A 124,795-nucleotide genomic window follows, 5' to 3' on the forward strand; every position below is an offset into this window, starting at 1 on the left:
AGGTTTCTTCCAATGTGGGATCTTTTATGTTTTTGAGATTAGTGGGACATGCAAAGGCTTTAGCTCAAAGATTACATTCATAGTTCTGTCCAATACCTGTTCTTTTATGTTTCGGAAAAAATCTTTATGGAAAGACTTTCACCACTATAAAGTCCTCACAAAAGGGAGGAACTCCCCCCACCCAAGCCTCAGGAATTCATGGTCAACCAATAACTCACAAGACACAGAAGTCGATGTAATCAGCAAGAGGTATAGTTTGACCAGCATGCTGAGGTCAAGACCCAGAACCCATGCAGGGTCTATGGGGATTGACCCTGAGCTTTGGAGGCACAGGGAATTTAAAGGCAAAACCACATGGAAAAAACCATAATGCAGGGGGAGTCAAGGGTGGTTATTGGAAAGTCCCAGCCCATTATTCAGTTTGTGACAGGGTCTAAGTAACAGTCAGGGAGAATATTCTGTATAGGCTATTCTCAACAGCCTATTCATACTCAACCATCTTGTGGTCAGCCAAATTTCTGAAACACAAAGTTCACGAATGAGCTGACCTATACTCTTGGTTCCTCTCAGCATGCTAGAAGTTTTTGAAAATTTTTAACACTTTCACCACAATGATTACATTCATAGGTTTCTTTCCAATATGGGTTGTTTTATGGTTTTGGAGACAAAAGTTTTCTGAAAAGGCTTTTACCATATTAATTACATTCACACAGTTTCTCTCCAGTATGTGAACATTTATGTCTTTGGAGAATTTTCAATTATAAATGATTTTTTCCACATTGATTACATATCTAAGAATTCTCTCTGGTATATGGGTTTTCTATTATATGGGAGATAACTGGAACTTGTAAAGGCTTTGCCACATTGAGAACATTCATAAGGTTTCTATCCAGTATGTGTTCTTTTATGTCTTTGGAGATGACTGTGATGTGAAAAGGCTTTACCACATTGATTGCATTCATAAGGTTTCTCTCCAGTATGTGTTCTTTTATGACTTTGGAGACTACTGTGATATGAAAAGGCTTTACCACATTGGTTACGTTCATAAGGTTTCTCTTCAGTATGACTTCTTTCATGCCTGCAACAGTAATGGGCACATGTGAAAGCTTTACCACATTTATTAGCCTGATCAATCATTTTATCATTATGAATCAATTTTACAGTTGGTCTCATAATAAAGAACACTCAGATCTTATGCTTTTATCACTTTGATGTTCACGGTTGTACTTGAAAATACCTGTGATGGTAAGAGTATTTGCTACATGGCTCACATTTATAACATCCTTTTTCAATATGAGATTTCTACATGATGCATTCACAGGTCAGAATAAAATGTAACAACTAAGAGCATTAAAACTCTGATTGCATTCTTAGTTTTCCCTGTAGTATGCATCACACCACAACAGCACTGTGAAACAGGATGAACAGAAGAACTGCAAACTTCTAGTACCCATAAAGATTTTCTGAAGTGTGAATTTGGGTAAAGTCAGAAAACCAATTAATTGTAAACACCTATCATATTCAGAAAGTCTACCAAAGGCAGAATACTACATATCTTCTCATTGTTGTGATATAGACAGAGGTTGGTTTTTTTAGTATCCCTATGCTCACATGGTTTCATCCATTCTGACAATTGATACCACCATTAAAAAAGCAGAACAAATTAAATGTTTCCACATTGAATTCACATGCATTGACTTTTTGTTCATTATAGACATGATTAATGTTTCTCCAAAACAACATTCTCAATTTTCATAAACTGACAAAACAATACAATTAAAAATCTCACTATAAGAATACGAGTGTCACCAACTTTATCATGGACTATTTGATTATTAGAAGGTTATGGATACATGTTTATCACTATTCAATGTGCAACATCTAAATATTATGAGACTATACAAATTGGTAGTTCCACAACATAGCTCTAATGGAGATACAAATCAATTAAAGGAATCTCTTAAGGCATTGTTTCCTTCTCTTCTTGCTTACAGAAATGCCTTGCAAACACCAATCAGATAACTGACATGAAGGTACATAGTTTTGGGAGAATATTATAATCATAGCTACAATAAAATGACTCATATTTTACACACTTGCTTTCCTTTAGAGCATCCAGATGATATTAAAATTTCCTCACAGGCATATTTGTATTCGATTAAACATTAAAATTAACTTTCATGGCTGGGCGGTGGTGGTACACACCTTTAATCCCAGCACTTGGGAGGCAGAGGCAGGCAGATTTCTGAGTTCGAGGCCAGCTGGTCTACAGAGTGAGTCCCAGGACAGCCAGGGCTACACAGAGAAACCCTGTCTTGAAACACCCTCCCCCCAAAAAAATACCTCTCATGATGTCTAGAAGTTTGATGATGTTCTTCAGTATGATGGACTTCCAAATTATAGCCTAAAACCAAGGTACAAGAAAATCAATGATATGGTATTGGAATTAGGCAAAATTCAAGTTACTCTGAATTTTCACAGCAATGAACCTGATTTATTCAACTCAATATTACTTGTTCTCCATTGAAATAAGAGATGATCATCAGTAACCCAGAAACATTTTTCCCTTATTTTGAGAAGCAAAAAAAAAAAAAAAAAAAAAAAAAATTCAGTCTTACCAATAGCAGTGAGGTTCCAGTAGGTCTCCAGCATCACATCTTTGTAGAGATTTTTCTGGGAAGGATTTAGCAAATTCCACTCTTCTGCAGTGAAGTTCACATGCACATCATCGAAACTCACTGCTTCCTAAAATATCACACACATGTATACAACACAAAGCCTGATACTGACATTAATACAAAGTAAGGTTATGCTTCCTAGACAATATAATTAAATAACTCAGGTGATTCCTCCACTTATTTTCTGACACACAAATCACATATAATCACTATGTCAGTTTAGAAGAAACTTGAAATATTGACACTTGAACCCTTGACACAGGGTTCACCTGTGTCACTCCTGAACCCTTAGAATAGGATATAGCCTTGCAACACAAATGACAATTGAGAACGATATGCAGAGGGAAACAGATCAACTGTACTTAGCACACATCTGAAAAGCTGGATGAAAAATTACTAACTACAAAAGTGATGGGCAAGCTGTGTGTATTTGCTCATGTCTTTAATTGCAGAGGTACAGGAAGGTGGATATCATTGAGCTGGATGCCAGCAGGGTCTATGCAATGAGTTTCAGGACAGCAAAAGTTACATGTTAAGAACCTCACTCTGCTACAAAAATAAAGCAGGAAACAAAAATGACAGAATGAACTCACAGTTCTTTAATAAAGTTACTGCAAAGAATTATGCATTCACTGCAGTACTGTATTCATCTTGAAAAACATGCAGTGAACCAGTTTAAACAGCAAAATTAATTATATTTTACTAGAAGGGAATGTATGTTTAAACAGTTAAAAATAGACAAGTGAAAATATTAGTAATGTATGTGTTGATCAGAAATAAAGAATGTAGTTCAGGAGATATAGCTCAGGAGTTGAAAGCTCTTGCTGGTCTTCCACATAATGGTGGTCAATTTCTGACGTACACATGTGGACCAACACCTGTCCATTTCTTCGTGATCATAAATTCTGAGGCCATCTTCTGACAACAGTAAAGAGGAGGCACACATTCATAGTCATGCATACACGCATAACACACATATTTATCCAAAATTTCAGAAGAAACACAAGAGTTAGGCAGAACAACATACACCTGCAATTCAATGACTCTGAAGAATCAGATAATATTAATGATGTGAGCTGAAGCCATCTGGAGAAATAGAATATAATCTATATATTTTGCTGAATTTCAAAATGAAAGATGTAGAATAAGAGCAGCACAAAATCATGTGCCTACTTAACAAAAATATGTCAGGTGGCTTATGTGGTTTCTATATCTACAATTAGAACAGGAAGTGCTTCACAGGGAAATTTGGTCTAGAAAAGCAAAAACAGAATGAATAAAGTTAAAATATAAAACCACCAGGTTTGCAAAATAGCATAGCATTGAACAGCAAATGTGTGCACAGTATCTTATGTGATTGAGGGACAGAGTCCAAATGGGGAATGTATGGGAGCATGAGAAAAAAGCTGAAGGATCAGATTCAACCACAACACTGGAGACAGAACAAAATTTGTCCTGGCTAAGAGAAATTCAGGGGTAAATCTGCAGCAGAGACTGAAGGAATGGCCAATGAAAACTCATTCAGTTGGAGACATACATGGACAATCTCCAATCCATGACATTATTAAGGATACTCTTTGATGCTCCCACACAGGAGCATTGCATAATTGTCTATTGAGAGGCTCCACCCAGCAGCTGACTGAAGCAGTAGTGGATCCACAGTCAAACATTGCATAGACCTTGGTAACTCTGATGGAAGGGTGGGGGAGAAGATTGAGGGCCCTGAAGAGGATAGGAACTCCACAGGAAAACCAGCAGACACAACTAACCTTGATCCTTGGGGACATTCAGAGACTGAGCCACAAACAATAACACACACAGGCTGGACAAAGGACCCTGGCCCTTAAGTAGCAGATTGCAGGTCAGTCTTCATGATGGTCCTACAACTACTGTAGCAGGAGTTGTCCCAAAGCTGCTGTCTATCATTGCAATTTGTTCCTTTAACTGGGCTGACACTTCTGGCCTCAGTAGTGAGGATGCACATAACCCAATACAGACTTGATACACCATCATGGGTACCCAGGGGCCCACATCCTCTCAAAGGACAAACAGAAGATAGAGAGTCTGTGAAGGCAGGTGACCTAGAGTAGGGACTCCACTAATTCAGAGCCATTTTATTTATAATAACTTGAAAGTGGAAATAATACAGATGATGCTCAACCAAAATATGAATATAGAAAATGTGGTTAATTTACAAAAGGAAAAACTATTTAGCTATTAAATACAATGACATCATGAATTTTGTAGGCAAATGGATACAGCTAAATACTATCATCTCTGTGAGGTAACCTAGATTTAAAAGCATGTGCATGTATGGACTCACAAGTGAATAATAATCATAAACTACAGGAAACCCACACTATACTCCATAGATACAAAGAAACTAAACAAGAAGGAAGGCCAAAATGAGAATGGTTGAATTATTCCCACTCAGAAGGGGGAATAAGCAATCGTAGGAGGCAGATGGAAGAGAGAGAACTGGATGGGAGAGCAGATAAGAAAGAGGAATTGGGTAGAAGCAGCAAAAGGTGTGGTGAGATACAAGAGAGGGCCAGAGGGGGAAAATGAATCAAAATCTGCAGCTGCCTGGGGAAGGGAGGAGGTACATTTAGGATGTGCCAGAGAGCATGAATTGGAGGGTGACAAGGAGTCTATGGGGTTGATCTTAGCAGAGTTGCATAGCAGTGAAATATGGATGCTGAAGAGGCCACATCTGCAGTCAGGCAGGACCCCCAGTGGAGAGTTAAAGTCACCAACCAATCCAAAAACCTTTATATCCAAAATTTGTTCTTATCCATAAGAATGCAATCTACAACATAGTTTCTGTCCAGCAGCAAAATAACCCTTTGATACCATGTTGTTGTTCTAACTTGCTTCTCTGCTGCTGTGATTGAATCCTCTGAGCAAAATCATCTCAGGTAATAAATGGTTGTTCTGCATGGTTCGGTCAGATCAGTCCATTATTTTGGGAGCTAGGTTAGAAACTGAAGGCAAAATGCATGGAAAAACAATGTCTCCTGGCTTGCTCTCTTGCTTGACCACTGTCTCATGCTTATCCTGCTCTCTTATCCAGCCCAGGACCACTTGCTTAGGGATATTGCCACCCTCAGTGGAAGAGCCTTCCTAATCAATCATCAACACTATCTCTCACAGACATAGCAACCAGCCAGTCTGATGAGGACACACCCTCGATTGAGGTTCCTTCAGATGACTGTAGCTCTGAAATGATGAGATTTTAAGAAAACTATGACACAGACACAATAATAAATAAGAAAGTTGTAACATCCCAAAACCAATGAGCTAACCATATCAATTACAGGAGCTCCTGCTACCCCATGAGGGAGTTGGAGTTGTGGCTGAGCAAGGACAAAATAGGGAGGGCACCTGGCTCAGAGCAGGGAAGGATACATTGGGATGAGGACCTCAGAGACTGTGCTGCTCTGGGGTGAGGTGTCTTTAACCCTGGGTTCCCAGGCCAGTGCTACCAAAGATGTGGCTAAAACAGCTGAAAGGTGGACAGAAAAGCAGATTGTCCCACACAACTCAAATGATCACCAACAAAAGACAGGATCTCTGGTCCAAGGAAGATATGCTAAATTTGTTAGAATTGATGAAGAATGACTTTCCATCTTATGACAGCTCCAAGTTCAAAACTACAGAGTCACATATGAACTGGGCAGAGGGTAGTTCATGAGGTGGGAAATGAGATCTTTCTCTTTCCACCCTATAAAACAAGGTAGGCAGAGCCTGACTTTGCCCAGGATGCTGTCTGGAAGAGCTCTCTGTCATGGACTAGTCAATGGGTCTAGGTCCTGTTGTTAAGAAGGATTTAACCCAAGGTGTGGGGCTAGTAACTAAATCGACTAGGGTGGAGTCTGTCTTATTTCATCAATGAGAGAATAACAAAGTGCCACACACAAAGTAAATAGCCACAAGGGGACAGTAAAGGCTACCCAGTAGATTCCACCACTTGGACAGTGGAGAAAATGAAGACAGGCAGGTAGCTGTGAGCACTGTAGCAGGGTTCCAAGTCTTCTCTACCCTTACCAGAAATTAAGACCAGAGAAACACTGTCCACTATACCAGGCTCTAAAACACCTTTGAAGCCCTTTGGGGCTGCGACTGTCCAGCATATCCAGTATAGCAGGGTTCCAGGTTCAATTTAGTCATCTCCCTCCACATATACTAAAGAAAAACCTGAAAATCAAGGCATATACAAAAATCTGGCAGAGAAGTCACTGTCACAGGCAGAATAATGGTTCACCTTAACAACCGGCCTCTCAATCCTTTAGTTGGGAGTCCTGAGGGTCTTGGGTCAATGCAATAAGATGTTATGTCCAAGCCACAGAGAGCACAATGACCAACAAGGAGCCTATTGCAATGCAAACACATGGAGGTCTTTATTATGAGCTCTGTAATAAGGATTTTCATCAGTCAGCCTCACGTGAGATCTAAACTGAGAGACCAAGTCTAGAAGTGCTGGGTATTTATAGTAGTTACAGTGAGATTGGGACATTAACACACAGGTCAGCAACTTAACATTTTAAAAACCACATGTCTGGCATAATCTGTAGGAACCAATCAAATGGGCAAAAAAATCATCTGACAACCATGATGGGTAGACTAACTTTTTCTCTGTAAGGTGTATTAGTTATCAATATGTAGCTTAACCCTGCAGTTGTACCTTGACTGGCTGTGGACAAGGTGGGCTTGTCATAGGATGTTTGCTCAAGTGGACATTGTGTACTCTCAGAAACACAATTAATTGGGATTTACAAACTCATCTTTGTGCCTGAGGCCCTTATTATTGAAAGATGCTCCTGTTCAACCACAAGCTATGCATTTCAGTAGAAAAGGTACTTTGTCCAAAGACCTACCTCACTATCTGTTACTGCAGATCCTAATATCAGTTGTACTTACTCTGAGACAGAATACAAGTGGAAGTTGCCTGTCTCCCTGTGCATCATCTTCTAGATAAGATAGACAATGCCCACCTGCCCTTCCTTTCCTGTCTCATCCCTGTGTCTCAGCCCCACTTGGGCAGACAGTCCCTATTCAACCACATACTTTACCTGCCAGGACACAGGTAAGCTTTCTATAGATCTATCACACTGTCTGTTATCCCAGATGCAATGATCACAGTTTCCCCTAGCACTGTACTAAACACCAGAGGCAGCTTTACCTCTGTCTTGAATCTATCTTTTTGTGGATTGCTAAGATCAGCTCTTCCTGTCCACTGCTTCTCCCTGCTCACAACATTAGCAAGCATTCCCTATTTAGGATACCCACTAAACATGTCAGTAAAAGAGGCTACATCAGGCAACTTTCTCTGTAAATCCAGACATCAAATAGCAACCCAGGAGCAAAACTCCCAACCAAGCAAGACAAATCCAGAAATCAGTACCGAGATAATAATCACTTCAATCCCAGAGGCCTAGACACCAGCATAGGAATATAATACATAACAGCCTGAAAAATAAGTCACCAAAAGCCCCAAGCTATCCTATCACAGCAGGTCCTGAGGAATTAAAACATGCAACATATATGGTGCAAAAGAGGTTGTTTGGGGGCAGGGAGATGAGTGAGAACCTGGGGAAGAGATAGAGGCACAGAAGAGGACCTGCAGACAGACAGACAAACAGGGAGAAGAGAGAGAGTGCTGAGAGTAAACAAAGAGAATAGAGAGAAGGCATGAACTGAGACAGGGAACAGAGACAGTTGTGTAGCTGGTGGTTCGTGTATATAAAGCACACCTGACAACAGCAGCAGGTGATGGAGGCAGGGAATGACTTAAGCAGTTGCTAAGTCCCTGAGAGCAGAGCATTGAAATTGCCTGTGCACTGACAACTACAGAGACAAGGTTCACTCAGGGAACAGGAAAGAAAGAGAGAGACTCAGACATTAAAGATGACTATGACAAAATGGATATATTATCAAAAAATGTGGATTCGAAAAGTTTTCTGGCCCTAAACAACCAGAAATTCTGAAACATATGAGAAGGGGAAACTACAGATGATTGGAATAGAGAAAGGTGATTATCAGCACAAAGGGCTTATAAAAAATATTTTCAACGAAATCATACAGGAAACTTTTCCTAAACCAAAGAAGATGACTGTTAATGTACAAGTAACATCCAAAACACTTAACATATTGGAGAAAAACAAAAGTCCCTTTACCACATAATAATCAAACACTAAACGTAAAAAATAAAACAACATAAAAAACTGTTCCAGAAAAAAATTAACAAAAACTAAACAAAACAAAAACAAGTAATGTATGAAATCAGATCTGTTAGATTTATTCCTGTCTTCTTAATGTATACTATAAAAGACAGTAGGGTTTGGACACATGTGCTGCAGAGTCAGAGAAACCACCCATGTTTCTACAAGAAAGCAACTGGTCCAAATGTCTTGGGCAGATTCAGAATCAGCCATGACAGTGAAGTTACTCAGAGGTCACCTCCTGACCTAACATGTGAGGAGCATCACCAGGGACCTCACAGGTGGTCTCATCTGGCGGATGCTTCCCATGCAGCCCCAGAGAGCACCCAGCACCCCAGGTCCCACTGCTCAGCTACCTGCTCCTACCCATTGTGGGCAGTGATCCTGTGCTCACCATGACTGGATTTCAGAGCTTCCCTGAGGTCTCCACACAGCACCCACAGCAGAGCTCCGAGCAGGACACAGATGACCATACAAGCCTGCACAGGCACAGCGAACTTGCAGATTGTCACCCGGAAGAACATGCCTCCTTGTCTGATTGGCAGGTCTGCCTGGAAGCCTTGATTGTCCAGTGAGTCTTACCACTCCTCAAGGTTAAAGTGAGCTTCCGGTCCAGGGTCAGACCTTTTCCAGATCTCAGGAGGGGTTTTCACCCCATTAGCATTTGTTTTTGTCTTCAAAGAGGAATCTCACCCCACCCAGCCCTGGGGGAGAACCCAGCATTCCAGCTCTGGCTGTTCAGCTGCCTGCTCCTCCCCTCTGAGAGCAATGATTCTGCAGTTACCAGGACCTGACTCCAGACTTTACCTGAGTTTACAATAGCTTGGAATTTTTTTGTTAAGCCTATTGTATGCTATGGTATTAACATTTATAAAATGTTAGAATGATCTAAAGATGTAAATGGTTTCAATAAAGAAAAAAAAGCATACAAAAGCCTTTGGAAAAGAAAGCATACAAAGCCTTTGGAAGTTCTGAAGAAATAAATGAGGTATTTAAGGCACTTAGATCATAAAAGTTTTGGGAAATACCTATGGGATTAAAGTATTTGTCTTCAGATCAACATTTATGACAAACTGTCTGTCATCTAAGATTAATCATATCCTGTATCCAGTCTACATTGAGGAGAGTCAAAACACAGGGATGATTCCCTCAGGGCTTCTATGGGAAGTCACACTCAGCCCAAGCAAGGATATGGAGTAATGTTCACTAAAAGAGAAATAGTACAAAGGAAAGCTTGAAGATACAGAGATTCTTCAGAAGATCAAGTGATAACCTAGACAAGAAATTTCAACAGACCTTAATAGAAGGTCAATAGAAGTTGATTTTGCTAAACATGTAATCTTAAGCAGGCATGTGTAAACTATGATCACTTTCAAACTGCAGTGTGTCTCTTTAGTAATTCAAGGGACAAAAGTCCTCAAAACTTGTTTGATCTTGTGAAATGTTATGTAGAAAATAAATTCTCACTCTTGATTCTCTTTGTCATATATAGACGTATCACAATATCCCACATGAAAGGAAAGCCCTTTGCTTACATCAGCATGCCAGTGTCTACATACAACTGAGGAAAACTGAACAACATTATTAAATACTGAGGCCAAATACAAATCAATGGTAATCAATAATCAACACCAATAAACAATCAATAATTGATGCCGATCAATAACCAATGCTAATCAATAACCAATAGCGATCAATAATCAACACCAATCAATAATCAATAATTGATGCTGATCAATAACCAATGCTAATCAATAATCGATAGTAATCAATAATCAACAGCAAACAATATTTATCAAATATAGAACACCATCTCTCTATCAAAGAGTACTTTTCACTAATAGACTGTGTCCTTCACTACACTAACCATGCATGATCGCTGATTTAAATGTGATGTAGGAGCAGCAGGTACCTGCTCTTCATGCAGGGTTCTGATGAAGCAAACCGCTGGCTCAAGTTATATCCTTTTGTGATGGGCTATGGAATATTGTCCAGCTCATAATAGATGCACATTTCACCTTATAAAACATAACCCATGTTAAAAATGATGCTAGGAGTATTTCCTCAAATTTTCATTCTTCATATATCACACAAGATTGTAATAGAAGAGAATCAGTGGTTGAATCTAAACTTATAAGAGGTTGTTCAAAATTCCTCAATTTTTTTCACCAAACTACTGGCCTTACAAAAATGTCAAAAATATCGGTCTTCTAACATCCAATACAAAGCATGACATTGGTTTTTAGGTGAGACCCTTGACTATTTTCTTTCTAACATAAGCATAATACTGCCCTAATTTGTGGGGCACTGAGCTATGAGAGACAGCTGGGTGCCTGGTTGAATAAGCTTTGAACCCCAGAGAACCCCCTGGGATGGAAGGCGGTCAGCTTTCTTTCTGTGCCCCTGGCTCTCTCAGCTTCAGCCCTTTACAGCCCCTCCCACAGAGAGAGGTTTATGGCCATTGGTCACATGGAAATAATGGCTCAGGTTCTCCCCACATGCAGATGAGGCATCCCCAAGCTCTCAGACCCAGCCAGTAGGGGTTACCTGCTGCAAAAAGCTTAACCCACCCCAAACTGTATATATTGAGCCTAATTCAGAAGTAAAGTGCATGAAAGAATGATCCCCTTGTCTGAGAGCTTCTGTCATGGATCCTCCCCTCTTTGCCAGCCAGCCTACTGCATCTCACGGGCACCTCACCGGCTCAGCGAGAGCTGTTAACAATGGGCTAGACATCCCTTCTCTTCCTCGCTATCTGGCTGGCACCTCCTGGCTTAGCAAAGAGCTGTGGCACTTCAGAAGATGCCAACTCTCCCAAAACGCCTTCAGGATTCTCCCCTCTCCATTGCAGAGACTTGGTGGGAGGCTGTGACAGAGGCAGCAGTGGACCTTCCCTGCTGGCACTCCACCCTGTACCCCCTGCAGGCAGAGGCAACTACAGAGACCTGTCCTCATCCAAGCTGGAGATTCGGGTGGAACCCATCCGGAGCCGCTCCCCACACTAATTATATTCTTAAGTCCTGAATAGAAATTATAATAGTCCTAACAGTCTGGCTTTTGTGTATTGTGGATGTTACCCAACTCACATAACAGAATCCTTCCTTGTGTGCTGCCTTCCATGACTGTCTTATTTGGAGAGTCCTTGTCATCTCTTTTGTTTTATTTTGTCCCCTTAGAAGGACTCTTCTCTGAGGCACCATAACTGCTGCTCTTTCTATATCACCCCTTTGGTCAGTTTAACAATGTAGAAGGATCCATTGTACAAACACCAAAAAGGACAGATATCCTCTCAAAGGTGACTGCAGTGCCAGCCCCCACATATTCATCTTGTCACAGCATCACCAGTGATAGTGAAGAGCCCCATACTCGGGAGACCCTTCCTCAAGCCTCCGGAATCGCGACCACCCAAAGATCACAAGAAACCATACCTGGATGCAATCAGCAGAGGTTTATTAGGGGAGGAGCCGGCGGTCAAAAACGACAAGCTCTTTAGCTCCAAGAGCAGGGTTTTTGGCCACGTGTGGTGGGTTAAAGGGTCTTTTATAGCATGGGGTGGGGGGAGGAAGGCATTTTCGCGCGCTTACACATGATTGGTTGTTTTGAACATAGCACTGGGAAGGCCAAGGGAGGGGTAACCAAGAACAGTGGAACATTTCAGAGAATCTAGCCCAAATGATCTAGAGTCATGTGAGATCACTCTGCACACTCATTCTTCTCAAAAATGTGGTTTTCACCATGCTATTGTGTCCTATTCTGCCATTTCCTCCGGCTATAGGGCTATGGCCCCACCTAGGTGATAGCATCTTTATCTGTAGTCAGGAATGCCTTCCTGCCTTGGGTGAGGCTTGGGGAATGTAATCCAGCAAGTGTCCTTCACCTGGAATGTGAAGGTCTGAAATCTTATTTTCAGTTCCGAGTTCTAAAACTCGGAAAAATCTACACATATTTCATAAAATGGCCTTTATAATTTTTCACTCTACATCCCCACTTCTTCCAATTTGGTTATGTTTTTAATCATAAAAACTCAATTATTAATAAGTCTATTCTCACCCCACTTCTTCCGATTAGGATCTTTAGAAAAGTTTAAACTCCAGTGTCATAATAATTACCATTTTCTTGACCCAAAGTCTTATATTGGTGGCACAACACAAAAAGCTGAACAGCATTTATCCTTTCTCTAACAAAAGTTATTAATCTATTTTAAATGTAGGGGCCTATGGTTAAGAGCAAAAGTAAAATCACAAGGGGTCCAGCAAGGGAGGATTGAACCAACTCTCGAATCAAAGTTGCTGTGCATCTCTATTTTGTCTCTGGTCTAACTTTTTTCTGAATTTACTCTCTGGTCACTCTTGAATGGTCTACATAATAGTAACATTTTTTCTTAGAGCAGCACACAGACTTTCTCCTTTAAGAAACAGCAAGTCTAGTAACAACTTAACTTTGTTACTGACTGTTCTAGGGCTCTCAAATCCACATCAGTGGCAGCTCTCAGCTGATGAAAGTAATGAGGTGTCTGTATCAATGTAGTTACACCTGTCTCTATACCTATGGCCACTCCTAGTCACAATGTAACAGCTAGAGTCAAGGAAAATAGGCTGTCTGCAGAATCATCTAGGGTGTATCTCAAACTCAGTTCAAGAGTACCTGCAGGATCTAGCTGGACAAGTACACAATAATCTTTGTTTTCATCAAAGATAGCAGTGGAAACACATGGTGTTAACCCGGAGCTGTAAGTCTACCATTTATCAATTTTAGGCACTAGGTATCTGTTAGCAGGGGTTCTTGGGCTCTATTCTATTGACTAGGGGTTTCAAAACATTTCCTTTTCTTTGTAGCACACTTTCAAAGTTGTCTTCTGACTTTTCCACATTTTGTGGCACATAGCTGTCTACATATACATAAAATCACATATATAATAAAGAGAAATTGCAAAAGGAACAAATCTATATAACTCTAGATTCACATTTCAACTTCAATCTTGTAATCACAAGCTGTCATTTAACCTTGGGTGTACACACACTAAGTCCCACCCTCCAAGGCAGCATTTTCCCTGTGCCTCTGGGGTGGTCTCAGGAGTCAAGGCCTGCTGCTTCTTTAGCCTTGTAGAATAGCAGAAGACCTGGAGCCAAAGAGTAGGGGGTTGTTCAGGCATCTGGATCTTCTCCAGTTGACATCAGTCACAGGTGGTGATGGTGAACTTCAAGGAGGTCGGATGGTCCACAGCACCAGGAACAGTCTTTTAGTAGCCTGAAAAATCATTTCTCACACAAAATGGGCATTCTGGGTATGGAGCAAGAACAAGGGACACTCTAGCCAGCGCCAGTTCCCAAGGGTAGTTTAATTTTAGGGTCCTGTATATTCTCTCTACCTGTCCTGAGCTTCGGAGACAATATAAACAGTGGATCTTCAATTCCTGACTTACCTTAAAACTGCTCTTTGATCTAATTACCTAGGACACTTGAAACCTCGGGAAGGTCCCTATTCTAGGCTGTTTTCTCCTAGGTATTTCTTATCTACTCTAAGTCTTATTATTTCTCTGGCTTAGAACCTAAGGTCCCTTATACGCTTTAAGTCTCTTGGCTACTTGGTTGTACTCATATCTTAAGAGTCCATCTGTGTATTTAGCCTGGTAAATCCTTTGCTTTCTGGGGAGTATAGTTCTCCCTTCTTGTGTGCGCCATTTTCTCTTTTTCTCTAGATAGTATCTGGCAGGATGGCTAGCAATCTGAGTTCTTTCTCTTAGTCTGTGCTTTAAGTGAGGCCATCTCTTAGGCCCACAACTGGAACAGGCTGCTGTATCAAGACACTTGATCTGTCCGGTTATTGCCTCAGGCCACTGAGTCTCCTCCCTTTTGGTGTCCTGGGCAACGAGTACTCACAGTTGCTGGCTTCATCAGGGTTTCCTCTCTTGGTATGTCGTTCTGCGGACATGGGCTGTGGCAAAAGCATACCTGTTGTCCATGCAGATGTTGGTCTTCTTGTCAGCCCCAAGTTCCAAGGTTGTTCTCTGCACCGATGATCTCAGGGGTAGGGAGTCAGTCCAGATGACATTTGTGTCCACCACAGTAGTGCTGGCTTGCCTCTGACCAGCATGGAGAAAACTGCTCCCGTCTGTACCTCGGCTCCCGGCTGGAGTCAGTAGGAGGAGCCTTTCCTCTACCTGTGAGTTCTTGTCAGTTAGTTGCAGCCTGTCTGGGCCCCAATCCTGGGGAGTAAGTCTCAACCCGACAGAGGGTAGGAACAGTCTAGGATGACCATAAATGAATGGGATACCCAGCCCATCTCTTAGTCCACCATTTTCGGGTAGTCCATGAATACCTTTTGACCCATTGGCCTGGAGGAAGCCCCTGTGTCTATCAAAAGTTGGGTGGCTCCAAGCTGCCCCGTCTATCTCAATAGCCGTCTTCACACAGAGCTATTATCTTCGCCACTTGGGGTGTTTTTCGAGGCCTGGGACTTTCTGGCCCTGGCTTCTATTTGTTAGGACCCTCTTGGACCCTGAAGCTGGCTCCTTTACTTGCAATGCACACACTGGTCTTTTTCAAAGAGTTTTATCTCTCTTTGATTGGAATCCCTTTTTTCTGCTTTCTGTAAATTCTTTCCTGTCACCTTTCTCTTTCTTCACCTCTCTCTAGTCTCCTCTATTCCTCTCTATTCCTGTGGACTCACAGCAACTTATCTCTATTCTTCTTCTCTACTCTTTTCTTCTAGACTTACACTAAACCTTCTCTATTCCTCTTCTCTATTCCTTTCTGTAAAATCTTCTCTCACTTGCTATTACCATCAATAATTTTAATATGTAGTATACTTCCTAAATCTTTCAATGACTTATCTTGTAGTCTCTGTAGCCTCTGGAGCCTTGTCTACACTGACAGAATGTCTCTATGAGCTAGTCTAGAAAGGCTGTGGGTAACTTATCTGATCTCTGCTTAACCTCATGTGTCCTGATCAAACTTAGTGGGGTCTCATATAACCCTCTCTCTCAAGACCTATCAGCGGAATCTGGCGTGGGCCTCTGGGTGTCCCTTACCTTCTGTCACATGGAGGTCTCAGTCAAATCTGCTCCAAATTGACCTGCTGCTGACCACGGCCTGATCAATTGACGGGGTCCCCAATCTGAAGACCAGAACCTGCAAAGGTCTTGTGAAAGCAAAGCTTTTACCTTATTTATTGCTTTGAACTCTGTGTAGACTGATGCATTTGTGAGGCTGCATGACTGCTGTTCACATCACACTAGAAACCACAACCTAATTCAGTCTGTAAACCTTGTCCACAGGTGTAATGTGAGCTCACCTCTGAAGCTCTAAGAAAGAAATCAAATCAGAACAAATAGCTTTATCTATAGCATTTCACAGTAAGGACTATTACGATGTTGAAGGTTCATACAGTTATTAACAATTTTTAAAAGGCAACTTGAGTTACATTTGACACTTATTTGAATTTAACTTTTAACAAAATAGAAACTTTGGTCATAGTTCTATAAAAACCTTTTAAAGAGTTATTTCTGATTATAACAAGAACAATAAAGTAAACATTTTTATGTCTAACGTAAGAGCACAAGTCTTCACCACTTCTTTAATTTTATCTTGTCAGAACTCTCATCTTTGAACCAAATCTTAATGAAAATCTCATATAAATAATGAAATTGTCTCAAACAGTAATGGCTAGAAAATTTATCAAAACTGAAGGATATATATATATATATATTTCTGACTCATATATATATATTTCTGACTCAGGGCAGCCTATAACTTTTAAGCTGTAATTTTAGAAAAAAGCACTCCTTTACGTATTAAACTGGAAAAATCATTATCAACTTCCTTATTACAGAAGCTAAAAAACTGCTGCCCCCCCCCCTTTTTTTTTTCTGCTTTATGCTGGTGCCTTTCTCCTAGCCACAGAGCAGGGCAAATTATCAGTTTTTCTTGTGTAAATCAAGACTGCCTCACAAGTAAGTTTTAAACTAAATTAAGTAACTCTCAGGTGAACAATCTTGCTGCGGCTGTTTTCTTTTTTATCACCTGGGTTCTCATCTATCTTCATAGGCGGCAGGTGGAAAACCGCCATTTGTTGCACTAGTGACCTCAAGGTACCCAGTACAGCCAGGAATACCAAACTAGGTAGCCGTTACACGCTGTTGCTGTGCGGGGTAACCACGAGTTGTCGCCCGCCAAGTGCGGGGCTGGGTGAGCGGGCTGGGTGAGGGCACCCTCCATGTGCTGTTACCTGAAGCATACCCTACATGAGGTAGGCGGGCTGTAGGAACAGGAACCGCGAGCACGAACCGAGGTAGCTGCCCCTTATTAAAGGACCTGCCCGCCTTTCTGCAGTTGTATTCTTGTACCGGCGGCTTCATTTCTCTCTCTGCCGGCAATCATGTTACCTATTTTTAACTCAAGATGTTTAAGACAGTAGATTAACAGCTAACACACAGATGATTTGCCAAGAAAAGACACACACATATAAAAAAAACAACACAAATAGCTCACCCCTCTCACGGGTGGTACATAAAACACAGATAGCTCACCCCTGCCACGGGTGGCACAAATAACACTTAACCACATTTGGTTACGACCCCAGGTGGAGAAGGATTCCGCGTCTTCTCCCCAAGTAGGAGCGCTCAGGCTCTTGAAACCTGACGGTCAGATTCCCTGACCCTCTGGAAGGCCTCTCGCCTTCCAAGTAAGACTCCAATAACCAGACAACGCGGTCAGTCTTCACAGATTCAGATTTAACAGATTCAGACAGCTTGGTCAGCCTATGCTGGACCAAGTCTACCAGATTTCTAACACGCCAGCAATGAACAAACCAAAAATAGACACACTGCCATGAGAGCATAACAACCATGGTGGCCATTTCTGACCATTTCTCTCTAGTTTCATTGTTAACACACAAAAAGACTAACAAAAAACCCGTCCCAATCGCCAGTGCCAGTCAAGAGGGATTCCACGTCCTCTCCGGCACCTAGATGCAAACCTGTGCCAGCCAAGAGGGATTCCACGTCCTCTCCGGCACCTAGATGAACCCCCAAACGTCTCTGGGGGTGCAGCAGCTAGTGACTCTCCAGCACGTCTGCTAATCACTCATTTGTCCCCTCTCGAAACGAATGGTTTACTGCCCCTCACGAGACAGAAACAGCTGCCAGTCCAAACCGAAGTGCACTTTTCAGAAACCAAATAATCCAGATAGACGGGCACAAACAACTTAGAAACCAAATAACTTAAACAAACCTAGACAAAACAGCACACGATTTAGGCAACCCTAGCACACGAGAAATCAGACGATTTAGGCAAACCCGCACATGAAAAACCAGAAATCAGTACATGAAAAACCAGGCAATTTATACAAAAGGTCACACAACAATCAGACAGAAAAACCGCGGTGTCCCTTTACCTCCCAGCGTGGTTCTTGGATTAAGGTGGTCGCATATCCAGGACGAGCCCCCAAATGAAGAGCCCCATACTCGGGAGACCCTTCCTCAAGCCTCCGGAATCGCGACCACCCAAAGATCACAAGAAACCATACCTGGATGCAATCAGCAGAGGTTTATTAGGGGAGGAGCCGGCGGTCAAAAACGACAAGCTCTTTAGCTCCAAGAGCAGGGTTTTTGGCCACGTGTGGTGGGTTAAAGGGTCTTTTATAGCATGGGGTGGGGGGAGGAAGGCATTTTCGCGCGCTTACACATGATTGGTTGTTTTGAACATAGCACTGGGAAGGCCAAGGGAGGGGTAACCAAGAACAGTGGAACATTTCAGAGAATCTAGCCCAAATGATCTAGAGTCATGTGAGATCACTCTGCACACTCATTCTTCTCAAAAATGTGGTTTTCACCATGCTATTGTGTCCTATTCTGCCATTTCCTCCGGCTATAGGGCTATGGCCCCACCTAGGTGATAGCATCTTTATCTGTAGTCAGGAATGCCTTCCTGCCTTGGGTGAGGCTTGGGGAATGTAATCCAGCAAGTGTCCTTCACCTGGAATGTGAAGGTCTGAAATCTTATTTTCAGTTCCGAGTTCTAAAACTCGGAAAAATCTACACATATTTCATAAAATGGCCTTTATAATTTTTCACTCTACAATAGATTCATGGAAAGACAGGAGAATTTGTGAGAAACCTGAAGAATGGGAAAGGCTAAACAAAGGAATGTAAAACACACTGACATTTTTCCTACTGGGCCACTAAGGGTGGCAGCTTTGGTGTGGGTCTTCTTTATTCTTGGGTGGTTGTTAGCCACCAACCAGTGAGGACAAAGGGAACAGCCATGGCAATCTGGCTTGAGATGGCTGTATAATAAAATTAACTCCGGAGACCAGCACAGTGAGTCAATTCTACTTTATTGTTCCAGAAATAAGGTATATGAGGGCCTTTATGGGTATAGGTGGAAAGGATTAATTGGTCATAATAGTATATCTAAGTATCATGTGGGCAGGCAAGCCAGAAAGGGATTTGTGTGCTGAGTTTAAGTAGCTCACACAGGGACAATCTTTTGATAAGTACATCCACCCATGTTCAGGGACAATTTCTTTATACATTGAGGCAGAGAAATGGAAGCCCTAAAAATTAAATAAATAAATAAATAAATAAATAAATAAAAGAAATGGAAACCCTAATAAAAATAAATACATAAATAAATAATAAAAGAAAGGAATGGAAGTCCTAAATAAAAAAATAATAAATAAATAATAAACAAAAGAAAGAAATTGAAGCCCTTCTGATAAAGGGAGTGCTCCATTTTGAGCTGAGTTTCACTCAGATTTGGGGGACTGTGACCTTCACACAGGTTTCCAACAGCCTTGATTCCTGAAACCATGGATCTTGGCTGTGAGAGGAACTGTACCAAATATTGGAAGCTGATTCAAAATACATACAGCCTAGGACCCTGCCCAGCTCTCCAGGTGGATGTCCCATAACCGGCTGTGTAAAAGTGTTTTCTATAGGTCATTCTATTTTACTATCAGTTCACCACCTTTATGGTAACAAGGACTATGGTATTAATATTAATTAATACCATTAGAATCCATGACAATTGGCCCACTGTCTCACTTCTCTGCTGTGAAATGAGTTCCTTGGTCAGAAGCAATACTGTGTGGAATGCCATTGTGGTGAATGAGGCACTCAGTGTTTCCGTGGATCATGGATTTGGCAGAAGCAATATGTGCAGAAAGTCAAAATCATAAGCAGAATATGTATCTATTTCAGGAAGTAGAAAGCTTTGTCCTTTGCCCAAGAGAAATGATCCGATGTAGTCAACCTGCCACCAAGTCACTGGCTGGTCAACCCAGGATATAGTTCCATATCTAGGGCTCAGTGTTGGTCTCTACTGCTGGTAGATCTGGAACTCACCAGCAGATGTGGCCATGTCAGGCTTGGTGAGAGGACGACGCTACTGTTGTATCCATGAATAAATCCCACTGCGTCCACCATGGCCACTATGTTCATGGTCCCATTGGAAAATGACAGATATAGCTGAGGACACAGCTGACTTCCCACAGAATAGATCACCCTAACTTCTTGGTTACTGAGTGTATACGAAGCTGAACTTACTTTTTGATCAGCATTTACATGGGACACTATCGATTACTGATTATCATGACTATTGATCACTTTTGGCTATTGACTACCATTGGTTATTGGCCATTGATTAGTATTAATTATTGATTAACATGATGATTAATAATTATTACATCACTGTCATTCACCTGCCTCTGCCTCCTGAATGCTGTGATTAAAAGTGCACGCCATCAGTTACTGATCATTACTGGTTATCAATTAGCATTATTAATTATGGATTACCATTTATTGATTATTGATCAGCATTGATTATTGATCGTTATTCCATCAACAACTTCCCCCTGCCTCTGCCTTCGTATTGATAATTATTGATTACTGTTTATTGATTATTGATTATAGATCAGCATTGATTATTGATCGTTATCCTATCACCGTCATCCCACTGCCTCTGCCTCCCAAGTACTGGGATTAAAGGCGTGTGCCACCACTGCCTGGCTTCTTTGACCATTGTGAGAGATCTATCCACATACTTCTTCCTATTATGTCTTTCTCAACAATATTCTAATTGTTCTCTTTCCAAGTCTCTGAGAGTTAAGCCATCCCACTGTTTATAGCTGATGATTCAGTGAATGATCACACATTTCCAAACAAATGCACGAGCATGACTACTGTATGAAGCTCTGAACTGTGGTGATTTCCCTTTACTGGTGTCTTTCAGGATTGTCCAAGAAACATGTTTTCATGCTGCAGTTGTTCACTTTTGGATGGGGCCTGCATAACAGGCAGAACCTTCAGTAAAGCAGGAACTAGTTATTTCTTCCTCAGTCATTTGATGATAGGACCTACACCAGAAAGGTCTAGGTGCATGTATAATACCAGGAGCATTGTACAGGAATAGAAACTATAGGCTTCTAGGCAACTCAGGTTCCTAGCATTAGTGTCCAAATTGCCCTCTCCCCAGCAAAACCCAAGCCTAGCTTCACTCTCTAGGCTAATCCCAAATAAAACTAGAGTTTTCAAGTTACACCCTAAGCAATACCAGGGTCTCCAGGTTATTCCCCCAACAAACCTGCACCTCAGGTTACAAGACCGTGCCTAACAACCACTAATACAGAGGGGAGGTGAACTTAAGTTTATGATGTGACTCCCAGCACCAGCCAATTATGTTAAAGACCACAGCAGCTTTCCAATTAGATGCTTACACACATCCTCCCAGTTGCAAGAGACATTTAAAATGGTGACATTCAATCAGGCTTTTCTTAATTCCCTGCCATGTTCTTGAATAGCCTAGGCCTGTGGCCAGAATTGGCTGTGGCTGTACCCTCCACTGCACAGCTCAAGCAGTCTGCTCAGGTGGTCAGAGACACCAGCCCTGCTACCCATGAGATGCCAGCATGGGAGATGGCTCTGCCAATGCTTAGGTTATCCAAAGGCTCTCTATGTTTGGTAATGCTCAATAACAAGATGCCTATACAATCAGAGATGTAACCCAATACCCAATCTAGATATACCAACTACCTTTGGCTGTTAGAGACACTCGTACTTCTGCTTCTATGTTCCCCACTCTCATGTCACCCTCCCCTAGCTCCTCCTCTTCCTCTCCTTACTCCTCCCACCTTAGCTACTCCTACAATTCCCCACTTGCTGCTTACAATAAATCCTTTCCACATAGACATATGGGGTTCCACCATCACCAAAAACAGTCTTGGCTGATGCTGGTGCATTGGGGATGGGGGCAAGCTAGGTCAAATAGAATAAAGACCCTCCTGTGATTTGCAGCAGATCGGCTCCTGTGTGTGTCTTTTTGGGGATCACTAACATTTCAGTGGCATGATGTTCAATTTCTACTAAGATGGAGTAGCAAGTGAAGATATTTTTTTCCCAAGGAAAAATAGTTGGATAGAGTTGATGGTAGAGCCTTGCTCCATTATTCAAAATCTATGATTCACAATAAACACCTGCCAAAGGCTCCAAACAACATTCCTATCTAACCATGAAACTGGTCGCACAGCCTGCACAGCAGCCTGGTCCTGTTACAGAGCCTTCTCCTGGTTTTGGCCCCCAACAGAAAGCTAGCAGCTTTCTGAGCTACTTGATACACTGTCTGGTGTAACACACACACAAGTGAGAAGTGTGCTGTCTCCAGAATCCTAATCAGCAGGTAGATGTTCTGCTTCTTTCTATGCAGTGGGATTGGCCAGGTGCACTGCCTTATCTTTCACCTTAGAATTATTATCTCTGAAAAACCTATGGCACTAGATTCCTCAGCATTTCACTAAATTAGAAGACTACTGCCTGGAAGTGGTGGCACACACCTTTAATCCCAGCACTTGGGAGGCAGAGGCAGGTAAATTTCTGAGTTTGAGCCAAGCCTGGTCTACAGAGTGAGTTCCAGAACAGCCAGGGCTACACAGAGAATCCCTGTCTCGAAAAACCAAAAAAGAAATAAAAAAGACTACTAAGTTTTGGTTGGATTTATTTTCTGTCCTCTGGCGCCGTTATGGGTTTGCAATTAGTATAATTTGGTTAACACCTCATGTGCCCTAGGTCAGTTCTATATAATGTGCACTTTAGAGCACTAATATCATATTTTATGGAAGACACAGATGATCAAGATTCTTTCTAACTAAGTTAATGACACAGAAAATGATGAAATACAGATTCAAATAGAAAACCCAAAAGCTAAAGTAAACTTTATTTTCCCCACACAGAGAGTTATTTTAATATATTATTATTGATTCTACTTGTTTTCCCAATGCTGTTATACACAGCATTGTATTAATATTGTATTCACATAGTAATGTGAAAATATTAATTAGAAAGGTATATGTACATATGAATGGATGCATATAACAAATTTTTCCATCTTCTTTGGATGAACATAGTTGAGGTGGAAGTGAGACTGGGTTTAATTTAGCTTAGGCTAGCCTCAAATTCATTACATAGCTAAGCTGCGTCTTGGCCTTATGATCATCAAGCCTTGTCTGTTAGGTTCTGAGAATTTAGGCAAGAGTACCCCAGGGAGCAGCCCCTTGAGTTTCAGCTTAAACATCTAATAATGGGTTACTGGAACAATCCCTTCCTTTTATCTTCTTTAAAGAAAAGGTGTCTGAAAGCACAGCATGACATTTTCCAGAAAGAACGAGAGCCAGGAGTACAGAGGATACTGTATCATCTCACTTTCCATTCCATTTCAATCACAGGACACAAACCATAATAACAGCCATTTTGTTGTGGTTAAATATTATTTGGGAGTTTCTTACCCCACTTATAGAGTTACCAAATAAAAGACACAAAAGACTTTGTATTTACCATAAGCAGTAAAGCAACAGAGCTGGGCAGATATCAACCCTCCATTCCTATTTTGTCTATTTCCCTGTTAATATCTGTGAGATATCATGGGCCATGTTCTCCCTAGGCTGCTCATACTCCCAGGCCAGACCTACTGGCCATGCACTCACACTCCACCTACCCCATGGTGCCTTCTTCCTTCTTCCTTCTCTCTCTTTCATGGTCTCTTCCCCAGACACCTAACATGGGACCTGAAGCACCATCTACCTTTCTTCTCCCCAGCTTCAGGCTTTAGGCATTTTTATTAACCAATCATGGAAGACAGGAAAGAAATGTAGAAATGATTTAATTACAATCCCAAAAATTATTGTACAAAGTTGAACCAGGCTTTATGGCCATGTGTCCAGAGTCTACGATCCTGTATTAGAGCACATCAAATATTATTTTTACTTTTTGTCTCAGGCTGAACATTTTAAACCTAGAAAATAATAGTCTTTAAACAGGGACACTTCATGATTCCCAGATTTTCTATCTTGGTTGACGTAGTGTAACTAGTGTAAACTGATTTAACATAAATTCAGTGTTTTTATTAAGATGCTTTTTTGTTGTTGTTGTTGTTTTTTTTTTTTTTTTGTTTTTTGTTTTTTGTTTTTTTTTTTTTTTGCGACAGGGTTTCTCGTTGTAGCCTTGGCTGTCCTGGAACTCACTCTGTAAACCAGGCTGGCCTTGAACTCAGAAATCTGACTGCCTCTGCCTCCTAAGTGCTGGCATTAAACGTGTGTGCCAACACTGCCCAGCCTTTATCCAGACTCTTGATTGCCTAGTGTGCAGACACAAGAAATTACCAATCAGGATATTTGCTGATCATCTAAAATTAATTACCTCACAACTCCTTGCTAATATCAATCACTGTCAATTCAGGGAAGCTTTTACCCTCTTTTTCCATCCATTTTTTGTGCTGTGAGTAACCGGGCTTCAAAGTTGGTCATAGAACTTGATTCTTGCACAGGCCTCTCTTTATTTTAAGACCCAAAGAAACCAGAGAGGTTAGAGGAAACTCACTCAGTGTTTTATTTTTGTTTTGCACTGACCAGTCAAGGACCAGTCAGGCAGAGTTGCAAGACACTCTTTCCAGCACTGAGCAGCAGAGAAAGGATTGGGTGCTCAAAACAATTCTCAATCACATACAAAGAGGCAAGCCTCAACTACAGGCAACATTCCTATGAACAAAAATAAATAATCAGCAGAAGTTGAAATAAATGGAAAGAAATTCTTAATGACTTGAAATTGAAGGGGAATGAAAACAAGAAAATATAGCAGTGTTGTGTTTGAAATCAATAATTAACTTTTAAAACGAATAAACATATAATGAATTAGTCTTTCTTCTGTTTCTATTTTGTGGAAAAAACAAGATGTATTGGTCTTAGCTCTTATTTGAAGGACTGGTAGAATTCTGCACTAAAGCTACCTATCCCTTGCCTTCTCTTGGAAAGGAGGTTTATAATGCCTGTTTTGATTTCCTAAGGGGTTATACTACAGTTTGGATAATTTACTTGATCTTGATTTAATTTTGGTTCATGTTATCTGTCTAAATATTTATCCATTTCTCTAGCTACATATTTTATCTAGATTCTACAGTTTGTAGAAAGAACTAATGATTTTCAAAAGTTTTCTCAGTTTCTCTTGTAATGTCTCCCTTTTCATTTCTGATTTTGTTAATTTGGATACTGTCTGTGTGCCCTCTGATTAGTCTGGCTAAGGATTTTTCTATGTTGTTGATTTTGTCAAAGAACCAGCTCTTGGTTTTATTAAGTCTCTGCACTGTTCTCTTTGTTTCTAATTGGTTGATTTCTGGTGAGTTTGATTATTTCCTACTGTCTATGTCTCTTAGGTGTGTTTGCTTCTTTTTGTTCTAAAGCTTTCTGGTACGCTGTTAAGTTGCTTGTGTAGGATCTCTCTGGTATGTTTATGAGGGCACTTAGTGCTATGCTTAGTACCACTGCTTTCATTGTGACTCATAAGTTTGGGCATGCTGTGTCTTCATTCTCATTAAATTCTAGAAAATCTTTTATTTCTTTATTTCTTCCCTGAGCAAGTTATCACTGTGTAGAAAGTTGTTCAGTATGTGGCTTTCTGATGTTTTTGTTATTATTGAAGTCCAGAATAGTTTGTAGTGATTTAATAGGATACATGAAAATATTTCAGTCTTCTTGTATCTGTTGAGCCTTGATTTGTGACAGATTACATGATCCACTTTTGAGAAGATACTATGAGGTGCTGGGGAAAAGAATATATATATATATATATATATATATATATATATATATATATATATATATTTTTGGCTAAATGTTTATCTATCTTGTTGAATCTATCTATCTATCTATCTATCTATCTATCTATCTATCTATCTATCTATAAATATATATGTATTATTGTAGGGTGAAATGTTCCATATGGAAGAATCAGAAGAAGGACTTAAGGAGGTAAAGAGGATGGCAACCCCATAGGAAAAACAACGGTGTCAACTAACGTGGACACTACAGGGCTTCCAGAATCTAAGTCAAAAACCAAGAAGCATATAGGGGATGGTTCATGGCCCCAGGCATGTGTGCAGCAAAGGACTCCCTTGTCTGCTCAAAATGGGAGAGGATGCACTTAACCCAGTAGAAACTTGGTGCCACAGGGAAAAGGGAAGCTGGTGGAGGTGAGGTCCTGGTGGGTGTGTGGGCGGGTGGGAGAGAAACCTCTCAGAGGCAGCAGGGAGAAAATGGGAGGAAGACCTCAGGGAAGAGGGACCAGGAAAGGAGACAATTTGAAATGTAAAAAAATTAAAATTTAAATGCAAAAGAAAAAAAATAAACATAATTAAAAAATATACGTCTACATTGAATTTGAAAAAGAGCAGATGGTTTTTGGGCAGAAAATGTGGTATTAATACAGTACACTTTGACCTGGCTGCTATGTGCAATGTTAGCTTCTGTGATCTGTAACATGACAGACACAGCTACAGCCAATGAACTGTGTCTCAATCATCCCCCCTGACTTAACATTGAAAGTGCATTGGACATATTTCCAAAGTGGGAAATTCAATATTCCTTGGATTATGCTAATGTTCCCAAATTATATACATATTAATCTAGTTTGTCTTCATTAACCTGACATAAATAAATACATGTTGTCAAATTAGAAAATTATTACTCTGTCACCATCTGGTCTTTTTTTGGTAATGGTGACTCCAGGGTTAGTGATTGGAAGCGATGTTATTAAATCCATCATCTCAACAAAGTAACTTATTTAAAAATTGCTTCATTTGCCTTCCTGTGAAATTTAAGGAGAAAAAGCAACCATGGCGTTAATCAAACATTGGGTTAAACATAAGCTGAATACTTCACGGAATCTGTCATGGAGCCTATGGTGGGTTCTACCATAAATTTCACTGTGTGAACACAAACTACTGTATATCAAGTACATTGACATAAAATGGACCTTTTCACTCCCAGAAGTTATAGCCACATTCCATTCCCTGATGTTGGTACTTGATTATGTAATAAGGAGTAACATTTATCACCCTCTGATGAATGAGTGTGCGCCCATTTACATTGCCAAAGAAGGTCTTAAATATTCTAACATAGCTGAAGTACTAGAAAAAGGCTTTGAAACCAACTGCATGAAGATGATAGAGGCCCTTCAAGTGGAAATGACAAAATCGCTTAAAGAAATTCAGGAAAACACAAAAAATTGAAGGAAATCAATAAATAACTCAAAGACAGCCAGGAAAACACAACCAAAAATTGGAGAAAACCAACAAACCTTATAAATAAAGCCAAGAATAACAAACCAAGAGTAAAAGGAAACAAAACTGTTTAATACTTAAAAGTGGAAATAGAAAAAATAACAAAAGCACAAACTGAGGGCATGATAGAAACAAAACTTTAGGACTGCAAAAAGAAACTGCTGAGGCAAAATTCATAAACAGAATACAGAGATGGAAGACAAATCTCAAGCATTGAAGATACAATAGAAGTGATGGAAATATCACACAAAAATGTTAAATCTAAGCCTTCCTGACATAAAATATCTAGAAAATCTAGAACATTATGAAAGGATAAAACATAAATATACTAGGGCTAGAGGAAGAATATTAGATCAAATTCTCAGAAAATATTGATGACAAAATGTTAGAAGAAAAATTTCCTAACATAAGGAGGGAGGTGTCTATCACAATAAAAAATCATCAAGACACCAAAGAGAATGGGCCCTAAAATGAAGTCTCCTGTATAATAATCAGAACATCCAGTACAAGAAAAGAATACTAAAAGCTGCAAAGATCAAAAGCCAAGAAACATATCAATGAGGATCCATTAAAACTGCAGATGACTGGAGTCTGTAAACATCAGATGGCCTTGGACATATATGCTGCACAAACTATACATGCCCAGATTATTATATGTAGTAAAAGCTGGCCGGGCAGTGGTGGCGCATGCTTTGATTCCAACACTTGGGAGGAAGAGGCAGGCAAGAATTTCTGAGTTAGAGGCCAGCCTGGTCTACAGAGTGAGTTCCAGGACAACCAGAGCTACACAGAAAAACCCTGTCTCCAAAAACCGGAAAAAAAACTTAATCATTATTAATGGAAAAAATCAGATAGTCCATGCTAAAGTCAAATTTAAACAATATGTATATACACATACAAACTTACACAAAGTTATATACAAAGAATCCAACTCAAGAAAGTTAACAATACACATGAAAACACAGGTAGTAAATAACCTTGTATTATCTGTAGAAGAAAAGAAAGCACACAAATACCCCAACACCAGCACCAGCAGCAACAACAATAAAATACAGGGAGTTAACAATCACTGTTCATTGACTCTCTCAGTATCAATGACCTCAGTTCACCAATAAATAGATGAAGGCTAACAGAATAGATACTAATAAAATCTATCCTTCAATTGCAGACAAGAAATATAGCTCAACATTGAGAATAACATTAACTCAAGGTAAAGAAATGTAAAAAGATATTCCAAGCAAATGGATTAAAGGAGCAAACTGGTGTAGTCATTTTGAAATGTAGCAAAATAGATATTAAACAAAATTAATAAAAAGGACTGGAGAAAAACACTACAAATTTCTTAAAGGAAAAAAAGTCACCAAAATGACATTTCAACTTTTAACATCTATGCCTTAAACACATGGTCAGCAACCTTCATAAAGCAAAGTGTTTTAAAGCTAATATCACATAACACGCATTCACTTATATTCTATGATTTCAATACCTCATTCTCACCAGTAGACAAATTCTCCAGACCAATAAAAAATTGAGAAATGTTCCAGCTAACTGACAACATGAACATGAGTCCAGCTGATACTTAGAGAACATTCTACTAAAATACAGGAGAATATGCCGTCTGGTCAGCACCTCATGAAACTTACTTGTAAACTGAACACATATTCACACACACTTCCAACCTCAATACATACAAGAAAATTGAAATAACACCAAGTATTCTATCAGACCACCATGGATTACAGCTGGATATCAACAAAACCAGAAAGAACACAAAGCTTAAAAACTCATGGAAGCTGAACACCTCACTACTGAATGAAAAATAGCTTAAGACAAACATAGAGGAAGACATTAGAGACTTTCTAGAATTCAATACAAATGAACATAAAACATGCACAATTTTACAGAATACAAAGAAAATGAAACTGGTTCTAAGATAAAGGTTCATAGCACAAAATGCGTACATGACAAATCTGGAGAGCTCTCATACTGGCAATTCAACAGCATGCTTTAAATTCTAGAACAGAAACAAGTGAGCAATGAAAAAGAAAGGATTAGACATCAGTAAATTAACAAGTTGGGGGCTGAAATCAACAAAATAGAAAGAGAAGAATGCAAAGAATTAATGAAACAATGAGTTGCTCCTTTGAGCCTTTAATTAGATAAGATAGTTAAACCCTTATTAAAAGATAGAGAATATCCAAATTAATGAAATCTAAAATGAAAATGGGGACAAAATAACAGACAATAAAGAAATCTAAAGAATGGTAATGACATAGTTTTAAAAAGCCTCAACTCCATCTAACTGGAATTACTAAAAATAATGGAAAATGTCCTCAATAGGTTCCTCTTACCAAAGTTAAATCAAACTAAGGGGAAACAACTCAAACTGCCTAAACATCTAGAAAAATAGAAGTCATTACAAGTCTTCCACCAAAAAGAGCCCAGGGCCATGAATTTTAGGGTAGAATTCCACCAGACCTTCAAAGAGGAGTTCATGAGAATACTCCTCAAAGTATTCAACAATATAGAAAAAGAAGAAACTTTAGCCAATTTGGTTTGTGAACCCATGGTTACTCAAATACCCAGTCGATGTAAAGACTCAGTAACAAACAAGAATTATAGACCAATTTTTCCTTATAACCAAATTTAATGTTAATTTAATAAAACAGAAAAAATAAAATACAATAGAAACAACATCAAAAGATCATTCACCATGATCAATGAGGTAGGCTTCGTTGAAGAGGTGCAGGGATGGTTCAACATAATGTGATTAAAGTGGAAGAAAAAAAGTGGTAACCTCTTAGATGATGAATAATTCTCTGACAATATTTAACCCCACTGTATGATAGAGTTCTTGGAGTGATTAAGGATACAAGGAACATACCTAAACATAATAATGTTGCTTTACTGCAAACCTATAGCTGTCATTAAATTATGGAGAGAAATTCTAATTAATTCCACTAATTCACAAAGAAGAGAAGGTGATCCATTCTCTCCACATCTATTCAAAATACTATCTAAAATTTTAATGTTAACTAGACCTATATTGAAATTACAATTTAATGTTAACTAGTCGTTTACTGCAATTTGCAATGTAATGTTAACTAGTCCTATATTGCAATTTACAATTTAATACTAACTAGCCCTGTATGCAACATACAGTTTAATGTTAACTAGTCCTATATTCCAAGTCCTATATTGCAATTTACAATTTAATGTTAAATAAGTTAACATTCAATTATAAATTTAAAGAGGAAGTAAAATTATCTTTATCCGCAGATGATAGGATAGTAAGCACAAGTGAACTGAAACTTCCCAAAGGCAATTCCCAGAGTTGATAAACACTTTCAGCAAAGTTGTTGGATACACGATTAACTAAAAAAGAAAAAGAAAAACCAGTGGCCTTTGTATGTACAAATGAGTTTACCAGTGTAAACAAAATAGAGAGACATTATAAAGCTTGAACTGATGGTTGACGCTTGTCATTTTTTTTCCACATTATAATAACCTTGAGTAATTCAATGTGTGTTGGGTAAGATCATACAAATTATTTGTAGTCACAGATTACTTTTGATATTATTGAAGGTGCTCAAAGACTATTGTAATATACAAACTCTTTAATAGATTCATGACTTACTAAAGAGTTTAGTCTTCTATAAAGATATCAGAAAGTTCAAGACTTTAACACATTGACCATGTTTATGGGGTTTTTCTGGCATTATGACTTTTTCTCATGGTTTCTAGGATGACTGCCATATACAAAGGCTTTACCACATTGCTTATTCACAGCGTTTCTCTCCAGGATGTGTTCTTCTATGTTCATAGATGACTGTGTTGTGAAAAAGTTTTATCTCATTGATTACATTTGTAAGATATGTCTTCAATATGTGTAGTCAAATATGTTTATAATACACAAATGTTGGGAAGAAGCAAAGGAAACTTGCCCTAAGGACTGCCTTTTTGTTACTAACCTCCATTTAATCATAAATTCAAACTAAGTTTTAGGTCATAGGGGACCTGTGTATTTAAGAATATATGAGCAGCTTTCATCATTCATGTTTTGTTCCCTAAAACATAACAAATGCTCCTAACCATGATTTCTGTTATTCATGTTTCATTCCTAAAAATATAATGCATGTTCCTAACCAGAAAAGAACAAATGGCTGTGATAGTGTAGACCACACAACCCACATTCTGTATCATTTGACATAGAGGAAAACAAAAAATCAAATGTGATTGGGAGAAAAATATAGCTGTAACTTGGCACGGGACTTTGTGGTTTTGACTTTTGGAAGCTATTTAACTTTCTGGCTCGTGGTGGGGCTGAGGCTGGGGTATTGCAGCTCAGTTTCTGAGTATAATTTTGTGGCCCTGATTTATCAGCAGTGATTTGATTACAATGAATTTTTATGATTTGCCTTGTCCTGTGGTTGAGTTGTGTTGGATCTCAGTGGACAACATGATGTAAAGGCTTTAGCACAGTATGTACCCACTGTCCACTATGAATAGTTTCATAATGATGATGACTACAGAGGTGTGCAAAGGCTTCATTATACTGAACGTGTCCATTAAGACTCTGTGGGTGTGTCCTGAGTCACAGAGGGTGTGTTTAAGACTCACAGGCGTGTCCTGAGACACAGGGTGCATGTTTAGCACTCAGGAGGAAAGTCCAGAGTCACGGGGGGCATGCTTAATACTCAGGGCCATGTCCTGAGTCACAGGAGGCATGCATAAGACTCAGGGGGCTGTGTCCTGAGACACAGGGTGCATGCTTAGACTCTAGCACATATTCTTTCATGATAATGAAGACTAGAGAATTGTGCAAACGCTTGACCGTATTAAATACACTCACAGGGTTCCTGTCTTAGTGTTTCCATTGCTATGAAGAGAAATCATGTACAAGTCAACTCCTATAAAAGCAACAGTTTTATTAGGACTGGCTTACAGTTTCAGAGATTTATAACTCTTTTGTCATAGCAGGAAGTAAGGCAGGCATGAAAGAAAACATGATGCTGGTGAAGAAAATGAGAGTTCTGCATCTTGATCCAAAGGCATCCAGAAAGAGACTGTCTTCCAGGGAGCTAGTAGGAGGACCCATTCTGCAGCATGTGGAACTTTAAAGCCTTCAGTGATGCAGTTCCTCCAAGGCCATATCTTATAATAACTTCCTCCCACTCCCTGGGCCAAGCATATTTATACTACCACATATTACTGCCTGCCCCCCTTAGGACTGTGTATACACATGATTTTACAGAGACCATATTTAAAAATAGTATAATATAAAATATGTAAGGTTCAAATTAAAAAGTCCCCATCATCTATAGAAGTCTCATAAATGTTAAAAGTCCAAAGTTCAAAGTCTCTTCTGAGATCATTTCAATCATGTAACCATGATCCCCTATACTTTCAAAAAATAGCACATAATATCCATCCAAATTCACAGGATATAGGTCATGATTCCTAACCACCATTGTGAGGAAATACTGGGCCAAAAGAAGACCAAAAGCCAGCAAGGAAATCTCAAAACTCTGCATCTTCATGTCTGATGTCAAGTGTTCTTCAGATCTCCAACTCCTTTCTTCCCTGCTCACTGCAGCACAATTCTTTCTCTTTGGCTGATTATATTTCCTGAAAGTAGTTTTCCTGAGAAGGTATCCCACAGCTCTGGATCATAAAACTCTTGGGGTCTGCAAAATAACTTCAAAATTACAGCTTCTTGTTCCAGTATCTGGGATCCACAGATGATCTTCTGCGCTCCTCAAAAGAAACTGGGTCTCTCTCTAGCTCTTCCCTCTATAGCACACTAGGTTCTGCTCGACTCCACTCAACTGCTGCTGCTTTTATTTCTGCTCATCACATGGGACTGACATCTTCAATATATCAGGTACTTCCATGACAAACAGTCTTCACTGTGTTCCTCTCATGCTCCCTTCATGGTGCCAAGCCCTATCTGCACTGCAAGAAATATCCATGCCTTAAAACTAGTGCCACCTGGGTGAATCTTACCCAGGACTGAGTCAAGCTGCACCACAAGGGACAACCTTGGCTACCTCTGGAAAACAACTTCTTACTCCTCTTTGAAAACACCAGAAGATTTCACCTCAGTGATGCATCTTCATCCCTACTAATTCTTCTTCATCCCTACTAATTTTTTAACTACAGCCAAATAGCTTCAGTTGTCTCAGTGGTCCCTTCTATATTTTCCTCTAAAAGCAGAGCCACATGGACAAAGCTGCTGAGTCCCTCTGCTTGCTGGGGCCCAAACATCACTCCTTCTATTACATCATCACCAGCTTTCTAGTTTTCAACAACTTCACTGCCTAAGCTCGGCTGCCCTTGAACTTGCTCTGTAGATAAACCTTGAACTCAGATCTCCATGGCTCTGTTTTCTGAATTTTGAATAATACCCGTGTAACACTTTGCATGTACCTAAGCTTTTTATTACCTAAAACTTGTTCTGTACCAGGATGACTTGAATCAGAGATCTGCTTGGCGTTCATCTCCTGGGATTTAAGGTGTGTACCACCAGGCCTGGACCTAAGTATATCCTATATTCCTCTAGATTTTAAATTGAAACCCCAGTATAATAATCAGAATTCGTCAATTGTCAATTTGACACATACTTGTATGTCTTCATGTCCACATAAAACAGTAACCAGTTAATAATAATGCCTTATACAGTTCTCATTCATACAATTTCACATCCATATGTTTAGGTGGATGGAATCTTGCCATAATATCACCATTTCTTTAATAACATTGTGTATCTTTGATCACAGGATTTAGCTTCATTCAACTTCCTGGTGAGATTTTCTCTTTGAAGCTAACAATTCATATTTTTTTCTTTTCTAAGATTACTAAGCATGATCAAAACAGTCACCATGAGAGTAAACACTGGCCAAAGGCTATGCTTGGCTTTCCTGAGACTTCGTTTGTCAATGCAATTAACAAAATAAACCTCTTGACCTTCTGATGAGAGCAAAAGACAGCAACATTCTTCATCAAAACATTATAGAAATTATATACAGAATTCAAACCACCCTTAGCACATATGTGTTCTACTAGCATGGCCCATGAAGTTCCACTTAATGCATGTACTGATCCAAAGTCTAAAAATCCACATTGCTTCCAACAAAAGAATGGTCAGGCCTACCAATAAAAGTCCTAAAGCCTGGGGAACCAGCTTCTGTCTCAGATAGAATTTCCATTGCTAAGAAGACACACTGTGACCAAGGCAACAGTTTTAAAGGCAAATAGTTAATTGGGTCTGTCTTACACTTTCAAATGTTTAGTTCATGACCAACATAGAAGGAAGAATGTCAGAATGCAGGCAGCCATGGTGTTGGAGAAGGAGCTGAGGGTTCTGCATTTTCATGAAAAGACATTCAGGAAGAGACTGTCATCCAGCAAAATAGTAGGAGACTCTATTTTGTACTGGCTGGAGCTCCAAAGACACCGACTCTAGGAATTCACTTATTTCAAAACAGTAATATCTACCTAGGCCAAACATACTAATATTATCACTTCTTAGGGACAAATATATTCAAATCACCACAGTTTATTTCTACTATGAATTCTGTCATGCATTTAAATCCAATTAGGACAGGTAGATGCTGTGCCACATTGATTACTTTCAGAAGGTTTCTCTCTAGTATGTGTTGATTTTCTATTCACAGAATACTGTGGCATGTAAAGGATGTTCTAACTTGAGTACATTCACAAGATTTCTGTCCAATTTGTGGTCTTTTATGTCTTTGGAGACCACAGTGATAGGCACAGGCTTTTCCACGTTTGTCACATTCATAAGGTTTCTCTAAAAAGTGTGTTACTTGAAGTATTTGGAGAGTACACTGTCATGCAAAGACTGTACCCCATTCATGGCATTCATGCAGTTTCTCTACAGTATGTGTTCTTTTATGTATCTGGTGATGCCTGTGACATGCAAGAGCTTAGCACCTTGATTACACTGAGTCACTCTCTTGAATGTGTTCTACTATGTAGTCACAGATAAAAGTGAATTGTCAGTTTTTCCACAGTGATTACATTAATGAGGCTTCTCTCCAGTGTGATTTCTTTGTGTGTGTGTAAAGAACTATGACATGCAAAGGCTTTACCACATTGTGAATATTCAAGCAGATTTCTCTCTGGTACGTGATCTCTCCTGTCACTGCAGATGACTGTGACTTGCAAATGCTTTACAACACTGATTATATACATGAGGTTTCTCTCCTGTATTCATGTTTCTCTCCTATATTCATGTAGGTTTCTCTTTTATAGTAATGGAGATGCTAACGTTGTGAAAAGTCTTTCACCATGTTGATCACATTCATGAGGTTTCTTCCAATGTGGGATCTTTTATGTTTTTGAGATTAGTGGGACATGCAAAGGCTTTAGCTCAAAGATTACATTCATAGTTCTGTCCAATACCTGTTCTTTTATGTTTCAAAAAAAATATTTATGGAAAGACTTTCACCACTATAAAGTCCTCACAAAAGGGAAGAACTCCCCCCACCCAAGCCTTAGGAATTCATGGTCACCCAATAACTCCCAAGCCACAGAAGTTGATGTAATCAGCAAGAGGTATAGTTTGACCAGCATGCTGAGGTCAAGACCCGGAACCCATGCAGGGTCTATGGGGTTTGACCCTGAGCTTTGGAGGCACAGGGAATTTAAAGGCAAAACCACACGGAAAAAAACCATAATGCAGGGGGAGTCAAGGGTGGTTATTGGAAAGTTCCAGCCCATTATTCAGTTTGTGACAGGGTCTAAGTAACAGTCAGGGAGAATATTCTGTATAGGCTATTCTCAACAGCCTATTCATACTCAACCATCTTGTGGTCAGCCAAATTTCTGAAACACAGAGTTCACGAATGAGCTGACCTGTACTCTTGGTTCGTCTCAGCATGCTAGAAGTTTTTGAAAATTTTTAACACTTTCACCACAATGATTATATTCATAGGTTTCTTTCCAATATGGGTTGTTTTATGGTTTTGGAGACAAAAGTTTTCTGTAAAGGCTTTTAACATATTAATTACATTCATACAGTTTCTCTCCAGTATGTGAACATTTATGTCTTTGGAGAATTTTCAATTATAAATGATTTTTTTTTACATTGATTACATATCTAAGTATTCTCTCTGGTATATGGGTTTTCTATTATATGGGAGATAACTGGAACTTGTAAAGGCTTTGCCACATTGATCACATTCATAAGGTTTCTATCCAGTATGTGTTCTTTTATGTCTTTGGTGATGACTGTGATGTGAAAAGGCTTTACCACACTGATTACATTCATAAGGTTTCTCTCCAGTATGTGTTCTTTTATGACTTTGGAGACTACTGTGACGTGAAAAGGCTTTACCACATTGATTACATTCATAAGGTTTCTCTCCAGTATGTGTTCTTTTATGACTTTGGAGATGACTATGACGTGAAAAGGCTTTACCACATTGATTACACTCATAAGGCTTCTCTCCAGTATGTGTTCTTTTATGACTTTGGAGATGACTATGACGTGAAAAGGCTTTACCACATTGATTACACTCATAAGGCTTCTCTCCAGTATGTGTTCTTTTATGACTTTGGAGATTACTGTGTTTTGAAAAGGCTTTACCACATTGATTACATTCATAAGGTTTCTCTCCAGTATGTGTTCTTTTATGATATTGGAGACTACTGTCTTGTGAAAAGGCTTTACCACACTGATTACATTCATAAGGTTTCTCTCCAGTATGTGTTCTTTTATGATATTGGAGATGACAGTGATATGAAAAGGCTTTACCACATTGATTACATTCATGAGGCTTCTTTCCAGTATGTGTTCTTTTATGACTTTGGAGATTACTGTGTTGTGAAAAGGCTTTACCACATTGATTACACTCATAAGGCTTCTCTCCAGTATGTGTTCTTTTATGACTTTGGAGATGACTGTGACATGAAAAGGCTCTACCACATTGATTACATTCATAAGGTTTCTCTCCAGTATGTGTTCTTTTATGTCTTTGGAGACTACTGTGACATGAAAAGGCTTTACCACATTGATTACATTCATGAGGCTTCTCTCCAGTATGTGTTCTTGTATGTCTTTGAAGACTACTTTGATATGAAAAGGCTTTACCACATTGGTTACGTTCATAAGGTTTCTCTTCAGTATGACTTCTTTCATGCCTGCAACAGTAATGGGCACATGTGAAAGCTTTACCACATGTATTAGCCTGATCAATCATTTTATCATTATGAATCAATTTTACAGTTGGTCTCATAATAAAGAACACTCAGATCTTATGCTTTTATCACTTTGATGTTCACGGTTGTACTTGAAAATACCTGTGATGGTAAGAGTATTTACTACATGGCTCACATTTATAACATCCTTTTTCTATATGAGATTTCTACATGATGCATTCATAGGTCAGAATAAAATGGAACAACTAAGAGCATTAAAACTCTGATTGCATTCTTAGTTTTCCCTGTAGTATGCATCACACCACAACAGCACTGTGAAACAGGATGAACAGAAGAACTGCAAACTTCTAGTACCCATAAAGATTTTCTGAAGTGTGAATTTGGGTAAAGTCAGAAAACCAATTAATTGTAAACACCTATCATATTCAGAAAGTCTACCAAAGGCAGAATACTACATATCTTCTCATTGTTGTGATATAGACAGAGGTTGGTTTTTTTAGTATCCCTATGCTCACATGGTTTCATCCATTCTGACAATTGATACCGCCATTAAAAAAGAAGAACAAATGAAATGTTTCCACATTGAATTCACATGCATTGACTTTTTGTTCATTATAGACATGATTAATGTTTCTCCAAAACAACATTCTCAATTTTCATAAACTGACAAAACAATACAATTAAAAATCTCACTATAAGAATACAAGTGTCACCAACTTTATCATGGACTATTTGATTATTAGAAGGTTATGGATACATGTTTATCACTATTCAATGTGCAACATCTAAATATTATGAGACTATACAAATTGGTAGTTTCACAACATAGCTCTAATGGAGATACAAATCAGTTAAAGGAATCTCTTAAGGCATTGTTTCCTTCTCTTCTTGCTTACAGAAATGCCTTGCAAACACCAATCAGATAACTGACATGAAGGTACATAGTTTTGGGAGAATATTATAATCATAGCTACAATAAAATGACTCATATTTTACACACTTGCTTTCCTTTAGAGCATCCAGATGATATTAAAATTTCCTCACAGGCATATTTGTATTCGATTAAACATTAAAATTAACTTTCATGGCTGGGCGGTGGTGGTACACACCTTTAATCCCAGCACTTGGGAGGCAGAGGCAGGCAGATTTCTGAGTTCGAGGCCAGCTGGTCTACAGAGTGAGTCCCAGGACAGCCAGGGCTACACAGAGAAACCCTGTCTTGAAACCCCCTCCCCCCAAAAAATACCTCTCATGATGTCTAGAAGTTTGATGATGTTCTTCAGTATGATGAACTTCCAAATTATAGCCTAAAACCAAGGTACAAGAAAATCAATGATATGGTATTGGAATTAGGCAAAATTCAAGTTACTCTGAATTTTCACAGCAATGAACCTGATTTATTCAACTCAATATTACTTGTTCTCCATTGAAATAAGAGATGATCATCAGTAACCCAGAAACATTTTACCCTTATTTTTATAATAAAAAAAAAAAAAAAAAAAAAAAGTTCAGTCTTACCAATAGCAGTGAGGTTCCAGTAGGTCTCCAGCATCACATCTTTGTAGAGATTTTTCTGGGAAGGATTTAGCAAATTCCACTCTTCTGCAGTGAAGTTCACATGCACATCATTGAAACTCACTGCTTCCTAAAATATCACACACATGTATACAACACAAAGCCTGATACTGACATTAATACAAAGTAAGGTTATGCTTCCTAGACAATATAATTAAATAACTCAGGTGATTCCTCCACTTATTTTCTGACACACAAATCACATATAATCACTATGTCAGTTTAGAAGAAACTTGAAATATTGACACTTGAACCCTTGACACAGGGTTCACCTGTGTCACTCCTGAACCCTTAGAATAGGATATAGCCTTGCAACACAAATGGCAATTGAGAGGGATATGCAGAGGGAAACAGATCAACTGTACTTAGCACACATCTGAAAAGCTGGATGAAAAATTACTAACTACAAAAGTGATGGGCAAGCTGTGTGTATTTGCTCATGTCTTTAATCACAGAGGTACAGTCAGGTATATGTCATTGAGCTGGATGCCAGCACGGTCTATGCAATGAGTTTCAGGACAGCAAAAGTTACATGTTAAGAACCTCACTCTGCTACAAAAATAAAGCAGGAAACAAAAATGATAGAATGAACTCACAGTTCTTTACTGAAGTTACTGCAAAGAATTATGCATTCACTGCAGTTCTGTATTCACCTTGCATAAACATGAAGTGAACCAGTTTAAACAGCAACATTAATTAAATTTTATTTAAAGGGAATGCATGTATAAACAGTTAAAAATTGACAGATGAAAATATTAGTAATATATATGTTTTATTTTGTTTGTTTTTTGTTTTTTTGTGTGTGTGTTTTCGAGACAGGGTTTCTGTGTATAGCCCTGGCTGTCTTGGAACTCACTCTGTAGACCAGGCTGGCCTGGAACTCAGAAATCCTGTCTCTACCACTCAAGTGCTAGCATTAAAGGCGTGCAGTACCACCACCCAGCAGTAATGTACATGTTGATCAGAAATAAAGAATGCAGTTCAGGAGTTATTGCTCAGGAGATGGAAGCTCTTGCTGGTCTTACACATAATAATGGTCAATTTCTAGCATACACATGTGGACCAACACCTGTCCATATCTTCAAGATCATGAGTTCTGAGGCCATCTTCTGACAACAGTAAAGATGAGGCACACATTCATATTCATGTACCCAGCCATAATATACTTATTTATTCAAAAATTTCACAACAAACATAAGAGGCAGAACATCATACACCTGCAATTCAATGAATCTGAAGCATCAGATAATATTGATGACATGAGCAGGAGCCATCTGGAGAAATAGAATATAATTTATGCATTTGGCTGAATTTCAAAATAAAAGAGGTGGATGAAGAGCAGCAAAAAAACATGTGCTTATTGAACAAAAACATGTCAGGTGGCTTATGTGGTTTTTATATCTACAATCAGAACAGGAATTGCTTAACAGAGAATTTTGTTCTAGAAAATCAAAAACAGAATGAATAAAGTTAAAAATATAAAACCACCAGGTTTGCAAAATAGCATAGCATTGAACATCAAATGTGTGCACAGTATCTTATGTGATTGGGGACTGAGTCCAAATGGGGAATGTATGGGAGCATGAGAAAAAAAGCTGAATGATCAGATTCAACCACAACACTGGAGACACCAAGAACAAAATTTATCCAGTGTAAAAGAAATGCAGAGATAAAGCTGGAGCAGAGACTGAAGGAGTGGACAATGAAAACTCATTCAATTGGAGACCAACATGGACAAGCTTGAATCTATGACATTATTAAGAATACTCTGTGATGCTCCCACACAGGAGCCTTGCATAGTTGTCCATTGAGAGGCTACACCCAGCAGCTGACTGAAACAGAAACAGAGGTTTACAGTAAAACATTGCATGCACCTTGGTAACTCTGATGGAAGAGTTGGGGGAAGGATTGAGTGCCCTGAACAGGATAGAAATTCCACAGGAAGACCAGCAGACTCAATTAACCTTGACCCTTAGGGCCATTAAGAAACTGAGACAAAAACAATAACACTCACAGGTGGACAAAGGACTGATGGCCTGCAAGTAGCAGATGTGCAGCTCAGTCTTCATGATGGTCCTACAACACCTGTAGCAGGATCAGTCCCTAAAGCTGCTCTCTATCATTGGAATCTGTTCCCATAACTGTGCTGCCATGTCTGGCCTCAGTGAATAGGATGCACTTAACCCAATACAGAACTGATGCACCATCATGGATTCCCAGGGGATCACACCCTCTCAAAGGACCAACAGGAGATACAGGAGGAACTCTGTAAAGGCAGGTGACTTAAAGTAGGGACTCCACTAACTCAGAGCCATTTTATTTATAACAACTTGAAAGTGGAAATAATCCAGATGCTGTTCAACCAAAATATGGATATAGAAAATGTGGTTCATTTACAAAAGGAAAAACTATTTAGCTATTAAATACAAGGGCATCATGAATTTTGCAGGCAAATGGATACAGCTCGAAACTATCATCTCGATTGAGGTAACCCAGATCTAAAAGCACATGCATGTATGTACTCACTTACAAGTGAATAATAATCATAAGATACAGGAAACCCACAATACACTCCATAGACACAAAGAAACTAAACAACAAGGAAGGCCAAAATGAGTACAGTTTAATCTCACTCAGAAGGGGGAGTAAAGCTATCATAGGAGGCAGATGAAAGAGAGAGGACTGAATGGGAGAGCAGATAAGAAAGGGGAAATCGGGGAGAACCAGCAACAGGTGTGGTGAGAGACAAGAGAGGGCCAGAGGGGGAAATGAATCAAAATCTGCAGCTGGCAGGAGGTAGGAGGGGGTACATTTAGGATATGTCAGAGACCATAAATAAGTACCAAGGAGTCTAAGGTTGATCTTAGCTGAGATGTATAGCAGTTAGATATGGATGCTGAAGAGGCCACATCCTACATCAGGCAGGACCCTTAATGGACAGTTAAAGACCCAACCAGTCCAAAAATCTTTCTACGCAAAATTTGTCCTGTCCACCAGAATACAATCTACAACATAGATTCAGCAAATAATGTTGTTGTTGTTGTTGTTCTAACTTGCTATTCTGCTGCTGTGATTGAATCCTCTAAGCAAAAGCATCTCAGGTAATAAATGTCTGTTGTACATGGTTCTGTCAGATCACAGTCCATCATGTTGGGAGCTTAGATTAGAAACTGAAAGCAAAAAGCATGGACAATTAACTCAGCCATTCTGGATCTCTGACGGGGTTGAAGACCTATGGTCTCATAGCCAATGCTGGCTATTTACCTTGGGAGAAAAGTTTTGAGTGGATGGTTTTCAGCTGACATCCATTCTAAAGCCAAGGAAAAATCCAGGTTCAGAACTAAGTGTTTTAGTTAGGATAGATTACAGAGGTTCTGGTTAGTCAACAAAATGATGGACTGGTTGTTAGGACTATCACTGGTACAAATTGGCATAATTATGCTCTAATTGTATTTTGAGAGAAAAGTTTTATTTTAACAGGAAGGGTGATATGTAAAAGGAACTTAGGTGGGAGGAGTACTGAGAGGAAGAGGAGTAAGAAGAGGAGGAGAAGAGAGAGAGGAGAAGCTATGTGATGAGAGAGAGAAAGAGAGAAAAAGGGGGGGGACATGGAGGCAAATGTTCACGTGTCTCCACCAGTCAAAGGTAGTTTATATATCTAGGTTGGGTATTGGGTTACACTTCTGATTGAGCATTAACAAACTTATAATGCCGTTAATTAATATTTTTTTAAAAAAAGTTGTGCCCTTCCCCCAGGCCTGAGAAGGCCTGCAAGTCTTTTACCACAATAGATCAAGCAATTCTAAGACTTAGGAGAGGCATTGCATTACCAAGTTGGCGCCTTGGAGCCTGCTACCTGAGCTAAGAAGAATGGACTGCCTGCTGAGCTAGCCTTGACACCTTCCGGACTGCTATCTCCTTGCCCAGCCCCTGGCTGAACTGAGAAGAGACTCTGGAGGGTGGGGCTTCCCCTTTATATGTGAAAGCAAATTATTAAATTTCAAGCCTTGATCAGAGAACTTTGTCTTGGCTTCATCTCTTCTCGCCCTCCGTCCCCTTTCATTCCCAGCCCCCCTTTCAGGTGAACCCACTTGACTTGTGGCAGCAGGCGGCTACAAAAAGTGTATAAAAGCAAAAAGAAAAAAAGGGCATGGGATAGGGGTTTTCATGGGGGTGGGGGGTGGGGAAAGGGGATGGCATCTGAAATGTAAATAAAATATACCATAAAAAAAGCATGGACAAACACAGTCTCCTGCCTTGCTCTCTTGCTTGGTCACTGTCTCAAGCTTAGCCTGCTCTCTCATCCAGCCCAGGACCACTTGCTTAGGGATATTGCCACCCTCAGTGGAAGAGCCTTCCTAATCAATCATCAACACTATCTCTCACAGACATAGCAACCAGCCATTCTGATGAGGGCACGTCCTCTACTGAGGCTCCTTCAGATGACTGTAGCTCTGAAATGCTGAGAACTGAAAACAACTATGACACAGACACAATAATAAATGAGGAAGTGGTTACAGCGCAAACCAATGATTTAACCATATCAATTACAGGAGCCCCTCTCACCCCATGAGGAACTAGGAGTTGTGGCTGAGCAAGGACAAAATAGGGATGTTACCTGGCTCAGAGCAGGGAAGGATACACTGGAATGGGGAGCTCAGAGGCTGTGCTGACCTGGGGTGAGGTGTCTTTAACCCTGGGTTCCCAGGCCAGTGCTACCAAAGAGGAGGCTAAAACAGCTGGAAGGTAGACAGAAAAGCAGATTGTCTCACACAACACAAATGACCACCAACAAAGGACAGGATCTCTGGTCCAAGGAAGATATGCTAAATTTGTGACAATCAATGAAGAACAACCTCCAATCTTATGACAGCTCCAAGTTCAAAACCGCAGAGTCACATATGAACTGGGCAGAGGGTAGTTCAGGAGGTGGGAAATGAGGTCTTTCTCTTTCTACCCTGTAAAATAAGGTAGGTAGATTGTGATTTTGCCCTGGATGCTGTCTGGAAGAGCTCTCTGTCATGGACTAGTCAATGGGTCTAGGTCCTGTTGTTAAGAAGGATTTAACCCAAGGTGTGGGGCTAGTAACTAAATTGATTAGGATGGAGTCTGTCTCATTTCCTCAGTGAGAGAATGACAAACTTCCACAGCCAAAATAGACAGCCACAAGGGGGCGGTAAAGGCTACCCAGCAGATTCCTCCACTTGGACAGAGGAGAAAATGAAGACAGGATGGCAGCTGTGAGCCCTGAAGCAGGGCTCCAAGTCTGCTCTAACCTTCCCAGAAATTAAGACCAGAGAAACACCATCCACTATACCAGGCTCTGGAACATCTTCGAAGCACTTTGGGGCTGCGACTCTCCAGCGTATCCACTGTAGCAGGGTTCCATGTTCAATTTAGTCATCTCCCTCCACAATACTCAAGAAAAACCTGAAAACCAAGGCACACTATCTCAAATATGGCAGACAAGCCACTGACCCAAAAAGAATGGTGGATATTAACAACTGGCCTTTCAATCCTTTAGTTGGGAGTCCTAAGGGTCTTGGGTCAATGCACTAAGATGTTATGTCCAAGTCACAGAGACCCCAAAGACCAACAAGTAGCCTATTGTAATGCAAACACATGGAGGTCTTTATTATGAGCTCTGTAATAAGGATTCTCAGCAGTCAGCATCACATGAGATCAAAACTGAGAGTCTAGAGGTGCTGGGTATTTATTGTAGTTACAGCAAGATTGGGGCATTAACATACAGGTCAGCAACTTAATATTTTAAAAGCTGCATGTCTGGCATAATCTGCAGGAACCAATCAAGGGGGCAAAATCATCTGACAAACATGATGGGTAGACTAACTTTTTCTCTGTAAGGTGTATTAGTTATCAATATGTAGCTTAACCCTGCAGTTGTACCTTGACTGTCTGTTGACAAGGGGGGATTGTCATAGGATGTTTGCTCAAGTGGACATTGTGCACTCTCAGAAACAGAATTGATTGTGCTTTACAAACTCATCTTTGGCCTGAGGTCCTGATTATTGAAAAACGCTCCTGTTCAACCACAAGCCATGCACGGCAATAGAAAGGGTACTTTGTCCAAAGACCTGCCTCACTATCTGTTACTGCAGATCCTAATATCAGTTGCACTTACTTTTAGACAGAATACCAGTGGAAGTTGCCTCTCCCCCTGTGCATCATCTTATAGGTAAGATAGACAATGCCCACCTGCCCTTCCTTTCCTGCCCCATCCCTGTGTCTCAGCCCCTCTTGGACAGACAGTCCCTGTTCAACCACATGCTTTACCTGCCAGGACACAGGTAAGCTTTCTATAGATCTACCACACTGTCTGTTATCCCAGATGCAATGATCACAGTTTCCCCTAGCACTGTACTAAACACCAGAGGCAGCTTTACCTCTGTCCTGTCTATGTCTGCCTGTGGATGCTAAGATCATCTCTTCCTGCCCACCTCGTCTCCCTGCTCCCAACATTACCCAGCAATCCCTATTGAAATTTAAAAATTAAAAATTAAATTAGTTTCTTTCCTTCTTCATCATTAAACTCAATTAATTACATTAATTTTAATTTAAAAAATTAAATTAAATTGAATTAAATAGTTCTTCATCATTAAAAGATAGAATTATTTCTTCACGTATCTTTTATTTCCAGTAATGCCAACCTATGGTTAGAAAAGTATTTACATGTATTTATATATTTATATATATTATACACATTATATATATTTACATACTTATATTATGCACATTACATATATTTACATATTAGTATATATTATGCACATATCTGAACATTCGTATCTCATCGACATATTTATATTACGGCGCATGGATCTGAATATTTGTTTCTTATACACATATTTGAATATCTGTTTATTGTACACATTATAGGTCTATAATATATAAATATGTCTGTAATATATATAAATATGTCTAATATATATATGTCTATAATATGTATAAGTATGTCTAACATATGTCTACAGCAATATATATAAATATGTAATACATATAAATATGTCTAATATATATATGTCTATAATATGTATAAGTATGTCTAATGTATATGTCTGCAGGAATATATATAAATATGTCTGTAATATATGTAAATATGTCTGCAATATATATAAATATGTCTGTAATATATATAAATATGTCTGTAATATATAAATATGTCTGTAATATATATATATATATATATATATGTCTGTAATATATGTAAATATATCTGTAATATATATGGCTGTAATATATGTAAATGGCTGTAATATATATAAATGTCTAATATATATAAATATGTCTGAAATATATATTAATATGTCTGTAATATATATAAATATGTCTATAATATATATAATTATGTCTGTAATATATGTAAATATGTGTATAACATATATAAATATATCTGTAATATATAAATGTCTGTAATATATATAAATATGTCTGTAATATATATAAATGTCTGTAATATATATAAATATGTCTGTAACATATATAAATATGTCTGTAATATATATGTGTCTGTAATATATAGAAATATGTGTATAATAAACAAAAATTCAGATATGTGTATAAATTCGCAGGACCCCCCCGAAATAATAACTAATTATTATTAATCAATAATTTCCAGTGCTTTCTTTGCCACCTGCCTTGGACAACCCCTGTCCGCCAGGGTCTCAGGGCCTTACCTCGTCCCTTATGGTTTTGGCTCCATGTTGTGTCGGCTGGGAAATAAATCATCGGAAAATCGATAGAGATGATGAAGTCGCATCTCCGAATTCATCAATCAGATGCATCAACTATAAAACATAAAATATAAAAATAAAAATAAAATATAAAATACATTGAATATAAATTCTAAAATATAAAATTAAAAATTAAATTAAACTACAATAGAAAAAATATTAAATATAAAACATTGATAATAATTATAATGTAAGTGTAAATATAAGATATAAAATAAAAATAAAATAAAACGACACATAAAATTCGGTAATATAAAATTTAAAATACAAAATTAAAAAGAGTAAATTAAAATGGAAAATAATATGAAATATAAACTAAAACATACAATATAATATAAATATTAATATGAAATAAATAATATAAAATATAAAATGAAATAAAACAAAATATAAAATTTCAAATATATGTAAACTATAAAACATAAATATAAAATATGAAATAAAATGAAATATAAAATAAATCAAATATAAAATATAAAATATAAAATAAAAAAGTAAAGAAAAAAATATTAAATAATAGAAAATATGAAATTATATGTAAATATATAAAAACTATAATTTAAAATTAAAATATATAATAAATATGAAACGTAACTTATAAACCATAAGTATAAAATATAATATAAATATAATGAAAATAAAAGGTAAATAAAATATAAAATACATCAAATATAAAATATAAAATTAAAAAATGAAAGCAAAATAAAATAGAAAATAATATAAAATATAAAACATAATATATAATGTGTAAAATAAAATTTAAATATATAATAAAATATAAGATGCAAACTATAAATATAATATATATAAATGAAAATAAAAAACACAATTTAAAACATAAAATAGAAAATAGAAAATAAAAAACTAAAAGTAAAGTAAAATATAAAATAATATAAAATAAAATTTAAAATATAAAATGTAAAATACAAAACATAAATATAAAATACTAAATAAAAAATACAAAATATATCAAATATAAAATATAAAATAAAAAATAAAGTAAAATGTAAATTTAAATATAAAATATAAAAATTATATACGTAAAATATAATGTAAATATAAAATATAAAATAGAAAATAAATATAAATTAAAACAAAATATAAAAAATAAATTTAATCTTTAAAACATATAATAAAATATAAATATAAAATATAAAATATAAAGTGTAAAATATAAAACAAGTATGAAACATACTATGAATATAAATATAAAATCAAAATAAAATATAAAACACATTAAATATAAAATATAAAACATAAAAATAAAAGTAAATTGTTTTAAAATGATGTAAAATATTATACTACATGTGTCACTTCCTGTCAGACGCTGTTTGACAAACTGTGCTTCACCGTACGTCATAATATTGATAATAAATAATAATAATTTGTCTCTCTATAGCTTGTTTTGTATTTTATATTTTATTTTATTTATTTGTTATGTTATATTTTATATTTTATTTTATATTTTTATTTATTTTGTTTACTTAATTTTATATTTATACGTTATTTTATTCCATTTTTATTTACTTTACTACATTTTTATTCGTTATATTTTATATTCTTACCTTATTTAGATTTTTTTCGTATTTAATTTTATATTTTCATTCATTTTATCTCATATTTTATACTTTGTATTTTACTTCATTATAATTTTATTTTCGTATTTCGTTGCACATTTTATATTTATATTTATACTTACATTTATTAGGATCCTCCCAAGTTGACTATTGATTTGCATTGACTGCTGTCGTCAATTATGGATCTGTATTGGTTATTATTTATCGATAATTGATTATCGATTATTGATAGGTATTGATTACCGATTGGCAGTAACTGCTGATTATCGATCATTGGTTATCATGGTTACTGATCATTTTTAGCATCGATTATTCGTCATTGATTAGTACTGATTACCGATTATCAGGATGACTGACAGTTGTCATCCCATCACCGTCATGCCCCTGCCTCTGCCTTTCGAGTGCTGGAAACCTGCGCCACGATTTATTGATTAGCACGATTATTGATAACTGATTAATATTGACAGGGCCGAAGCCGCCGCGGGGAATCACGGGATCGATTGCCGCCGCCGGCGCAAAACCCCGTCGCCGGCTGTGACGTCACGGACAGCGCGACGCCTTCAGGGTCCACGGCGGTGGTGGCGATGACGATCCCGGTGCGGCCGCTGACAGAACGCGGTCGGGTTCGCGGGACTCAGTCGCGCTCCCTGTGACGTCAGAAGAGGTCGGCGGGCGCCGCGGGGCATCACGGGATCGCGCGCCGTCGCCACTGACCTCAGGGAATCGCGCGGCCGCTGCCGTGCGCCGGAGCGTGTCCTCGTCGCCGGCTGTGACGTCACGGTCTGCGCGACCGTGTAGGCGGGAACCGCAGGGAATCACGGGATCGACCGGCGCCACCAGGGTTTTGTGGAGACGCCGCCGTGGGCCGGAGCGGGTCCTCGTCGCCGGCTGTGACGTCACGGAGAGCGCGACGGGGTCGGCGGGAGCCGCGGGGATCCTTGTACGGCCTCCAGCCGGGCGCGGTGACGTCACACCCTGCGACGGGGACGGGGGGGGGGGTGTGACGGCCGCGGGTCGCGGACGCCCCCGGTCACCGGAAACAGCGTTGCTTCCGTCCCGCAGAGTCAGAGGTGAGCCTGACCGGAAGTGTCCTCGCGGGAGCCCGGGAACCGGAAGCGGCGCCGCGTCTCCTGGTGGAAGGACCTCCCCTCCTTTCCGGAGGGCTAGCCCCGCCCTCCCCGGAAGCGGAAGTGCGTCACAGACGCCCTAAGCAGTGGCGGCGGAGGCGGGATGACCGCAGGTGCGGCTGCGTGGACGGAATCGGTGGGCGGGGCCTAGCGACGGTGAGCCGAGGCTCCGCCCACCCCGGGCCGCGCGGATCCGGTTCTATCCGGCTTCCTGTCTCCTGCAGCTCCGAACTGGGCTGAGGCGGAGCCAGGAACGTGGCGCCCGCGGGAGACATGGCGGCCGGGGCGGGGCCAGCCGGGGGCGGGGCCAGCGCGGGGGGCGGGGTCAGTGTAAATTCCAGTTTATTTACAGTTCCTGGGTGGGTGGGGTTTATGGGGCGTGGCTGTGGTGATCTGAGTGTGGGAGGAGTCAGGTCGATGTAAATGGGCGGGGTCACGCACTGTGGGCGGGGCCAGGGAATCTGGTTAGTATTTACAGATTCTGAGATCTTTTTATGCGTGTGGGCGGGGTTTATGGAGTAGGCGTGGCCTGTTAAGTGTGGGAGGAGTCGGTGTGAGTGTTGTGGGTGGGGCCAGGCCTGTTTTGGTGGGGTCTTTTTACACTGTTTTCCTGTTGGCATGTGTGGGTGGGGTTATGCAAAAGGCGTGGCCTTGGTGTGCATGTGTGAGGAGCCTGGATGAGGGAAGTGGGCGGAGTCAGGCTGTGGTGGGAGGTTTCAGTGGCTATAGAGTTTACAGTTCCTGAGTTCTGTGAGCTTTATTGTAATTTATGCTAATTTATGCAAGTCAGCTTCTTTCAGCCCCATCCTTTGCCCTGAGCTGCGTTATAATTTAACCTAATTTATGCAAGTCAGCTCCTTTCAGCCCCATCCTTTGCCCTGTGCTGTATTATAATTCAACCTAATTTATTTAAATCTGCTCCTTTCAGCCCCATCCTTTGCTCTGAGCTGTATTATAATTTAAGCTAGTTTATGCAAATCAGCTCCTTTCAGCCCCATCCTTTGCCCTGAGCTGTATTATAATTTGAACTAATTTATGCAAATCAGCTCCTTTCAGCCCCATCCTTTGCCCTGAGCTGCCCTAAGACCTATGCTAAAGGCCTCCAGGTGACCTGCCACTGTGCGGTGATGTCATTATGGGCGTGGCAGGAGGACGGTGTGGGCGTGGCCTGAGTGTCCCTGTCCAGACTCTAATGCCTAATTCTCTGTTCTTCCTCCAAGTGCCAAGTACCTAATAACTGATAATTCTTCTGAGTTCTCTAGTCCAAGTGTCTTCTTCCTCAATGCCTAATTCCTACTCTGCCGAATTTCTACCCATAACCTAACTCATAATTGTACTCCAAGTTGTACTCTCCTAATTCCTACTCTTAATAATAATTTCTTCTGTCTGCCTCTTGCCTTTTCTATGTCTCACTTCTAAGCCACGCCTCTAAGTCATACCTTTAAGCCATGCCCTTAGGTCTTGTCTCTAAATCTGATCTCTAAGTCACACCCTTAAGTCACACATCTTCAATCTCACACACCCAAGAAAAGACCCTGAGTATCTAAACCAAGATGTTATCAGAGTGTGCTCAGCTGTTGTAGGCTGTTGTAATGAAGCCTCTTGTCAGGGTAGATGGCTCAAGATGGCTGCAAGGATGATAGTCACCTTCTGTCTGCTCCCCACAAGCCAGCTGGTTTGTGGTTGAATACAGGACTTCAATCCTATATGTGGTGGTATAGGGTTTAATGTGTTAGAAAACGGCTTCTATAAAAAGCAAATGCAAAACCAGGAGCAGATGCTCAGGAAAAACGTATTGTTCATTTTATGAAAAACATATGCTATTCACATAGTAAATAAGTGACAACTCCTATGTTATAGATGATAGGTTCTAGTTAATCTTGTAGAGAAAGTTACAGAACACCAGTGGATGTGCCTTTGTGTTCTTGTAATTTCACTACTTGATAAATGTCAGTAGAAGGCCATGGAAGTAGTAGAAAATTTAGAGCATATTTTAAAAATAGATGAAAAACAAGAAAACAAAGTAATGTTCATGTCTTTAGTTTGGACAAGAATTATCCTTTGCTCAAACAAATATAATGTTTATGGTTTAGCTTTCTAGAACTTAGATGAGAAACAGTAAGTAACAGAGAATTTGTAGTTTAAGCTTTCAAGTCAGATACATTAACTTAAATTCTTTTATTCTTTAGAAATCACATAATAAAGAAGATTGAGACAGAAAATAAAGAAAAAGCAAATGGGCTGAGCATCTGGATTGTTTTCACCTGATATGTATAAAAGAAAACCCTTGAGTTTCGTTATAGTATATGGGATATTTACATACTCTGCATATCTATGTGTGCACATGTATGGATGTAGTGTATAGGTGAGATTATCTAGTTACACTGGCTTAGTTTCTGGATATGAGGAATAGGAAACCAAATTTTCTAAAAATGATTAGTAAGTTATTGTTTAATCAAATGGCCGGCAGAAAGTTGAAATTTCTGTAACATTTTTAAGTTTTAAGTTCTATAGAACCTTCTTGTCTGTTCACTGTTTTCCTATTACAGTGAGCTGCATGCTTCTCCTAAGGCAAGGGGGACGGACTCCATCTCCCTCACCACTTTCATCCTTGCCGACCCCAGGGAATGTATGTTACAAGATAATAGGATAAAACAGTTTGAGTTTATTGTGACATGTTTTTATCTTAACTATTGCTGAAGAGTTAAAAAAAAGAATTTTACTAGTTTTTCTACTAATTATAGAAAAAATTGCAGTTCATGTAGGTGTTTGAAACTTAAAAATTTGATCCTGAAAATAATAGAAGCCATATTTCTTTAATAAATTTTAAGGAAAATAAATTTTAACATAATTATTAAATCTTATTTTAATTCAGATACACCAGATTCATCAGTAGGGAGACTTCAGGTTCTAAACAAAGATGTTGAATTGAGTCTTTCTTTCAAAAGCTGAAATTGCTTCCTGTAGTTATGAAGGCAGGTATGGAGAAGCTAAGTGAGTTCTAGTTCTTAATGGATAGTCAATTCTTATATATTTATAGAAAGATAGAGTGTTTCAAGTCAATTCTATGATTTCCACATATTAAATACATATTATGTAAGAAAATAATTTTAGCCTTTCTTCATTTTTACCAGTATGTTAATGATTTTAAATAACATAATAGTCCCTAATGAGAGAGACTCCAGTAACCCACCCCCCCAAAAAAAAGGCATTGTCATGTTTTTTCTTTCAGGTATAAAAAGGTAAGAAATTAAAAGCTACATTTTCTTTTTGTATATTAATGGCATTGGTGGGAGCCTTATTTGTTCAGTGTTTTGGTTTACAAATGAAAAAGTAATTTTCCTCACAACTGTCCATGACTGCAGTTGCAGTTCTGGGTGGTCCATCTCTTCATGAACAAAAGGAACACATGTGGTACAGTAATACATTCAAGAAAATACACAGAAAATTAGGCTGAAATTCAATTTCCTTCTAAATTATTAGTAAACTATTTTTTACCATTGCTGATGACCGACATTGGCATCCATGTGGCGGGTAAACTGAGGCAGGCAGCCCTTAGTGCTTAGAGCTACTGACAGGGTTGGATCCAGATACCCATGGGGCTGTTACCAAAAACAGCCAACGATTAGAGATGTTACTGAACAGACATTTTCCTGAGGGAATAAAGCTTAAATTACTAGGGCTGGCTCCTCTCTCTCTCTCTCTCTCTCTCTCTCTCTCTCTCTCTCTCTCTCTCAATATATATAAATATAAATATATATATATTGAAATGGCGAAAACCAAAGCATTCTAAGATCAGAGAGATAAGACAAAGGTGCTCATTCTTTGCACTACTGCTAACTATAGTGCATGAAGCCTGAACTAGGCATTAAAAGGGGATGAAAATAAGAAAAGTCAAAGTTTCCCTGTTTACAAATGTTGTAAGTGAAAGAAGTTAATGACTTTACCAAAATAACTCTCATAACCTGGGAAACAGAGCGATAGAAAATAAACACACAAATTCAGCAGCCTTCCTTTAGCTCCAGTAACAGATACACTGAACAAGAAGGATTCAAGTCAGTCCCATTCATAAAAACCTTGAACAATAAACACTAGGAGTAAACATAACCAAGAAAATGAAGGATCTGCCCAATGAAAACTTTAAAACACTAAAGAAAGACACTGAGATCAGTAGAAAATAAATATGTTCTTATATTGACTGTACTGCTCACTAACAGCATTTTTCTTCTCAAATTCTTTCAATTTATGATGTTCCTAAAAAGTGTGGCATAGTTTCTTTTGTCATTTTTTTATAATAATAATAATATAATTAACAGCTTCTTAGGTAGGCATTGCTTTGAGGTTCTCTAAAATGAGAGATTCTTGTCTCTTCATGCTGTCATTCAAAAATAAAAAAACCTGTACAATGAAAACTTCAAAACACTGAAGAAAGACATGGAGGAAGCACTAGAAAATTAAAAGATCTCCCTTCTTCTTGGATTGGGAGATTCAGTCTTTTTAAAATGGCTAATCCTAATTTTTCTGTAAAAGGGACCTAACACTCAACTCCACAAACACTGTGGATATGAGCTACAGCAAATCCCATCACTCAGTAAACTTTGGATACAGTCTTCAATTCTGCTTATTTTAACAATATAACCTTATAATCTTTGTAGGAATTATGTAACATTACTAAGGCTTAGATTTCTCATTCCTAAAAATTCACTATTAACATAGTGCCTGAGTTCTTAAAATCAGCAAATTGGAAAGGTGTAGGATAGTCTGAAGAGAGTGAACAAATAAAATTTCCATAGTCTTGTTAACAGCCAGAAATGATGGGATTTGCCTTAACTCTCGCATGATGGAGGCAGAAGTATGAGGATTGCTATGAATTTGAGACCCTCCTGGTCTATGTGAGAGTGTAGCTTTAGAAAAGAATTACAGTGGGGACAGAATATGCTTGATGTCAGCAAACAGTTATGTTTGTGGAGCACTTTGGAAACTCAGCACTCACAGTTTCTTGAGGTTTTGTTGGAGTCATCTCCTGTAGTACCCTGAAGGGCTGCTGTGCCCTGGCTGAGACTTTGCATGTGCAAAGGAACATTCTGCAAAGTAACAATCTGCAGTTTTTCTAAGAACAAAACATCCTGTTGAAGGATGATGCCCCAGGAAGGGAATTTACACTTGACATCTTATTGCCCCCAGTCGAGTTCCTGTTTTTTCCTGAGTTTGTGTTTTTCCTTCCCTGGCTGGGTGTATATATTGAACCTGCTCAGTAAAGGCATTGGCATTCTCTCATAATGGATGACCCAAATCTCAGTCTTTCTTTAATCACCCAGGCCTATGCCCGAGCTTGGTACCTCGGGCAGCTCTGGAGCTGTCAACCTACACAGTTTGAAAGACCCCAGCTTAGCCAAGTTGTTTTGTTCAGCAGAGTTGTTTTGTTCAGCAGAGTTATTTTGCTCAGCAGAGTTGTTTTGCAAGGCTGGAAAAATACTGGGCCCCTGAGCAGGTCAAAGATAGTGCCAAAACAGTGCACCTGGCCCCAGGCGGGGGACGGAAAGTACCCAGAAAAACACCAGGTGATCCAAAGAACAATAGAGACTGCCCCGAGCACCTCGTTCCTGGAACAGGGTGTTGACCCTAGGTTGAACCCGGCTTTATTTGAATTGTCCAATTAGAGCCCTGTAACCATGCTTCTCGCTTCTGTATACCTTGCTTCCTGCTCTGAACCCCTATAAAGACCCCAATCCCTAGACCACCGGATGGCAGTCCTCCAGGGAGACGCTGTCATCCGGGTACCCGTTTGGAAAAATAAAGCCTCTTGCTGTTGCATCCAAAAAGTCTTGGTGATGGGGGTCTCTCAGAGCGAAAGACCTGAGGCCTGGGTCCTGGGTCTTTCATTTGGGGGCTCGTCCAGGATTCTAGAGACCCCTCCCCAGGACCACCAACCCCTCTTCGGGAGTTAAGCTGGCCAGCGCGTCTTTATCTGTTTGTCTGACGGCCGTCTCTGTCTCTGTCTTCCGTATGGTCTAGCTAGATTGTTCGGTAATTCCAGCGGACTTAGGAAGGGTTGACGGACCCAGGTTCCTCCTCCGCACCCCCAGGAGATGTCCTGGGGGAAAGTCTGAACACACGGCGTCCATGGGACTTTTCGGGGCACCACCCCTGACCCTCGGATACGTGTCTCTGGAGATAGAGGATCCTCCGACCTCTTCTCAAAACCCTTCAGGTTTTTTGGTTTCATTCTGGCATCGGAGCCGCGCAGCACGTTTGTCTGTGTTTGTGTTCTGTTTTGTCGTTTGTTATTTAGTCCTAAGTGTTTCTTTGGGAGAAATTATGGGCCAGACTCTGGTCACCCCTTTAAGTTTGACTTTACAGCATTTCAAGGAGGTCCGCGGTGTGGCCCACAACAACTCCGTGGACGTCAAGAAAGGCAAATGGCAGATCTTCTGTACTTCCGAGTGGCCGACCTTTTCAGTTGGGTGGCCTCGGGATGGTACTTTTAACATTTCCATTATTCGGCAGGTTAAGGAGAGGGTGATAAATCCTGGACCGGGCGGACACCCGGATCCGGTTTCATATATCATCACCTGGGAGTCGCTGGTGGTAGACCCGCCGTTATGGGTAAAACCCTTCCTCTCTCCCGTTCCCCCTCCGATCCTACCTCCCTTGCCAGCCCCTGCCATAGTCCCAACTGCCCCTCCTGCTACCTCTCCCGTTGCCCTCTACCCTGCCCTTGTCAAACAAAGGGAGGACAAGAAAAAATGTCCCCCGGTCCTGCCATCCGATCAGGGCCCTCTTATTGATCTCCTAACTGAGGACCCCCCTCCTTATGGAGAACAGGGACTGGAGGGCCAGTCTGCGATGGCAGGTGGGGCCCCCTCCTCCAAGGTAGATCCTCCGCGGGGACAGGAAGCGTCCCCTGAGAACCCTGATTTCTCTCCGGTAGCGGGTTGGATTAGAGGTTGAAGGGAACCCCCGGGGTCGTCACAGGCCCTCCCGCTGAGAACTGGGAACGATGGTCGCCCCCAATATTGGCCCTTCTCCACCTCAGACCTTTATAATTGGAAGAACAATAACCCCTCTTTTACACAGGATCCCTCCAAGCTGACTAGTCTTATTGAATCTGTCTTAATTACCCACCAGCCCACATGGGATGACTGTCAGCAGCTCTTACAGGTGCTCCTCACCTCTGAGGAGAGGCAGAGGGTCTTCCAGGAGGCTCGGAAACAGGTACCGGGCGACAATGGACGCCCCACTCAGATACCGGCTGAAATTGAGGAGGCCTTCCCCTTGAAGCGACCCTAGTGGGACTTCACTACGGCTGCAGGTAGGGCCAGCCTAAGTCTCTATCGCCAGTTGCTTGTAGCGGGTCTCCTAGGGGCAGGTAAAAAGCCCACCAATTTTGCCCAGGTCAAGTCAGTCACTCAGGGACCGGAGGAACATCCATCTACGTTCATGGAACGTCTGAAGGATGCCTACTGGGTACATACCCCATATGACCCCGAGGATCCGAGCCAGGCCACTCACCTTATCATGTCTTTTATCTGGCAGTCGGCTCCAGATATTAAAAGGAAGTTAGAGAGACATAGGAAGAGAAGGAGGAGAGGTTGAGGAGAGAAACAGAAGAGAGAGAGGCCCAGAGAGATAGGAAACGCAACAGAGATCTTAGTAAAATAATGGCCACTGTAGTAGCAGGGCAGAGACAGAGTAGCCAGAAACCGGGAGAACGGGAAAAGAGAGCCCCAGTGGTAGATTGAGATCAATGTGCCTACTGCAAGGAAAGGGGCCACTGGATAAAAGATTGCCCCAAGAGACCGAGGGGCCCACGTAGGCCCAGGCCGGCGCAGACCTCCCTCTTAAACCTAGAAGACTAGGGAGGTCAGGGTCAGGAGCCCCCCCCCGAACCCCGGATAACCCTTCAAGTGGGGGGCAGCCAGCCACCTTTCTGGTCGATACCAGCGCCCAGCACTTGGTTCTCACCCGCCAACCGGGACCCCTGAGTGAGAAAACAGCGTGGGTCCAAGGGGCAACCGGAAGAAAATTCTACCAGTGGACCACTGAGCGCAAGGTACATCTGGCTAATGATGAGAAACAGGGATATGCGAAGGGGGTCTTGTCACAGAAATTGGGGCCCTGGCGACGACCAGTGGCCTACGTGTCGAAGAAATTGGACCTGGTTGCTGCTGGATGGCCACCGTGCCTCAAGATGGTAGCGGCCATCGCTCTCTTACTTAAGGACTCTATGAAGTTAACATTGCCCCGCATGCGGTGGAGTACCTGGTAAAGCAACCCCCAGGAAGGTGGCTCTCCAACGCCCGAATGATACATTATCAGACTTTATTGCTGGACTCCTAACGAATCTCCTATGGATCCCCGGTAGTGCTTAATCCGGCCTCTCTGCTCCCCCTCCCTGGGGAGCCCGACCCCCATGATTGCATCCAGATCCTAGTGGAAGTACATGGGACACGCCCCGACCTGACAGATCAGCCCCTCTCCTCTCCGGACTACACCTGGTTCACCGATGAGAGCAGCTTCGTACACAACGGGTTGCGAAAGGCAGGAGCTGCAGTTACCACCACCTCAGAGGTGATCTGGGCGGAAACATTGCCGCCGGGAACTTCGGCTCAGAGGACAGAGTTAATTGCCCTGGCCCAGGCCCTCCGCATGGCAGAAGCCCTGAGCATAATTCAAACCCCAGGCCATCAGAAAGGAGACAACATCGAGGCCTGGGGCAACTGCTTGGCAGATCAAGCAGCAAGAGAGGCGGCGGTGAGGGAGTCCGCTGAGGCCCTCCCGGTCAGAGCCGACCCGGAAGATGAACCCCCACTGGCAATCACATATAGTCAAGAGGATCTAGAGCTGATCAAGAAAATGGGGGCCGCCTATGACCCCATCTCCAGACTATGGGTCCACCAGGGAAAGCCAATCTGGCCCACACAGCAAACCAAGGCTCTAATTTAATACCTACACAGGATGACCCATTTGGGTCAGAAGAAAATAAAAATGCTGGTAGATAAAGAAGAGGAGAAACAACTGTTCCTGGGCAAAGACAAGATTCTCCAGCAAGTCACAGCCAATTGTGACATTTGTGCCCAGGTTAATGCAGGACACAACAGGGTGCCACGTGGAGCCCATGCCCGGGGCAACCGACTCTGAACTCAATGGGAAATCGACTTCACAGAGGTAAAACCTGGGCTCTATAGATACAGGTATCTGTTGGTTTTTGTAGATACCTTTTCAGGCTGGGTAGAGGCTTACCCTACAAAACAGGAGACTGCGAGGGTGGTTGCAAAGAAACTGTTAGAGGAAGTCATCCCCCGCTACGGGATACCACATATTCTGGGCTCAGACAACGGACCCGCCTTCATCTCCCAGGTAAGTCAGTCAGTGGCCAAAGCACTGGGGATAAATTGGAAACTGCATTGCGCATATAACCCCAGGAGTTCAGGTCAAGTAGAAAGAGTAAATAGAACTATAAAGGAGACTTTAACCAAATTAATGCTGGCACCTGGCACTAGAGACAGGGTGACCCTGCTACCCCTGGCTTTGTATCGAGCCCGAAACACACCTGGGCCACATGGACTTACCCCCTTTGAGATTCTTAATGGGGCGCCTCCCCCGGCGGCCAGCCTCTTGAATCCTTACCTCCCATCCCTTGCTGATAGCCTCCCCTTTCCAGATCACTTGCAGGCACTACAGATTGTCCAGAAGGAGATTTGGCAATTCCTTGCAGGTGCCTACCAAGAGCAGGCAGACCAACTAACGATACCTCACCGGTTCCAAGTGGGAGATTCGGTTTGGGTTCAACGGCATCAATTAAAGAACCTGGAACCGCAGTGGAAGGGACCCTTTGTCGTGCTACTAACCACCCCAACGGCATTGAAAGTAGACAGCATCGCTCACTGGATTCACGCCGCCCACGTTAAATTGGCTACCTCCGTTCCAGAATTGAACCAGGCCACGAGATGGAAAGCCCACCGTACCCCAAACCCTTTAAAGATAAGACTTGCACGCTCCTAGTTTTCCTTTATTTTGCCAATAAGACGACTTCTTCCAGTCCCCACGCTCCCAAGTCATTAACTTGGGAGGTCCTAAACAGTCAGGGGGACGTCGTCTGGTCTGTCTCCGGAACGTATGCCCTCTGGACTTGGTACCCGGAACTGTACCCAGACTTGTGTAAGCTGGCAACAGGAGCGCCAGGGTGGGACTTTGAAGGGGGCTACCCCTGGTGCTGCTTCTGCCTCCGTGACTGCAGACAGAGGGTGGTTGAATCCTCTTCTGAGTCACAATTCGTTTATAGAATTGCAGAACCATCTCCACTTATTTCCATCATCCTAGGGGTAACTTTAGTCCCAGTTTATACAATGGATCGACCTTTGCAGTAGCTTCAAAGACACCAGTGATGGATCAAACGTATCAAAAATGTTAAATGGGGGCTCACAGGAGCGGTATGCTGTTTGATCGGATGCCACTTTTGTGTTAAATATGAGCCAGCAGGAAAAAGACATTTCTCCAGCACCAATTCAGAAAGATATATTTTTCTTTTATCGAAAAAGAGAGGCTTTGACTACTTACTGTAAGTTCTCATGGGAGAGCACAAACCCACAGTGTCCTGGAGCCTCTGCCTCAGAGAGCGGTTCCCTGTCCATGTCGTGCATGGATCTGACTCCATAGCGCCGCTCTCGCCTCTGAAGGCCGCGTCGAGTTCTACCAAACTTTTTCTCAGTATCCAAGGAACTCTGGCTGGCGCTGCTTCTGCGGCCCCGCAGGCATGCCCTGCTGAGGGACGACCGGTGCCCAAAGGAGGGCGAGCCGGGGTCTCCTGGGGGTGCTGCCGCAACCCCCAATCGGAGGAGCCAGCTCAAAGAAGTAACCTTTTATGTCTGTCCCGGATCACACCAACCCCAGGCATACTGTTACTGTGGGGGAGGTTCAGACTTCTATTGCAAGTCCTGTGACTGTGAGACGACTGGCCAGGCCCATTGGAAGCCCTCCTCTGGCTGGGACTGTATCACAGTAAGTGCCAATTACACCCTGTTCCAGGAATGCTGGCTGTGCTTGAGCTCAGCACCCCCTTACTATGAGGGGGTTGCTGTGATTAAAAACCTTTCCAACCACACCTCAGTTCCTCAACTTTGCTCACAGGGCACCCAAAACAAGCTGACCCTGTTCGAAGTATCAGGCAAGGGACTTTGTTTAGGGACAGTTCCTCTTACCCACCAGACCCTTTATAATAAGACCCTCCGGGTACACCCTGGGAACTATTGGCTTACAGGCCCGAACAGGACCCAGTAGGCCTGCAACATGGGCCTCACCCCTTGCATATCGGCTCAGGTCCTCAATCAAACCAGAGATTTTTTATGTTCTTGTTGAGCCGTGGCCTAGGGTTATCTATCACAGTCCAGGCTATGGTTCTAACTCAACAGTATAACCAACTTAGACAGGAGACCGAGTTAAACTAAGATAATAGCAAATGGAAGATTCCATTCCATGTATAAAGAAAATGGGGGAATGAAAGACCCCAGCTTAGCCAAGTTGTTTTGTTCGTCAGAGTTGTTTTGTTCAGCAGAGTTATTTTGCTCAGCAGAGTTGTTTTGCACGGCTGGACAAATACTGGGCCCCTGAGCAGGTCAAAGATAGTGCCAAAACAGTGCACCTGGCCCCAGGCGGGGGACGGAAAGTACCCAGAAAAACACCAGGTGATCCAAAGAACAATAAAGACTGCCCCAGCACCTTCCTGGAACAGGGTGTTGACCCTAGGTTGAACCTGGCCTTATTTGAATTGTCCAATTAGAGCCCTGTAACCATGCTTCTCGCTTCTGTAAACCTTGCTTCCTGCTCTGAACCCCTATAAAAACCCCAATCCCTAGACCACCGGACGGCAGTCCTCCAGGGAGATGCTGTCGTCCGGGTACCCGTTTGGAAGAATAAAGCCTCTTGCTGTTGCATCCGAATACCTGGTCTCGGTGTCTTGGTGACGGGGGTCTCTCAGAGCGAAAGACCTGAGGCCTAGGTCTTTCAAGTTCTGTCTGACAGATGACAGTTTCAGACTTTCCCAAGAAAGTAGGCAATCTGCATAATGTCTGTCTGTTGCTTAAATTCACACTTTAAGTATAGTGAAACACTTGTCACTTCCAATCTTGAAACTATGGGAATACTCTGAACATCAAAAGTAAATCTTTCATTGTCCTTTCAGACCTAGTAATCTTACTCCCCAGAACAGTACAGTTGCCAAAAGTTCAGAGATCTATAAATCTATGAGCTGGTGCTGTCCTCCCCTCCTCAGATCCCCAGGCCTTTCCCACACTCACCTTCTATCTTTGTGTAGTTACTATACTGTAGTGTATATGTCATATACCAAAATATCCACATTTGATAATGATGCAAGTGTTGTAAGTCTAATTTCATGGACTGAGAAGAAGCCGTGAGGTGAGACATAGAGGCTGTGGGCTTAGAAAATGACAGGGATTCAGCCGGGTATGGACTCGCAGGATCACATAGAAACTACCAGGACTACCTGTAGAACATTTCCTACAAAACAAATTTGAATTGTGAAAAAACTAATATTAATATTTTCAATTTCCTACAAAACAAATTTGAATTGTGAAAAAACTAATATTAATATTTTCAATTTTCTACAAGACAAATTTGAATTGTGAAAAAGCTAATATTAACATTTTAATGGGTATTAAGGGAGAGAGTCAACAGAGAGAGTTTTTTATAAAGGACAGTTTGGCCTCACATAGACTTGGTGCAGGCTTAGAGAATTTGCCAAGTAAAGTTACATAGGAAATCATTTTAGTGATACTGTAATACTTTGCCTGTTGTACCAAAGAAACTACAGTAGTGTGTTTATAACAGAGATCTCTCTTTTCTTGTCATCTTGTTTGTAGTTTATTGAATGCTTTGCTTCCAGCCCAAAAAAAAAAAAAAAAAAAAAAAAAAAAAACAGTATTGGAGATTGAAAGAAACTGGCCTGTCAAATGCTGCTTTTTTGATTCTGACTTCAAAGATATTGAAAGTTTAGTAGAGAGAAAAAAGGTGGTGGCTTGGGCTGACCAAACTACCAAACATTCAAACCAAGGTGATCTTCCAGGGATTTCTCTTCCTGTGACCTTCCCAGAGCTTGGACCAATTCAGTCTATTCCTTGTTGTAAGTATTTTTATTTTATTCTATAAATGGAAGCTTATTTCTAAGATTTTTTTTTATATTCCAATCTACAGAACAGTTGGTTTCTTTTAAATATACTTGGTTATTTGATTACCACTGACAAAGAATCTAGCTTCTAAGTATTTTAATTAACAAGAATCTCCCAGGACCTACCAGCATCTATATATTGATGTTCTGAATAACTAGCAGTTTCATTTTCTTCCCATTCTTATTTAAATTTTAACTTCAATTAAGGGCTAAAGTATATAAAAATATTGTGCAATTTATAATAACTTAATCTTAAAATCAACGAACACTATAGAATTCATTGTTTCTATTTACGTTTGTTATCTCTCATCTTTCTACAGATTGTGAATAAGATATTTTCATTGCAAAGCCGACATATAATCTTGGGTTAACATGATACTTTTTGCAGTGTAGAATGTAGCAATGTGGATTGCCCTGTCTTTGAGATAGCCTGTAGCAATGTGGATAGCCCTGTCTTTGAGATAGCTAATGTTCGCAATTTGTTATGCTTATGTGCCTTCTGACTTGCACAGTCTGTCTTCCCTTGAGTTCTCTGTGTTTGTTCATAAATAAATTTTATTGGTTAAGCCTAGGTTTTGTGAGGTTTCACTTGAAGATTGGCACATTTTGTTCTGCAATTGTTATCAGTTACTTAGTTTACTGTAAACAGTTTAAATCTACCTATATCAGGAATGCGCTTCATTTAAAAGTTTAAGAACTTATGAAATAAATTTGCAGTGATTTAATCAGGATTTTGGTGAGTAGTGCATCTGATTATTTTTGTGGGTGTTACTTAGAATTTGCATTGCTGTTGCCGGATACCTAAGAATGGATTTATTTTGGCCAAAGATTTTGCAAAAGATCAGTCCATAGTCACAGGGGCAGATCATACTGTGAGCTGAGGCCACATTCTGGAGGAGTTGACAGAGAACCAGGAAGGCCAGAAGACATTAAAATTCATGTTCCTGCCTTTTCCACTGATGCCACACATCCTCCCACAACAGCACATTCAGCTGGTTTACCACGTGAACCTGGGTGAGACATTTTATATTTATTATTTATTTTATTATTATTTTATATTCACACCATAGCCATGTATATTTGCTTCTGTGCATTCATAGAACATGATTTGAAAAACCATGATTAGAAAACCAAAACTTTTTTTTTTCAATTTAAATACTTTATTGCTATTTTGGCTCCCCCCAAATTAATTTTCCTGTTGTAGATACCTACAATATCAGATGCCTCAAAACCGAAACTGGGGAGCCCATGTAACAGTCAGAAATGTTGACTGTTGGATCATTTTGTGTCTTCAAGATACACTTCTATCAAAACTTTCCAAAATAAAAAAGATAGTGGCTGAACAATCGTGGCCTCTAGTGTTTATGATAAAGAATGCTGTACCTAGTGCTTAGGAGGGCATACATTTAATTTTTTAGTAAACTAAAATAGTAACACATTCTTTTTTTTCTTGGATTTATTATATTATTTTTTTTTTCGAGACAGGGTTTCTCTGTGTAGCCATGGTTGTCCTGGAACTCACTCTGTAGACCAGGCTGGCCTGGAACTCAGAAATCTGCCTGCCTCTTCCTCCCAAGTGCTGGGATTACAGGCATGTGCCACCAATTATTGATCATTATTGGCTATCAATGAGTATTGATAATTATTGATTACCATTTATTGCTTACAGATTGGCATTGATTATTGATCATTATTCCATCACTCTGATCCCCCTGACTCTGCCTCCCAAATGCTGGGATTAAAGGCCATGCTATCAATTATTGATTGTTATTAGCTATTGATTAGAACTGATTATTGATTAGCATTGACTGCTGATTATCGATTGTTGATTATCATGATAATCGATCACTTTTGGTTATTGACTAGTGTTGATTATTGGTCATTGATTGGTATTTATTATTGATTGGCATGATTATTGATCATTATTCCATCACCATCATCCCCCTGCCTATGCCTCCCAAGTGCTGGGATTAGAGGCGTGCTCCACCACCACTTGACCATAGTAACACATTCTAAAGTAACACATTTCTTTAGAATGTTACTACTTGGATTGCCAGTAGCACTGATACATCATCTCTTACGTATCTTTGTATTTGAGTTAGTTACTGGGGGGGGGGTTGTTCTCATTTTGGGTTTTCAGGGAAGTTTTGGTTTTTAGACAGGAATTTAACTATGTAATTCAGACTTGACTGAAACTTGAAGCCTAGGCTGTCCTCAAACCTGAAATCCTCCTATTTCTGTATTCTGAGTGTTGGATTATGGGTATATACCATCATGCCCAATGATTTATCAGTAGTTTAATTTTGCTGGGTTTTTACCTGGATGTATCCAGTATGGAGAATTGTCTAGTGTCTGGCAGCCTGAGGCTCTTTATTACTCCTGTCCTCGATGTCCCAGTATTGCTGAGCTTTCTTGACAGCGTCCTCTGGCCATGGTGCGATGGCTTTTCTTGGTTGTCAACTCAATGCACCTTAGAAGAGGAACTCATGACCGAAAAAACAGCCTCAATCAGATTGGCCAGTGGCTGACTCAACCCTTGGGTCTCAGTTATTCGTGGGGATCGAAGGGGATCTCACCTGAAAAGGATCATGGGCGAGAGAAAGAATTGAGACCAAGCAAACAGAGACTTGTCTGGGTCTGATTTTAAGGCGAAAGCAACACTCAATTCATACAGTTCCTAAAAAGGAAATGGGGAGGGAGGACAATATGACGAAAAAGGAGCATATCGAAGTCAGCCGTACATTCCCAGAATCCACCTGGCTACCTCACCTTTACCTGGGAGAGACTATGTCACCACCCATATAAAATAGGCAGAACCCTCTGATTTTACTATCTTCATCCATCTAGGGAGACATCCTGTGGTCTTTTCTCATATCGATGACAATCACCTGGAGGGACGTCCTGTGGTTTTTCTCTTTCTGGCACACAGCTGTTCCGTTATCAGGAGCAGGCAGCAAGCTGCACTTCCTGAACTGTCGGAGGCTGCACTTCATCAAGCAAATATCTGTGGGGAGGTTTCTACTAGTCTCCAGCAAATGGACACGTCTATGAGACATTTTCTTCCTTGCTAATTGTTGGAGGAGAACCAGGTCCACAGGAGGTTGTAGAAGGAGTCTGGCTGAACAGAAGTAGGGAACAAACCAGTAAGCAGCATCCTTCCATGAGCTCTGCTGTAGCTCCTGCCTCTGGGTTCCTGCCTTGAACTCTTCTCTAGGCATTGATAGATGATGGACTGTAAACTGTAGGCTAAAGTCAACCCTGTGCTCCCTAAGTTGTTTTGGTCAAGTGTTTATAACAGGAACAGGAACCAGACTTCAATAAGCAACAAGCAGCCGTAGAGAAAAAATTGGCTGTAATTTTAGAAATCCTGAGTTTCCAGCTGCCGCTTTCACTTGTGTCTCTTGACAGATTTTTTTTAGCAATCCAGTGCTTTAAAACTGATGTTTTGGGAGGCAGAGGCAGATGGATGATGGTGATGGAATGACTCACAATAATCAATGCTAATCAATAATCAATAAATGTTAATCAATAATTATCAATACTAATTGATAACCAATAATGATCAATAATTGATGGCACACGCCTTTAATTCCAGCACTTGGGAGGCAGAGGCAGGGGGATGACGGTGATGGAATAACGATCAATAATCAATGCTGATCAATGATCAATAAATAGTAATCAATAATCATCAATACTAATTGATAACCAATAATAATCAATAATTGATGGAACACGACTTTAATCCCAGCACTCGCAAGGCAGAGGCAGGCGGATTTCTGAGTTCGATGGTCTACAGAGTGAGTTCCAGGAAGCCAGGCCTACACAGAGAAACTGTCTCGAAAAACAAAAAAAAAAAAAGAAAGAAAAAAAAAAAAGAAAAAAGAAACCTATGTGTCACGCCCTGCTTGTCCAGCAAGGAAGACGCGACAAACCGGATCCTTCTCAACAGCCTTTATTGGAAGCGCTCTTTTAGCTTTCTTGGGAAGAGACTGCCTCAAATGCCCAGAACAGGCTGCTTATATACCCCCAGCACTGGGCGTGGCAAAGCGCATGGAGGTGTCCGAATGGTCAATTTGCAATGCCTCATTAGCATACTCATTAGCATGCTTTCCCCGGGAGGGGGTGATTGGTCAGGTTCGTAGAACCCTAGTGGTACCTCATTTGCATGCTCCGTTCGGGAGGGGCTGGAGCCAAATTGAACTGCGCATGCACAGGCCTCTGATAGTTTCTACCAGAGCCTAGGCAGGCGCCATCTTGAATTGCCGCCTCAGAGCGGCTGGCACGTGCAAATGTGCGCCCTTGGCCCACAGAGTTGAAGTGGCGCAGCAGCGTTGTTTTAGTCAGCCGTGTCAACTCTGCGGTGCCGTTTTATTCAGCCGCATAAGGTTGGCGGCCTACACTGATGTTTTTACTTCGTACAGATTCCTTAGCTGTCTTCAGAAGAAAGATTGGCCTAGGTTAGGTCCATCTATTTTGCTAGCATAAATTCTCTACTTTCTTTTTTTTCAGTCAGAAAAATGTTCACAAGCACGATATTGATCCTACTCTTTCCCTACGTCCAACTTCTCTTCAATCCTGTCCACCTCACTCACCACACATCTCCATGTTCTTTTGGTCTGAATGCACTCACTCTTGCATGATCTCAGGTCCTAAGTAGGATCAAGCCTTGTTAGTATTGGGTGGTAGCTCTCTATATTTTTACATTAATATATATGTATGTAATATATGTAATATATAATATATATGTATAATATATGTAATACATATGTAATATATAATATATGTATGTAGTATATGTATTAATATATGTAATATATGTGTAATATATAATATACATGTGGTGTAAATTGTGTATATATATATATATATATATATATATATATATATATATATATATTCAGAGTATGTAGAGTTGTTTTCAAGTAGAAAACATGAGCCATACTAAGTCACAACATGGGGATTCACCTCACTTGTTCCAAGAAAAGGTACAATATGTTTAAATCTCTCAGTTTCATTCTCCCCTCCTTCACTCTCAAATAGGCGTGTATACAAATATTAGTCTGTTTTCTTTGCTGAAGCATTATCACCGTTAGAATTTACCTAGGTGAGATCTTGAAAGCAATACTTAAAATATAATTTCATCTTTTGCAGTTGCTTCTTTATAGTGAATTGAAGATGTTGGGAAGGAAGTGGGGTTTTAGCACCAAGACTGAAGACTATTATCCAATCTATACATTTATATATGTGTATGCCTATTCATAAGATAAAATAATGAACAATAATCATCCAACAGCAGGTTTGATTAATAATATTGATAATATCAATAATATTAATATTATATAATAATATTATATATAATATAAAATGTTATAATATATTAATATATTAGATATTATTCTATATTATATGTATACCCTAACCCTGATTATATATAATATATAATGTATTATATATTACATATAAAATAATAATATTGTTATTAATTAATATTATTAATCCATATCTCACATAGACATACTTGTACAGATTATGTCAGCAATAAAGTAAAGCATTCATTTGGCTACCTTTCATGTTTAAAAGCAAAGATGAAATGTTGTATTTTACAAACATGAATTTTCTTTTAGAAAAATATCCAGTAGGTTTAGTGTTCAGTGTTTTTCTATTGGTTGTTTTCAGTATTTACTTCAACTGATTTCATAGATTAACTAATTGCGTGTATTTTTATTCCATGAGATGTATATGTTGCATCCATATATACAATCTTAGACAGATAGAAGAAAAGATGCCTGAGGCTATTTATAAATACACTTATTATTCTTGGATATATTCAATTATGTTCATGGAGAGGGACAATCAGTTCAGTTTAAGTCCTGTGTATAATCATAAACATCAACTGGTTTTGTTCTTAAGTTTACAACATACTGAATAGCATTAAGATTGACTTTTTTCAACCGGTTTAAGAACCTTTAAATCAGAGGCAGTATTTTTATTTAAAGCATGTACACAACATGCTTTCAAAACCTGATTAGATTAACCATAATAAATTTAACTTGTACTCTTATTGAACATTTAAAATAATAAATGATAGAAAATAATATTACAAAAAGGAAGTATTTTGATTTCTCCTGGTGTTTATGTCTAAAGAAAGAAAGCAGAGTCCCATCTGCTTTCTTCTACCTCAGCTTCTCTGGATTATTCTGAAGTCAATCTTACGTCTATATTTTTTTTTCATTTATATCATTTGTCTCTAAGTGGAAATGTCTAATGTCTATACACCTAGTGTTATTTACTATTTTATCAGTGTTTACATTTCCCTGTCACAGAAGTGACTTGTTTCTGGACTTGAGGTACAAAGTCAAAAATTGAGGTAGAAAGTCAGGCAAATGCTTTATTTCATCACTGATTAATCAGCCTCTTGTAACCCTTTTTGGCTCAGGGTCTTATTATGTAACCCCAGCTAACCTAGAACTGGCTATGTAGACCAAGCTGACTGAACTCACAGATATGGACTCCAGATTCCCCTTCCAAGGGCTAAGATTAGATGTATACAGCACCAGTCCCAGCCGTACTACCTTTTAAATCTCAGGTTCTCTTGCATTTTTGTATTTGGTAATTGTGTATTGCTCATTGATTACTTAATGGGCATTAATATTGTTAGTATTCCGTCTAAACTCCACCTCCCCAGTTACCTGGCAATAGCCAGGTATGCTCCTCCCCACAGTTACCTGGCAACCGCCAGGTAGCCTGATCCACTATAAAAGGGGCTGCTTGCCCCCTCCTTACTCTCTTGCTCTTTTGCTCCCTTACTCCCCGCTCTTACACCCTCTCTCTGTCCCCTCCCCCCTTCCTCTCTCTCCACGTGGTCATGGCCGGCCTCTACTTCTCTTCTCTCCCCACCATTGCCCTTTCCCCTGAATAAACCTCCTCCCCCTTGGAACCGCATGGTCTGGAGTAGTCTGTTCTGAGCTGCAACTTCTTCTTAAAACAACAACAAATATAATTTACATTTTTAATTTTTAATTTAATTTTTAATTTTACTTTTTAATTTAATTTTACATATGCTTCTTAGATAATTTACATTTTTTCCTTCTTAGCATATGTGATTTCTTTTTCCATTCCTTTAAGAGTCTCTTTTCTGTGAATTGCCTACTAATTATTTCAGCACTTTTCTTGTACAATACAATTGCCCTTTGCAAAATATTGTTTACAGACACCTAGCTGTGAAGACATTTATCTGTTCATTTTGTAATACTGAATTACTAAATGTAAATTACTTAGGAAATATTTATGTGCTTAGGAATATGCACACAGGCATACACAGAGGCACACGGCAACTACTAGATTCATTGAGGAAATGAATAAAAAGAAAAGAAGGGCAGTATATAGAAGGAAAGGAAAGGGGGAAATGTAATTGTCTGAAAAAATTTAAAAAGGACAAAAAGAAAGTGCAGCACTGTGCAGTAAAAGCCCCTGTAGAACTGCACTGATCCTCTAATAAGGAGCATAGGTCATTTCAACAGAGATTAGGAGTGGGTTGCAGGTAATATGCTGTTTTTAAAAACATAGTCTGTTAGTTTTCACTAATAAATTTGAAGAATCTTACATATATATTATGTATAATATATATGTATATATTATTATATTATACCTATATTAATATATATGTGTAATATATAATATATCTGTATGTAATATATATAATATATATGTAATATATATAATATATAATTTATATATGTGTATGTATGTAATATATGTATGTAATATATGTAATATATATAATATATGTGTAATCTTTAATATATATGCATGTAATATGTGTAATATATATGTAATATATAATATATATGTGTATGTAATATATGTATGTGATATAAGTAATATATAATATATACGTAATATGTGTAATATATTTATGTCATATATGTAATATATGTATGTAATCTATGTGTAATTTATATAATATATGTAATATATAATATATGTATGTAATATATGGAATATATGTTTGTAATATATATAATATATATAAAAAAGAAATTTTGTCTTCATTTGTGATTTCCCTAGACCTCTCTTTCTTCGTTCCCTTATGACCATTTTTTTTACTGAAGTGTCAGAACACTGAGACTGATACTTGATGTCATCTGGCAGGTACACGCTGGAACAAAAACCAGAGCCCAGTTCTGCCAATACTCTTGTTCTTTCCATTTTGAGTCTGGAAAGAAACAGTTATTTTAGAAAGAAGTATGTGGTACTCTGGTACATCTTCACCTGCATCCCACAGGCTTGGTCAAGGGATATTTGTATAAACAATGCCCATTTCTGAAGGAGTTGATGTGAGTGTGAAATAAAGTAAGAAGTAACTGTATCTGTCTTGGTACCGGATTCATAGCAGTTTATTTAATTGATGATGATTAAGTCTTGACTGGAGGGGTCTATGAAACACAATGGAGATGAAATAAGAAAGAAAGACACCAAGTTATGAAATTACAGCCTTAGGAAACCACTGTTTGTCACCCCAGAGCTAGAACAGCCTGTCTGGATTGAGGTTCAGCCCAGTGGACTTGATGGATGGGCAAGACCGTTCTATGTAGAGAAAGGGGGTAGAAAATTCTAGGCAAAGCTGAGCAAAGACTCCGAGTAGTGAATATGTGGCCAGCATGTGCTGTACTCCATCACTACAGGGCATATTCTAAGAGACACACTGTCTGGTTTGGGATCACAACTCTACTGCTTTACATCTGAAATCTTATGTGGTTCTTTGTTCCTCCACTTTCTCAACAGAAAAAAAATAGTATGACAATAGTAGTTACTCTTAGAGTTGTTGTAAGGCTTAATTGACACATCCAAAACACTAGAGCTTACAATCACTTCCTGCACATCAGCTGGAAGCAAACCACAGAGAGGAAGGAGTGCGTTTGGTCCCTGCTCCTGGTCCAGCTGAGAGCGGCTCCACAGACCACAACAGGAAGTGATCTTCAGTTATCCCAACGGTCTCCTCCCCTGGGCTCACTTCAGTGCAAACCCATAGTTCCTCGCCTGGAGACGGGTTCTCTCTTTTTGTGTTATTTTTTGTTTTTTGTTTTTTCTAGACTGGGTTTCTCTGTGTAGCCCTGGCTGTCCTGGAACTCACTATGTACACCAGGCTGGCCTCAAACTCAGAAATCTGCCTGCCTCTGCCTCCCGAGTGCTAGAAATAAGGCATGTGCCATCAATTATTGATCAATATTGGTTATCAGCTAGTATTGATAATTATTGACTAATATTTATTGATTATCGATTAGCATTGATTATTAATCATTATTCCATAACTGTCATCCACCTGCCTCTGCCTCCCAAGTGCTGGGGGCTTCTCTAGCTTACCTGCTTTCCTGTTTAGAGTATGGATTAGTGTTTTCTTTTTTTTGTTTTTTGTTTTCATTTGTTTTAGTTTGGTTGGTTGTTTGCTTGGTTTTTGATACAGGTTTTCTCTAGTGTATTATTGTTTTCAAAAGTCAATTGCTTGATTAAGATATCTGGGATCTGAGAAAGGACCACCCAGTTTCTTAATTCTTTTGTATGAAAATCAAGAAATTCAACTAAAATTTTTTCAGGTCCCTGGTACCCTCCACCCCCAGGGTTTTTATAGGTACCTATGGATAGTCTCAAACTCACTTTATCGTTCAAAATAATCTTAAACACAGAGATCTGTCTTACTCTGTCTCCCAAGGGCTAGGATGAGAGGCCTGTGCCAGCATGACAGGGTAGTGCCGAAATAATTATAAGAAGGAATGGGTAGCCTCTCCAAGTCAAGGCAAATTTTGATATGCATGCTGTACAGATAGTTGAAGGGAGTCATGGAGTTGGTGTGGTCTAGCTGCCTTGAGAGGCATGTGTCATAGAATTTTCAAGTTAGAGTTCTTGGCTCCTCTAAAGTGGAAACTTCAGGGTTCCTTGGAACTTCATACACACAAACATACATACATACAAACACACATACATGCATGTGTACAGATCTACAGACAGGCATATATACATTCACACATAGATTGGTTAGAGCAAAGCTCCAGCAAGTAGGCTTCAATCATTTCACACATAGATACATAAATACACACAATAGGTGGACAGAGCAAGCTCCAACACACACCCAGACAAGCTTTACACATATACATCCATACACATAGGTGATGGGTGGAAGGAATATGTTTCAGCCCACATTCTCACAAACCATACATACATACATACATACATACACACACACACACACAAACACACACACATACACAAACACACACATCAATCACTTAATTTAACTTAGTTTACCTGTTTGTAGCATGTGGGATGGGGAGAGGTATGAATGAGGAGTTAAGATGACAAGTTGTAGGGAGTCTATTCCATCCTGCTACTTTGTGGGATTCTGGAGCTGAACACAGATTCTCTGGCCTGCTTTGAGAAGCCTTTCCCTGCTAAGCCTTGCTAGAAATAAAACAGTTTCTTTCTTGAAGAATTTCTTTTTTTTCCATTTTGATTTAAGTTCCAAGTAAGGTTTTTCTGTGTAGAGAATCACTTACACACATCACCTAACAATAAAAAAAGCCTATGGCTAAGGAGCAGGGGTAGGAAATAGGAGGTGGAACACAGGCAGAAGAGAGAATTCTGGGAAATAGTGAGAGAATAAAGAGAGATTCAAGAGACACACTGGAAGTGATGCAGAAGGAAGACACTAAGGAAGAAGTATATATATTATTGTTAAATTTTATTGTTGTTTTATTGTTGTATTAATGTCTTATTGTTAAATTTCAAAACTGGTGGAGGAGCTGACAAGATGGTTCAGCTGGTAAATTAGGCACTTGTCACCAAGTCTGATGACCTGAGTTTAATCCTGGCATGTAGCCGCCTGCGGCCACAAGTCAACTGGGTTCACCTGAAAGGGGGCTGGGAATGAAAGGGGACGGAGGGCGAGAAGAGATGAAGCCAAGACAAAGTTCTCTGATCAAGGCTCAAAGCTTTAATGTTCAGCTCTCAATTTAAACGGGTAGACCCAACCCACAACCCCTCCTGGTTTCAGATGGATGGGATAATCCATAATCCGTTCCAGGTCATGGAGATGTCTCAAGGCAAGCCCAGAGGCAGTTCTGCTTCTGTGTTCTGTGAAGCTAAGGTGGGTAACTCCACCTAGATCCTATCACTTGGTCTGTTGTGGTAAATAAGGTCTCTCAGGCCTGCTCAAGGCTTGGGGGGGAAGGTCACAGTTCCCCCTTTTTTAGTTTATAAAAATGAGCAGTGTCAACAGCTGGATGGGGTACACGAGTCCATCCCATCTGGGGTACAGAGTGGCCAGGCTTATTGGGAGAGATCTTTGTGTGAAGGCAACCTATCTGCTTGAGACACAAGGTTCAAAAGTTAACAGCAACATGATTATCTAAGCCATGTAGGAAATAAGGTTGAAAGTGGAAATGTTTTAGTATCTAATCCAACTGCTTGTTGACAGGGATCAAATAGGCTGGTAGATTTCAACAAAAGCTGTCTGTTTTTAATAGTTTATAGCCCTCTGTTTCAGTGTTTATCCATAGAGACATGAGAATTTGTGTTAACAGGCAAGTAAGCCAGTAATTATTGCTGATTTTAGGCTTATAGCTGATTTTAGGCCTTCAGCGTATAAGCAGGGCTGTCCCTGACATCTCCTCTCTTCTCCAAGTATAGAAGGACCATGGCAATTCTAATCTTTTCAAGGCGGGGATAGAGGCCTGACCTCCAGTAATTAAAGGGGACCTTGTAATGGCTCCAGTCCTCCTGTCCTTGTCCAGTAAGGCCTGAGGGCCATACCCGTCCCGATGTCTTTTTCTTGGAGAGGGGATACTTTTGACATCAACCCCTATGCAGTCAGGCTTGTCCCTCAGGGAACCCAGAAACATATTTTTAACTTTTATTTATATTCCTTTGCAGTGCTTAGCCTCGCAGCCTTAGCAAGAATTCAGATTGCCAGACAGAGGGGGTTCTGGGTGGCCCTTCTCTGCTTGGTCTAGGGGCAGAAGTCCCCTCTTTTAGGTTGGGTGGAGATGAGACTTGGGAACGACCTGGATAGAGTAACAACCTTATCTAGAGTCTTGGGTCCTCCATGGCTAACACATGATAATGTGTCTGACTAAATTTTGTTATCAGATTCTTCATCATCAGAATCATAATCATTAGGCTCAAGATCTGTGTCCACTTGACAGACCAATCTTCCAGACAGCCATCAGGCTCCATTTTTTTTTCTGAGAAAATACAGACCGAGCCAAGACCCCAAATTAAAACAGGGTCAGGACCATTCCAAGAATTAGTTAGGGGGTCTCTCCATTAGACCCTGGAAGTGACTGGATGCCAGTGGCAATCTGCTGCAGACTGACCTTTAACATCAGTTTGCAGAAAATTTAAAATAACACAAAAGCAAGATGTGCTTTTGGTGACCTTGGAGGGTATAATTCTCCCCCCTTTTTTAGTTTAAAAAGCCAACTTTTTAGAGTTTTTGTAAAATCAGGGAAGAAGCACCAATAGCTGTTTTTCCCACACTCAGAGAGTTATAAAGATATTAAAGTCTCATAACCTCTCTTTCACATTTTGTCCTTGAGGATAATAAGGAATTTCAATATTAAATTGTCAACAAAACCTCTCAAATGTTTGACTGTAGTCAAATAACTGTAATAGCCAGTTCCATTACCTGTCTTAGTCTGGTATGGAACACCAAACACAGGAAAATAATATAGGCAATAACTAATTATATTTTTAGTTGTTTCTCTTGTTAAAGTAGTTGCAACTAAAAAGTCTAAAAAGTGTCAAGTCACATGTACATATTTTAATTTTTAAAAATCAAAATGAGTAACATCTATTTGCTAAAATTGATTACATAAGTCCTCAAGGTTTAACACCAATATGAAAAAATTGAGAATACTGAAAACAAGTTTTTGCAATTTAATTTGCACACTTTTTAGAAATGCCAAATTATTGTATCAAGCTATTACTATTTTGATGCTGTAAAGAGTAAGATAGTATGGCCAATTATTTGCAAGGCCTATGATCTGCCTAGTATACAAATCTACTCTGGTATTGCCTTGGGGTTCAGACAATCCAATGAGCTTTTAAATGTTTTAAAAAGTTAAGAGACAGTACATGTTTTAAAAATTAAGCTGTATTTTTATAAATAACTATAAAATTTGAGAATTAGCAATATCTAAAAAAGGAACATTTTAAGTAATTATAAATTATGAGCCATTTACTGGCTATAAGTATATAAATTGAAAGCTTGATTTTCTAGTATTTTAAACAGTGGCTACAACACATAATTTAATTATTTGTGCTCAAGTAGAGAAAACTCAAGAAAATAAACATGTGATCTAAATATGTGATCTAATTACATATACTGCCTTCTCAATAGATGAGGCATCTGTAAATACAGCAAATGTCTTTTCTATGAGCTGCATGCATAGTAAATTTCAGAAAATATAAAAGCATGCAGAGAAAAACTGTAACAACTTATCTTTTGGATAGGGATCACCAAATTTGCTTAAAATGTTTGCCATAATAGGCCAAATATCATTTTTCAATAACCAATTTAATTGCTATTTGGAATAAAGAATATTTTATCAAAAATGTTCTTAGAATTCTATTTTACAATCTTTCATTAACACAAACTTTACTTGTAAATGAAGGATGAATCTACATTAATGGTTTCTTTTGCCAAAGGGCTGCTGTGGGCATATGAGTAATAATAACACAAACAGCCAACAATTTTCATAGTCTATATAATTTGTCTGTTGATAACAGCTTACTTTACTTTCCGCAAAGCTATTTTTCCTTTAGTTGTCAAGGGGAGTTAGGACTTGTATATCCCTTGAGAATATCAAGCAGAGGTTCAAATCCTCTTACGGTAAGCTTAAGATGAGGTTTTAGCCAAATAATATCTCTTAACACTTTTGAAAATCATTAAACACAAATGAAATTAAAAGCAAACCTTTCCAATGATGAGGACCATGGATTTTCAATTACCAGAAATGTAAAGGAATGGTATAAAAACAAACTTCTAGATCTATAATAATTATAAACATATTTACTGAAATGGCAGCTGGAGTAGGCAAGTCAGGCTGTAATGCCCCATTAGTTTTATAAATCTTGTTTGAACTTTGTTTTGGATTAATTCAATAACCAATCTTTTTTAGCTGAGTGAGAATATAAGATGAATGCCAAGCTGAAGGCAATCTTCTAATTGTTACAGAATTTAAGATTAGGTCTCTTGCTAGTAATAGACTGAACCCAATATATATTAGAGGAACCAAAGCCATCTTGTCCTTTCTCTTTCTAAACAATTTGGAAGGAACTAGATGCAAAGGAACAAAAAAAAAAAAAAAACAAGTTGAATAATTCTTTTCCCAGCAGGTAGTTACAATGCCATGGGCGGAGCAGCCATTATTTAAATTTCTCCAGCATAATCATTACAACTCTTGGCCCTGAAGCTGACCCTTCCAAGGAACAAACAAGGCAATAAACAAATTCCAGAAAACACCCTTCAAGGGGCTGGTCAGGATGACCTAGGCAAAAAGAGTATTTGTCACACAAACTTCTGCTGCACCCATTGTATATCAACTTAATTCAAATGTAAATGTTTTTAATCTTGGCCTATATCCTGAGGCCTAGCCCAGAGATTATCTTTCCTGCACCAAGGACAAATTTCTGTCTTGTGACCGGATTGTTTGCTAGTGCCTGTTTTTGAGACCCTCCTTTTAAAAATGACTTGAATCTCCACATTTAAAAAGATCTTTTATCTTTACGGCTCTGTGCAAGCATTGCTTGTACAGTGGTCCCCTGTAAGGCAGCAGCCATGGACAGACCCTGATTGTAAGAGGGCCCAATTTTAGCACAAAGACGAATATATCCATGTAAGTCTGTCTTTGCTTAGTGCAACAGGCTGCATTAGCATTCTCATAAGCCAAATGAGTAACAAAAGGAATTCCTGTTTGAGGATCTCCAAAAATTCTACCAGCTGCTTTCAGCAGCCTGTCTACGAATTTCTGGAATGGTTCCTCAGAACCCTGGTTAATACTGAATAAATTTCCACTAAGGTCCCCTTTAGTAGGTAATTGAATTTAAGCACAGCAGGCAATCATTGCAATCTATGTATACACTCCTGTGGGCAGTTTAACCTGATTAGCATTACCTTCACATTAACCTTCTCTTAGAAGCACTGTTAAGATCCCAATCTGCATTGCCTGCCTGGGCAATCACCATGGCGGTTTTCTTACTAGTATCACGCCATTTTGAGCTCCAAAGCAAGTAATCTCCTACTAACAAGGTAGCCTTACATATAGTTTTCCAATATTTGAGCATTGAATTTGCTTCTATCACAGTATCCAATAAAGCTTGTGTGAAGGGGTCAGTAGACCCATATTGTGCCACAATTGTTTTTTAACTCTTTTATTTAACTCTACCAGCTATAGCCTTTCTTCTATAAAGATAACCGAGTCAAAAAATTTTCAAGCTCACGATTGAACTGCCTGTCAGCTGCAGCCAAAGGAATGTTGGCAATTAACCACATTTTTAAGTTTCCTTTGCAATATTAGTATATAACCATAATTTTTGGAAACAAAACCAATTTTTAACAATGTAAGCAATCTATTTTCTCTAAAATCAACACCAAGTGGATTACTTTTATGTTACAAAGTTTGGCTGCCAGTTCTTATATATGAATGCATGATAGTGCAGCCTTTAATATCTCACTAAATAGACATTGCTTTGATATCTTTTATACATCTGGTTTTTGAATGACTAACCCTGTGTTACCAGTTTTAAGCCAACTTTTTGTTACCAAAGTTGTAAATCTTTAACCAAACCCAATAACTTATAGGCCAATAATTTATAACCAAGACATGAACATATTTGTACCTTAAAACCAATTACAAACAAAAATGAAGTAACAACACATCTTATATATTTAAACCGAACAAAATTTCTTGCTTTTTCTAGCCACAATTCTAAAATAAAAGCACCTTATCACTGAGATTTTTTTCCATGACAAACAACTCTTAACTTCCTTATTTAATCCAAGAAATCTGCCTGTCCCTTTAAAAACAGCCTTTCCATTCTTTTTGCTGGCATAACCCAGAGAGAGAAGAACTGCTTTTCAAAACCCGTCTCTCTCTGAAGTTTAAGATCTAGCACTTTATCCCTTTCTTTAGGAGATGGCTGTGGCTGCTTTTTTAGTTTTCCAATTTCTTCTAACCCTGCTCTTTCTCGTCTGAGGCAGCTCTTGAAGGCTGAGGGCAGATGCCCGTCTCCTATCCCGAATTCACTGTCACCCCTAGGCAAAGTAGGCATCGGGTCAACACCTATTTGACCTAGACCTATACCTTATCCCTTACAACGCACTTCCTGCAAACATGGCCTCCCAAACTTACCTAGCGCTAGATTCAATACTGTTTGCTACTTCCTAAGTGCGCGGGATACCTTCTTTTATTCCCGTTTTCCCGTGGGGCCCCACCTAAGACAGTGTTTCCTCAGCTGGTCCCCGTTTTCAAGTCCCACGATGGCTCGCCAATCTGTAGCCGCCCGCGGCCACAAGTCAACTAGATTCACCTGAAAGGGGGGCTGGGAATGAAGGGGGAAGGAGGGCGAGAAGAGATGAGGCCAAGACAAAGTTCTGGATGGGATAATCCATAGTCCATTCCAGGTCACGGCCGGAGATGTCTCAAGGCAAGCCCAGGGGCAGTTCTGCTGTGTTCCGGGCAGACAAGGTGGGTAACTCCACCTAGATCACTTGACCTTGCTGTGGCAACCAAGGTCTCTCTGTCCTGCTCATGGTGGGGGGAAGGTACAGCTCTCTTGCTTGATCACTGTCTCATGCTCAGCCTGCTCTCTCATCCAGCCCAGGACCACTTGCTTAGTGATATTGCCACCCTCAGTGGAAGAGTCTTCATAATCAATCATTAACACTATCTCTCACAGAAATAGCAACCAGCCATTCTGATGAGGGCAGGCCCTCGATTGAGGCTCCTTCAGATGACTATAGCTATGAAATGTTGAGAACTGAAAACAACTATGACACAGACACAATAATAAATGAGGAAGTTGTAAAACCCCCAAACCAATGATTTAACCATATCAATTCCAGGAGCCCCTCCCACAACAAGAGGGAGTTGGAGTTGTGGCTGAGCAAGGACAAAATAGGGAGGGCACCTGGCTCAGAGAAGGGAAGGATACAATGGAATTGGGAGCACAGAGGCTGTGCTTACTTGGGGTGAGCATCTTTAACACTGGGTTCCCAGGCCAGTGGTATGAAAGAGGAGGCTAAAACAGCTGGAAGGTGGACAGAAAAGCAAATTGTTCCACATAACTCAAATTACCAACAACAAAAGGCAAGACCTCTAAGAAAGATATGCTAAATTTGTTAGAATTGATGAAGAACAACATTCCATCTTATGACAGCTCCAAGTTCAAAACTACAGAGTCACATAGGAACTGGGCAGAGGGTAGTTCAGAAGGTGGGAAATGAGGGCTTTGTCTTTCCACCCTTTAAAACTAGGTAGGCAGAGCCTGATTTTGCCCTGGATCCAAGCAGTTTCAAAGAGCTCTTGGTCATGGACTAGTCAATGGGTCTAGGTCCTGTTGTTAAGAAGGGTTTAACCCAAGGTGTGGGGCTAGTAACTAAATTGACTAGGGTGGAGTCTGTCTCATTTTCTCAGTGAGAGAATAACAAAGTGCTACACACAGAATAGACAGCCTCAAGGGGTCAGTAAAGGCTACCCAGCATATGCCAACACTTGTACAGAGGAATGAAGATGGGAAGGTATCTGTCAGCCATGTAGCAGGGTTCTAAGTAGGCTCTAACTTCCCCAAAAATTAAGACCATGGACACACCACCCCCTACACCAAGCTCGGAAACATCTTCCAAACACTTTGTGGCTTCAACTCTCCAGGGCATCCACTATACTGTGCTTCCACATTCACTTTAGTCATCTCCCTCTACAAATAATCCAGAAAAATCCAAAAAACCAGGCACACAGACACAAATCTGACAGATAAGCCATTCTGACACAAAGAACAACAATGACACATCAGCCTTCAGTTGGGATTCCTGAGGGTTCCAGTGTTCCAGTCCATGCACTAAGATGTTGTGCCGAAGTCCCTGGGACCCCAGAGACGACCAAGAACCTATTGCAATGCATATATACAAAGGTCTGTACTATGAGCTCAGTAACAAGTTTTCCCCACAGTCAATCTCACATCAGGTCCAAACTGAGAGACCAAGTATAGGGGTACTGAGTATTTATTGTAGTTACAGCAAGATTGGGCATTAACATACAGGTCAGCAACTTAATTTTTTAGAAACGGCAGGTCTGGCATGATTTGCAGGAACCAAAAATGGGCAAAATCATCTGACAACTACGATGGGTAAGCTAATTTTTTTCCTCTTTAAGTTTTATTAGCTATCTATATGTAGCTAAATCCTGCTGTTGTACCTTGACTGGCTGTTGATAAGTAAGTTTTGTCATAGGATGTTTGCTCAAGTGGACTTTGTGCAATCTCAAAAACTGTGCATGCCTCCTAAAGATACTGAAGACCATCCTCTCTTGCTTTTCCTTTCCTACCTCATCCCTGTATCATAGCCCCCACTTGGGCAGACAGTTTCTGTTCACTCACATGCCATGCCTGAAAGGACACAAGGTAACTTTTCCATAGATCTACCACACTAATTTTTATCCCAAATGCAATTTTCACAGTTGCCTCAAGTATTGTACTAAACACCAGAAGCAACCTAACCCTGCTAATGACAAAGTCTCCTTGTAGATTACTAAGATCATAACTTCCTGCCCACATCTTCTCCCAGCTTTCAACATTAGCAAGCATTCCCTCCTGAACATAACAAACAGGTCAGTAAAAGTGGCAAAACTCAGCCAATGCTCTCTGAAAATGCATACATTAAACAATAACCCAGGAACAAAACTCCCACCCAAACAAGACAAATCAAAAAATCAGTACCTAAATCAATAATCACTTCAAACCACAATACCTAGACAACACCATTGGAATATAATAAATAACAATCAGGAACATATGTCACCAAGAAGTCCAAGCTATCCTATCACAGCAGGTCCTGAGAAATTCAAACATGCAACAGATATGGTACAAAATAGGTTGTTTGGGGGCAGGAGATGAGTGAGAATCTGGGGAAGGGATAGAGATGCACAAGAGGATCTGCAGACAGGCAGACTGACAGGGAGCAGAGAGCTCTGAGAGTAGAGAAAGAAAATAGAGAGGGGGCATGTGCAGAGAACAGAGACAGGGAACAAACAGAGAGAGCTGTGTAGCTGGTGGTCAGTGTATATAAAGCACACCTGACAACAGCAGCAGGTGATGGAGGCAGGGAATGACTTAAGCAGTTGCTAAGTCCCTGAGAGCACAGCATTGAAATTACCTGTGCACTGACAACTACAGAGACAAGGTCCTGCTCTGTGGAACAGGAAAGGAAGAGAGAATCTCAGACATTAAAGATGAATAAAACAAAATGGATACATTGGTCAAAAAATGTGGATACTAAAAGTTTTCTGGCCCATAACAACCTGGAATTCTGCAACATATGAGAAGGGAAAAACTACAGATGACTGGAATAGAGAAAGGTGACTATCACCCCAAAGGGCTGATAGAAAATATTTTCAATGAAATCATAAAGGAAACTTTTCCTAAACCAAAGAAGATGCCTGTTAATGTACAAGAAACATCCAAAAAACCCAACGGATTGGAGAAAAAAAAGTCCCTTTACCACATAATAAAGAAACACTAAACATAAAAAATAAAGCAACATAAAAACTGAAACAGAAAAAAAATTAACAAAAATTAAACAAAGCAAGAACAAGTAATGTATGAAAGCAGATCTGTTAGATTTATGCCTGTCTTCACTAAAAACAGGTTTTGCTTGTTTTTTTGTTTGTTTGTGTGTTCGTTTGTTTTATAACAGGGTTTCTCTGTGTAGCCCTGGCTGTCCTAGAACTCACTGTGTAGACCAGGCTGGATTCAAACTCAGAAATCCGCCTGCCTCTGCCTCCTGAGTGCTGGGATTAGAGGCATGGGCCACCACTGCCCAGTTATGCCTGTCTTCCTAATGTATACTATAAAAGACAGAAGGGTTTAGACACATGTGCTGCATATTCAGAGAAATCACTTGTTTCTATAAGAAAGTAACTGGTCAAATGTTTTGGGCAGATTCAGAATGAGTCATGACAGTGAAGTTACTCTGAGGACGCCTCCTGATCTAACACGTGAGGAGCATCACCAGGGACCTCACAGGTGGTCACATCTGGCTGATGCTTCCCATGCAGCCCCAGAGAGGACCCAGCACCCCAGCTCCCACTGCTCAGCTGCCTGCCCCTACCCATTTTGGGCAGTGATCCTGTGCTCACCATGACTCGATTTCAGAGCTTTCCTGAGGTCTCCACACAGCACCCGACAGCAGTGCTCAGAGCAGGACACAGAGAGCCACTTAAGACTGCACAGGAACAGTGAACTTGTAGACTGGCATCCAGAACAATCCACCTCCTTGTCTGATTGGCAGGTCTGCTTGGAAGCATTGATTGGCCAGTGAGTCTTACCACTCCTCAAGGTTAAAGTGTGCTTTTGAACATGAAAGACAGCATTCAAACAATGAAACAAAAGCAGACAATTAACACATGTGAGCAGCAAGCAACAAAACAAAAACAGAGAGTTGAGTTCAGGCTGACTTATTTCTTGCCACATTTTCATTAACATGACTTACCTTTCTCGATGCAGCAGATTTCAGCGATGACCACCTTCATTTCACTTCTGAATTTTTGGCAGATACTTCTTCCAGCAAGTTCCCTCACTAGATCTCTCGTTCTTCCTGCCCACGTTGGGTGCCAAAAAATGTTATGACCCTAGCAAAATGTTGAGGCCCGGGCTGCCCAGCTGTAATCTCTAAAGAATCTCCCTAAAGAGTATCTCTAAAGAGTCTGATTCTCTGCTGTCTGCCTCTGCCTTTTATGTCCCACTTCTAAGCCATGCCTCTAAGTCACACCTTTAATCATGCCCTTAGGTCTTGTCTCTAAATCTGATCTCTAGGTCACATCCTTAAGTCACACACCTTTAATCTCACACACCTTTAATCTCACACACCCAAGGAAAGTCCTGGGTATCCAAAGCAAGATGTTATCAGAGTGTGCTCAGCTGTTGTAGGCTATTGTAATCCAAGTCTCATGTCAGGGTATATGGCTCAAGATGGCTGCAAATCTGATAGCTGCTCTCTGGTAAGAGTCAGATCCCAACAGAAATGGGACAAAAAATTAGTCAACTTAAATCCAACTCTCTGTTTTGGTTTGCTTCAAGAAAGGTAATGAAAACGGACAAGACATTAGTCAGCCTGAATTCAACTCTCTGTTTAGGTTTTGTTTACTGCTCACATGTGTTAATTTTCTGCTTTTGTTGTTGAATGCTGTCTTTTTTGTTCAAAATAAAAAGAAGCTTAGGTTAGAATCCAAAATACAACCAAAGGGTGATGAAAATTTGTCAGAGCCAGATTGCGCAGACCAAGAGGAAGAGGAAGTCAAATTTTATGACACTGAAATGCCCTCTCCCTATGTGTCTCCACCTCCAAGTGCTCCCCCAATGGAGACAATGGTTGTAGATCCCCAAAAAGGAGTTACCGGACAAAATTTCTCCCCTTAAACAAATGACAGAGTTTAAAAAATAATATCAGGACTTAAGTAATCAGTTACACAAATTAAGGACATGGAAGAGCTATCAAGAGACTAACTGCAAAAATCCCCCAGATTTTCATGTTCCTCAACCCAGTGTCCAAAGGCAGTCCCTATCCTCTAGCCTTAGTTCAGCTACAGATCAGCCAGAGGAGGGAAATGCTGAGGCTTTTCCTGTATCAGAGACCAGAGACGCTCAAGGGGTTGCTTGGAGACATCACACAGGGTTTAATTTTCAAATTATTAAAAAATTAAAAAGTGCAGTATCTCAATACAGTGCCACTGCTTCTTTTACTCTTGCAATTTTAGAGTTTGTGGCAGAAGAGTGGCTGACTCCTAGTGATTGGAATATGTTAGCGAGAGCAGTTCTTAGTGGTGGTGACTATCTTATTTGGAAATCAGAGTATCATGAGAATTGTAAAGAGACAGCTAGGAGAAACATTCAGGCAGGCAATGGTTGGTCCTTTGATGCCTTAGTAGGAAAAGGGCAATTTGCTTCTAGTGATAACCAGATGCAATAAGATCCAGGTTTATATGCTCAAATTCAAAATACAGCCATGAAGGCTTGGCGTAAACTTCCGGTAAAGGGAGACCCTGATGCATCTTTAACAACTCTCAGGCAAGGGACTGATAAACGATTTTCTGACTTTGTTCATCAATTAATGACAACAGCAGGGAGGATTTTTGGTAATGCAGAGACAGGTGTAGATTATGTGAAACAACTTGCATATGAAAATGCTAATCCTGCCTGCCAATCGGCCATTAGACTTTATAGGAAAAAAAAAAAAAACAGACCTTATGGGTATATCAGACTCTGTTCTGACATAGGGCCCTCTTACCAACAGGGCTTAGCTATGGCAGCTTTCATGCAAGAACAATCAGTAAGAAAATTTTTGGCAAGTAAAGAAAGAAAGGCATGTTTTAAATGTGGCAAGCCTGGACACTTTGCATGAGATTGCAAGGTAGAAAATGAGTTAAGCCAGAGACAGCCCAGAAAACAGCCTGGGCTCTGCCCACTTTGCAAACGTGGAAGGCATTGGGCTAGTGATTGTAGGTCTAAACAAGACGCACAAGGTAACACCCTTTCCCATAATCAGGGAAATGTGAACAGGGGCCAGCTCCAGGCCCCAAACCGACGAAAGCCAAAACAGGCTTATGGAGCAGTCAGTGTCCTACCGGCAAACACCAATCCCTTTTGGAACTTAGTCGATCAACACCAGGAAGCACAGGACTAGACCTCAGTTCTGCCACCCACATAGTATTAACACCAGAAATGAGATCTGAAGCCTTCTCATTAATTTCTGGGGCCAAGATCTGTTATCCCAGTTGGGATTGATTATGTGCAGCCCTAATGAAGTAATCCCTGCTCAAATGATAAACTCTGGATTTTCCCCCAGGGACAGGATTAGGATAAAGTGAAAGAAGGTATTATCTAACTTGGATCAGGTCAAGGAAAGGATTAGGAGAAAGTGAAAGAAGGGATTATCTAACTTGGATCAGGCCATAAAGGCTCATGATTTATATCATCTTAATTCTAAAACTTTAAAAGGTATGTTTAAAATTACCAGAGAATGAGCTAGACAAATTGTTAAACAATGTCAATCATGTGTTAAACTTTTACCAGTTCCTCATTTGGGTGTAAATCCAAAGGGACTGATACCAAACAGCATCTGGCAAATGGATGGATGTTACTCATTATAATGAATTTGGCAAGCAAAAATATATCCATGTTTGTGTAGATACATACAGTGGTTTCATTTATGCAACATTACAAACTGGAGAAGCAAGCAAGCATGTGATCGCTCATATGCTGGCTACAATCGCTGTATTGGGTGTGCCTAAACAGATAAAAACTGACAATATCCCAGGTCATACAAGCTCCAGTTTCCACCAATTTTGTAAGAAATTGGGAATACTACATAAAACGGGCATTCCATATAATCCAAAGGGCCAAGGTATGGTAGAAAGGGCACATCAAACCATTAAATGTCAATTTGAAAAAAATAAAAAGGGGGAATGATACCCTACCAAGGAATCCCCCAGAAATATCCTTCATCATGCACTCTTTATTTTAATTTTTTTAAATTTGGATTCTGAAGGAATATCTGCTGCAGATAGATTCTGGCATCCTGATACCAAAAAGAATTTTGCAACAGTCCTCTGGAAAGACCCATTAACTGGAACCTGGAATGGGCCAGACCCAGTGCTTATCTGGGGAAGAAGTTCTGTTTGCATATATTCCCAAACTGCAGATGCTGCACGTTGGCTGCCAGAGAGACTCATTAAATAAATAGACAACAATAACAAATCCAGGGAGGAGAAAACCCCTGAGAAGCATATTTTTTTTCATTGAAGGAAACATGAAGATGCTTCACAATTGCCTTCAAACTGGAACAGATCAATGAGTAAACCTGACTTGGGAAGTTATCAGTGCTGAAGGAGACATCACCACCTGAATCTCCAGGGTGGCTTTATTGGACTCTTGATTCCCTGACTTATGATTCAGTGGGGAACTAGATTGTTTTAGATTTTTGGGAATTTAGATTGTTTAGACCCAGGAGAAAACACACTACCACAGTTACTATAGTTGTTTTTTGGGTTTGAGATTGACTAGAGCAGGAACAGGGATTTCCTTACTTGTTTGCTTTAGATCAAAGGTATGATCAGTTTTGTTTTTCAATAGATTTAGATTCTGATTTAAGACATTTATAAACAGAATAGAAGAAGCTTACACTTCTTACTCCACTGATAGAGAGAGTTATATGTTGCCCTTAAAAAAGAGTGTTGCTGTCATACTAACTATTCAGGCATTGTTAAGTCTCTTGTCTTTTGGGTCCATGCAGTTCAACAAACTGATGGCTTTTGTACAAGATGCTATTAAAATGAAACCCATACAGGTCCACTATTACAGGCTGGAAGTAGGGGACCCTGAAACCTCTGTCATCAAGACTGACGAGGATTAACCCCTAACTTACGCGCTAGGCCGGATAGTCAATGATGGGTAAGAGAGCATACCGAGACCCTTGCCCCTAAAAGAAGGGAGGCCTCACCATTCTAAGACAGGAACTCAACCAGTGGCTGTTGAGTATCCAAGGACGGGAAAGGGAGGCTAGGGTCCTTTGCTCCAACCTAGGACAGGCACGGTTTCCATAAGTTTTCCCAGCCTTCCGTTTTGAAAAAAAAATTAAAAAGGGGGACCTCTTGGGGGCCAACTTTTAGCAGAAAGCAGCTATCAGCTTTGCAGCCATCTTGAGCCATATACCCTGACATGAGACCTGTATTACAATAGCCTACAACAGCTGAGCACACTCTGATAACATCTGGCTTTGGATACCCAGGACTTTCCTTGGGTGTGTGAGATTAAAGGTGTGTGACTTAAGAGTGTGACCTAGAGATCAGATTTAGAGAAAAGACCTAAGGGCATGATTAAAGGTGTAACTTAGAGGCATGGTTTAGAAGTGAGACATATAAATGCGAAAGGCAGATAGCAGAGAGTTATACTCTTTATGGAGACTCTTAAGAGATGAGAGAAAGAGACACTTTAGAGAGAACGAGACACATTAGGAACTAGGAGGAGTACAACTAGGAGCTAGGAACTAGGAAGTCCAGACTTGGGATTTGGACTAGGAAGAGAAACTGAAGAATAAACGGGATTGAATCACACTCTGTCTGGTCTCCATTCTTCGAGTCTGTCCTCACTCTCTCTCTTGCTGAACTCTGACCGGCGGACCAGAGCGGCAGCTTGGGCAGGAATACAGTGGCCTCCCCAAATGTGGGGCAGCCCGGGCCTCAACATTTTGCTTGGGTTGCAACAAGATAGGATTAGCTAGGAATTGTTATTAATATTGAGATTAATATTGCTACTCTCATAGGCATTGTGCCTATATAACACATTTAGGAATACAAGGCTTAGAACCAGTCCTTCTTTAACTTTTTTAACTGATCTGAGATGGTCAGCCTGTGAGTTAGGGGCCTATAACAAATTCATGGCTCTGAGTTTATTCTTAGGGTGTTTTTTAGATTTTAATTAGAATAGCTGAGAGGAGTTAACAGACAACAGTCCAGATTACCTTATATAGATAGTTGGTTTTCAAAACATCAGAAGTCCACAGAATTGATGTTCCAAACATTTCAGTATTAATGTTCATTTTGATTAGAGACCTGTATGCTCCTGACTGCTTCCTGTCTTGGATTCTAAGAAGAAATTGAGCATCTTTGGAGTTATTCCAGTTGTGGTGAGATGGCCACTAGGCCAGAATTGCCTCTTTCCATCTATAGACAAATTACTGTCCAGAAAAGGACACACTTGCAGAATAGTAACCTGATTATATCTGCCAAGACAGAGTACTCAGCCCTTAATAATTCTGCATCACTAGGTCTGTCAGAGGATCCTGGTCCCGAAGGCTGAAGATCAGATGCTTTAACATTCTGTAGTATAGGGACTGTCCAGGTGTTCAGTGGCCTCTATAAATTGGCTAAGTTGGAGAAGCTATGCTTTGTGCTTCCCATAATTTCAGTTAACTTAGTCATTCTGTATTTTTGATGGGGTTGAAAACTTATAGTCTCATAGCCAATCCTGGCTATTTACTTTGAGAGAAAAGATTTGAAAGGATGGTTTTCAGCTGACTTTCGTTCTAACGCCAAGAGAAAATCCACGTTCAGAACTAAGACTTTTATTTAGGAGAGATGACAGAGGTTCTGGTTAGTCAACAAAATGATGGACTGGGTATTAGGTCTATCTTGCACCTTACTGACACAAATTGGTATAGTTATGCTCTAATGGCATTTTGAGAGAAAAGATTTATTTTAATATGAAGGGTGATATGTAGGAGGAGCTAAGGTGGGAGGAGTAAGGAAATGAAGAGGAGGAGTAAGGAGATGAGGAGAAGAAGGAGAGGAGGAGCTAGGTGATGAGAGAGAGAAAGAGAGAGAGGGGGGACATGGAGGGAGATGTTCGTGTGTCTCCACCAGTCAAACATAGTTGAGATATCTAGGTTGGGTATTGGGTTACACTTGTGATTATATGGGCATCTTGTTATTGAGCATTACCAAACATATAAAGCATTTGATTAACATTTAAAAATTGTATAAAAGCAAAAAGGAGAAGGGGGGTAGAATAGGGACTTTCTAGGGAGGAGAAAAGGGGAAAGAGGATGGCATCTAAAATGTAAATAAAATATCCAATAAAAAATAAATACAAAAAAAAGTAAAGTATCCAATAAAAAATAAATAAATAAATAAATAAATAAATAAATTTTAAAAAAAGAAAAAAGGAAAAAAAGAATAAAAAGTTGCTTTTGACTCAGGCATTTTGTCACAACACTTAGAAAATACAGGTAAGATTTAAATAATACAGGTAAAATGCTTAGCATAGTAAACTAACACTATAACATAATCGTCTACTAACAATTTTCTGTATTATAATGTTATGATATACTAATTTTTTTATTTTTCTTTCAGATGTTCTTTTTACTGTTTGCATTTAATTTTTATATGGCTTATTTTGTCACACTTTCCAAATTAATGTCAATGTACCAGTTCATATATGGGTCAAATAAACTCCATCATAGCATCTGGGAAAAAAATGAAAGCAAGGTGGTAACTTTTCTGTCAGTCCTTGGAGCACAGAGCTTATGGCAGAGAGCTGTACAGAAGGAACAGGGCTTCATTGCTACTAATATATAAGCACGTTGCATGGCTTTGCCCCTGGAGAGAGATTTCCTATCCTGCATCATCCTACACAGTTTAAAAATCTCAATTTTGTTTTGTTTAGTTTTTGTCTTGTTTCTGAAGACACTCCAAAATGGTTAACTAGGTGCTTATTAACATATTAAAGGGGATGCTGGCTGCCAAATTATCACAGCATTGCAAGTACCTCTTACAGAGTCCTGGCACCTCTCAGCACCTCTCTGCCCCCTAAACCTTTCTAGCCCTGAGCTCTCTTTCCTTCCCTTGGCTTCTCTTTCCAATAAGCCCAGACAGTTTGACCATGTATTCTTGGGCTCTTGGTGCTTCTTTTGATCTTCCTCCTCTTGGCACTTTGTTTTCTTGGTTCCCTTGGCCTTCTCTCGTTTTTCCTTTTGCTCACACTGCCTCTCTCTCTCCTCATAGCAAGGTTCAGTCTACTATCCAATGTAGCATACTACTCTTTTTCCCCGACCCTTATACTTCTAGTTGCCTCTGCCTCTTATCTCCCTCACATCTACAATAAATAAAAACCTTCTAGACAAAGATACCTTGGAAGTGTCAGGTCCACATTTCCATTAAAAAACTTTCAAATATTATGGGGCATGAGAGAAGAGAGAGGTCATGAGTATGGGTGCATTGCATTCTTCAAGTCTAGTTTTCCAGATGACTCATCCCCGAGGAGCCACTTTGCCTCGGTCCACAAGGATCCTGTTCCACTGAAGAATCTCAGAAGCCAGGAGCAAAAGAGGAACCAGAAGAGGCTTCCTGAAAAGCCCAGACCAGATGGACAGACTGATGAACTACAGGAGGATGAAGTTGTTATAACTCCCTTAAGTATAACAGCAAAAGGTGAAGATGAAAAGTCAAATTAAAAAGAGAAGAACAAAGTCAGATGCTAAAGCAAGTCAGAACACTTCGTACCATGATGAAAAGGAAGTTGATGAAGGAGCCTGGAAAACTAAAATTAGTCACAGAGAGAAATGTAAAGGCGACAAACTGCTGATTGATTCTGGCTCATTGGATTCAACTGGCCCTGGTGTTATATTTTCTAAAAAAAAAAAAGAAAGGGAGAACAAGGATATATTTGGTAGAGGGGCAGTGTGGTACAGGGGAAGGGAGTGCCTCTGCGGGACCATGAAGAGGCATTCCTTCCCCCTGAGGTACCAGCCACACAAAGGGTATAGTATACAGTTCATGTAGAGGATAGGGAGAAGAGTTGAGGAGGTAGTAGAGACAGAAACAGAAGAGGGAGAAGGAGAGAAAGAGGGAGAGGGAAAAGTAGAGGCTGGCCATGCACACGTGGGGGGTGTGGATGGGAGAGAGAAGAGACAGAGAGAGAAGAGATTAAGAGCTTATCTTTGTAAGAGATATAAAGAGGTGGAAAGCAGCCCCTTTTATAGTGAGTTAGGCCTACCTCGGTTTTGCTAGGTAACTGTGTGGAATAGCCTAGAAGAAATGGTACCATCTGGGATAGAGAATGGCATCAGTTACCACTGAGCAACTTACAGCACCATTTCCTGTTTATTCCAAGACGAATAAAGGCAATTATTATCTAAATGCTCAAATTAACAACTGTAAGTCTGGACAAAAACATTCCAAAATTCGGGATTCTTCAGAGTGGAATGAAAATTTTAATGGAGGAGGCAGGAGTAAAAAGTCTGAAAAACTCACCTCACCACTGAGAGCAGGTGAGGGGAAGTGGAACTCTGTCCCACCTGCCTCTGCAGACAAGGGGCAAGCAGAGCCATGTGCTTGGACTCAAGACCTCAGTGATGGTAATTCAGATGATAAAAGTGGGGGAAGGAACTGGAGTGATCACTCAATATTTTCTGGCATTTCGTTCTCTGCTGAGCCAGTTTTCCAGAATACCACTTCTGATTATCAGTGGGATGTCAGCCGTCATCAACCCTATATCGATGATGAATGGTCTGGGTTAAATAGTTTGTCTGATCCCAACTTAGACTGAAATGCACCAGTCGAGAAGTGGGGGAACTGGGTAGATGAAGAAAGAACTTCACTTCTGAAGTCCTGGGAACCAATTTCTAATGATCAAAACTTTTCACATGATGATAAAGAAAAAGGAGAGGGAGCTCTACCAACTGGACCATCTGAAAAGAAAACACAGAGAATAAAAGAAGAAGCAAGGTAAAGGTAACTCTCTCACACAGGATACAAAAGAACCAGAAAAGGACATTAGAGAAGAGCTTCTAGTGAATTCCTCTAAAACAAGAGAAAGCTTGCTCCCTAAAGACCATGAGCACTAATGATCCAGCAGAAGTACTTGTCCAAAACAGCCAGCCTATCAAGACTCTTCCACCTGCTAACTCTGCCAGGACATTTGTTACCTTATCTAAACAGACTCCCAAAGATACTTGAGCTCATCCCAAGTGTCACAGATGTTACAAGGAACAGACATAGATATGCCCATGTCAAGTGCTAAGCAAATCAGTGTGCCTCCATTGCAAAGTTTAATATTAACTGAAAATTGCCAAAACAAATAAAAAGAAGGAAAAGGCCAGGTGAAAAATGTGATTTCTTTTTTTTCTGATTGCAACAACACTGTCTTGAGGATTATGCTGTTTATGCAATCATTTGTAAACATGTACACAGTTTTATATAAATTTAAATCAATTTTAAAAACAAAACTAAACACAAACACCATAAACTGGAATCAAAGGAAAGTTAATTTATGAAATTAAGATTCCAAAAAAATTTATGCTATACTGGAAGACACTTGGGGGAGTCTTTTCAATTGAATGAGAATGATCTTTCTTTCTTTCTTTCTTTCTTTCTTTCTTTCTTTCTTTCTTTCTTCGGGATATTTTCTTTATTTACATTCCAAATGTTATCCTCTTTCTTGGTTCTCCACCAACCCCCTGTCCCATCCCCCTTCCCCTGCTCCTGTGAGGGTGTTTCCCCCATCCCCACCTCCAGCCTCCTGGAGAATGATCTTAATTTAAGAATATTATCTTGTTTTTATAGAAGTTCTCCGTTTACAATAGATTGTGCATTTTCTCATCTGCAGCTGAGGAATAATGGATTCTGTTTAGAGAGAAGCTCTCTAGAGACCAATAGGCAAATCCTTGGGTCTTGGGCATGAACTGAGACCATCTGGATCTGTTTTAGGCTTAAATCAAAGTACTTTGATCAAATGCATAATTTGCCATATCTTATGTATTTGTTGTACTGATTTGTATTGAAAGAATCACAGGTGCAAATAAAAAGTCATTTATCATCTGGGGCCTCAAATCCTGAGGCCTCAGGGAAGAAACAAACAAATGAACAAACAAACAAAAAAATATGTACAGAAACTCAGAAAGCCAGAAGCCAAGTCCTTCTCTACTTTGAGGAAATCCATAAAGAAAGCTTCCAACACTCCCAAAGACAACAAACCGCAGGCAGCCCATTAATACTCCAATTACTACTTTTGGTCTGAATGATATCAGAGTTAACCTAAGAACTTTTCAAGAATAATTAGCCAGGATGAAGTGGCACTCCCTGTGAGATGCAGAGATAGGCAGATGTGAGTTTGAGACTAGCCTAGTTGTCTACAAAGGTAGTTGGTACCACAAAACTACTTAGTGAGAACTTGTCTCAGCAGACAGACAAATGTGGCCAGAATTTCCTGTGCACGCCTTCATTTCTAGTACTCAGGAAGCCAAGGTTAGAGAGTTGAGGGTTTGAGGAGAGCACTGGAATGAAGCAAGATTCTGTATTTAAGGCGAAATTCAAGTCTTGGACTTGGTGGTGTAACAATTTGCCTGCGTATGCAAGGTCCTGGGTTCAGTACTCAGAATTAACAAAACAAAACAAAACAAAGAAACAAACAAAAACCCCACACAGGGTAGAGAGATGGCTTAGTAGATAATACCACTGACTTCTCTTCCAGGGATCCTGAATTCACTTCCCAGCAACCACATTTCAAGTACACAGACATCTGTAATGAAATTCGATGCCCTCTTCTGGTGTGTCTAAAGAGAGGGACTAATAAAATAAAAAACACATCAAAAGATCATTCACCATGATCAATAAGGTAGGCTTCATTCAAGATGTGCAGAAATGGTTCCACATAATTTAATTAAAGTGTATGAAGAAAAGGTGTAATCTCTTAGATGATGAAAAATTCTTTGACAATATTTAACTTCAATGTGTGATAAAGTTCATGGAGCAATTAAGGATATAAGGGACATACCTAAACATAATAATGTCACTTTACAGCAAGCCAATAACCAACATTAAATAGAGAGAAATTCTAATTAATTTTACTAAATCATAAACAAGAAAGGGGGTCTATTCTCTCCATGTGTATTCATTATACGATTTAAAAGTTTAGCTAGAGAAAAAACTGAAAGAGAGAACCTCATGTAAATTAGAAAGGAGGAAATAAAATTATCTTTATTTGCAGATGATATGATAATAAGCACAAGTGAACTAAAACTTCCCAAAGGCAATTCCCAGAGCTGGTAAACACTTTCAGTAAAGTTGTTGGATACACGATTAACTAAAAAAGAAAAAGAAAAACCGGTGGTCTTTGTATGTACAAATGAATTTACCAGTGTAAACAAAATAGAGAGATATCATAAAGTTTGAAATGATGGTTGATGTTTGTCAATTTTTTTCTACATAATAAATAACCTCAAGTAAGTCAATGTCAATGTGTTGGGTAAGATCATACAAATTATTTTAAGTCACAAATTACTTTTGATATTATTGAAGGTGCTCAAAGACTCCTGCAATATAAAAAGTCTTTAATAGATTGATTACTTACTAAATTGTTTAGTCATCTATAAAGATATCAGAAAGTACAAGACTTTACTGCATTGATTACGTTTATGGTGTTTCTCTGCATTATGACTTTTTCTCATGGTTTCTAGGATGACTGCCACATGCAAATGCCACATTGCTTATTCATAGTGTTTCTATCCAGAATGTATTCTTTTTTGTTCATGAATACACTTGTTGTGAAAAGTTTTTATTACATTGATTTCAGTTATAAGATTTCTCTCCAATATGTGTTCTGTTATGTATTAGAAGATGACTGTGATATCTAAATGTAGGAAGAAGCAAAAAGAAACTTGTTCTAAAGAATGCCTTTTGTTACCAACCTGCATTTAATCATAAATTGAAACTTAGTTGAAGTCCCAGGTTATAAGGGACCAGAGTATTTATCTCTGGCCAGCTTTCATTATATATGTTTGTTCCCCCAAAACACAATGACTGCTCCTAATCATAATTTATGTTATTCGTGTTTTATTCTTCACGATAAAATGCTTGTTTCTAACCACAAAAAATGGGTGCAATAGGCTAGACCATAGAACCTACATTCTGTGTCATTTGACCTAGGGTAAAAACTGAAGGAAATACTGATTGGTAAAAAAAAAATGTAGCTGTAACTTGACACTGGTATGTGTGGTTTTCAAGTTGGGAATCTATATTATGTTCAGGCTCAGGGTGGGGGTGTGGTGGGGTGATGCACCTAAGCTTCTGAGTATATTTTTGTGGTCTTGAATAATCAGTATTGAATTGGCTACAAAAATTCTTATCGTTCTTGCACTGTCCTGGTGTTTGAATGGTGTTGGCTATTAGTGGACCCCATAACATAAAGGCTCTACCAGATTACTAACATTCATAGAGTTTCTTTCCAGTATGTACAGGATCATAATGATGAAAACTGGGATGTGCAGAGGCTTCAATATACTAAATATATTTAGAAGGTTTCTCTCTAGTATATTACTATTTTTTGATAATGAAGACTACAGAATTGTACAAAGGCATGACCATATTAAGTGCACTCACAGGGTGTCTGTCTTAGCGTTTCCTTTGAAATGAAGAGACATCATAAATAAAGCATCTCTTATAAAAAAAAACAATTATTTAATTGCAGCTGCTTACAGTTTCAGAGATTTAATCTATTTTCATCATAGCAGGAAGCATGGCAGGCATGCTGGTGAAGAAGAAAATGATTCTGCTTCTTGATCCAAAGGAAGCCAGGAAGAAACTGTCTTACAGGTAGCTAGTAGCAGGATCCATTCAGCACTCGGAGGAACATCAAATCCCACCCCTATACTGATGCACTTCCTCCAACAAGGCCACATCTCATAATACTGCCACTCCCTGAGCCAAGCATATTTATACTTCCACATATCACTGCCTGGCCCATTTATGCTTGTTTAAACACATGAATGGAGGGGGACTATATTTAAAAATAGCATAATTCAAAATGCATGAGGTTCAAATTTTAAGAAATGCTCATCTTCTATAGCATTCTCAAAATATTAAGAGTCTCAAGTTCAAAGTCTCTTTTGAGTTTTATCCAATCATATAACTGTAATCCCCTATATCTTCAAAAACAAATAGCACATAATATCCATCCAAATTCACAGGATAAACTTCACCATTCCTCATCACCATTGTGAGGAAATACTGGGCCAAAAGAAGACCAAAAGCCAGCAAGGAAATCTCCAAACTCCGCATCTCCATGTCTGATGTCAAATGTTCTTCAGATCTCCAGCTCCTTCCTGCTTTGCTCACTGCAGCAAAATACTTTCTCTTTAGCTAATTTTATTCCCTGAAACAGTTTTCCGGAGCAGGTACCCCACAGCTCCGGAATCTCAAAGTATTAGGGTTTCAAAGGTAACTTCAATATTACAGCTTCTTGTTCCAGTATCTGGCATCCACACATGATCCTCTGTGCTCCTCAAAAGAGATTGGGTCACTTCACCCCCTCACTCTTCCACCTATTCCAATCTAGCTTCTGCCTGACTCCACTTTACTGCTGCTGCTGTCCTTTCTGCTCATCCCATGGGACTGACATCTTCAATATGCTGGGTTCTTCTGCTGTAACTAAGATTCACTGTGTTCCTCTCATGCACTCACTTCACAGGGCCAAGCCTTAGCTGCTCTGCATGACAGATTCATTTATGCCTCTGAAACCAATACTACCTGGGTGATTCTCACACATAAACACCAGGTGCACAACAAGGTACAACCTTGGCTGTCTCTGGAACACAGCTTCTTTGTTCTCTCAGAAAACACTCACCACAAGATTTCACCTCAGTTATGCTGGTTTCTTCTTTGTCACCACTAATTTTCTAACTACAGCCAACCAGCATCAATTGTCTCAGTCACCCCTTCTATCCTTTCCTCTAAAAGCAGAGCCACATGGACAAAGCTGCTGAGTTCCTCTGCTTGCTGGGGCTGGAACATGGTCCCTTCTATTACATCATCACCAGCTTTCTATTTTTCAACAACTTCACTGCCTAAGCTTGACTGTCCTGGATCTTACTCAGTAGATTAACCTTGAACTCAGAGATCTGCATGACTCTGTCTCTTGAATTCTGGGATAAAAAGAGCCTGTACCTAAGCTTTTCATTACCTAAAATTCGTTCTATACCAGGATGACTTTAATCAGAAATCTGACTGACTGTCATTTCCTGGGATTTAAGGCACAAACCACCATGCCTGGACCTAAGTATATCCTTTTGCATTTTAAATTGAAAACCCAGTATAGTAATAACAATCTGTCCATTGTAAATTTGACACATACTTGTATCTCCTTATGTCCACATAAAAAACGATAATTAGTTAATAAAAATGCCTAATATTATACAGTTCTCTTTCATACAACTTCACATCCATATGTTTAGGAGGATGGAATCTTGCCATAATATCACCATTTCTTTAATACCATTTTGTTTCATTTATCACAGGATTTAGCTTCATTCAACTTACTGGTGACATTTTCTCTTTGAGCCTAACATTTTATATTTTTCCTTTCTAAGATTACTAAGCATGATCAAAACAATTACCATGAGAGTAAACACAGGCCAAAGGCTATGCTTGGCTTTCCTGAGACTTCCTTTGTCAATGCAATTAACAAAATAAACCTCTTTACCTTCACATGAGAGCAAAACACAGCAACATTCTTTAGCAAAACATTATGAAAATTATATACAAAATTCAAACCACCCTTAGTATATATGTGTTCTACTAGTATGGCCCATGAAGTTAAACTTAATGCATGTACAAATCCAAAGTCTAAAAATCCACATTGCTTCCAACAAAAGCATGGTTAGGCCTACCAATAAGAATACTTAAGTCTGGGGTACCAACTTCTGTCTTAGAATTTCCATGGCTAAGAAGAGCCACTATGACCAAGGCAACTGTTTTAAAGGCAAATAGTTAATTCCGTCTGTCTTACACTTTCAAATGTTTAGTTCATTACCAACATAGCAGGAAGAATGTCAGCATGCAGGCAGCTATGATGATAGAGGAGCTGAGAATTTTGCATTTTCATGAAAAGGCATCCAGGAAGAGACTGTCATCCAGCAAAATAGTAGGAGAGTCTATTTTGGACTGGCTGGAGCTCCAAAGACCCCTACACTAGGAATTAACTTCTTTCAAAACAGTAATATCTAACTAGGCCAAACATACTAATATTGTCACTTCTTAGGGCCAAGCATATTCAAATAACTACAGTTTATTTCTACTATAAATTCTTTCATGCATTTAAATATGATTAGGACATGCAGACGCTTTACCACACTGATTATTTTCAGAAGGTGTCTCTCTAGTATGTGTTGATTTTTGTATTCAGAGAATACTGTGGCATGTAACCGATTTTCCAACTTGAGGACATTACAAGATTTCTTTCCAATTTGTGGTCTTTCTGTCCTTGTAGACTACAGTGATAGGCACAGGCTTCTCCAGGTTTGTTACATTCATAAGGTTCCTTTAAAGGATGTGTTACTTGAAGTATTTGGAGACTACATTGTCATGCAAAGACTTTACTTTATTCATGGAATTCATGCAGTTTCTCTACATTATGTGTTCTTTTATGTATTGGGCGATGCCTGTGACATGCAAGGGCTTAGCACCTTGATGACACTGAGTCACTCTCTTGAATGTGTTCTATTATGTGGTCGCAGATAAAAGTGAATTGTCAGTTTTTCCACATTGATAACCTAACTAAGGTTTCTCTATGGTATGTGTTCTTTTATGCATTTGGAGATGACTTTGTTGTGTAAAGCCTTTACCGCATAGATTACATTCATAAGGTTTCTCTCCAGTATGTGTTCTTTTATGTCTTTGGAGACCACTTTGACATGAAAAGGCTTTACCACATTGATTACATTCATAAGGTTTCTCTCCAGTATGTGTTCTTTTATGGTATTGGAGATGACTGTGATCTGAAAAGGCTTTACCACACTGATGACATTCATAGGGTTTCTCTCCAGTATGTGTTCTTTTATGATATCTGAGACCACTGTGACAGAAAAAGGCTTTAACACATTGATTACATTCATATGGTTTCTCTCCAGTATGTGTTCTATTATGACATTGGAGACTATGGAGAGAGGAAAACGCTTTACCACATTGATTACATTGATAAGGTTTCTCTCCAGTATGTATTCTTTTATGTCTTTGGAGATGACTGGGCCTTGAAAAGGTTTTACCGCATTGATTACATTTATAAGGTTTCTCTCCAATATGTGTTCTTTTATGATATTGGAGAGTACTGTGATCTGAAAAGGCTTTACCACATTGATTGCATTCATACGGTTTCTCTCCAGTATGTGTTCCTTTATGATATCGGAGACCATTGTGACATGAAAAGGCTTTACCACACTGATCACATCCATAGGGTTTCTCTCCAGTATGTGTTCTTTTATGATATCGGAGACCATTGTGACATGAAAAGGTTTTACCACATTGATTACATCCATAAGGTTTATCTCCAGTATGTATTCTTTTATGAGATTGGAGATGACTGTGCCATGAAAAGGCTTTACCACATTGATTACATTTATAAGGTTTCTCTCCAGTATGTGTTCTTTTATGATATTGGAGAGTACTGTGATCTGAAAAGGCTTTACCACATTCACTACATTCATAAGGTTTCTCTCCAGTATGTGTTCTTTTATGATATCGGAGACCATTGTGACATTTAAAGGCTTTACCACATTGATTACATTCATAAGGTCTCTCTCCGGTATGTGTTCTTTTATGAGTTCGGAGATGACTGTGCCATGAAAAGGCTTTACCACATTGATTACATTGATAAGGCTTCTCTCCAGTACGTGTTCTTTTATGTCTTTGGAGACCACTATGACATGAAAAGGCTTTACCACATTGATTACATTTATGTGGTTTCTCTCCACTATGTGTTCTTTTATGAGATTGGAGATGACTGTGACATGAAAAGGCTTTACCACATTGATTACATTGATAAGGTTTCTCTCCAGTATGACTTCTTTCATGCCTGCAACAATAATAGGCAAATGTGAAAGCTTTACCACATTCATTACCTAATCAATCATTTTACCAATATGAATAAATTTTACAGTTGGTCTAATAATAAAGAACACTCAGATCTTAAGGTTTTATCACTTTGATGTTCACGGTTTCTATATTTCTATATGATGTATTTCACATGTCTGAAGATATCAGACTATTAAAATACTGGTTGCTTTCTTAGTTTTTCCTGTAGTGTGAATCACACCACAGCAGCACTGTGAGCCAGGACAAACAGAAGAATTTCCAAACTTCTAGTACCCATAGAGATTTTCTGCAGTGTGACATTGGGGATGTCCACAGTTATGTCAGAAATCCAATTCATTGCAAATGTCTATCATATTCAGAAAGTCTACCAAAGGCAGAATACTACATATCTTCTCATTTTTTGGAGTAGAAAGAGGTATGTTGCTTCTTTCAACATCCCTATGCTCACTAGGTTTTATCTGTTCTGACAATTGATATACCCATTAATAGAAGAATGAGTGAAAGGTTTCCAAATTGAATTCACACCATTTGACAGTTTGTTCTTTGTAGACATGTTGTATATAGAATAAGGTTTCTCCACATCTTTCTTCACTCTCACTAACTGGCCACTCAATAAACTTAGAAATGTCACTACAGGAATATGAGTATCACCAAATTTACCATGGACTATTGCTTCTTGGATGGCTTTGGATATATATTTATCACTATTCAATGTGCAACATGTAAATATTATGAGACTATTTGGATTGGTCGTTCCACAGCAAAGCTCTAATGGAGCTACAAATCAATTAAACATATCTCTTAATGCATTGTTTCCATGTCTTCTTCCTTAGAGGAATGCCTTAAAACATAAATCAGATAACTGACATTGAGGCACATGGCTTTGTGAGAATATTATAATCATAGCTATATTTAAAGGACTGATTCCTTTTTACACAGTTGCTTTTCTTTAGAGCTTCCAGAACACATTAAAATTTCCTCACATGCATATTTGTATCAGCTTGCACATGAAAACTACCTTTCATGCCTTCTAGAACTTTGACGTTGTTCTTCAATATGATGATCTTCCCAACTGTAACCTAAAACAGAGTTCCAGAAAATGAATGATATAGTATTGGAAATTAGATAAAATGCAAGTTACTGTGAATTTTGACAGCACTGAACCTGATTTATTCAGCTCAATCTTCCTTGTCCTCAATTGAAATAACAGAGGATCATCAATAACCAAGAATCACTTGTTCCATTATGTTGAAAAGCAAAATAAAATTCACAGTTTTACCTATAGCAGTGAGGTTCTGGTAGGTCTCCAGCATCACATCTTTGTAGAGATTCTTCTGGGAAGGATCCAGCAAATTCCACTCTTCTGCAGTGAAGTTCACATGCACGTCCTCATAAGTAACTGCATCCTACAATATCCCATACATGTGTACAACAGAATGCATGGTTGTGACATCACTGTAAATAAATGGATACTTTCTAGGCAATCTATTAATGTGATTCTTGTGCTTCCTCCACTTAATTTCTGAAACAGAAGTTATAATCTAATCATTCTATTATTTTAGAAGGAAATTGAATTATAAGTTTCACCTGTGTTGCTTCTGATCCCTTTGAATAGGATAAAGCCTTGCAACACAAATGAGAGGGATATACAGGGGGGAACAGATCAACAGTACTGAGCACACATCTGAAAAGCTCTATGAATAATTACTAACTACAAAACTGACGGGCACGCTGCGTGTATTTGCTCATGTCTTTAATCACAGAGGTACAGGCAGGTGTATGTCATTGAGCTGGATGCTGGCGTGGTCTATGTGATGTGTTGCAGGACAGCAAAAGTTACATATTAAGACCCTCACTCTCCTGTAAAAGTCAACAAAGGAAACAAAAATGATAGAGAGAACTCACAGTTCTTTACTGAAGTTCCTATGAAGAATTATACATTCACTTCAGTTCTGTTTTCATCTTCCAAAAACATGAAGTGAACCAGTTTAAACAGCAACATTAATAAATTTTACTAGAAGGAAGTGCATGTTTAAACAGTTAAAAACGGACAGATGAAAATATTAGTAATGTATATGTTGATCAGAAATGAGGAACATAGAGCAGGAAAGATAGCTCAGGAGTGGAAAGCTCTTGCTGGTCTTCCACATAATGGTGGTCAATTTCTAGTATTTACATGGGGATCAACAACTACCCATTTCTTCAAGATCAAGAGGACTGAGGCCATCTTCCGACAACAATAAAGATGAGGCACACATGATATTCATATTCCTGCGCACAGGCATAATACACTTATTTATTCCAAAATTTCACAACAAACACAAGAGTAAGGCAGAACGACATACACCTGGAATCCAATGAGTCTGAAGCCTTGGGCAGTAGTGATATCATGAACGTATGCCATCCGGAGAAATAGGATATAATATATATATATATATATATATATATATATATATATATATATATATATCTCCGAATTTTAAAATTGAAGATGTGGATGAAGAGCTGCACAAAAGCATGTGCCTATTTTACAAAAACATGTCAGGTGGCTTCTGTGGTTTCTATATCTAGTATCAGCACAGGAAGGGCTTTACAGAGAAATTTAGTCACAAAAACAATAAACAAAAGATATAAAGTTAAAAATAAAAAACCACCAGGCTTGCAAAATTGCTTAGCATTAAATAGCAAATGTTTATACTGTATCTTATGGGAATTAGAGACTGAGACCAAATAGGGACTGTATGGGAGCATGAGAAGAAAGCTGAAGAATCAGTTTCAAGTACAACACAGTAGACACATAGAATAAAATATGTCCTGTCTAAAAGAAATACAGGGGTAAAGCTGGAGCAGAGACTGAGGGAATGGCCAATGAAAACTTGCCCAGCTAGAGACCCACCTTATAGATAAACACCAATCCATGACATTATTAGAGATACTCTGTTATGCTCCCACACAGGAGCCTTGCATAATTGTCCATTAAGAGGCTCCACCCAGCAGCTGACTTGAAACAGATGCATAGAACCATAGTCAAACATTGAATGGTCCTTGGGGACTGTTATGGAAGAGTTGGGGGAATGATTGATGGCCCTGAAGACAATAGGAACTCCTCCACAGGAAGACCAACAGTCTCAACTAACCTGGACCCTTGAGGATACTCAGACTGATCCACAAACCAAATAACACACACAGTCTAGACTAAGGCCCCTAGAACATATGTAGCAGATGTGTAGCTCAGTTTTCATGATGGTCCTCCAACAACTGTACCAGGGGCTGTCCCTAAAGCTGCTGCCTATCTTTGGAATATGCTCCCTGAACTGGGCTGCCATGCCTGGCTTCAATTGAAAGGATGAACTTAACTCAGCAGAGACTTGATGCACCGTGGTGTTGAGATACCCAGGGACCCACACCTTATCAAAGGAGAAACAGAGGATATTAGATAGAGGGACTCTGTGCAGGCAGTGGACCTAGAGTAGGGACATCACAAAGTTCATAGCCATTTTATTTATAACAGCTTGAAACTGGAAAAATAGCAGATGTCACTCAAACAAAATATGGATATAGAAAATGTGGTTCATTTACAAAAGGAAAAACTATTCAGCTATAAAATACAAGGACATCATGAATTTTGAAGGCAAATGGATACAACTAGAAAATATTATCCTGAGTGAGGTAACCCAGACCTAAAAGCACACGGATGTATGTACCCACTTACAAGTGAATAATAATCATAAAAAGGGAAACCCACACTACACTCTATAGACACAAAGAAGCTAAAGAAGAAGGAAGGCCCAAATGAACACGGTTGAATCTCACTCAGAAGCGGGACTAAAACAGTCATAGGAGGCAGATGGAAGAGTGAGAATTGGGTGGGAGAGCAGATAAGAAGGGGAATTAGGGAGAACCAGCAACATGTGTGGTAAGAGACTATGGAGTTGATCTTAGCTGAGATGCATAGCAGTAAGATATGGATGCTGAAGAGGCCACATCTGCAGTCAGGCAGGACCCCCAGTGGAGAGTTAGAGACAACAACCAATCCAAATACCTTATTACCCAACATTTGCTCCTGTCCACAAGAATACAATCTACAACACAGATTTCATCCAGCAGTAAAATATCCCTTTGATACCATGTTGTTGTTCTAACTTGCTACTCTGCTGCTGTGATTGAATCCTCTAAGCAAAAGCATCTCAGGTAATAAGTGGTTATTGTACATGGTTCTGTCAGATCACAGTCCATCATTTTGAGAGCTTAGATTAGAAACTGAAGGCAAAAAGCATGGACAAACACTGTCTCCTGGCTTGCTCTCTTGCTTGGTCAGTGTCTCATGCTCAGCCTGCTCTCTCATCCAGCCCAGGACCACTTGCTTAGGGATATTGCCACCCTCAGTGGAAGAGCCTTCCCTCTTTTTTTGGTTTTTCAAGACAGGGTTTCTCTATGTAGCCCTGGCTATCCTGGAACTCACTCTGTAGACCAGGCTGGACACAAACTCAGAAATCCGCCTGCCTCTGCCTCCCAAGCGCTGGGATTAAAGGTGTGCGCCATCACTGCCTGGCATAGAAGAGTCTTCCTAATCAATCATCGACACTATCTTTCACAGACATAGCACCCAGCCATCCTGATGAGGGCATGTCCTCAATTGAGGTTCCTTCAGATGACTTTAGCTCTGAAATGCTGAGAACCGAAAACAAGTATGACACATATACAATAATAGATGAGGAAGTTGTTATAACACAAAAACAATGAGCTAACCATATCAATACAGAAGCTCCTGCCACCCCATGAGAAACTTGGAGTTTTGGCTGAGCAAGGACAAAATAGGGAGGGCACCTGGCTCAAAGCAGGGAAGGATACACTGGAATGGGGAGCTTAGAAGCTGTGCTGACCTGGGGTGACGCATCTTTAACCCTGGGTTCCCAGGCCAGTGCTACCAAAGCTGTGGCTAAAACAGCTGGAAGGTGGACAGAAAAGCAGATTATCTCACAGACCCAGAAAAGATCACCACAAAGGACAGGATCTCTGTCCCAAGGAAGATATAATAAATTTGTTAGAATCGATGAAAAATGACCTTCCATCTCATGACAGCTCCAAGTTCAAAACTACAGACTCACATATGAACTGGGCAGAGGGTAGTTCAGGAGGTGGGAAATGAGGTCATTGTTTTTCTACCTTGTAAAAAAGGTAGATTTTGACCTAGATGCTGTCTGGAAGAGCTCTCTGTCGTGAACTGGTCAATAGGTATAGGTCCTGTTGTTAAGAAGGATTTAACTCAAGGTGTGTGGCTAGTAACTAAATCTATTAGGGTGGAATTTGTTTTATTACCTCAGTGAGAGAATGGCAAACTTCCACACAAAAAATAGCCAGCCACAAGGGAGTGGTAAAGGCTTCCCAGTAGATTCTTCCACTTGGACAGAGGAGAAAATGAAGAGAGGATGGCAGCTGTGAGCCCTGTAGCAGGGTTCCAAGTCTGCGCTAACCTTCCCAGAAATTAAGACCAGAGAAATACCAGGCTCTGGAACATCTTTGAAGCACTTCAGGGCTATGACTTTCCAGTCAATGCTCTAAGATGTTATGTCCAAGTCACAGAGACCCCGACAACCAACAAGGAGCCTATTGCAACACAAACACATGGAAGTCTTTATTATGAGGTCTGTAATAAGGATTCTCACCAGTCAGCCTCACATGAGATCGAATCTGAGAGAACAAGTCTAGGGGTGCTGGGTATTTATTGCAGTTACAGTAAGATTGGGACATTAACACACAGGCCAGCAACTTAATATTTTAAAAGCTGCATGACTGGCATAATCTGCAGGAACCAACCAAGGGGGTAAAATCATCTGACAACCATGATGGGTAGACTAACTTTTTCTCTGTAAGGTGTGTTAGTTATCGATATGTAGCTTAACCCTGCAGTTGTACCTTGACAGGCTTTTGACAAGCGGGATTTGTCATAGGATGTTTAGTCAAGTGGACTTTGTGCAATCCCAGAAACAGAATTGATTGGGCTTTACAAACTCATCTTTGTGCCTGCAGTCCTTATTATTGAAAGATGCTCCTTTTCAAGCACAAGCCATGCGTGGCAGTCGAAAAGGTACTTTTTCCAAAGACCTACATCCCTATCTGTTACTGCACTGTCTAAAACTGTTTTCCTGAGCAGGTACCCCACAGCTCTGGAATCTCAAAATATTAGGGATTCAAAAGTAACTTTAACATTATAGCTTCTTGTTCCAGTATTTGGGATCCACACATGATTATCTGTATAGCCCAGGCTGTCCTGGAACTCCCTCTGTAGACCAGGCTGGCCTGAAACTCAGAAATCCACCTGCCTCTGCCTCCCAAGTGCTGGGATTAAAGGTGTGTGCCGTCAATTATTGATCATTATTGGTTATCAATTAGTATTGCTAATTATTGATTACCATTTATTGATTATTGATTATTGGTTGGCATTGATTATTGATTGTTATCCCATCAGCGTCATCCCCTGCCTTTGCCTCCCGAGTGCTGGGATTAAAGGCGTGCACCACCACCACCGGCTAGTTTTGTTTTTTTTTTGTTTTGTTTTGTTATTGTTTTTGTTTTTGTCTTTTGTCATCCAAACAACTAGACCCCACCATATATGAATAGCAGCCATGTTTGGGACCCCTAGCATCATCAACAATTGAACTCACCCAGGAGGCCCTCAAGATCACCCTGTTCCAGCCCATCATGATATACTCTATCCATTGCCTTTCTGACCTGGGTCATTCCTCTCTTTCCCTCTTTGGACCCTCGAGAGTCCACATTTACTGTTCTTGGAAAACTCCCAAATCACATTGGCCTCCAAACCTGCCCTCAGCCTGGCAACCTTCCTGCATCTCCCATCATCCTCTGATACCCCTTCTCATTTCTGCCTAGGGGCAGTAGAGACCCTGTGCCTACCCCAGCCCAGTCTTCTAAAGCAACCGCTCACAGACCCCCTCCCCCCAACTCACCCTCTTTATGAACTCGAGCTCTCTCATAGACAATGATCATTGCCACTAAAACAGTTGAGGCAAACCACCTCCCTGTGGTGGCCTCTTCCCAAAAGGCTGAGTTAATTGCTTTAACCAGGGTACTGCAAACAGCCAAAAACCCAATGGGCTAACATGTGTGCCTTCTTAATAGTTTATACACACTACTTTACTTTTTTTATTTTATATTTTATTTTTATTTTTTCATTTCTTAATTTATATTTATATTTACATTATATTTTATATTTTATTTTACACTTATTTTATTTGTTTATTTTATATTTTAATTTAATTTAATTTAATTTTATTTTATTTTATTTTTTGGTTTTTCGAGACAGGGTTTCTCTGTGTAGCCCTGGCTGTCATGGAACTTACTCTGTAGACCAGGCTGGCCTCGAACTCAGAAATCTGCCTGCCTCTGCCTCCCAAGTGCTGGGATTAAAGGCGTGCACCACCACCATCCGGCTATATTTTATTTTATAATTTATATTATTTTCTATTTTAATTTACTTTTATTTTTATATTTTACATTTTATATTTGATGTATTTTATATTTTATTTTATCTCTATTTTATACTTTTTTCTCACCACCAAGGACACACCCATTGTCAATTCTTCCCTTATAGCAAAATCTTTGAAGACTCTCCAACTCCCAAAGGAGGTGGTCCTAATTCACTGCCAAAGGCGCCAGACCTCTCCAGACCCATTGGCTTTGGGTTATGCCAGAACTGATTCAGTCACCCCAGGTTTGGCTTCCAGCTCCTCTACATCGAAATGCACATCCTCTTTCTGACATATTCCTACAAACCTCAATACATCAATAGTAAGGGGGCATGAATTAGGTGACTCAATATACCAAATTTTCTACAATTTGGGAGAAAAATTGGAAAGTGATGTTGTTGACTTGTGCTCTTAGTATTTTTGGAAAAATTGTTGGAGGAAAAGAATGAGTTGAATGATAAAACTGAATGGCTGCAAATGTAAATAAACATTCTAAAGGTTTCTAAGTGTGCCCTTGAAGAGAATCTTCTCTCCTGTAGTCATAGAGCTCCAGTTGCAGAAAATCAGGCTGAAGCCATCACTTTACATTTTGCTGAATTACATGGAAAATTCAAGTCTCAGCCTCAGAGGGCGTCAGCAGTGAAAGAAAGTTAAAGAAAGTAAGGACATTAATTGGCAAAGACTGAGATCCTACAATGTGGGATGTGGATGTGTTGGTGGACCCTGTTGAAGCTGAGAACTTTGAATCTTCAGATTCTCAAGGTTTTACCTCACCTGAGGAAGTAGTACCCTCAGCCCCACCTAACCATGCCTGTTTCACATGAGCAATTTAATCCCTCAGAGTCTGATACACCAGCAGTGATTTTCTCTGAAGAAAATGTCAGACAAGACAATACCTCAAGGCCCACCAATAGTTTCTATAACCAGACTCAAGACAAAACAGGCCCCTACAGGGAGGTTCAGGTAGGAGGGGTAGAAAGTGTAGTCCATGAGGAAATGTGCTATTCTACTAAGGAGGTTAATGAGTTTGCTGATTCATTCAAGCAGAAGTCTGGGGAATATGTGTGGGATAATGGTGGAAGACACATAAAACTAGATCAGGCTGAGTTTATTGACCTGGGACCTCTGAGTGAAGATTCTAGGTATAATATGGAAGCTCACACACTTAAAAAAGAAAGAAAGAAAAGGTGTCAGAAGTTTGTTTGAATGATTGACTGAAACATTGATCAGAAGATGGCCTACTGAATAGGAGTTGGACACGCCTGATATGCCTTGGCTTAGTGTGGAGAAAGGGATTTTAAGGCTCAGGGAAATTGCAATGCTGGAGTAGATACGTTGTAGAAAACGTATCTCTCTACATTGTAAAAGCCTGAAATATGCCCTTCTTGAATCCTATAAGGAAAAACCTGGCAAGAGGGGCACCAGCACATTTGAAGTGTTTTGTTCTTGCCTTTTCCCTTGCACTAGATCTTAGGGTTGGAGATGCTGCCGTTCAATTAATTAATTGCAGTGCGCTTAATCAAGCCCTGAGGTAGCAAGGACCAGGTGGCAGCATTGAATCACTAGAGAAAATGCCCTGGCCACAGGGATTCAATGAGACCCTAGGGAAGGTGGTGAAAGAATGATAGAACAAGAGACACAAGGAAGAAGCACCAGTCTGAATGTCTGATCAAGTGCTTAAATTTTATTGTTCAGGCTACAGTTATAAATGCAAGCAGGCAGGAGGGTCATCTGACAGTCAGGGTCCAGGGTCATCCCGTAATTGCAGACTTCTCTAAGCCCACAAGAATTCCTAGCCCAAATTACTTATCTAAATATTTCCTCACAAGCAAGAAGGCAATTAAAACATTTCTCAGCTCGAGTTGCTTATCTGATTAAAATTTTCTCCCTGGCAGGAGCACAATGAAGTATTATTCCTTAACTCGAGTTATTTACCTAACTGACATTTGCTCCCAGGCAGAAGGGAATCTCGGCTCCTGGCAAGACAAAGTGATCATTGTCATCAGAATGGACAGCTTAGACAGAATGACGTTTATAATGACCTAGTCCATAATGGTCAGCACAGGAGAGGGGAAAAAATTTATTTATTTATTTATTTATTATACACATATTTATTTATTATATATTTATTTATATATTTATTCTTTCTTTATTTTATTTATTTATTTATTTATTTATTTATTTATATTTGGGTTTTTCAAGACAGGGCTTTTCTGTGTAGCCCTGGCTGTCCTGGAACTCACCCTGTAGACCAGGCTGGTCTCCAACTCAGAAATCCACCTGCCTCTGCCTCCTAATTGCTGGGATTAAAGGTGTGCACCATGAATTATTGATCATTATTGGTTATCGATTAATATTGATAATTATTGATTACTGTTTATTGATTGACATTGATTATTCATCATTATTCCATCACTGTGATCCCCCTACCTCTGCCTCCTGAGTGCTGGGACTAAAGGCGTGCGCCACCACCACCCTGCCAGCAATTTATTTATTTATTTATTTATTTATTTATTTATTTAATATCTGCGTGTGCCCTGTCACTCTCTTCAGATGCACCAGAAGAGGGTATCAGATCCCATTACAGATGGTTGTGAGCCACCATGTGGTGTCTGGGAACTAAACTCAGGTTGATCCAGTCCACTGCTGCTGCTGTTCTCGGTGATCATCCCATGGCACCAGCATCTCCAATACACTGGGGTTTTCTGCTGCAACTCAGCTTCACCAATAGCCTCTCATAGGCTCTCTTCATGGTGCCAAGGCTCAGTTCCTTTACATGACCCCTTCAGTCCTGGGCCATCAACTGCAACTGAGGCTGCACCTTCACCAGTGGTCATCCCCCTGCCTCACATGGTCACTCACGGTCACAGATTCTCTGTGCTCTCAGAAAACACTTCCCAGAAGACTTCACTTCAGTGATGCTGGTCTTTTCTTAATCACCACTAATTTCTTAGCTCCAGCTAACCAGTATCAATTGTCCCTGTAATCCCTTCTATTCTGAGCCACATTGCCCAAACTGCTGAGTTCTACTGCTTGCTGGGGCTGGAACATCCCCCACCCCCTTATTCTATTACCAGCCTTCTGTTTTCTGACTCCCTCTCTGCCTAAGCTTGGGTTTCCTGCAACTCACTCTGTAGCTTGACCTTGAACGCAAGAGATCTGCAGGTGTTTCTCCCGAGCACTGGGACTAAAGGTGTGGTCCACCAAGGTTGGATTTAAGTAGTGGACTAATTGTAACCAGGAACTCTCATTTTAAAAAAAATCAGAAAATCCACAGATTGGGAGGTGAAATTCATAGTGTACATAACTACACAAAATCAACATTCAGGAAATACAAGTGCTTTGTAAGTCAGGAAGAAACATCTAGCTAACTCATAAGTTAGCAAAATAATAGTAGCCAACACAGAAGAAGAAACCAAGTAATGCACAAAGTATGTCTGGCTGAAATCAGAGGAAGGCAAAGGAAAACAGTGAGGCCTGTCACACGCCTCAGGGTGCAAACAGGCAAAGCCCACTGGCATTAGAGCTCAACTATAGAGCCATCCATCTGCAGCAGGATAGAAACTGAACTGACGAGTTTCACTATTATTGTGTTGTAGTTAATCTGTGATTCCAAATCTAGCAGTGGGGAGGAGGAGAGATGGTCCACTGATAAGAGCATGCCAATCAATAATCAATAGTAATCAATGACCTTCAATCAATACTAATCAATGATTGATAATGATGCTGATCAATGATTGATAACCAGTGCCAAATAATAATCAATGCTAATCAATGACCAATAATGACCAATAATGATCAATAATCCACAATCCTTTGATCCCAGCACTTGGGAGGCATAGGCAGAGAGATGACAATGAAGAAATAATGATCAATAAACAATACTAATCAATAATCAATAAACAAGTCTAATTAGTAATTGATAACCTATACTAATAAATGACCTATGATCAAGCCAAATCAATAATCAAAAATCAATAATAATCAACAGTCAATACTAATTAATGACTAATAATGATGCATGTCTTAGGGTTTGTATTGCTATGGTGAAATATCATGGCAAAAGCAACTTGGGGAGGAAAAGGGTTCATTCAGCTGACATTTCTTTCCATGTCACTGATCATTCTTAAAACCAGTCGGGATAGGAACTCATGCAGAGCAGGATCCTGGAGACAGAAGCAGACGTAGAGGCAGTGGAGGGATGCTGCTCACTGGCTTGCTCCCCATGGCTTCCTCAGCCTGCTTTCTTATAGAGCCCAGGACCACCAGCGCAGGGATCCCAGCACTCCCAGTGGGCTGGGCCCTCCTCCATCAATCTCTGATTAAGAAAATGACCTACAGGCTTTGTAAGAAAGAATTTTTAATTTTTAAATTGATGATGCATGCCTTTAATCCAAGCACTTGGGAGGCACAGGCAAGGGGACAATGGTGATGGGATAATAATCAATAGCCAATGTTAACCAATAATCAATCAATGGTAATCAATTATTTATAAACAATAATAATCAATAACCAATAATGACTCCTGACTCCTCAATTTCCCAGCTGTGTGCTGATAAAAAATTCACTTGTTCTTGCACAAGACCCAGGTTCATTTTCCAGCACCCGCAATAGTGGCACACAACCATCTGCAGCTGCCATTCCAAAGGATCTAATGCCTTTTTCTGTCCTTTCTGGGAGCAATGCATGCACGTGGCAAACATACGTACGTCCAGGCAAAACTTCATACACGTAACACAATAAACACTAAGAACGGTGATAGGCTGCAGGATGTAGATGACAGGCTTTGGTAAATTCCTCTATAAATAGGCCCAAGGGCTACAAGTAATTCACTGACTTTGTTGCTGTTGTTTAATGATGTTGCTATTCAAATTCAAGACTCTTGAGATTCTCAAGACTGCTGGGCGGTGGTGGTGCACGCCTTTAATCTCAGCACTCACGAGACACAGGCAGGGGGATGACAGTGATGGAAGAATAATCAATGCTAATCAATAATCAATAAATGGTAATGCTTAATAATCAACACTAATCTATAAACAATAATGATCAACAATTGATGGCACACACCTTTAATCCCAGCACTCGGGAGGCAGAGGCAGAGGGATGTTGGTGATGGCACAACGATCAATAATCAATGCTAATTAATAATCAATAAATGGTGATCAATAATTCATAATCAACACTAATCAATAATGATCAATAATTGATGGTGCATACCTTTAATCCCAGCCCTTGGGAGGCAGAGGCAGGCAGGACTTGAGACTAGAGACAGAACATAGTTTGAGGCCAGCCTGGTCTACACGGGGAGTCTCAGGCTAGTCAAAGCCACAGAGTGAGACCTTGTCTCACAAAAAAGAAAGACAGGAAGGAAATTAAAAAATAAATGTCCCAAATTGCATTGGAAGTATATCCCAGAGTTAGGCCACGAGGTTGGTACAGGGAGACTGGGAGAAAGAATATGAATATTTGTAGGACTCACTCGCAGGGGAGTCCCACAGCAGTCGGGTCCCACACACACACAGAGTCCTTGCACTACACGCCTTTAATTGTAGCACTTGGGAGGCAGAGGCAGAGGGATGACAATGAAGAAATAATGATCAATAAACAATACTAATAGCAGGGCATTGGTGGCACACGCCTTTAATCCCAGCACTTGGGAGGAGGAGGCAGGGGGATTTCTGAGTTAGAGGCCAGCCTGGTCTACAGAGTGAGTTCCAGGACAGCCAGGGCTACACAGAGAAACCCTGTCATGAAAAAAAAAAAAAAAAAAAACGAAAAGAAAAAGAAATAAACAATACTAATCAATAATCAATAAGCAATCCTAATCAGTAATCAATAATCAATACTAATGAATGATACATTATCAAGCCTAATAAATAATCAAAAATAAATAATAGTCAACAATAATAATCAATACTAATCAATGACCAATAATGACTAGTTTCACTGTTATTGTGTTGTAGTTAATCCATGATTCTAAATCTAGTAGTGGGGAGCAGAAGAGATTATCCAGTGATAAGAGAATGCCAATCAATAATCAATACTAGTCAATGACCTTCAATCGATACTAATCAATGATCAATAACCGATGTCAATCAATGATCAGTACTAATCAATGACTAATAATGATCAATAATTGAGCACGGGGAAGTCCTCCACACTGGTCACACATTGGGTTCCAATAACATGAGAAAGTCCGATTCCAAAAGGGATTTCAGAAGCTTTATTGCTCGTAGTGTGGAGGATGGGTCTGGATGGGTCTGGATGGGTCTGGATGGTTCACGGCCCCTCAAAAGCCAGGGGAAGGCTGGCTTAAACAGGGAGGGGGAAAGAGGGTAGGAGATAACTTAATTAGCCACGCCCCCAGGCAATTAGCCACGCCCCAGGCCTTTAGATTTAAATCTCTTGAAGTGGAGACCTGTTAGTCACGCCCTCCACCTGTGTGTCCTACGTGACTGAACTGGAAGGTAAAATGGAGTTTACAACACGTGTCAAGGTCCTGAGTTCTGGGGGCGTGGCCAAACACCTGCTGTCTTGGGGTCCCACGCCAAGAACCAGGATACCCTTTCATGACCCGACATTGATTATTGATTAGCATTCATTATGGATGTTGATTGGTATTGATTATTGGTTATTGATCAGTATTGCTCATAAATCATTTATCACTGTTGATTGATTATTGATTAGTATTATTTATTGGAATTGGTCATTGATTATTGATTTGTATTGCTTGTAAATTATTGATTACCATTAATTGATTATTGATTAGCATTGGTTATTGATTAATATCCCATCACCATCATACCCCTTGCCTTGCCTCCCAAGTGCTGTGATTCAGGAGATGTGTCATCAATTTTTATCATTATTGGTTATTGATTAGTATTGACTATTGATTACTCATTAGCATTGCATGCTGCACAGGTGGGTAGGAGCCAAGCAATGATTTTTAAAAGCCTAAGTTCACTCCTAAAATGAAGACAGTACTCAAGGATGCCGATGTTATAGGCTTGTGATAGAGAGCGGATATAAAATACCTAACGTATGTGCTTAATAAGTGACTTTCTTCCCTCCCTTTCTTTTCTTATCTTTTCTCTTTCTTTTTTTTTGTCAGAAAGGGTTTACCTGTGTCCCCCTGGCCGATCATTATTAATTTTTGATTAGTGCTGATTATTAATCATTGATTAGCATTTAGTGATTATTGATTAGCATTGATTATTGATCATTATTCCATTACTGTCATTCCCCTGCCTGTGTCCTGGAACTCACTCCTTAAACCAGGCTGGCCTTGAACTCACAGAAATCTGTCTCCCTCTGTCTCCTGAATGCTGGAATTAGATGTACGTCACCACCACCTGGCAATAAACAATCATTTCTACATTATTTCTTGTTATATGAAGCTGATGCTTTGATATTTAGAGATGATGTCTCACAGATTTCTATGTCATATTTTACTCTCACTCGATCAAGACATTTTCATTTTTTTCTCTTTTCCCTCTCAACTCTTTTTTCCTTTTCCATTTTTATTGGATATTTTCTTTATTTACATTTCAACTATTATCCCTTTTCCCGATTTCTCCCCCAGAAACTCCCTATCCTTTCCCCTCCCCCTGCTTCTGTGAGGGTGTCCCCCACCCACCCACTCCTGCCTCCCTACACTCGAGGAGAGGCCTTTGATCCATTTTTTAATCTTTGTTGAATAAAAAAAAATACATTTTACATATTGTTATAATTGTATTTTACCTCGATTTATTTTTATAATCTGTTACCCTCGGCTTTAATACTTTATTTATTTATTTATTTATTTTGAGACAGGGTTTCTCTGTGTAGTCCCTGCTGTCCTGGAACTCTCTCTGTAGACCAGGCCTCCCCAAGTGCTGGGATTAAAGGCATGTGCCATCAATTATTGATCCTTATTGGTTATCAAATAGTATTGATAATTAATTATTGATCACCATTTATTGATTATTGATTAGCATTGATTATTGATCATTATTCCATCATCATCATCCCCCTTCCTGTGTCTCCCAAGTGCTGGGATTAAAGGATATGCCACCACTGCCCGGCAGCTTTAATACTTTAAACACTATCATGTTTTCACATTCTTCCCTCTTCTCCAATCGCCTTTAAACCTGCTAATCTAAATTGCTACCATTTAGGAAAGCCCACCCCCTCGCAGTCATCTTAAGTAAATACAGTAAAACACGCTTCCATTTCTGTGGTCTGTTTAAAGCTGCCCTTCCTTCCTTCCTTCCTTCCTTCCTTCCTTCCTTCCTTCCTTCTTTTCCTCCCTCCCTCTCTCCTCTCTCTCTTCTCTCTTCGCTCCTCCTCTTCTTCACTTTATTTATTTTCATATGTGTAGATGTTTTGCCCGAATGCATGCATGAATGTGCCTAGTGTCCACAGAGGTCAGAATAGTGGGCAGATTCCTAGCTAAGGGCTAAGCCAGAACTCTAATGTCTGTCCTAAGCTTTTAAGTGGAAACTCCTGAGTTTTGGAGACCAGACAAGTTAACAATATAAAATATCTATTATAAGATGATGTTATTAACAAACTTTCCAAAGTACCGACACAGTTAACATTGCTTTAATGCATTTGTGCACAAGAGTCATCTTAAACACAGAGACATTCCCTATAGAAAAGTCACAAGATTTGGAGTCCTGGGATGTAGGCCTTCATCTCCACAATCACTGCATGGGTTCATCCGGCCACTTCCAAAGAGCAAGGGTTATAAAGCATTGCTCTTAGGACTTGTCTGAGACCCTGCAACACTGATGTATATTCTGAATTTACAAGCAGTGACTCAGGCTGGAGAGATGGCTCAGCAGTTAAGAACACCAACTGCTCTTTCAGAAGTCCTGAGTTCAATTCCCAGGAACCAGCAACCACATGGTAGCTTACAACCATCTGTAATGGAGTCTGGTGCCCTCTTCTGGTGTGTCTGAAGAGAGCAATTGTGGTGTACTCATCAAATATATATATGTATTATATATATTATACACTATTATATATTATATATTTTAAACCTTTAGAAAAAAGAAGTGACTCTAGCCTCTTAAGACCAGTCTGTTGCAGACCCATCTTCCAGTATTCTGCAACACTACAGTGTTCCATTGAATATTGTTGAAAATGCTGGTCTGTGGCACAAGTAGATTTGGTAAGTATTTTTACATCCTCTCATTGCATTGAAACAATCATCTCTCATTGAAACAACCCATTGAGAGAATTTCTTATGTTACCATCAAGCTGAGTCTGGGAGCAACAGCATAGCTCACCTAAAGTCAGAAAGTACTGGAGTGAGGGCAGAGCCAATAGTTAGGGTGATTGTGGGAAAATTTTGTTCAAACTCATATACCGTTGAGGGAAGGGCTCTAAAATTCACTGTGTGGCTGTGACCTTAGTGTGTTTGGTGGGGGGATGTCACAGTGTACATGTGCTGGCCAGAGGGCAAGCTGCAGATGTCAGTTCACCTTCTACCCTGTGGAACCTGGGAATTGGTGAAACCCAGGTCATCAGGTTTGGCAACAGATGCTTCATTTATCTCTCACCAGACCTTAGTTTTTGAAATATTTATTTTTCCCGCCTCAAGTAGAATTTTACTGTATTGTCATATAAAATCTATTTTCAAAAATGAACCTTTGAGCTGGACAGTGGTGGCTCAAACCTTTAATCCCAGCACTTGGGAGGCAGAGACAATCAGATTTCTGAGTTCAAGTCCAGCCTGGTCTACAGAGTGAGTTCCAGGACGGCCAGGGCTATACAGAGAAACCCTGTCTCGAGAAACCAAAAAAAAAAAGAAATTTTGTCTTCATTTGTGATTTTTGTTGGACCTCTCTTTCTTCCTCCCTTATGACCATTTTTTTTACTGAAGTGTCAGAACACTGAGACTAATACCTGATGTGATCTGGCAGGCACATGCTGGAACAAAAACCACAGCCCACTTCTGCCAATACTCTTGTTCTTTCCATTTTGAGTCTGGGAAGAAAAAGTTATTTTAGAAAGAAGTATGTGGTACTCTGGCACATCTTCACCTGCATCCCACAGGTTGGGTCAAGGGATATTTGTATAAACAATGCCCATTTCTGAAGGAATTGAATTGAGTGTGAAATAAAGTAAGAAATAACAGTATCTGTCTTGGTACTGGATTCAACGCAGTTTATTCAATTGATGATGATTAAGTCTTGACTGGAGGGGTCTATGAAACACAATGGAGATGAGATAAGAAAGAAAGACACCAAGTTCTGAAATTACAGCCTTAGGAAACCATTGTTGGTCACCCCAGAGCTAGAACAGCCTGTCTGGATTGAGGCTCAGCCCAGTGGACTTGATGGATGGGCAAGACCGTTCTATGTAGAGAAAGTGGGTAGAAAATTCTAGGCAAAGCTGAGCAAAGGCTCTGAGTAGTGAATATGTGGCCAGCATGTGCTGTACTCCATCACTACAGGGCATATTCTAGAGACACACTGCCTGGTTTGGGATCACAACTCTACTGCTTTACATCTGAAATCTTAAGCGGTTCTTCGTTCCTCCACTTTCTCAACAGAAAAAAAATAGTACGACAATAGTAGTTACTCTTAGAGTTGTTGTAAGGCTTAATTGACACATCCAAAACACCAGAGCTTATAATAATAGCTGATGAGAGAAAAGACATGAAATATCGCTGCTGTGAACACAGCAGTAAACACTGCTGACCATGATGGTAGAGAAGGATGGGCGTATAACAACCACATTTGGCAGTCGCGGTGTCCTTATCTGCCTCAACTGCAAAACAAACCATCTAAGTTGAGTGACAGATCCTGGTGTTGAGTAGGCAGTCACCCACTTCCTGGATGAATAAGCAGCTAAGACAAACTTGGGCAAATAGGACAAAATGGCGGTGGCAGGGGCATGGGGCACATGGCAAAGTCTGCCTCATCCCTTGGTTTCCTTCCATATCTAGCATCCTGTTCCAAAATGTTTCTTTTTTCATTTATCCTATTTTACCTTTTACCTGAAGCTTTAAGACAGATTTTGGGGCAAGATTAACTATTTCATGCCATTTATGGGTCCTTTTCTCTTTCTTTCTCTTTTTATAGGAAAGAACAACTGGAAGCAGCAGCCAGGTATATATTTTTTTATTATGAATACCCTCCCCATTTCTCCATTGTTTTGCGGGGAGGATTCAGTCCTGCATGGTGGAAAGCTGCTAGGTAGCCATGTTGATCACATGTTAGTCTTTGGGGCTTACTCTGTTGCTGACCTCCAATTCCTCTGTCATTTTCATGTGAATTTAGTCGAGGACAATTTTATATGAATAATAGAAACAGCTATGATGTACTGAATGTCTATCTCCTCAGAGCTAAGCTCCATAAAGGTTATCACAGCTGATCTGCACAGTCACCATGTAAGAGAAGTCCTAGTATCCTCCTTTGTGTATAAGGAGACCAAGGTTCAGAATGGTTCCTCTACCCCTTCTGAATTCTCACAGGAGTTAAGTAGCAAAACCAAAAATCAAAGTCAGACCTGAATGATAAAAGAATGTTTACTGTTGTACATTTTTCTGTTTGTTCATTGGGCTCCTAGATGGCATTTTTGAAAGCAAATCCCGACTTCATTTCATGATGCCCATACACCTGAGGCTTTTCAATAAATCATAAACACTGCAGACTGCTGCAGAGGCAAGAAGAGGTTCAGGCTTGTGTATGACTACTTTCCTCAGCTTTCTATCCTGACGTCAAAGGTGCTCAAGGTCTGGACCCTATTCTAGTATATAAAGCAAGATGGATGATTCATTTTGACAAAATAGTGTGAGGTGATAAGAGGTGACAACATACAGCTAAGATATGCCTTAAAATTTCTGATTCTGGTTCAATTGGTAACCACACTAAACTCTGCTCCTCTGCAAGAGCAGCAAGCACTCTTAACAACTGTGCCATTTCTTTAGCCCCAGCTTATTCTGAAAGTAGAACTTAATAGATCCCTTGCCCTTTTCCCCTAAATAACAAATAAAACAACTCAAGTGTTAGACACTCCACAGGTTACCTCACCAAGTAATACTAAGATTGTCTAAGTGAAATTGCCCTTTGCTGGTTAACTGATTGCTAATTCTAATGGCTAATTTAGATGGCTTTTTTTCTGCAGGTACCCTTGCATGCCAGCGGAGGGCATCAGATCCATTTGTCGTGAGCCACCATGTCTTTGCTGGGACTTGAACACTGGTTTTCTGAACCATCTCACCACTATCTGTTTACTGGTTAACTGTCCAAAAAGCAAGGACTTAAAAATTGGATCAACTAGTTAATCAAAAAATAGTTGAACAAGTGACATGGCAAGACCACATTTTTGTGAGGAAGGAATGGGTTGCAGAGTGCTTTCTACATGATCCTGAATCATTTAGGTTTGGGTTCCTCTGGAATGTTCCACTATTTTTATGTTATGTATCCTTGACAAACCCTCAACACCACCCAACCTTCTCACTCCCCTGGTTTATGGTTTTTAAAAAGCACCTCAGCTTGCTGGTCTTTGTCAAACTCTACTCCTGCGAGAGTGAGCTGTTTGACTGTTGGTTGCCAACTCTCCTCCCCAATAAACCTCTGCTGATTGCATCCAGGTATGGTGTCTTGTGAGTTTGTGGGTGGCCGTTACTTCCCGAGACTGGAGTAAGGGTCTTCCAAGTTTGGGGGTCTTCATTCCTAACAATAATCTGTTATTCATGTTTTATTTCTCAAAATATAAGGTATGTTCCTAACCACAAAAGAACAAATGGCTGTGATAATGTTGATCATACAACATGCATTCTGTATCATTTGACATAAAGTAACAACAACAAAAAACCAAATGTGATTGGGAGAAAAATTTAGCTGTAACATGGCACAGGACTTTGTGGTTTTGAGTTTTGGAAGCTATATAACTTTCTGGTTCAGGGTGGGGCTGAGGCAGGGGTATTGCAGCTAAGCTTCTGAGTATAAGTTTGTGGCTCTGATTTATCAGTAGTGACTTGATTACAATAAATTCTTATCATTTTCCTTGTCCTGTGGTTGAGTTGTGTTGGATCTCAGTGGACCCTGTGATGTAAAGGCTTTAGCACAGTATGTAACCACTGTCCAGTATGAATAGTTTCATAATGATGAAGACTACAGAGGTGTACAAAGGCTTCATTATACTAAACATGTCCATTAGGACTCTGTGGGTGTGTCCTGAGTCACAGAAGGTGTGTTTAAGACTCAAGGGTGTGTCCTGAGACACAGGGGGATGGGTGTAAAACTCAGTGGGCATGTCCTGAGTAACAGGGTGCATGTTTAGCACTCAGGAGGTAAGTCAAGTGTCACAGGGGGTAAGCTTAAGACTCAGGGGCATGTCCTGAGTCACAGAGGGTATGTTTAAGATTGAGGGGCCAAGTCCTGAGTCACAGTGGGTATGCTTAAAACTCAGGGGGGTGTGTCTTGATACACAGGGGGTGTGCTTAAGACTCAGGAGGTGTGTCGTGAGTCACAGGGGGCGTGTCCTGAGTCACAGGGGGGAAAGCTTAAGAATCAGAGGACGTTTCCAGAGTCACAGAGAGTTAGCTTAAGACTCAGGGAGGTGTGTCCTATGACACAGGGAGCCTGTTTAGAACTCTGTCCAGAGTCACAGGGGTGTGGTTAAGACTCAGGGAGAATGTCCTGAGTCACTGGAGGCATGTCCTGAGTCACAGGGAGCATGTTCAGGACTCTAGGGGCCTGTTTAAGATTCAGGAGGCATGTCCTGTGTCACAGGGGGTGTGCTTAGACTCTAGCACATATTGTTTCATGATAATGAAGACTAGAGAATTGTGCAAAGGCTTGAATGTATTAAATACACTCACAGGGTTTCTGTCTTAGTGTTTCCATTGCTATGAAGAGAAATCATGAAAAAGGCAACTTCTATAAAAGCAACAGGATAATTGGGACTGGCTTACAGTTTCAGAGATTATGATTTTTCATCATAGCAGGAAGGAAAACAGGCATGAAAGAAAACATGATGCTGGCAAAGAAGCTGAGAGATTTGCTTCTTGATCCAAAGGCAGCCAGGAAGAGAATGTCTGCCAGAGAGCTAGTAGGAGGGCCCATTCTGCACTGGGTGGAACTTTAAAGCCTTCAGTGATGCACTTTCTCCAAGGCCACATCTCATAACTTCCTCCCACTCCCTTAGACAAGCATATTTATACTACCACATTCCACTGCCTGGCCCACATATGATTGTGCAATCGCATGAGTGTCTGGGGACCATATTTAAAAATAGCATAATACAAAATATGAGAGGTTGAAATTAAAAAGTCCTCATCATCTATAGAAGTCTCATAAATGTTAAAAATCCAAAGTTCAAAGTCTCTTCTGAGATCATTCCAATCATGTAACTGTAATCTCCTATATGTTCATAAATATAGCACATAATATCCATCCAAATTCACAGGATATAGGTCACCATTCTTATTCACCATTGTAAGGAAATACTGGGCCAAAAGAAGACCAAAAGCCAGCAAGGCAATCTCCAAACTCTGCATCTCCATGTCTGATGTCAAAGTGTTCTTCAGATCTCCAACTCCTTCCTGCTTTGCTCACTACAACACAATACTTTCTCTTTGGCTGATTATATTTCCTGAAACTAGTTTTTCTGAGAATGTATCCCACAGCTCTGGAATCTAAAACTCTTGGGGTCTCCAAAATAACTTCAAAATTACAGCTTCTTGTTCCAGTATCTGGGATCCACAGATGATCTTCTGTGCTCCTCAAAAGAAGCTGGGTCTCATCTCCAGCTCTTCCCTCTATAGTACACTAGGTTCTGCTTGACTCCACTCAACTGCTGCTGCTGTTCTTTCTGCTCATCCTACAGGACTGACATCTTCAACATGCTGGGTTCTTCTGTGACAAACAGACTTGACTGCATTCCTCTCATGCTCCTTTCATGGTGCCAAGCCTCACCTGCACTGCATGAAACATCCATGCCTTAAAACCCGTGCCACTTGGGTGAGTCTTACACAGGACTGAGTCAAGCTGCACCACAATGGACAACCTTGGCTACCTCTGCAATACAACTTCTTTGTCCTCTCAGAAAACAATTAACAGAATATGTCACTTCAGTGGTGCTGGTTTCTTCTTCATCCCCACTAATTTTCTAACTACAGCCAACCAGCATCAATTGTCTCAGTCGTCCCTTCTATTCTTTCCTCTAAAAGCAGAGCCACATGGACAAAGTTCCTGAGTTCCTTTGCCTGCTGGGGCCCAAACATCGCCCCTTCTATTACATCATCACCAGCTTTCTAGTTTTCAACAACTTCACTGCCTAATCTAGGCTGTCCTTGAACTTGTTCTTTAGATGAACCTTGAACTCAGATCTGCATGGCTCTGTCTTCTGAATGTTGAGTAATATGTGTGTAACACTCTGCAAATATCTAAACTTTTCATTACCTAAACTTGTTCTGTACCAGGATGACTTGAATCAGACATCTGCTTGACGTTACTCTCCTAAGATTTAAGGTGTGTACCACCATGCCTGGACCTAAGTATATCCTATATCCTTTTAGATTTTAAATTGAAATCCCAGTATAGTAATCACAATCCATCAATTCTCAATTTGACACGTACTTTTATCATCTTATGTCCACATAAAAAAATAACCAGTTAATAATAATGCCTAACATTATACAGTTCTCATCCATACAACTTCACCTCCATATGTTTAGGTGAATGGAATCTTGCCATAATATCACCATTTCTTTAATGCCATTGTATATCTTTGATCATAGGATTTAGCTTCATTCAACTTCCTGGTGAGATTTTCTCTTTGAAGCTAACATTTCATATTTTTCCTTTCTAAGATTACTAAGCATGATCAAAACAATCACCATGAGAGTAAACACAGGCCAAAAGCTATTCTTGGCTTTCCTGAGACTTCCTTTGTCAATCCAGTTAACAAAATAAACCTGTTTACCTTCAGATGAGAGCAAAACACAGCAGCATTCTTCAGCAAAACATTATAAAAATTCTATGTAAAGTTCAAACCACCCTTAGGTCATATGTGTTCTACTAGGACGGCCCATGAAGTTCCACTTAATGCATGTAGAAATCCAAAGTCTAAAAATCCACATTGCTTCCAGCAAAAGCATGGTCAGGCCTACCAATAAGAATACTTAAGTCTGGGGTACCAACTTCTGTCTTAGAATTTCCATTGCTAAGAAGAGACACTATGACCAAGGCAACTGTTTTAAAGGCAAATAGTTAATTCACTCTGTATTACACTTTCAAATGTTTAGTCCAATGCCATCATAGCAGGCAGAATGTCAGCATGCAGGCAGTCATGATGCTGGAGAAGAAGCTGAGAGTTCTGCATCTTCATGAGAAGGCATCCAAGAAGAGACTGTCTTCCAGCCAAGTGGTAGGAGGGTCTGTTTTTTACTGGCATGAGCTCCAGAGACCACAACCATAGTAATTCACTTCCTTCAAAAAGGTAACATCTACTCCTACAAGGCACATCTCTTAATATTGCCACTTTTTAGGGTCAAGAATATTTAAATCACCACAGTTTACTTCAACTATGAATTCTTTCATGCATTTAAATATGATTAGGATGTGCAGAGGCTTTAACATGTTAATTACTTTCAGATGGTTTCACTCTCATATGTGTTCATTTCTGTATTCAGAAACCACTGTGGCATGTAAACGATTTTCCAACTTTAGAACAATCAAAAGGTTTCTGCTCAGTTTGTGTTCTCTTATGTCTTTGGAGACTACAGAGAT

General features: G+C 39.9%; 1 protein-coding gene and 1 pseudogene across 1 annotated transcript; one reads left to right on the forward strand and one right to left on the reverse strand.

The window, feature by feature from the left end:
* Window positions 1-36,716: 36,716 nt before the first annotated feature.
* On the reverse strand, window positions 36,717-101,891 carry LOC143437245 (uncharacterized). The gene is made up of 4 exons (XM_076922082.1): window positions 101,858-101,891; window positions 101,608-101,657; window positions 99,327-99,990; window positions 36,717-37,609 (listed from the first exon to the last, which is right to left on the reverse strand). Exons 1-4 carry the CDS (start codon window positions 101,889-101,891, stop codon window positions 36,717-36,719), a joined length of 1,641 nt encoding a protein of 546 aa, XP_076778197.1.
* LOC143437347 (protein LYRIC-like) lies at window positions 90,900-93,733 on the forward strand (annotated as a pseudogene).
* Window positions 101,892-124,795: the final 22,904 nt, after the last annotated feature.

This window comes from Arvicanthis niloticus, chromosome Y (assembly GCF_011762505.2).
Source record: "Arvicanthis niloticus isolate mArvNil1 chromosome Y, mArvNil1.pat.X, whole genome shotgun sequence".
Classification (NCBI taxonomy): Eukaryota; Metazoa; Chordata; class Mammalia; order Rodentia; family Muridae; genus Arvicanthis; species Arvicanthis niloticus.

Coding starts and splice junctions, on each gene's coding strand:
- LOC143437245 (XM_076922082.1), bottom strand. CDS start 101,891: ATGCTGGAGACCTACCAGAACCTCACTGCTATAG. Junction 101,658..101,857: donor CCAGAACCTCACTGCTATAG/GTAAAACTGTGA, acceptor ACTCTGTTTTAG/GTTACAGTTGGGAAGATCAT. Junction 99,991..101,607: donor AACAACGTCAAAGTTCTAGA/AGGCATGAAAGG, acceptor AAAACCTTTTCA/TGTCACAATGGTCTCCGATA.